This window comes from Aphelocoma coerulescens, chromosome 2 (genome assembly GCF_041296385.1).
Source record: "Aphelocoma coerulescens isolate FSJ_1873_10779 chromosome 2, UR_Acoe_1.0, whole genome shotgun sequence".
In the NCBI taxonomy this organism is placed as follows: Eukaryota; Metazoa; Chordata; class Aves; order Passeriformes; family Corvidae; genus Aphelocoma; species Aphelocoma coerulescens.
The window spans coordinates 85,932,167-86,076,345 of NC_091015.1; the positions used below are offsets into that span (position 1 = coordinate 85,932,167).

At 36.1% G+C, this 144,179-nt stretch overlaps 1 protein-coding gene across 2 annotated transcripts; it reads left to right on the forward strand.

Moving 5' to 3' along the window:
- Positions 1-9,715: 9,715 nt before the first annotated feature.
- Positions 9,716-70,853, forward strand: CDH10 (cadherin 10). Of its 2 annotated transcripts, none has more exons than XM_069005889.1 (11): positions 9,716-9,946; positions 32,865-33,159; positions 47,198-47,317; positions 47,916-48,083; positions 53,130-53,317; positions 56,203-56,456; positions 57,906-58,042; positions 60,296-60,417; positions 66,774-66,882; positions 68,786-69,037; positions 69,905-70,853. In XM_069005889.1, the coding sequence occupies exons 1-11, from the start codon at positions 9,716-9,718 to the stop codon at positions 70,396-70,398; spliced, it is 2,370 nt and encodes a 789-aa protein (XP_068861990.1). In that variant the 3' UTR covers positions 70,399-70,853. The 2 variants fall into 2 exon arrangements, with proteins under 2 accessions (XP_068861990.1, XP_068861991.1); XM_069005890.1 differs by having other exon boundaries at positions 69,911-70,853.
- The last annotated feature ends 73,326 nt before the right edge of the window (positions 70,854-144,179 follow it).

The following is a 144,179-nucleotide window of genomic DNA, read 5'->3' on the forward strand; positions in this document are numbered from 1 at the left end:
CTCTCTTTCCATGGGGTGCAGTCCTCCAAGGACAGGCGCTCCAGCCTGGAAGCAAGGGCCCCCTCTCTCCACTGGGTCTCCCACTGGATCACAACCTCCTCCAGGCATCCACCTACTCTGGCACAGGCACCTCCCCCATGGGCTGTGGGTGGATCTCTGCATCCCCCATGGACCCCTGGGCTGCAGGGGCACAGCTGCTTCACTGTGGCCTTCACCACGGCCTTCACCATGGCCTGCAGAGGAACCTTGGCTGCGGCGCCTGGAGCACCTCCTCCCCCTCCTTCTCCACTGCCCTTGGTGTCACCAGGTTGTTTTCCCTCACATGTTCTCACCTCCTCCTCTTCTCTGACTAAAATCCAAAATCTTGTGACTTTGTTTTGATTTTCTTCTTAAATATGTCATCACAGAGGTGCTACCAACCTCTCTCATTGGCCCAGTTTTGGCCAGCAGCATGTCCATCTTCAGAGCCATCAGAGATTGGCTCTGCTGGACATGGTGGAAACTTCCAGAAGCCTCTCACAGAAGCCACCTCTGTGGCCCCCTGCTATCTAAAACCATGCCGGGCAAAAACCCCACAGTATTCAAATGGGTTTGGTTTTTCTTTTTTTTTCATTGTAAGAAGTACTTTATGTTATTTTGGTTGGTTGGTTTTGATTTGGTTTTTTGTTTTTGAAGAAGGGGGAGGGGAGGGGAGGGGAGGGGAGGGGAGGGGAGGGGAGGAAAGGAAAGGAAAGGAAAGGAAAGGAAAGGAAAGGAAAGGAAAGGAAAGGAAAGGAAAGGAAAGGAAAGGAAAGGAAAGGAAAGGAAAGGAAAGGAAAGGAAAGGAAAGGAAAGGAAAGGAAAGGAAAGGAAAGGAAAGGCATAATCAAATACTAAAAAGCTATAACAGGGTTGGGATTTTAGTTGGGTTTTATAATATACGAAGTATAGGACTACCCTCTTTGTAAAAGAAAAAAATCTGCTAGTAAATATGGATGTTTTAGAAGACAGAATGGCTATGGGCTAAAATCACAGAGGATAATTGTTTAGGAAGAAATGCAAGGGATGAATTCACAATGGAGGAGGAAAGAGCTAAATTCACTGTCTGGGAAAGTATAGCAGACAATTTATGGGATAAATACAACTACAAAATCTTACAGAGGGAAACTCAGGGGACTGGCAAGACCTTATCTAAAGGGGAGGTAACCATGTGTCTAGGACTGCATCATTTGATGTGGAAAAGCATGTTATGCTGGATAGCAAGAAAGAGAATTTCAGGTGCTTTCAACCCACAAAAGCAAATCTAAAGACATTTTTGAGATGAAATCAGATAAATGGTAAAGGATGTGGCTGATCTGGAATGAACAACCCATACTCATATATAGGAGAATAGGGTGAGCACTGGCAGCAGTGGTCACTGGCAGCAGTGGCACCAGACATGGAAAGATATAATGAGAAGAGATAATGACATGGAAAAAGAAGGGATAGGGCTTTATGGGATGGAGCTTGAAAACATCTTGAGAAATACTTTGGTCATACCAGCTGCAGGCAGCCCATTTCTGAAAGTGGTTTGCTGAGATTGTTCTTCCAATCCTTCAGTCACATCTCATTTCAGCTGCCAACTACCCCTGCAAATATATAGGAAGTTTTACTTAGTGCTTAACCTTAACCTAAATCAGTGTGGCTGTGATTGAAGTCATTTGCTTATCTGTGGTGTGCATTGAGAATAATTTCTTAATTTCAAGAAATGTTGCTAAAAACTACAACCATAGCCCCTTCTTCCTCTTGTTTTCTTTCTGTAGACTGGGTAACTAGGTATAGTTCTTTCCTCAAGAATAGTATTTTTTTTTCTTAAATGTTTTGTTGCTAGCCTGGTGTCTAATAATTTACATGTTATCAATAATTAGATGTGTGCTCAAACCTGAACACTGAATTTAAAATGAGGCTGAATGGAGAGGAAGGATTATTTAATATTTCTTAAGAATTATATTCCTGTCCATATATCTTCTTTCCCCTTGTGCTGATTTGGCCAAATTTAGGAATATATCCTCTGAGAGAAGGCAGGTTACAAACCAACCCTCCCCCACCAGGTTTGGGAAAAAAACTTTTTCCTCGAAGGAAAATGAAAGAGATAAAAACTATTTATTTAACAAACACGTGGGAAATGGATAATAATGCTAAATAATAAAATCTCTCGCTGTGGAGAAAAAACCTGGGAAAGTGTCAAAGTCCTCCCTTTGGTATCCTCGGAGCTGGGGCATGGCCCAGGGCCAGGCCCTCTGTGCCCGGTGGAAAGTCCTCCCGATGTGCTCTGACGTTGAAGCAGTCCAGCAGAGAAGAAGGGAAAAAAAATTGGAGTCCCAGGAAAACAAAGTTCAACTCTCCAGAGGAAAAGGAGCTGAAAAACTGGCCAAAAGCTGACTGGAAAGTAAGCAAGCTGGGTGCTTCCCTCCGGTCTCACTCTCCTGCTGCAGCTGAATGCCGAGAGCCATCTCTATCTCTGTGTCCTCGAAAAACATGGAAACAAACTGCAAAACTCTTTTGAAAGTTTTGTTGGGTTTTTTCTCTCTCCCCTCTCAGGCTCAGTTTAAAGGCATAGAAAGGCATAAAACTAATTTCTGGGCATAGAGCAGCAATAGGGAATACAACATTAAGACACCCCAAGACACCCTTTTTTTTTTTTTTTTTTTTTTTTTTTTTTTTTTTTTTTTCTTTTCTAAGATAAGTGATAAAAAAGTTCACTATATTGGGATTGTTCAGAATTATTATACTCTTTCTCCATTATATTCTCCAGAACTGTGCCTAGGTAGTTCTTGGGGGAGGACAGGGTTAAAAGCAGAAGAATGGTGAGGAGGATGGTAAATTCCCTCAAGTGACCTTGCAACTGGGAAGGCCAAGGCCTGGAGAATAACAGTGTAGGAGACCCCCCATATAATACCTGCTGCTGTTTGTCCTCTGTCAGTTTTGTGAAGCAGAAGTTCCATGTAGAGATGATGTACGTGTTTTGAGAGATTTGGAGACACTCTGACAGACGTGCTTTGGGAGACGTTTCTCTCCCTGTTTTGGGAGAGAGATCAAAGCAGAGATCATAAAAAACACAAAAAGCATGGTGGTAAACTAAACTTGCACAGGCCCTTGATAAATATGTGCAAACAGCAGGGCTGCTGTCCATCAGGATGGACTGAGCCTGATGGTGCCTGCATTCCCTCTTGGGTGCCTCTGCCCAGTGTTGCTTCAGCATCCTCTGGTTAGTGAGTAATGAAATAACTTTACTCTTTGCGTTTCAGACATGGGTTTGTGGTTGTTCCAGCTGCCTGCCTGTGTTGACTCAACACAGTAGTTCATTGTTATGTTGTGCAACTTATTATGATCTGTCCACTTTTTTGCTATATCCTGCAAATTTCAGATAGTTTCTTTAACTTTTTTTTTTTTTTAATATTTTGATTTTTTTTTCTTTAATTCAGCAGGGAGGGTTTATACTCTATAAATTTTAACAAATTAACTCTATACTTGTTCATTCATGTCATGCAGAAAAATGCTGGGTAGCTACCCTGTGAAACTTAACTCAGTATATATAATCAAGTAGGAAAGAGTAATCTAGAAGGGAGAGTAGGGTGCCACACATAATGGAATGCTCAGGGTACCTCACAAGGTACAGTATAAAGATTCAACTAACTTCTGCATGTTCACAAGTCACCTACCATTTTGTCACTGCTGCATGTATAACCTCTCCCACAAAATTTTAGCGACAGAGGTAAATTTAGCTATCTATGTAGAGAACTGCCATAATAGTGCGATACTCTCAATGCCATACTGTGAGAAAAGGTGTATTCACTGTATGTAGAGAACTAAGAATTATTGTTAGCTATCCGTGTAATCTGATTAATACACAAAATCCTCACTAATAAACAGTCAAAATTGTTATGCAAGATAACTTACTAATATCTTCTGCCTTTTCTCTGGTGTTCTACTCACCCTTTGAATGTTCCAGTCTGTCTTAAGCCTGAGGGCTTCACTCTTCCTTAAGAAGACCAGGGAAAAATTTTGGTGAGGCATTCAGAGATTTTTACATGGTGGAGGACTATATTCTTCACAGCAGGGGAACTGGGAGGAGTGAGTTTTGATACCTTCTTCCTCTTCAATTTAACATCAGCTTGGAGCTACATTTTTCACGTTTTTGATTTCTGTCTGCTTAACTAGAGTTTTGGATATCCAATTACTGAACTACCAGTGGGACACAGATTGCATCTTTAACCTTCCACTTTAAATTTAGTATAGTGCATGTTCACTTGGGTTTTTTTAAAAACAATTAGGATTTTTAATACATAAGTATTATTAAAAATAAGACATAAGGTATGCTTATATATAGTCTCTCTGTAGCACAAAATATCAACTTTTCTAGCTAAAGTTGTAATGATCAGTATTCCCTTTTCCTTTTTTTTCTCTGCTTGTTTTTCAGTACCTTTCTCCCCATGAATTGTGAAAATAACAGAAAACACTCCTTTGAGTCAAGTAGTTTTGATGTTTGGGAAATATGATTAGTATTACAAATTACAGTACCTGATCCCTGAAATGTTAATTGTTGGGGTTTTTTAATTTAGCATTGAACTAGGTATATTCAACTCAAATTTCTAACCAGATCAATGGTTGCACGACTTCATAAAGAAGACTGGATTATAAAGTTAAAAGGTGTAACTGACAATAACTGCAAATTCCAGTTGTAATTTAATAACTTGAAGTGTGGTCACTGTGGTGTGCAAGGGTTCTGCTGCAGGCTATGAAATAAGCAGCTTATTGACAATTTACCAATTATCTTCTTAGTTCAGAACCAAGCAATTAAATGATGAATGACTTTAGTTAACTTCATTGGGATATAATACATAAAGTAATGAACATAAATCTATAATACAAGGAGTGATGAGATTAGAATCCATTAAGAATTGATCATTTGACAGAGCTAATTTGTTTGTTTCAAATACTACGAAAATTCTTCATAAAAATGTATTGTCTTCTTTTCCCTTAAGGAATAGCTTCCACCAATAGGCTACACATACAGAGGGAAAGATTTGTTGTGTTTTGAGTTATAGTCTCTTGCAAATCTGTCTTTTTAAACTACTTGTTTCATCGCATGATGCTCTAAAGCATTAGAACTTCTGATTTTGATAAAGATATAGGAAATAAATTAATACAACTAAATTATTTGAGTTGAAGGGTCTTCTGAGACTCAGTGAAAATACAGCTTTTTCTGCACTTAGCTGTCTTGCTACTTCTACTTTTACTAGCTTGTTAAATGGTCCCTATTATTTTAAAATGTAGCCGGAGGTTTGAATTTAATTTCTGACATCATAAGCCAGGAACAAGAGTTCTAATGAAAGAAAAGAGCCACCTTAACAAGCTGCTTAATTCAAAGGAGAACCAAAATGGTAGGAATTATGTCTCATGGCTGATGGCCATAGGAACTTTGGCTGTAGGCTGAAGGCTGTAGGAACTATGATAAAAGGTCTGCAGACTGTGGTAATAAGTCTATACCAGTGGCTGGAGAGGGTCCAAAAATTTGGAGAAATCAGATAGAAAGTAAGAAAAGTTTCTCACTGTGGCTATATAAGAATAGCTCTATTGGCATCAACTCTGAGAGCAAGAACTAAACAGGAACAAAATATGCTCTACTTACTTCCAGTGTAATAAAATTAAATATTGTTCTCCTCATGAAATTCCAACACAGTTTAACCTAATTTTTCAAAAAGCATCTTCAGTTCCAAAAATATCTTTCTTTTATACAAACATAGCAAAAAGGATTGAAAGACAAGATTAGAGCTGTGAGGGTCTCCCAACTGAAAGAGAAATGGAGAAAAAAGGAATGGCATTGCATAAATATCTTCCCTTAAACAAGCTTTTTGAAATGTCACACAATTAAAATTCAGTTCAAGTTTGACCAAGGTCAAATAAACAACAAAATTCTTGTTGGCAGCTATCCCAGGCAAATTTTTTGTTGTTCAAATTTGCTTTTCACAAGAGAAATTTACTAAAATTTCTTTATTAGAAAAAATTAAACAATCTTATTAAAATTAATATTTTAAATTTAGTTCTGCTGAATTCCAGAAGCAACTATACATGAATGCCAAAAAATAGACAAAAAGAGGACATAATTTAATATAGAAATAACATCCTTGGTGTAAAAGTTCAGTCTCTTGAAACAGTAAGTGGAACTTTGACATGTGCATCAGTTAAAAGAGTTCATGGTCCATCTTATACAGCTGTTAAATCTCATGAGTTTCAAATGGCATGAAGTATGTTTTAGTATTGGATAGAGGGGTTGCATGAAGCAATATATAGTATTTTTCAAATTTTGCTAGAAGTTAAAAATCAGATTAATACATTTGGAGTGGCATTAAAGCATTTTCTTCTAGGTTTTGCGAGATATAGAAGTGATCAATCTGTGGAAAGTACTGCCTAATGGTTTTTAAATTGTTACCTGAAAGCTAATGGTGATTAACAGCTTCAGTGATGATTGATCCATCTCTTGCATACTGGAAATTGTTCCAAGAAAACTCATTAAAAATAATAACTAATAACAAAAACCTGTATAAACAAGAGCACAAGTTGGGCACAATGCTCTTCTGTAGTAATTTTAATGTAATTTAGAAGGATATTACACAGAAATATGAGCATTACACAGGAGGATACTACACAGAAATTGGACATAGCTGATAGATTTCTAAAAGCTTTATTTTTCCCCCCCCCTTGTTTCTTTTCTATTGTGGCAAAAATTCAAGAAGTGATCATCAGGAAGAAGAGGTAGAGAGAAATTTGAGGAGAAAGATTGGTGAAATAGTTTCATTTAGAACTATTTAAAGGTATTTTAAACTCTTTAAATTATTTTTGAAAGGAATACTTGAATCCAGCAAAACTATTAAAATTCTTCTGAATTCTCAGACCCTCTCCTAAGATAATTTTTTTGCCAAAAGTTAGACAGTTTTTCAACTAGTTTTCCAGGGAATTAAAAAGAAACAAAAATGAACCAAACAAAAACACCAAAAAAAAACCCAAACAACAAAAAAAACAAACAGATGAAAAATGTTTCTTCCTCCATTGATTCTTCCAGCACAGAATCCAGATATGCAGTGTAGTACAGAACTCAGATTTCTGTTTAATTTCTGTAGTTATATATTAAAAGGTTTCCTTCATCTAGTTGTCTTCAAACTTTTCCTTTATACAGTGCTTTTTATTTGTTTAGTCTGTTTTTACTTTTTTGCTAACTTATTTTTAGAGGTAAATGTTTTGCTTTAGAGTAGACTACTATCAAACTCATCACATTTAAAGCAGGCAACTGAACTCCAACAGGAGTCTCAAAGGAGGGAAAAGGCCTTGCTGGTATGTACATCCATTAAGCAGCTGTGCTTGCCAAGTCCACGTACATTAGCTACTTTTGTAAGTTTAACAAATTTCATCTGAGCTTTCATTCTGCTGACCTAATTTAACAAGAAGGAAATTCAATAAAAACCCCTAATATTGAAGCATTATTTCCCAAGAGGCATTTAACAACAGTTCTACATCAAATAATAATGTGTGGATAATGGAATATATGTACTGATGGGACAAGAAAGTGAAAAAAGGAAATAAAAAGGAAAAAAGCCCCACCCACACAAAAAGAGAAAAAAAAAAAAAAAAAAGTAAACTCTATATTCCCTTTTCAAAAAGACCCAATAGTTTTCCAAATTTTAGGGAAACTGAGAGATAAAATTTCAACTTTGAATTTCTTATGGTTTTTGAGACGAAACTTTTCTAATTATCTTAGAATACATGTTAACCCTCCTCTCTCACTCAGTATACCTTTGTCTCGAACACAAGTATGAGTTGAGATAAATAATTTCCAAGGTAGAGGACCACATCTCCAGTTTGTACATGCTGATATAATTCAGCACATGTTATTAGTAATTTATATTAGAATGGATTGTTCTGTGTAGTAATCAAAGTTCCCAAATCAAGTAAACGTCAAAATTTTAGGAGAAAGGGAAAAGGGGTAAATGAAATGGTACATAACTTGGTGTTTATTTAGACCAGTGGAAATGGGTATCTATGTGTTACTAAGAACTGACTTGGGGCCAAAATCCTTAACAGCAGTGGCTTTTAGAAGTTGTTTGGACTTCCAAATGCTGGGAGAGAGGGGAAAATGTTCTCCTGAGTGAATACAACTTGAACACAACAACTGGTTCCTGAAAAGAATCTGTTCAGTTATTAACACACCTGTACACACAGGCACAGAGTTTTTAAACTATGTCACTTCATAGTCTACCCACTTTAAAAATCCTGACATTTTATTATAAGCTCTTGTAATCAACACAGGCTTACTGGAAATAACTTGAGTAACACATTAATATCAAACTGAAACACACAAAGAATTTCCAGAATTTTTACATATACCTTCTTTGAAAAATAAAAATATTTAAGATGACAGTGAATTACAGTATAGTGTTTTGCAGAACACGTTACTTACCTATTTAAATCAGCAAAGAGGAAAAAAAACCAACCCAAGCTTATTACTACTTGAGTTTTTTGCCACATGTGCAAGAATATACAAGGAAATGCAACCACCATCCATGGTTTTTTATGGATATGCTAGAAAGAATAGCAAAATGACCCTGGTTAAAGTTTGCATAACTTTATTTATTTATAACACGCTATTTAGATGAAAAATCATAGGTTTTTATGATTTACTGAAGGAAATAATTACCAAATGGTCTCACTAACAAAAACTGCAACTATTTAAATTTTGGGATAGAAGTAAAGTGAAGAGAAATTGTCTAATTTCTCTTGCTGAAATAACATCTCATGGTTCCATTAGATGAAGGAAGAAATAAAATAAAGCAAAGCAAAGAAACAAAAGTGGAGACAAAAAAAAAAAAAAGGTGAGCTGGGAGAGGCTTGCCTTTTCCGTGTGATATTTCCCACAATGAGATTAAGTTCAATATTTCAGGATATTTGGAAAACCGGCCCTCATGTTTTTAAAAATGTTTCCTACAGTTTAAGGCTAAGCTCACATCACTCCATATTACAAGACCATCTGAAGACCTTTCTCTGTTTAAGAGTTTGCTTCTTGTCATGTTGTAGTTCTTCTGATGCATATGATATTCCCTTTTACCATTTAAAATACCCTGGAGAACTGGTGTTTTACCATTTGTAATTTCTAAAACTACTTTATGTTAGAGTTTCATGTCTCTTGATAATAAGATTAATAAAACACTGGAATTCTTGTAAATGAAATTGGGTGGAAAACATTTGAAGCAAAGGCAGCAGTATTTAATGTGTAAGTTTCAGCAATATTAATCCACCAGTCTAAATAAGGAACACTCTTGTAAGTTTCTAAATTGAAATTTTTTAAATGGCACTCTTACTTTTTTTTTTTAGGAAGTATTCTGACAGCAGCTACCTAATATATTCAGTGTTCTCCCTTTATGGATAGACTTTACATTTCTGACCAGGTTGCTTTCTATGTCATGTTTTATATGAAGGGTACAGTAGCAGTGATGTTGGAGACTAGTGTTTGAATGCATTTCAACTTACATCGTCTCTTCTCTATTTACTTTCAGGATTTGTTTACTGTATACAGTTCGGACATGAGCTGCTGGAAATTGCTTGGCTGCAACAGAAACTAGAGACATAAAAAATAAGAGCCAAGGAAAACAAAACCTTACGCTCCATTGCCGACTGGCTTGAAGAGCATCAGCAGTGGAGAACTATGACAATACAGCAAGTCCTATTACTTCTGCTGCTCTGGATGTGGCTGCCACATCCCTGCCATACAGAAATGCTGTTCAGAAGGACTCCTGATCTCAAACCCAAAACCTTTGGAGGACGTGCTTCAGGGAATGATGGGAAAGCAATTCACCGCCAGAAGCGAGGCTGGATGTGGAATCAGTTTTTTCTTTTAGAGGAATACACAGGATCCGATTATCAGTATGTTGGCAAGGTGGGTTTCTCATAAGGTTTTCTGTATAATTTTCAAGTGTTCTTATCTTTCCACAGAAGCTTACCTTCTATGTTTTATTCTAATGTGTAAGGAGCAGATTTCCAAGCAACATATATACTGTTTCTCCTACTAGAATCACTAACTTAATGTTGCTAGTTAGAATTATTGATAAATAGTTGAAGGAAACAAATGAAATTAATTTTGACAGATTAGTTTGTTTCAGCACATCATACCGGCCAGCAGCCCACTCAGTATGTCTTTGTTATCAAAGTGTAATATTTTATAAATCATTATAAAATAATTTTCCAACTCTGAATATTTCATGTTTCATACAAGATATTGCATCTCTTTCTATGCTCATGTTTGAGGAATGCAACCTATTTTGAAGAAAAATATTCTTCCTCTTTACCTATCCCTGAAAATCATTTAACTTCAGGGAATAAAGTTCATTAGCAAACATATGATACAATCACATGGTTAGGAAGTGAACTGCAATAGAAGACAGCAGAATGGCACATGTGACTGCATAGCTTACTAGAGGTGTACATAAAGGACACTGGAAGTGTCCTTTAAATTATTTTCTGTTGGTGTTTAGGTTTTCCCATGTGATTTATTGAAAAATATATAATGTATACCACCATAATAATATTCAAGCAGGTACAAGATATTAATTCAAACTGGTAATTTTCTTGAAAATGAAAGGTAGTGTCAGCAGTAATGGTGCAACTTAGGATCAATTATTGGTTCTAAACACAGAAATTCAATTTTCTATAAAGCAGATTTTCAGTATTTATGTGATTTTGAACTTGAAAAATACTACAGTGAAATTCTGACTTTTTGAAAATCATGGAATCACAGAGCAGCTGGTTGGAAGGCATGTTTGGAGATCACCTAGTCCAGCTCCCATGATCAAAGCAGGATAAGCTTGAGCGTCCTCAGGACTATGTCCTGTCAGATTTTAAGTAGCTCCAAAGGTAGAGGCTCCATAATCTTGCTGGGCAAACTATTCAAGTGTTTGACCACCCACCCAATAAAAGGTTTGTTCCTATACTTAAAGGGAATTTTTTGTATATCACATTGTGCCTGTTGTCTCTTGTCATGTTGCTGAGCACCACTGAAAATAAACTGGGCCTGTTTCCCTCACTTCTTCCCAACAAGTATTTATATACATTTATAAGGTCTGTGCTGAGCCTTCTCCAGGCTGAAAAATCTCAGCTTTCTCAGCATCTCCTCATATGAAAAATGCCCTAATTCCCTATTCAACTTAGTGGCTATTTGCTGGACTCCCTCCAGTAGTTCTTTACTTCTCGTCATGTGGGAAGCCCAGACCTTGACACCAAAGTACAGACATGTCTCACCAAGGCAGAGGAGAGAGGAAGGATCATCTCTCTTGATCTTCAGGTGATGCTTTTCCAAATGGAGCCCTGATGACCTTTGCTGCAAGGGCACATTTCTGGCTTCTGGTCAGCTTGCTGCTCAAAATGACACCAAGGTCACTTTGCAAAACCACTACCTAGCAAGTTGGGCCCCAGTATGTACTTCTGTATGTGATTATTATATCATAAAACATTTTGCAGAAGAATTAAGGACACTGGAGGATTTGTGAAAGGAAATGCTTATTAAAACTTAGGAAATTTAAACACTACGCAAAAATTCAAGAGTGCAGGCTTATAAATGAGTAAGTTTCCATTTTTTATTTGTTGCTTTGAGTCTGTAATATTAGCACTAGCATTTAAATAATGCAACCATTTCCAAAGCATGTTGAGAGTCTTGTAAATAGCCCCTATATTTATTTCATACAGTTCTCAAGTGTAAAGTCAGGACTCCCAAGTGTTCTGAAGCAAGTAGGCCAGTTCCTCAGTCTGGATCAGATTGATAGCTTACAAAAGTTGACCTTACCCACAAAATAAAAAGGGTCACTGTATCAAAACACTATACTATTGTAGTGAAAATATATTGCTTTCAGATGTCCTAGGAAATAAACAGCTTTCCAGGGCACTCTGAACTTCATATTATTTAAGGACCTTCAGAAGCATGCTGATTATTTTTTTTCCTATTGTATTATTTTTGAATACTTATGATTTAAAATCACAAAGTGGGAGTGGTGTTACTTAATTTTCTTCCAGTCATAAGTTAAGGAATACTCTTCAGAGGGGAATGGGTTAACACTTTTTAGACTAACTCACCTGCATTAGAAAAAGAGCTGTTGATAAACATCAAACTATTTTGGCTGAGAGAAAATAAGTGTTTGCAAATGTGAAGTGATAAGTAAAGATAAGTAACATGACAGATTAAGGGTACAGAACTGAGAAGAAACTTGATGAGCATTTAAGGCAACCCTTTCATCTATTTTGCTCTGCCTAGACTAAAAGAGTTGTTAATTTGAGAAAGAAAATTTAAAATTAAACTGAGTATACAAAGTTGCCCTGTAGCAATTTTCTGACAAGTTTGGGAAAACACATATAAAATGAAAAAATAAAATACACATATAAAATGAAGAGTATCATAGCATGCTATTTGTTCAGGGAGAGTTTTACACAAAGGAAGATAATGGAAAGAGATATAATTATAAGAGGAATTAAAAATAGATTGTTACATTAATGTTTTATTCTGATAATCCAAATTCTCAAATTATTAGGTATATAAATAATTACAGTTTTAAAATTTTCTATATAAATGTTATAGTATCTATCTCCTTTCCCTTGTTTTTGCACTTACGTTTCCAACAGCCATCTCAGTTCTATACTCAACATATTTCTGGATGTTTCCTTTCACCTGATTTTATCCAGAGACAAAATTATTTTGATAGGTGGGTGACATAAAATGCCACATTCCTGTTAATTTCTCTGCGACACGTTTGAAGATGGTGTTGGGAAATTTGGGAGATAATAGGAGCAAAAGTTAGAACTCAACAATTCATGGCCAAGGACTAAGAGAGAATTTTTGTGTAATTTCTTCAATGGAAGAATCAGTAGCAGGCAGGCACTTTCAAAGGTTCATCTGGGTTTATGGTTTACATATTTTGGTTTCTGAGCTCATGACTGATACAATTTTTCTTGTTTCTTAACCTGCATGTATATATCTGTCAGGGAAACTTGAGAACTGTTGAATATCACAATACTCTCGAAACAAGTGTCTACAATTCAGAATGCAATTTAGGCATTCATTTATTCACTGTTTGGGTCATCTTGAGAATGTTCAACTAGAATAATACGATGGAAATGAGGTTCAATGAATGAATGAATGGGATACATAATCCCATAACAACGGAAGTATTTCTTATTTAAGTCAACTATCCTTGTGAAATGGTGGCAGAGTACATATTGACTGGTTATGGACATTCCCAGGTTTCTTTAGATCAGTATTTATTATTATCACAAGAAAGTGGATGATCTTCCTTTCCTTCATGTAATACACAGCATCCTTAGGGCAGAAATCAAAATTATGTAAGTGATTTTTGTATATGCAGAACCTCAAATAATAATTCCAACTGTATTTCTTGTAAAAGTGGAAGTAATGAAAAAGAGCCATGTTGAAAACCAAACCTATACATATATATTGTACTATTTGTCTTTGAGGTATCTTTGTAAAAATATACTAAAAGAAACTCTGAGTAAAAGTGGTCCTCCTAGTTTCAGATAAACAATGCAGGAATGTTCAAAAAGAAGTAAAAATATCATATCAGAAAATATCAGAAAATACACTTTATTAATATTATGGAAAGCTGATTCATAATTTTTATTTCTATTATTACTATACAGTTCCAAGGCCCATTTATTATTTTTCAAATAAAGTGCTGCAAGTATAAAGTATTACGCATTTTCAAACCTTTCTGAAAACCTTCAATTTACTTTGAGTATATCCAGAGAAAAAAATTCTTTTAAGTCTAAACTTCACTTTCTAGTAGTTTCCACCTAAAGGAAGCACTACTGTGCATCAATAATATCTTAGTACTGCGTGATTCACAGATAAATTCTTTATCCACATTGATGTTCATTTTCTCCCCTTATTATCTCACCAGATCTTGTCAATTGTTTAGTTTTGCAGATATTTTCCCCACTTAGCTTTCTGACACAGATATTGACTTTTTCTAGCAATTTCCATTACAGTAGTTTTATTGCATGAAGGATCAACTGACACAAATATTTCAGTGCTTTGAGAAACTGAAGTTCTTAGTAACACTGCAGTGCTTTTTAGTATCTCAAAGGATAATTTATCTTATATTTGCACATAAATGTATGTAAAATTTGTGTGTGTCATAGTGGAACTGTTACCAGAAAGGATTATCCTGGCAGTATTAACTATCACATGCTTGTAAGTGTAGTCATTATCTTTGATGGTGTAAAGAGCAGAACATGTCAACCTCACTTAGTTCCTTTTCACTTTGAGAATCCCAACACAGACATGATTCTGAGGAAAACACTTAGCAAGCTGTGCATGCATGACACATTTTCAAGAACAGCAGTTACAGCTTTAGTAACTGTCTAGTGACACTGTGGGTGATATACCATGTAACAGTCATAAACGTGTAAGGCAGCAAAGCCACAGATGTTGCTTGTATTTTTCTTTCTGAGGAAGCAACTACCAAAAGCACTGGTTTTGGAGAGGGTAATACAAAATATCATGTTTTGATTTCAAAGGATTCATCATCAGGTGTGACACACAAAAAAAAAAAGATCCCAGTGAAGTGATGCTGTTGTAGTGCTAAGGTGAAGATTTACCAAATCCTTTAAAAAATCTCTGCATTTTGGTTTCTGAAGAGTGTTTCTACCATAGTTCTTTCTTTTGTAAAGACATTTGCTGCTATGAGAGACTAAAGAGTAGGACTTTGAATTGCAAATGCTAAGGTGCAGGCTTAATATTTGGTGTGAAGATCTGACTGAGAGATATAAAATGCCTTTCCTTTGAGGTGAAGGTAATCAGCTCCGTGGCACTGAAGTTCTGCAGAGGTTGAATTTTCAGCTAGAGCAGAATCTTGTGACAGAGATCAATTAAAATGTATGGAAAGGGAGGGAAAATATTCTGCAAACTGAATAAATGAATAGTGATCTGTCAAGGTGAAAAGGGGCAGCTAGTCCTTTAGTAGTTTCCAAGTGAGGTGGTTTTGGTGTAACCCTACTGGAAGCAAAGCCCAAGTTTTTCACAGCTGCGTATCTTCAAAAACCTTATTGAAGATACTTCAGTGTGGTGAAATTGACATTTCAGACACAACAACATTTAGAAATGTATTTCTTTCTCAGCAAGACTTAAAACATAGACTGTGAAGAGGGTTATTTAAGGGACCAATTCATTTCAAGCATATGAAAGATTGCTTTTGGGGGTACATGTGTGGCCTCCTAGATATTTAAGAACAGGTCAACAATGTCAGAGAGAAATATTGCTTTCCCATAACATCAGAGACATCAAAAGCTTCCCGTAGGATTGCCCTGAAGGCTGATTGATTCTTAGTGAGTGCTGAGAAAGGTTCATTCTCAAAGTCTGTTGGGATTCAGTTTAGTAGGAAGTTTATGACTATAACTGCTTAGATTCATTTTCTGTTTGCAAAAGGACTATTCCTTTGGAAACCTCAATGTATGCCAGAGGCTCTGATTTCTTGCTTCATGAAACAGCAGCAGAAGGTAGTGGTGACAAAGAGCTAACCAGGCTGAATACTAAGGTTTTATTCTCATAAATAATGAATTGTTTGTTAGCTACTGTTCTGGATGTACCCCTACAAGACATTGTGTTTTGCTGGATGACACAGAACGGAACTGACAGCTGTTGAAGAATGCAAAAGCTTTTTAGTGTCCATAAGTATTTTAGTGATGACCAAAAGACCCACAGTTGTTGTGTGCCTGAATTCAAAGTCAGATATACTTGTTCAAAGACTGTGGCTTCACAGCCCTGGACAGATGTCTGTGTGTATGCTTCTTTAAAGTGTTGTCTGCTCAGAAGGAAAGAGGGATTAAGTCACTTGAGTAGGGTGTACTGAGGACATATTTAAACCAACTGCTTAAGGGGATGATTCCTACTGTCCAAATTATCCTATGATGTTTTTGCTCAGATGTGCCACATACTGTAAATGAAAGACCTAAGTGAACAATCCCAGTTGCCTCTTAAGACTGGTAACATTTTGGAAAGCATGAGGAAGCACAGAGACCTACAATGAAACTCCAGTGTTTCACAGTGAAATAGTGCTAGAATGGATTACCATCCTTTTAGATTTTGTTTCATGTGTGCAAGCCACATCCAACAGAGCTGAAGGTAGATGTTCCAAAGCAATTTTGCCTTTCTTGGGGAGTCCAGTGTCAGTATTTGTTCTCTCAGTGAGAAATGCTGGATGTGTTGAATGTCTGCTTCAAATTTGTCCTTAAAGATCTAACAGGCAGATTACTTGCAGTGTGCTTTTCCTCTAAAATGGTAAAATCAGTAGGACTGTTTATGCAACCAGAACCACCTAGCATTTCAAGAGCCATGTTTCACAAAATCTGTAGGGCCTCATCAGATGCTGTCAAGGAAGGAAGTCATGAAGGCAAGAAGGCAGGAAGGCAGGAAGGCAGGAAGGCAGGAAGGAAGGAAGGAAGGAAGGAAGGAAGGATATAGGCAAAGATACCAAAATTAGAATGAAAAGAACAAAAAAGGTGAAACAACAGGCTTACTAACACTGGTGTCATTTTATTTCTACCATAGCAGAGAAGATCTGGTTTGACAGAACTGAAAGGCAGAGTGTCCTATATTTTTATACTGTATGACTAGGACGCAAGGGAAAAACATCAGAGCATGCCAATGCTGGTATGGGTGTTAATAGGAAAAAGACTTTCTGGCTAACAGTGTTAATCTAGTTTTAATCAAATGGGAATGTTTTCATTACCACGTGGTATGATGAGAAGAGGGAAGTTCTGTGGGTCCAGGATGCAGCTGCATCAAATCTTCACAGGCAATGAAGTTTGTGCCAGTTTCAGGCTCACATCACATATCCATATACAGGTAATTTCCAGAGGACCTTGTGTCACACTCATGGCAAGTGATTAATTGGTGAATAAAGTGAACCGTGGTTCCAAGGCATAAACCATGCTCTGAGATTCCAAGGCTCCTGTTATGATCCAATTATTGAGAGATATCTCTGGTCAAATTAAGGTGCAAATGAGACCATATGCCTAAGTCAACAGTGTGGATCTTATTTAACAATATAATGTGAGGTAGAAAGATACAAAGAAATAGAAAAAAGAAGCAGGGAGGGGGAGAGAGAAAGAGAGAAGACTATAGTCACCACCCATGGATCCAGTTACATCCTCTTGGTCCTTCTTTACCCTGGGCTTCTTGGTGGTGGGGTCCCAAGCTCATTCAAAACTTTTCAACATCTCTACATTTTTCAAAATAAAGGAATTAATGTTCATTGGCTGCAGTTTTCTTATTCTGTTGGCGTAGCGGGTTGGGTTGGAGAACACCAATTGCTATCTGTGTGTGACCTTGAACAAGCTGCAAACTGCTTTGAAAAAGTTTTGCTCAGTTTTTTCCTTCCCCCTCTCAGGCTCAGTTTAGAGGCATAGAAAGGCACAGGATTAATTTCTGGGCATAGGCAGCGATATGGGATACACATCATAAGGTCACCCCAAGACAATTGGTTAAATTATTCCCTCTCTTCTAATGCCAATTAGTCCACATGCTCAGTCCTTTTCTTTTGAATCAGTGATTTTTTTGAGTTGGTGGGTCATGATCTCCCCCTGCCAGAATTACCTTGTACACAATCAGAGCAGATTCAGCAGAGTTGCTGCTTTTTCTTTCCTTGTGGTCCATAAATTCTGTGTTCTTTGTGTTCAGTATCAGTGATGTCCTCTTCTCTTCCAGTTTTTTTAACCTCCCTACATCTGAGGTAACACTTGGAGAACAGTGCCACCTTTATCTTATCTCAAGTTCCTGCTGTGGGGCTTCTCTTACAGTCCAAGTTTTGGGTATTCATGGAAGAATGTTTGGGTAGGCTTAGGTGGTCATTGATGGTCACACATGCCATCTGTCCCATAACTTGTGGTGGTCTTTGTTTGACCAGTGATACATGTTCGAGCAGTTGCTTTATACAGTTTGCCACAGTGGGGATTTTGGTCCAGATGTGTTAACCAGGATGAGCTAACCAGATCTCCCCTCTGCTGGGCCTGGAGTTCACGCCATCCTGTCACTGTCTTCTGTGCTTATCTCATGGCAAAGTCCTTCCATGGCCTTAACAGTGTTCAAAACAGGCAACTGTGCTCTTTAAGTCCTTACAATTCCAAAAAGAGAAGCAAGTCAAAAAACATAGAAGAACAGTGAGACACTGAATTGCTTAGGTAGACATATCTGTATCTCAGGTAGACACACCTAAATGTGCTTATAGACAATAGTTTGCAGTTAAACACTAACCTTAGTAGAAGACCTTTTTCACTTCCATGGGTAGTTTTAGGCATACTTTGCATAGTTTTAAAGATCGTGGTAACTGCAGGAGGTACAATCAAAGAAGTGGGATATAATGTCTAAAATTAATTTTGCTCAGCTTTCAAGCAAATAATCATTTTATAATCTGTTCTTATATCTCCTTGGCCTCTATAGGACCGTAAGTGTTATACTTAACAAGTTTAAAAATTTTAATGGACTTTAATTGGAATCTGCAATAGATCTTGACAAAAATGAGGTGGTTTTAATTTTTTTCCCTCTACGGAAAACAAACTAAAACAGAATGTGGGAGGTGCAAAGTAGAGGAAGATACTCATGGAAATTTTAAGTTCTCCTAAACAAAGTTATGAATCAATTGAAAATTAAATTAATTTAATAGTTCTTCCTGACCAAAATGACCCTTTGGAGGCATTTTAAAGCTTTCTGTTTCAAGCACAGCTTTTGCATACTAAAATTGGTATGTTTAATTTTAAGGTAAAGCACTAAAAAGTATTTCTTATTTGCTGTCATATTTCAGGGGCATTATTTTGCCCTCCCTTGGCCAGGCTTTCCCCGGGGCTCTCGCCCGCCCGCCCGTGGCTGAGGGGCTCAGCCGTGCCCTGCGCTGGGGCCGCTGCAGCCGCTGGCACCGCCTGGGCCCGGCCCGGGCAGCCCCAGCCACTGTGCATAGGGAATGCCCAGCAGAGGCCCCAGTACTGCCGCTGCCCCTACCCAGGCACCTGCTCTCTATACGATAACATGCTTAGCTCACGTATATTAAAACAGTTTTTTATTATTTCCTTGTCCATGTGTCAATAGTTCTCAGTATTGTAGAATTACATGCTACGTTCATACTCAATCTGCTATGAGTGCTTCACAAATACCACTATCAAAAGAGTGTGGGTGTTTCACTTAATGTATTTCCAAATCCATCCATCTAATTCCTTTCAAGTACTTTACCCTTATGCAAAAACTTTGCAGGTCTACTCATAAACTAATGCCATTATGAGTAGGGACAAGTAGCTGAATATTTTTTCCTCCTCTTCTGTCAAGTAAATGGAAGAGACACATCTAATGGTATTAAGTGCTTCGAGCTAGCATGGTAAATGGAAAACACTGGGAATGTATGAATAGTAGAACCACAGAATCTCCTGAGCTAGAAGGGACTCAAAAGGATTGAGTTCAGTTCCTGTCCCTGCACAGAAGTACCCCAAGAATCACACCATGTGCCTAAGAGCATTGTCCAAATGCTTCTTGAGTTCTGGCAGTCTAGCTTTACCTAAATAATTTAATGAAAACTATCTAGGTTTAATACAAGAGGGAAGAATATTATTTGACTTCTCCATTTTTCTTTTGCACATTTGATACTTGAGTCCCAGCCATTTATCAATTTGATGAGAAGTGGTAAATGAGACTGAGGGGTCAATATGGTTCTGCTAGTCACTGAGCGAGGTTTCCTGCCACTGGCTTTCTTAGTATCTGAGAAAACTATTTTAAAATGGTAGATTTTAATTTTTCTCATAGTAGTCTGCCACTTTGAAACTGATTTCTAAAATAGAGAATTCTCATCTGTGTAAGCACAAACATCTATCAGTTGTTAGGAATATTTAGAAGGAAGACAGTCTAAATTACGGACATACTTCCAGCAGGTGTAAAATCACAAATAGGATACATTTTGCTGTCTTTATGAAGACCAGCTACAGCCCTCTTGGGTGGTTTTCATTTAGTTTGTATCTGATTATGCATTGTACTTAAAACAGCATCATGCTTCAAAAGAGTATAAGAAACTGGGAAATGGTTTAATCTGAACTCTCCAGTTCCTTTCAGTTCAATTTATCTTTTGGTTTTAAAATTGTACCTGCTTGTCACAAAAAGATAGTCCAAAAAGGAAAGAACTGATAAAACTGAAATGATTTATATTCAAAGCCACAACTCAGAAAAAGTAGAGTCCACTTCATCACAGTACATTCATTCACTCAAGGAATTAAAAAACATAATAGAAAAGAGAGCTTTACAAATGTTTGACCTACACCTTATTTGAACTTATAAATGTGTAAATTGTCAATAATTTCAGCAGCAATTCAAAGGCTGATTCTCCTTAGGTTTTGGGGTTTTTTTCCTTCTCTTGATTTTTTTTTTTTTTTTTTAAATCAGATGCAGATGACCTTTTAAATATCCTGTATACACAGATAACAAGGAAGATCTGGGACTAATACTGTGGAAAAATTGGTGACTTGCAACAAAATACCCATGAGGGAGAAAGTTCTAAGAAGTTAAAAGTTGATGTTTACCCTTTTAAAATGTCTTCCTGCTGGAAGGTTTTTGTTATATTTATAAGAGTGTTTTTGTCTTTGAAGAGAACTAAAAATAAGCTGAAGCATGCTAAACCATGACAAAAGACTATAATAGTAAGTTCTTCCAAAGCCTCTAATACCTTCTTTTTTGAGGCAGTAAGTATCTGAATTCCCTGAAGACAGAGTAGGATTTACTTGCAGGGGTAAATAAACATCATTGTCCAACTCATCAGTGTTACTTTCTCAAACAATTATTTGTTTCCTGAGTTTCTCAATAGCTATTTACTTCAGAGCATTAAAGGAGGACAAGACCACTTTGTCCTTTAATTTTACAATATTTTGATCTGTAGCAATTTTAAATGTATAACCCGAGATCAGTTCCTATACTCTTCAAGCCTGAGAACAGAAGCTGTCTTGTTTTTATTTCAAAGATTCAATTCACAGACCATCCAGTTGACTGAAAGGCACGTACAAAGGTACCTTACACATCTGAATACACTTCAGAGCTTAGAAAATTACTAGTGAATAGTTAGGAGGCTTGATATTCTAAAAAGGCATGCTTGAAGAGATTTATGCAAAGAGCTTGATGGAAAATATAAGCTGAACTAAGAAAGATAATGTTCTGGGATATTCATGGTATTGTAGTTTTTAAAACTATGAAGTTGCAACAATTGCTGCACTGTAAACTCAGATGACTGGGCATGCAAAATTTGAGTGGGAAAAGATTCCATACTTGCAAGGACATTAACAGCTGAAGAAAACCTTGGTGCTCAACAGCAATTCTGTTCATCTCCTCTGTTCTCCTTATCAAGGTTGTAGAAAATCTTTGCTTCTTCATATTGGCTTGCACAGATACTCTGTGCCTTTCTTCTGTTTCCTAGATCTGTGGCCTACAGTCCAGTTATGCTACCTGGATTTAGAATTTTTGTCTTACACACAATGCAGACCCATACCATTAACTTTTCTGGTGACATTTTTATTTAGGCAGTAGTGTAGGTGCTCTCCCTGCCTCTGAAATTTTATTCCTTCAATCCTGCCTTTCCTTTAAACGTGCCTAAGTATGCATCTCAAAGCAGTTGCGGGGGAAGACATAAGCATATTAAGCTTACTCTTGGTGTAAAGTTAGGAGTAATCATACTGTCCTTCACTGCCAATGTTTTGGTGATCTGAGGGTTTTTTAGGTCCTGGTTGGGTTTTCTTTTGTTGAGAATGTTTGTCCTTTCTTAATAATTCTCAAGCAAGTACTCTTTCCTATCATGTAGTTTAGAAACTGGTTTATGTTACCAAAGTTCTTTTCTTGGTTTTATTCCTAAAATGTTTTAATAGGTTTTTTTTTTAGTAATTATATGTAATTTAGAAGTACATATGTTACAATATAGGGATTAATAGAATAAATTATACTTGATATACAGAAGATTACAGTAGTAATACAGATTTCTTCTTTCTATATTAAGAACCCCATCCTCTAATGGCAATGTTTGCGTATCCATTTTGAGGTATGACATTTGCTGTAAAGTATGCATAAATTCAAATTTTTGAGGCTCCATGCTGATGATTGTAAATTCCATTATAAATGGTATCTTTAGGAATTAGAAATATTTAAGAAATGTTATTTTGGAGTGAATATAATAATAAGCAACTATTACTGCTTAGCCAATCTTGGATAGAAATTATCTATCTTAATACTAAATTATTAAAATTATATTGATATTTTAAGTTTTGGTAGTGAAAAAATTGACTAATGCAACTCTGTGAGAGGTGAGGTTAATTGGGAGAGAAAAAGAGAGTTCTATTTTTTAAATTTTGCTTTAATGGGTAGGAATTTAAAGAAATGTCATGAAAATCCATTTTGAGAAAGGAAACAGGAAAGAAAGATAGAATAAGGCAGTGTTCCAAGCCATGTTATTAAAATTTAAGAATAGTTTTAATTAAGTGAAAGTACTTGTAAAATGTGAAATAATGTGGCAAGTAGAACATGTGAGCTGCAGGAGAGGCCACTTGGGTAGAGCCATACAGCAAATAAATACATATATGAGGAGACAGAAAAAAAAAAGACCTTTTGTTAATTTACATGGGTTTTTTTACTTAAAAATTTTAACAGAACTCTCCATTCCTCTGGTACTTTTAAAATACCTATCCCTTGTAAGAACTACTGTACAGCCACATTTTTACACACTGTTGCTACTGAAGATGCCATACAGGACTTAGAAATACCTCTAGCAATCAGCAGGGTATCTTAGGTCATTCAAAAAGGATAATGAGACTGCTGTATAGATAATACAGTTGGAATATATGGAAACTGCTTAATTACCTATTTAGTTAGGTCAGGTTATGTGACAGACCATTTTCTATTTGTCAGGAGTGGCATGTTGTCTACTAAAAGCCAAGTAAAAGAAATAGAATAGCTAGAGGACTGCTGATGGCTGTGACACTGGAAAGAGCTGCACAGGATTAATCAAGGCTCATCATTTAAGAATAATGGAAGAGATTTCAGTAATACTGATGTATTTCCTAGGAAATGATAATGACATGCTATAGAAAACAAAGTCATTAAAGGAGTAAGGAATACTATTTCAAGTGCCATGTAAGTCTGTATGCCATAAAAGAGAAGTAGGAAGTTTTCCAGGGATAGTTTAGAATTCTTTTTACTGTGTAAAGAAGAAAGAAGGAGTAAATAACACACAAGGCAAGAGCTAAAGCTCTGTGAAAATGAACTAATTCTGGGGGAAAAAAATGGCAATGTAAATAATTTTTTTTTGTTCTATAGACAAAATATAAAACCCCACACAAAGAAAATGAAACACCAGCAGCATAACAAATATAGTGTACTTTATTAGCAATTAGGAAAAGGGAGATTAAGTAAAGGGTGCTTTTGATGTCTTACAAATGTCAGTAAATGTCACAGAAGCTTTATGGAAATACTGGCTGGGCCTATCAGCTGATTACCACAGTTCACATAAGTTAGAAATAATCTTTCATCAGTGATGTAGTCCACAGAACACGTTTCTTTTAAACCAGCAATTAACATTGCAAGGGAAAATAATTACTGTGGAGTACAGTTCTTAATTTGTATCACTGAAGATCAGGAAGGGCTTTTTGTCCCCAGTAAGAGTATTTGAGGAATAGAGTTCACTGGAGCTGATGATGTTGTCTTTTATGTATACACACATAACATACAGTTCTCTGTGTCATTTGTGCCAGGATTTATATCCAAATCTGGTTGTTTTGCTATTTTGCACTCTGATAGTGGAATAAAATATGCTGCTTTGGTAGGAAAAGTTTAAATTGTAATTATAGCTACCTACAAAGTGTTAATAGAAGCATGATTGAATTCAATTAAATTTCATCATGTGATTGTAATTCTCTATGATGTGCCCACAAGATGTCTACAAGGCACCATTGTGGATAAATCCCCAAACTCTCCAGGACCTCAGTATGCTGGGATTCCAGTCTTAAATGTCTATATAGTAAAGCATGAGGTGTGGGGAATAAACACAGTGAGTTAAAGATCTGCATACAGCTGCAGTACCATGGTTTCATTGGGATTATGGATATTTGGTGAGATGACTTCCTTGACCGGAGTGTTGCAATGGTGGGATACAGACTCCTTAGGAAGGATGGGAAGGGAAGACAAAGAGAGGGAGTTGCTCTTTATGTGAGAGAGCAGCTAGAGTACATGGAACTCTGGGGATGGGAGAGGAGCCAATGGAGAGTTTATGGATTAGGATTAAAAGGAGGACAGGCAAAGGTGACTTTATTATGGGTGCTTGCTATAGGCCACTTGATGAAGAAAAAAAAGTGGATGAGGCTCTCGAAAAACAGATAGGAATGGCCTCATATGCACAGCAGGTTGAGAGAGGGGGTCCTCCCTCCCTGCTCAACATGTGCAAGGCCATGCCTGGAGTCCTGTGTTCAGTTCTAGGCATCCCAATACGAGAGATGAACACTCTGGAGAGAGTCCAGTAAAGAATGATTAAGGCAGTGGAGCACCTCACATACGAGGGAAGGCTGAGAGAGCTGCAACCCTGAACACCAGAGGAGAGAAGGCTCAGGGAGATCTTATCAATGCACACAAACACCTGAGGGGAGAGTGCAAAGAGGACAGAGCCAGCCTCTTTTCTGAGTTGCCCAGTGACAGGATCAGAGGCAATGGGTGCAAACCAAAAAGCAAGAGGTTCCTCTGAACATCAGGAAACACTTTTGCCCTGTGAGGGTGACTGAGCAGTGGCACAACCATTCTGCAATGTAACTTTATGTAATAATTTAAATTACAACTCTTTATTTAGTAACTGATATATAGATAGGATTTTTCTTGAGAATACTATTCCCCAGAACAACAGATTTAATAATTTAATAAAAGAAGAGGAAAACTTGAAAGAAAAATAAAAATATGAGTTGCATTTAATAGTTTATAGATATTCCCCGTCTCTTCTATCACCAATCCACATTTAATACCTTGACTACCAGTTCAGGGTTATAAGATTTCTCTCCCAGATGTATAGTCTCACTGATTTCAACTTGATATAAATGAAGTCAGGATTGATGCAGGACATCTTTATCCCTCATTGTTTTAATTGCTATGATTATATAGTAACAATTCAGATTCATCAGAAGTCTCCTGAAAGGTATGAAAAAATACGTAAACTCTCTCTCTTTCCCTCTCTTTCCTTCCTTGGGATTGAGTTTAATACTACTACTATATTATCATGGATATCACTGTTTTGGAGATTATTAAAATGGTTTTTGTTCCTTAATTCTGATATACAGCCTCTGCTGAAGTTGACATTTTCCACTTCCGGGGTTGACAGACATTGTCACTCAGTTCTGTGTGATAAATAGAGAGTATACATGAGGAGAAAATGCATCACAAAGGCAGAAAACCTTCAAAATCTTACCATTTTACATGTTACAATGATTTCAGACAGAAACAAACACAATCTTGTGTAACATATTTTTAAGTGGCCTCCAGCAGCAGGTGAAATTAAGCATCAATATTTTAAATGTGTTCTGCTTTTGTTTTAAAAAATTCAATGCTTTATATGTATAGTGAAAACTGTACATTAGGATATATAAAAAATAACTCTGTTTTAATGGTTATTTTGTTAATAACTAGGCTACTTTAGGAAAACATATATATATTTTAATAAAATAATTCTTCTTTGTAAAAAAACTCCAAACTGACAATTGGTTCTTACAACCACTTTGTTGTGATTAATATAGAGAATATAAGGATAAGTGGTGACTTTTCCTAAAAAAACCCCTTAAACTAAAGAGACGAACCTCTAATTTTGAAAATACATGAAGCTATTGTGAACTCAGTAAAAGAAAAGCATTGCTGTTTTAGCATATTTGCCTTCCTAGGCTGTTCCTTGGTGGAATAGGGAGATTGTTCTGGAAACTACTTAATCCTTTATAAAATATTTAGTACAGATTTTTATCTTAGTCAAAAACAGCCAAAAAACATAACACATAAAAAATACGTATATTAAAAATCCTCCAACCGAGTCTGAGGAAAATCTTATCAAATGTATTTTCCTTCTGAGACCACAGGATAGTGTACAGAGTCTACTCATAGAAGTAGAAATGCAGGCTTGTGCCAAGTTGATTTCAGCAGCAGGAGAACCAAATAATGTTTCCTTGTTCAGTCCAGCGTTTTAATGAATGGGGACCTGAACAACTGCCATAGGTCAGGTTTCTTTTTTTCTCTTTAACACAAGAATTCCCTTCTGCTTAGTCATACCCGGACATCTATTGGAGGTGCCAGGAAGTAAGGGCACTTCAGGTCCACTGGCACTTGTCTGCTTTCTGTCTTTACCTGATGTACAGGCTATATTTATTACATTAAAATTGGAAAAAAATATGAATATTGGCTTATGCAATAACTTTTTGGTGTATGGCATTCAATTAGTCTTTCATCTTAGCTCAGTGCTTCTGTGTCTTCTGGAGTGGAAGCTGCCACAAAACCTAATGAAGCTGAAATTTTCCTGTTCTAACTCTCTGAACATCAGCTAAAGATCTTGGCTTGTGGAGGGAGTTTGGGTATTGGTATATTGACTTAGTGCATCTATGAAAGACCTTTTGCTGCTGCTCATAAGATGTGTCTTTAAAAAAAATCCTGCCTTTCTCCCCTGAAATCTTAGAATATTTTGTCAGTGACAAGACCATCTACCTGCTCTGACTTTTCCCTTTAGAATAAGCTACAGTAATAGGAAAAAGATACAAATCTACTGATGAAAAAATCTATTTGCTGTATGGTTAGTTTCTGGAAACTGAGAACCTTCAAGATTATATCCATAGTGAAGATTGTAGGGGGCTGTGAAAATAATATTTCTATTTATGTGATAGATATTACTACATCTAGGGATGTGGAAAGAAATGCTAAAAAAAATTACTAATTATAATTTATCTCTTACCATTTTAAAACATTGGTAAGAACAAACACAAATTTTGAACAACAAGGAACTGCTGTGATCTTTATCAATAAAAATGGTGGGAAATATTTTTATCTTTCCTTTTGACAGTGAATCAAGTTAAGCAAATACAGTCTGAAAATGCATTGCAGACTGGAGTTTTCATTTCCGCTTCTTGCAAAAGAATTTCAGAATACTCCTCATCTTACATTATTTGTTGTGCTTACATTTAAGTTTGTTCACCCCTTACCTTTCCCAATCTCACAAAGCATTTTTTGAAATCTGTCTTTTTCTTTTCTGCCCATCTTCACTTAAATAACACACAGTAGAACAGCCCTGGCAAATGGACAATATAACTGAGTGAGAAAATTTAATGTGCGACATGTCTCAATAAAACTTAGTGCAAATTACAGAATCACTGAAAAGAGTTTCTTAAAAGGTTACCTTTCCGATAAATTTAAATAAGTGAACCTCTTTGGTGAGTAAAATGTGGCTTAAAGCCATGACAGTTAAATCTGCCAACTGAGGGAATACCACACAGGATATGAGCTGGTCTTTTACAGCTTTACTTACTAAAAATCTTTTACAGTAAGTGCAGCTAATGTTAAACAACTGCATCATTTAGCAGTTCAGTTCATGATGCTTAAAATAAATATATGCATTGTGGAAACTCTATATCAATTATTTTGTGTTGACTTCATGTCAAATCTGCCAACTGTTGTGACAATGTTTAGAGAGACAATCATTATTATTCAACTAAGTATCCAGTCAAGCTGCTAATATTAAATGTGCACTAGAACACTGAGTGAAATGGCAAATGCTTCCACGGCGTATTTTGGCTTCACATTGCTAATATAATTACTTAGAAAAAAGCTAATAGGTTACAATTTGCCCTGAAATTTGTCCTCAGAATGAGGAGACATTCAAGGCTTATTTGAATAAAATCTAAAAGATAGAGTAATTTAAGAGTGTACTGAGGTCTCATTGTTAATGTGATACTTGGATAAAATTGAAATATCGACACATTGCAGAAGAAAGTAGAAAAAAAATTGCTACATTATACAATTAAAAATGGCTACTATAAAGTAAGAGAGTAAGAATGCATTTAATAGGTTAATATTAAAATAGTCTGTCATTTTGCAAAGGCTGAAAAAACTTCAAACTGTATTGGAAAATGTTCTATACATTATAGCCTATTAAATTAAGATTTAAAAAAACACTTGAACTGTATTAATGCCTACAGTAAGTTTTCTAACTAAAGGGAAGTTTCTTAATACAGTCATATCCAGTGTCTAGTTATTTGAATACCAATCACTAAAAACTCATAGAGGGACTTCTGAATTTGAAATTCAAATAGAAATAGGTGTGACAAATCTTAAAGTCTTTATCTGGCATTGTCATAAATCATTTTGAATTCCAGAAGTAGCTTGTGTGATAAAATAGATCTGACTAGCCCAATCTTCTCTCTGTTTTTCACAGTAGCATCTTGTCGCTTTTTGGTGAAAATAGGGTTAGCACTTTGTATGCTATAAGAAAAAAAGTCCACATACTTTATATTCATTTTGGGAGATTTCAGAATTTAGTGGAATTCATGGAGGAAGGTGGGGAGAAACCCTAAATTCCTGAGTGGACAGGTTTAGTTTGAATCACTGGATGCCAATTAACATGGATTTCCTGTGTTGTAATTTTCAAGTAATTTCCAAAGTGGAATAATGATGTTGTTCAACTAAAGTCTTTTGAAAGTATTTTTACAAAGGTCTTTTACAGATCTAAAAAGTTGTTGAGCTGAATGTGATTGGAGTATCTTTTCATGAAACTCATTTTGTTTATGGCTGCACTTACCCTAAAGAAGAATATAATATGTTAATTAACTCTGGGGTTTTTTCCTGTAGTTGAAGAAACAGTATATCTGTCTCTTAAAACCTGTTTTTGTCTCTGTCTTGGATTGGTAATTCAGTTTCATTTTTAGGTATTCACATAACACTCCATTTTGTGGCCCTCATTAAATATTATCTTCTGTTTAACAAGACCTTCCTTTTCTATTTATATGAAATCCTTCTGGATTAAAAAGTTTGTTCAACCAATTTAGATAGAAGATATGCAAAAATATCTTTCATGGTAATTGCAATTTCTGTATGATGAAACAGGGCTATATAAAATAATACCAGCTGACATTCTGATTTCCTATAAAGTGAGAAAAAATGTACCTAAAATACATATACCAGTGCAGTTGAAAAGGGAAGCATTTCTGTAGAAGAACAGCAAGAAATTCACTGAAATAGGAGTTTGCAAAATATCAATGACAGATATGAAAACAAAACCACATCTTCACAGCTGATCATTTTGTGCAATGAAATTGCTAAACGAAACAGATGTCTTTCCGTTTCTCAGCTTGGCTGACATGAATCACAGATGCCCATTAGCCAAAATAACTATAGGAAACACTTTATACTAAAAGTAGCAGAGAAATATTTCACAGAACATTTTTTTAGTACTTGAGTAAAATGAAAAAGCTCTGCAGCGCTGATTGACACACTGCTCATGCATTTCAGAGCTGGGTAATGATTCACTGTAAAGGGCTGTGAAGCACACTGGGCATCAAGTCACCTTGATTCCTCTAGTAACATCTGGATTGAATTTAAGAGATAAAAAACCAAAATGAGAGGCATTCTCTTTCCTTGTTTATATATACTGTGCATTTTCACCCCTTGAATTATATCTGGAAGACTTGCTCATTGTATCTATAGCTTGTATTTCCTGATCACCCAAAAAGACCTTTGGAAATGTTATTCTGAATTTGAAGTTTTTCTACAAGAACTCTGGACTCTTATGTATATGCATACAATTTAAATTGGATTGCTGAAGGCATTATTAACATTTTTTTTAAACAACAGTGTTACAGCTTAAAGTGTTCTAAGCTATAAAGGTTGGTATTCCTTTTAAACACGTTACTGTGAAATGCAACTCTCATCTCCCTAGAAGTCTTTATGTGGATGTTTCAAAGTCTTTTAGTCAGCTCCCTTTCCAGACTTTTGGTTAATATATGTGTGGGAAAAAACAAACAAACAGACAAAAAATCCCCAACAATCCACACAAACCAAAAAACCCGCACAAGTATGAAGTTTGAATTTGGCAGAGGAAATAGGTTAATGATTTTGTGGGCATAAAAAATAATTTCCAAATTACCTTACTAAGATTTACACATATCTACAGGAGAGGTAGTGGAAAATCATCAAAAATGATAGTACCTTACATATTAGACAAAATAAGTATATCAAAAGATCTTTACATGCTGAACTGGATCTAAATGTAATTGTTCAAAAGCTTCATAGTTTTTAGTTCAGGGATTTTCTTAGTTTTCTGATTTAGTTCTCCTCACTACTCTGTTCAGGCTTGTAGTGCCAGGCAACATTTTAAGGCACCAGAATATGATTATTGGAATTGTTAAATTATTTTACAAATTCCTGGCATGGTTTTGTTAACTGTCACTCTCCAAAACAATTTCCATGCATCATTTGTACGTTAAATTTGTCCAAACACTCTTGCTGGGAGCTGTTTGCATGGAGTTATGCTATTCTGGAGATAGTTTATTAGAATGGATTTTGCCAGACTGCTAACTGGTTTCTGAGTCAAAAGAACGGATATTGCAGCATCGATACACTATTGTCAACTTTTGTGAGAATTTACCAGACCTGGCTTTGGAAAGCATCTGGGAAAACTGCAATGTGCCCATTTAAAGATCCCTCTCAAACAGGACCTTATTTTATATTTCTGTCACACATCTAAGGAAGAGCAGCCTCTTATCATGCTCTTCATCACTCTTGCTGTGAAAATATTTCATAGAGTGGTCATGGACCAGCAGCAAGTTCCTAGGACCAAAATGTTTTAGAAGATGAAATTATATTCTAGGAAGACATGGAGGAGAAAACACTTAAAGACTACTTACACTAAATGACATTTTAAAATGGGACACAGCCTGGAAGATACTGTTGAGTCCCTTAAAAAGAAGGGTGAAAGGGTTAATTGGAGGCGTGAAAGGTCACAGTTTTTGTGGACCATCAAGGGAGGAGCCTGAGGAATTAAAGTTCACTTTAAAAATTCATTCCTCAAAAGAGGCTTGAAAATGGCTTGAAATCTTCAGTTTGACGTAATCAAGAGAAATAGAAGCAAAAGAAAGAATTTATTTGCAAAAGATTTTTCTTAACATCTACCTTCCTACTCTTTATTTTTGGTGGAGTTTCCTATTTTTTTTATTTATTGTAGAATGAAAAGAAGCAGTAAGAAAATACTCACTTTGTAAAGGAAACATACGTGTGTGTAGTGTAAGCGAAGTTTAATAGCTCTAAATACTTCTTTGTAGAAAATCAAAGTTCAGAACCTAACAGTATTCAAATTTCTACCATGAAGAGTTTGATCCAAGATTCCTGGTGAGTTCTGTCTGTTCCACATATTTCAAGTCTGTGGGAAATGTTCAGTGTTTGAAAATTTTTCACAACATAGAAGTTTATGGTTTGACTTCGGCTTATCCTACCAGTCCACTCTGTATGTTTGGTTTCAGCGCAAAAGACAAGGAAAGACACATTCAAAACCATAATACTTGAATATTTTTACTTCTAATACTTTAAATGGGTGCTATGGGAGACAATACAAAGGGATCATAGATGAAAAAGAAATATATTCTTGGCTGCATGGCAAGGGGGATATTTATACTATGCGGCGTGTATGACATTTTTCATGATCTGAAATGTAAGCTTAAACTAACCAAAGCTCTTCACATGACTGAATATAATCTTACTGCAGATCTAATCGATGTTGTTATTATGTGTTTAAATAACTATATTTAGAAATAAAAAATGCACTAGTTCTGTCAAACTTTTTGGAATATTCTGATATTTCTTGGGTGTGACTTTAAAAAAAGTTTTTATATTTGCATTTCGTTTTTGTTAAAAGAGCTTCTGCTTGATTTGATCCTTCTGCTGAACTCAAAAGTAAGTTTACAAACAGAATATATTTCATGGTGAAAATAAATCTGAGTGCCAGTTTCTTTCAGTTAATTATGAAATCAGTGAGATTGGAAGGACCTTTCCAACAAGTTGATGAGACAAATTATGCTAACTGTATCCAAAAGATAAAATAAGCCATCATCCACACTACTGTACTGAACAAAAAAACATAATTTAATATTTTTTTATATAAAGACAGTCAGGTCAGCAAGTTATATACGAGGAGTCAAGCTTTATACAACTTATATAATGGGTGTTAAATCAGTATTGAATGCTTAATAAATTTGGTTTTTTTTTTCCTTTAGGCTATTTACATTAGTTGATGGAGTGAAAGTAATAATGACTTAAAATGAAATGTTCCCCAATCTAGGAGAACTATAAATAATACGAAATGAAATTTTAAAAAATTATTATTTCATGAAACCAGTGGTTCTGTTTTCCTTAATTGTCTTGTATTTAGCCATGTTCTTTATCTGCTTAGTGAATTTACAACTAGCACAGCAGTTGTGAATTTTTAATAGGATCTCTTCAAGGAAAGAAAAGGTCAGTATTAACATAAAAATATACTTTAAGAACTGTGGTGCAAAGGTTTCTTAGCAGAGAACAGGTGTTGCTGCAAAAGCAAAATCTGCCAGAATAGTCAAGTGAAAAGATGCTTAGAGTTAAGTTAGGAAACACTGTCTGTCAGTCAGGGTGAATGAAAATTACTTTCTTAAGGGTATTAACCACATTTTTTACATACAGAATAATTTAACATATAATAGCGTTTTTTTAAAACCTCCATCCTTTTCATTGCTTCTAAATAAAATTCTGTATTCTTCCATTTCAGCTTCATTCTGACCAGGATAAGGGAGATGGATCCCTCAAATACATTTTGTCAGGAGATGGGGCTGGTACTCTTTTTATAATTGATGAGAAAACAGGAGACATTCATGCAACTCGGAGAATTGACAGGGAAGAGAAAGCTTTTTACACCCTGCGTGCCCAAGCTATCAACAGAAGAACTCTAAGACCAGTGGAACCTGAATCTGAGTTTGTCATCAAGATCCATGACATCAATGACAATGAACCAACATTTCCAGAAGAAATTTATACTGCTAGTGTTCCTGAAATGTCAGTAGTAGGTGAGTTCTCTATACTGAAGCACTGTTCTCCATTACTTGACAAATTATTTCCCTGTCCTCTCAAAAGTCAGTCGTGTAGAATTCTACCTGATGACTTAAGTAATTTTCATTTTGACTTGTTTGTTCAAATAATGAGATTGCATCCAGAAACAGATTTCTATTATCTGAGATCTATTTCTACTTGGAACATCCAAATTATTAGCTTTACAGTTCTTTGGAATATAAATATTAATAGATAGTAGGTAATGGTGAATCATCCTCCTCCTCAAGAACTGTTAGAATAAGATGACTAAATTAGCCTGCTGAAAGCTCAATAAATTTTTTTCTTTCATTTTCACTGGAAGTTCCCAGTGGCAATAAGAACTGAACAGAGAGCTGTCTCTACTCTCTCTCTGTGGTTTAGGAAAATTATATATTGACTCATGTGATGTTGATGCATTGTCTGAAGGTAGACACCCTCTTTATTTTCTTTTTTTCACTTTTTTACTGTATACACAAATCCTCTTGTACTTTCACACCCCCCTTTAACTCCATCCATGAATGAAGCCTTCAAGAATATTAAACAGTTGTTTGAGTAAATCTTTTTCTGTTTGCAATGTATTTTCAGTTCTTACCTTAAGTACAAAGTTGTGGCCTGGATCGTGCCAGCTGGTGAATTTTATAAACAATAACATTTTGGAATATGAGCTATTATTGATAATAGTGCATACAATTCTTTAGGAATAATTTTGAAAAACTTAAAAATATATGAAGTTTATTTAAAAAATTAATATTAATTTATTCATTGTATAACTGTAGCTACTATAATGTTAAATTCTAAAAATTCAGAAAACAAACAATAAATTCAATATAACTTTTGGCTATTATTAGGATTTTAATTACTTCCACTGCCTGAATAGATCAAACAGGTGTTTTAGATTACTAAATTAGCCTGTTGAGATGATTAGATTTTGAGACGTTTTATATACACAGATATTGGAGATTTAGTACTTACATTCCTGGGCCTTAGAAAACGCTAAAAGAGAAAAAAAAAAAACTATTGAAAGAGAATGGCCTCAGCAAATCTGTGCAGCAATATATGGAAGCATAACACCAATAGTTTTTTATTCTTAATATCTCAATCTGCTTTCAGTTTGTGGTAGAATAATTTTTAAAAGTTCCAAAATTCAGCAAGTGGTTTTTATTATAAAGCAAAATAAATTTAAAAAGAAGAAAGATAAAAAAATATGACAGATGATTATGTAGGCCTGCACTGAAATCTCATCAAATCAGTCCATGTAAAGAGAAGAATTGAAAAGTCTTCCACCTTTACTGTTCCAAAATCTAATAAAATGTAATACAAATTTACTAATGGACTGATCAGTTCTAAATTTCCATAAACATATACAGCTTTAGGTAGAGCATCTTGAAAGTGCATCCTGACAGTTTTCTAGAGAAGCCTATGGCAAGATTACAGTAGGGTTGAAAAAGTATGGCTTAGAGTTTCCACTTTATTTCTCATGTTCTTTCTATAATTACAGAATGCATTGTTTAAAATGTGATTGGAAACATTTAAAAAAGTTACTCAGTGTTTTCATTAAATATTATGCAATTATATAATATTCAGTTATAATCTATAGATTCCTAATTTTATCGGTCTCAATTCCATAAACATCATCTTTCTCTTTAAGTGTTCTCAAACATTCACGGCATTATTTCAATGATTCTAAAGTATTCAGATTCCAAGATTCCAGTGTATTTGTACATCTGTATATAGATCATAAAATTTTGAAACCACAAAATTTCAGCATTGAAACAACAACAAAAAAGAGGTAAGATGATAAGAAAAATGTATAGAAAAACAAAGAGCAACAAAAAAAAGCTTGGATGCACTTGTTGTGGGGTATGCCCAGCCCCTGCCCTGGAGGGATCTCTGCTGAGATAAGAGATTTTGTAATCGCTCAGCAGGACTCCCTGGAAAGGCAACCACTTCTTTGGTCACGAGAGAAAAGACAGACCCACAATCCTTTAGGAGACCCTATGCAGATCCTTTGTAACCCACTGGCCTTCGCCCATCCCCTGTATCCCTATAAAAGCAAGCCCTCTGCCCCTGTGGGACAGAGAGAGCTCTCGTCCCTGGCTTTCCCCTTCGTCAGAAGGGACCCACAATAAAGCTCCTTCCGTGAGGAACCAGCCACACGAACCTCTCGTCTCTCTCTCCCTGGTCTGGCCTGGAGGCTGCCCTGCAGAGCTGAGCTGGAATCACGAGCTGATAATCACTAAAGAGCTGACAGTCTCTGCAAGGGCCCTCCTGCCAGCAGCTGAGGGAAGACACTGGGCCTTGGGAAGGCGATTCCTTTTGGGACCATCTCTCCGGACCGGTCACCTCTTCCTGGGTCAGAGCCGCTGACCCCCACACCAGCTGTAACAACTTAGTGTTTTAACCTTGTATCTTGCATAAATAGCTGTGCTGAAACAAATGGACTTTATTCTGTCAAAAAAATGGAAATAATGTAGAGAATGATAACTCAGTTCAAATCTATCATGTTCCTGGATTTCATAAATGTGGCCATTCAGCTGCTAGAGTGACTGACTGACTACCTGATAGGTAGAATTTTCTTTTACCTTTATTACTTTTAGCTTTATGGCTGATCCCTAGAGGTATATGTTCATCTGTGGTCCATGAGAGAATGACGTGATTTTATAAAGTATTCATCAAAGTTGATTCATTTCTTAATAACACTAATTTAATTAACTTAAAAAAATCTACTCAGTAATCTCAAAACTAAAGGCTGAATGTAGAAGGGGAGAAATCGTCTAAAAGAATGAGCGGCATAAAACTTTTGAGAAAAACTGAATTAATTAGAGATTGTGAAGTCATTATGTTAAAATTCTTCACACATTTGTACATTAATAATATACTATCACGTCATTAATTACAAAATATTTTTAAATTAGTATTTTTCTGACATTGTACAATTCAAGCATTTTTAGTACAGCAACCTACATGAGAAATTTATGAAAGAAGAAACAATTATATTTTTTTATGACAATTGCACTTCCCCATCCAAAGGAAAATAGGAAGAAATTCCTGCATTTCTCTATTTTTATCTCTCCACATTATTTTATTTTTTTTTTTAGTTATATTATTTTGAGCAGCCCATTACTTGCCCAGTACAGCTGGCCATGGGCTAAGAAAGTGTTAGGCTTGATGTAAGTAATGCAAATAGAAATTGCAGTCTTGGATGTTATTGCATCGTTGCATTGAATGTCTCCTGTAGTACCCACTTCTGTGAAAATGTAGAAACATTTAATCTTTCTATAAGTGTCTGGAAACATTAAGCAGAGTTTAGGATATAAGTATTTTCTCAGTGATATGTCCCAGAAAGAGAAATGACAAAGCTCAATTACTGTGGCCCTTACCTGAGTATATATGAGTTATATGGTTCTATAAAAAGTATGATACTATCAGGACTGTAATAATGTTCATTATCTAATCCAGCATAGTCAACACAGTATGGCACTGTGCTATATATTGGGAGTCTGAGAAACAGAGAGATTACTGGAACCACACCTGGACAGCACATCATGTGAAGGATTCCCTATCCTCACTCTGTTCCACTTAGCTGAATGTGGTGACTTAAGGGATAGGGGAGAATGGTGACAAGTTCCTGCCCAGTCCTGCAGGTGCATCTATTCCGTGATTAGCTCGCTGTTGCAGGTGCCCCTGCATAACAGGCGGGGAAGGTGCTGATCTCACCTCTCTGCTGATTTGAAATAGGACACAAAAACGGAAGGAAACTGTGTCAAGGGAAGCTCAGACTTGACATTAGGAAAAGGGTCTTCATTGAGAGATTGGTCAGTCACTGGAACAGGCTCCCCAGGAAAGTGTCAGAGTTTATTGAATGCTTTTCTTAGTCATTTGGTTTAGTTTTAGGTAGTCCTGTGAGAAGCAGGAAGTTGGACTTGATGATCCTTATGGGTCCTTTCCAATTTGGTATATTATGTGATTCTATGATAGAATTATCCACTAAAATCCACATCATTATTTTTATAGAATGACTTGCACTCCTGCTACTATTGGTACAACCAAGTCTGATAGTTTACTATTGTCCTAGGTTACAATGTAAGATGTAACCAAAAGCAAGTATTCTATTATCATCTTCACAAGCTGTTAAAGCAGGTGGGGCAGTGTTTGTTATCTCCTACCAGGATTCATCCCTGATAACTCCCTCCAGGGGCTATCTCTGTTAATGGGGAATCAAGGACCCACCGCATGACTCACAGAATTACATCAACCCATTGCGAGACGCTCTGCCCAGGGGGAGAACACAAGCATTCCTACCTGGATATAATCTGGGGTTTGGAACAGTATGAGCAGCCCTTACCTATGGGACTCCCAGAGGACAAGAGCTACACCACTGAACCTTCAGGTGAAGACCAGACCTTTTTACAGGATCACTGCTTCAACAGGACCACTTTATCTGGACTGCTACCAGCACCCTGACTAACAGGGTGTTGCTGCAGTACCGTCCTGTGGCTAGCACATTGTCCTGGTACCAAGAAAACTGCTGCCTGCCCCGAGCGGGACAGATGGAGTCCAATGGTGGCACGGGGGAAGCCGGCAAAGCACCTGCTTGTGTTCGCCTGGCTCCCTGATGGCTAGGTGCACGGAGGAGGCAGGATAAAGCGGAGGGACTCCACGTGGGGGAAGAGAGTTTATTGCAGGGTAGAAACCCATGATGAAAGACCCAGCCACCTACCTGCCAGGATGGTTTTGTACCCCGACAAGCAAGCATGGAAAACACACAGTAACCAATGATACATCAGCCAGGGGGTGTTACGAGGGTGGGGAGAAGGGATTACAGCCAATGGGGAAAGTGGTAGGAGGGGAGGAGTAACATAGACCAATTAGCTGCTGAAGAACACAGAACTCTTTGGAAATACAGCCAAATATGAGAAATAGGAGGAAGGGAGAGCTGCAGCTACAGGTAAGGCACAGATCCCAGCCTCTTGGGTGCTCTGTTAAGGCTTTTGGGGCCGGCCCTCAGGCTGGTCATGGTTCACCACAACAGGGTGTCAGGTTGTATCCTGACTCTGTCGGTGTTCTTGTACTATTGCATTTATTTTAATTTTCCTATTAAATTATAATCCTGAGTTGTGATCTCCCACTGGTTTCTTTTCAAGCTAGCACAACTATCAATCAGATACAAAGGCTGGACCACTAGAAAGACACACAAACATACCTACACAGTATTTTATAAAATTTCAGTTTATTCAAACCAACTTCATAGAGAAAGACCCTTTCATATATAAGTAGGATGGGTGAGTGGCAATAGTAAAATGGGGTGAAAAGCAAAATAAAAGACATGTCACTTTCATTATCAAAGGTGAAAGAGGACCTACTGCAGATAGATGGTAACAGACATCAGATGTCACGCCTCTTATTGGAGGACACAATACTAGAACAATTCTCTTTGTTCATTGTTTCAAATTCCTGTAGATGTTGTCGTCATCTTTTATATGTATTTTTTACCACACAAGTGATATTTTATAGATAATAAATATTTGTTCTTTTTTTTTGTTTTGTTATACTTTAAATCCATGTCAGTCTTTAATACGACTAATAACTTACAACTTATATCTGTGTCTTTTATTTATGCTATTCTGCGACTGCGTTCTCAAAACCTCTGCTATCACCTGGTGACTGGCATTCTCAGTTCTGGTACTGAATACCGATGTTTCAAATGGGCTTAATCTTATCTCTACTTTAAGAAGTGTTAAAAACCCAAAAAGTCAACAATTCCGCAGTTTTGCCACTGTGTTGTCTATTTCTATGCATCTATACTTGAGCCACAATGGCGAGGTGTTCATATGAACCCTGTATGCACTTACCTGAACACCAGAAAGACGACAAACATGGTATCATGTAGATACAAAAATGCTGCTAGCAAGGATTTTCTTGCTAGTTTCTAAATCCATGAGAGACTTTTCTCTCTCACAGAAGAGGTAGCAGGGAATGTAAACAACCAAGCCACCTGCAACCTTGGAAAGTCTTGTTTATGGTATAGTAGAAAAATATTTTGACAATGGATGTTTTAGGATTTTAGCCAATCACCCCCAAGGGGTGGCTGGCCCTTTGTCCAATTAGGCTATGAAGAAAAAAGTCTATAAAAGAGTTTGTAAAATAATTAAATAAATCAATCTTGCTGCACAACTCCTGCCTGCTGGATCTTCTCCTCCTCCTCCTCCCTATGGCTGCGGGACACGTTGCTACCGTAGGAACCAGGCCTGCGGTAATAGTATCACATAATACAAAGAAAATAATTAAATGCTTACGTAGAAAAACTTAAAGTGATTGAAATCTGTGCACCCTTGGACTACAGGATTTGCTCCATCCTGAAGTGCCCTGTACTAGAAGGAACTGTAAGATGATCAGGAGGTTAGAAAAACACTATTAAGCCTTTATCTATTCCATATGCCTCTGTCTTTAAGGTAGCAAATCGTGATGTAGCCATACACCAGCCTCTTTCAGACCACAAACAGCAGTTTTGATTTCTTCCTCGGGCTGTGGTACCAGATGGGTACCTGAGAATATGGCTATTTCTATTATCAAATAGAGTGCCTTGACAAGAACAATTCTTTGTTCTTGTTCATCTTTCTTCTGTTGCTCATTAAACATAGAAAATAGAGATAAATGGGCCAACTTCAGGATCTTGCAGCCGGATCGATATCCTAGAAGACAACTTATTCTCCTGAAGTCTTTGTACTGATTACTGGATATTTCATCTTCTTTCACTCTTTCCTTTCCTTACTTTCAGAGTTTATGACCCAGAATATTCTTAAGGTTTTGACGACAGTCTTCTGCTCTGTCTATCATATTTTTCACCTATTTCTTTCTGCTCATTTGGAGATTTCTTTTCAGAACTGCAGATAGTCTATTTTCCTCTAGATGGATTTTGCCTATTAGCGTATTTTAGAAAAGTTTCCAGAACTTATTATTTAGACCTCTTTTTATATATTTATATATCTTCACAGCCTATATATCCTCTAATCATTCCTTATCCTTATTTCATCTTGTAAGTTTTCTACTTCTAAATTATCAATATAAGCTTCAGAAGATGTAACCTCCTTCTGGGTATACATGTGATGTACAGGGTGCCCTGTTGGCCTGTCATCTCTACTTCTTTACATGCTTTTTCTCTGGACAGCAGTTAGAGCTCCTTAACTTTCTACCTTGGCTTCTTATATACTCCCTCGTTAGTGCAGTTCACCAGTTCCCAATGCTAGTCCTCTCTGCCACAGAGTTCATCTTACAACACTTCCTTCTGGTTTCCTATTAACAAAGATATTTTAAAATCTTTTTTTTCGTATTTAGTTCTCTCAGCAAACCCTTTTGCATCTTCTGACTTATGACATTTCAAAAACACAAATTATGATATTTTTAGATTTTTTACAAAGCTTGATTTCACTCTGCACACAAATCCTGCCAAAAGGAGATGGGACAAAAACCAAAAAAAAGTAAGAAAAAAAACCTAAGATGAAACATTATTTTTCCTTTAAAAGGACATCGTAAAAGAGTTGAAATTATCCACTTCTGTGCTTGTTTACAACTTACTGTTTTCTAAGTTGCATGAGTACCATGTAGTCAAAGATCTTTCTGACATTGAGTTCTCTGAAAATGCAGCCCTTTTCAGTTCTTTTCTGTATTCCACAGCTTGAAATAGATTATTTCAAGGCAAAACATGTGTCATTATTTCTAGGGAAAATAGGTGTCATTATTTCCTGTCTTTTCCACCAGAAAGAGCAGAAAATTTCTATTAATTTGGCTTGTTATTTGTATGGATAATTTACTATGGAGGGTACTTGCTCTAGTTAAATATCACATAACTCAGCTGGGAGTAAAGAAACCAAAATCTAAGTTTAGAATCCAGCTCTACAGTGGATATTTTGTGTATTCCTTTTCCTAGATAATTATCTCTGGTGATTTTTATCTAATATGTATGCATCACAAAATGAATTGTGAGGTCGAAGTAATTAATACTTGTACTGTGTTTGAAGATGCTTGCAGCAAACATCAGCAAGGGCCAAATATATTAATTACTGTTATAGTCCTAGACCCTGGGGAGAGTCAAACACTATAATTAAAGTTATGTTAAAATATGCCTTCTGAGAGCTACAATAATCTGACAAAAGACTGTTTGTTTCTGGGCCAGGTTTAACCACTGTTGAATTCTTGTTCACGGTATCATAAAATTGGCGATTATGCAAGGAGAAAATAACAGAATTCACTGGTGTGTTATTAATAAGGTACATGGTGCCATATTAATAGAGCCATAGAATGGTTTGAGTTGGAATGGACCTTAAAGATGTTCTCGTTCCAACAACCACCAGACCAGGTTGTTCAAAGCCCCATCCAGCAAGGCGTTGAACACTGCCAAGGATGGGACATCCAGAGCTTCTCTGGGCAACCTGCTTGTCCCAGTTTGAGACAAATTTGGAGAAATGTCCAAATTTGAATGTCCTCTGATAGAAGGAAAGTTACAGCCACCCCCTCACCCACCAGGTTCAGGAAAAATTTTCCTCGGAGGAAAGTGAAAGGAAAAAGCAATTTATTTAAAATCACAATGCACAATGGGAAAAGAATGATGCCAGATAATAAAACCTCGCGCTGTGGAGAAAACCTGATAAGATTTTAGAGTCCTTTCTTTGGGTGTGGTCTCTCTCTCTCTCCTATTCAGAGCCAAGTTGGCCTTGGCCCCTCCGGGCCAAAGTGTAAGGTCTCCTGGTGTGTTCTGGTATTGTTGAACAGTCCAGAAGAGAAGAAGAAACCAAAGTACCAGGAAAACAAAGGAGTTTAACTCTCCATCTTTCTCTTCCAAGAAAAGGAGCCAAGAGCCAGGAAAAGCAGGAAGGTGCTTGCCTCCTCTCTGCAGCAGCAGCAGCGGCAGCAACTATCTCTGTGTCCTTGGAGCACAAACTGCCTTGAAAAGTTTGTCTGGCTTTTTTTCTTTCTCTCACACCCAGTTTTAAAGACGCAGAAAGGCACAGGAATCATGTCTGGGCATAGAGCAGTGATAGGGGATACACATCATAAAGTCACCCCAAGACAGTTTCAGTGTCTCACCACCCTCATGTGGGGAGAGATAAGATAGAATTGGGTTATGGGCTGTGGGATGTGCCTGCAGAAGCACATGGCAGCACAAAGGAGCACATGGCGGCACACAGAGGCTTGTCTCCACCGGATCCTGGGGGAAGAAGGTGTCACACAGCAGACCCCTGTGGAGAGGAGCCTGCCGGGAGCTGATGGACCACCCCATAGAAGGACATTTACAAAGTGTGTTGTTGATGTGGCAACATGGGATAGGTCATGTAGTGAGAATTAGCATGTAAGGAAATACTGTGACTTCAAAAAGTAAATAAAACCAGCTTGTTTATTTGAATAAACAATTCCGTTTCCCTGCTGGTCTGGGTCCGTGTCTCAGTCACTCTCACCCTCACAATAAAGAATTTCTTCTTTATATCTAATCTAAACCTGGTCTTTTTCAGTTTGAAGCCATTTCCCCTTGTCCTATCCCTACATGCCATTGTAAAATGTCCATCTCCATCTGTCCGGTATGTTATCAGTGTCTCCTTTATGCACTCCAGTAGAGTTCAGATCAGGCTTTAAATTCTGCAGGTCAGCTACCTTCATCAGAAGTAACCTGTGACTATGTAAAAGAGCAAGGTCTAGACCAAGTGATGATCACTAAGTGATCTCTATACTGTAGTTTTTAAGCTCTGGCACAACTGATCATCTTCAATGCCTTTGGATTTCTGGTGAAGGTTTCAGACCAGAATAAACAATACATTTGTTTTATTGAGCATCAGTGGTCTTCAGTTTACCGAAGCAAAGCAAAACCAGCTGGTGGTTTGGCAGCTGATGTTCACAATGTAACTGATACACTGCTAGCACTACTCCTGTTCACTTCTTGACATGGCTTTTGTCAGGTTTTTAATAGGGAATTGCTGATCCCCCTGTGGAAGCCTAGAGAACACACCTCTTTTCCTCTCATAGCAAGGGCCAAGATCAAAGGAGAGCTCTGCATCCTGAATGGCACTCAGAAGCGTAGTGGTGCCCTTGCACTTCTCCTGCCAGCTACCTGACCCATAAAAGTCAAAGAGCTGAGGTAACGTTAAAAAGTAAAGTTCATCCTTACTGCTTTTCGGTAATGGAGAGTATACTGTCCTGATCATAACCCACCAATTGCAGTGTGATAGTGATGAAATTAAGGAGCACAAGTCTCTTCCCACCGACTTTAAAGGGAATAGGTGCAAATCTACAGTTCTCAGAAGTGTCTGATAGATTTTTTGGCGTGGACATATGCATCCATGCTCATTGCAGCCAGAGAGAAGCACAGATTATATAATTTGCTCTGTCTTATTGCATGTGTACTGAGATAGTAATAATTAATATATGTTCATTATGACACTCAAGGCAGCAGTAACTGTTAGACATATATTATTACATTTAAAATGGAATTATTTTAATGTCTTTTAAAGTTATTAAACATGTTCTTTGGTTTACTTCCAAATTATTCTTCAAAGTCGATTCTCCTTATTTTTTTTAAAACTAAAATTAAATAAAAGTCTCATACAATTGACCTATTAATAGATATGTCTAGTTTGCACAAATGAAGGAAATGTGAAAACTAGGAAAAGAGACAAAGTATTTCCTTTCATGGATTTGCACTGTAGAGGTTTCTGATTAATACATCATGCTGTTGTGACATGACCTTGATTATGACTGTTCTCTGTTTTTATGGATATGAAATGGAGTTGTAAACTTTATGTGTATAATTCCATGTTGGGGAGTGTACTCAGCGGCTTGGGGGTTTTTTTGCCTTTTTTTTAAACTTGCAGCACTCCAGTTACTGAACATGATTTGTCTTATCCTTCTTTTACACAACTCTACTATTTCAGAGAAAATGTTCTTTAGGAACAAGTATACATTCTAGCACTGCAGTTTGATATATAGTAGGATGATCCAAAAGTGCATTTCAGAAACAAGACAACACTCCTCAGAACTTAAATATATTCAACAAAAAGGCCATTCACCTTTAAACAGAATAGTTGTATAGACATATATCTACAAATGGGGTTTGGTGTGGCAGAATACGAGACATTTTTGAATGGTAAAGAGACAAAGCTTTTAGAACAGATCTATCATCCCTACATTCTTATTTAAAAAAAAAAAAGTTTAGATTTTCAGGTTCAGCCATGTTTCAGATGGTCACTAAAGCAATCTTTAATACAATAGAAAGTTATTTTAACTTATTTTCTTTATACTTGTGTAGCATTTTTTTATATTTCAAAATTTTATTTTGTGTTTGGGGCTTTTCTCTCTTAAGTCCGTGATTCACTTCATTTTAATATGGAATAATATAACGACGAAAATGCCTGTTTTGCCTTCTTTATGAGATACCAGTACTTTCGGGGACACACTGAAACAAGTATTTCTATTCTCTAGCAGTTGAAAACTGAACATTTCTGAGAACTCATCTCTGTTTCAACAGTTAGGCACATGCTCATTCCCTTGATATTGGTGCTATGATTGAACAATTTACTTGTTAAAAGCATATTTGTCATCATGTCATGAAATCCCAAATAAATGGAGAAATAGCATTTGTTCCTGCTTGTTTTTCTATGTTAGAATAAATATATAGTATAGAAAGACAATGAGAGGGAATAAATAGTTGTGCCATGGGCCTTGGATTTACAGGTGCTTTATTTCATATTTGGCAGTATTTGGTGGGGAAAAGAATTTTGAAAGAATTGGGATAAAAGGAGAAACAAGATTTAAAGTCTACTGATCCTCAGATTAGCCTATGGCTAGCCGGTCATGTGCATATGATGATGTTTTTTTCCCTTTTTTTTTCAGTTCTTTCCTATATGCTTAAAATAGTATTTGCACTTTATGGATGCACACTAGGGGAGATTCTTGTCCATACTTTATTCCTCTGATGGAAGAGTTGAACAGGATGTAGAAAATATTTTGATTGAGGAAAAACTGTCAGCACTAATAGCAAACATTTCATGTTTTGAAGGGCTGATATATTCTACTAAAATTTAGAGAAGGTCTTTAAGGCTAGGAAATTTTCTGTAACCGAAATTTTCTGAGCAGATTTCAAAGTTCATATAAAAATGTTTCTTCTGGTAGTATATATCTATAGTAACACTTAGAAAGCAGGCAGAACTGATGACTTGTTTTTCACAACTTCCATTGACCTGTTTAATCATCTTTGTGATATTCCTGCATGTATAGTTTCATATCATCCTGATATTACTGAACAAAGCAAAAGGGAAAAAAAAAAACAACACATAAACCACAAAACACCCCAAACCTATTCTAGGCAATAAAAAGCAGGTATTTATTGCAATTAAAAAAAAAAAAAAAATCTTCTGAAAAGATGATGTGAATACAAGAAATTATTGTAACTAGGTAAGGATAAGAATTAATCTCCGACATAGCTATTGTTTACATTTTCTGATTAAATCTTAATCACACGTGGGATTAGGGAAGTTTAGTTTTAATTTATGTAGAAGGAGATGCAAAATGAACCTGATGTTGACTATAAGTGTCATAGGTTAGCAAGCTGAGTCTCGGAAATGATGTCCGTGCCAAGGGGTGCTTACAGCTTCCCTCCCCCATGACCTATCAGCTGGCCAGTTTGAATATGGACAATTCTTTAAGCCACTTAAAGTTGTGACCGCCTCTGTGATCCACACTTAAGAATAGACAAACTCCCCCCCAAGCTCTCTCTCGTTTCCGGCGCTGGGACAGGTGGCTGCGGGACCTGAGCGGGGGCCGGGCCACGGCTCCAGGATGACCACCCACCCCCCCCACCCCCCCCACTTCAGCCAAGATTCAAGATTTCAGCAAAGCGGCACCTCTGTCCGGCAGAGGTCAGGTGACCAACAGCGATAAGCCACATTCCAGCTGCAAGGCCGAGGTGAGATTAACCCTTTTATTGCTGTGAAGAGCTGAAAACCTGAGGGAAGAGAGAGAGGAGATGCTTAAAGCTGAAAGTCTGTTGTGAAGCTATGATATATCAGAGTATCCCGTTGTAATTTCATGAAGATATGGGGGGTGGAGTGTTCAACTTGCAAGCAAAAGCACCTGTGCAGAGATAGGCAGATGCTGATGCAGCTGTAATTTCATGAGAAGTGTGGACAGGGAGAGATGGAAGCAATGAGGATTTTTGCTCCACACGGAAAAGGAGAAAATCTCAGTTCCTAGAGATGCTCCCAGAGATAGTCCTAGAGATGAAGATGAGGAAGACCCTTTGCTCCCAGGGAAGGAGAAGGGCCTCTATTCTTAGAGATGAAATGCTCCCAGAGATGGGTGAAGAGAACTTTCGTTTCTGAACGGCTCAACCTTAAAATTGTACCCCAAAACCTTCAAGAGTGGACCCTCGAAAGCAGTTGCGGGAAAAGCTGCCAGTCGGGGGAAGGGACTCACATCGCGAGCAGAGAGACTCCTCTTCCTAAATGGACTGAACAATATTTGGAAGTGGGTGGCTGTGTCGTTGTGATAATGTTTTCATAGCACGAGCAAAAAGAGACTTCTCTTTCTAAATGGACTGAACAAGGTTATTATGGAAGTGGTAAACAGACTGAACATCTTAAGGGTTGTCTTTTTACATTGTCAATGGGAGAAGGGAGGAAGGTGTGGGGAGGAGGAGAGTTCTGAAGGTGTGGTATAATTTTTTTTCCCTTCTTTTAGGTCTGTTAATAAACTTCTTTATATTCTTTCAAGTTTAGTGCCTGCTTTGCGTTTCTCCTAATTCTTATCTCACAGAAGATAAACAGTAATGAGTATTTTGGGCCAAACCACTACACCAAATTGGTGGTTTTGCACGGTTACAAACCGAACCCACGACAATAAGATCACAAATATATTTGGAAAATCCAATCGATATTAGCTGAAATTTTCTTTGGTGTCTGTTGGAATGGAAATTGATGCTCTAAGATCTCCACATAGTGTCATGTGAAACTAAGTTGGCTTTGGATGTTTCAGGTACTTCTGTCGTCCAAGTTACAGCTACTGATGCCGATGACCCTTCATATGGAAACAGTGCCAGAATAATTTACAGCATACTTCAAGGGCAGCCATATTTCTCTGTGGAACCAGAAACAGGTAATGAAAATTTTGATTATTTTCATTTACCATAAACTTTAAATTCTTTCATTTAAAAGACCTTAGGTCACCTAAAAATTTTATTTTTAAAGCCTAACAGAAATGAAAGAACATTTCTTGCTTTTTTCTCATGATGTATAATTTTTATAATACATATAAAAAATCAAGACTTATTACAGCTGAAATTATTAAGTATAAGTGATTTTACAGCGGTACTATTTATAGATTAAGATCTAAATAACAACACTTCTGATAAAGGCAAGAATAAAGGTTTGTTCTTAGAAAATATTGTTCTTTTTTTCCTAATGATTCTACTTGGATTAATAAAAGGTGATCTTTCTCCTAAACCTTATGCATAAATATCTTGAATCATTTTTAGCGTGAAACTGGAAAGGGACCTGTGATGTAAAACAAAGTATTCAACCAAGACATAGCCTGTACTAAAGACTACTATAATTATAAGTAGACTACGATAAAACTTATGGACAGAAATTTGTACCTTGAAGCATTAAATGAATATTTTAGAAATATGTTTGAAGACTAATACAAAAAAAAGATGCATCATTAGCGATTGTATTTTTCAATGTATTTCTTTCAGGTATCATCAGAACTGCATTGCCAAACATGAACAGAGAAAACAGGGAGCAGTACCAAGTAGTTATCCAGGCAAAGGACATGGGAGGCCAGATGGGTGGATTATCAGGGACCACCACCGTGAACATCACTTTGACTGATGTCAACGACAATCCACCTCGCTTTCCCCAGAGTAAGCTGCATTTAATAGTTGACTTGTGCTGTAAGAGTTAAGCAGTCACCATCTGGTTTAATTTAGAGTAAATCTAGATTATGGGGCACACATAAACAAAAGGCTTATGTGCTGATTATTATTATTAAAGCAGTATATTAAATGTTACAGCATTTGTTTGTTAGAAGACAGTTACATGATCAAATATAACTGCAGTAAATCTGGAATACCTCCCAATAATATGGGGAGCAATAGTAGGTGGACTCATAAGAGCATTAGAGCAATGTTTTTTTCTTTCCATACCTATTGCTTAAATCCTACATGCTCTCCCACTGGAAAATAAAACATGTTGTAATTCTAGATATGCAGAAATGTTTGAATTGAAGTATCTGCTTAAGTATTTAATCATGAAGAACGTGGAAAAGAAATTACTTGAAGGGAATCAAACAGATTTGTACTTTTTCAGCTATAAGAGCTATAAAACATCATAGAAATTTTCCCAAATTAAAGTAAATGACATTTAACTTTTTTAGGGTTTTTTACAGCTTTATTGGAGGTTTTTATAATGCTTTTTGCCTTTTGATAATACAGCTGTCAAGACTTTTTATCCTCAAACTAAAATGGTAAAATGTTCTTGGTGTCTGTCTAATATGGAAATACTAAACTATGTAACATCAAACTTGTAACAGTTAAGCATTTTAAATACATTTGAGGCCTTTTGAATAAATTGAAGTTGCAATACTTACAGTATGATTTAGACTTACTTGATACGTAAAGGATTTAGAGTATCCTCACCACATATTTTATACGTTCTGTATAATTCTACTCAATCCAGTAGTTACTGATGCACTCTTCTGGATCAAAATAACAGAATCAGCTTCAAATTATGCTCTTTATGGCACAACTGGAGTATGTAATTTTGTTCAATTAAATATTGCAGTTAATATATATGTGTTTAGCTGTTTCGCAGCACGTCATTTCATTTACACACTTGAAATTAAAAAATCATGCACCATTGAGTAATTAGAATTTGTGCATTTCCACAAGGGTTCTGTTCTGAGCAGAATTTATTGTTACTTTATAATTTTATTTTCTTTTTTTCCCCCCAACTTTTTTGTTTATTATCTTTATTGTTTCCCTTTGTATATAGAAGATTATGGTATTTCCATTGGTGTGTAGGAGAGGAATGCTGTATTACTCCTTTCTGGACATACTGAAGAAGACCACTCAAAGAGGTGTCATGTTCAAAGCCTTACAGAAGAAAAAAAAATGGTTAAACTTAAGACAGCATAAAAGACTCAAAAGTGCATATTTATGTTTTTCTTTCTTTTTTCTTGTTTCTTTAAGAGTGTACTAAATTAGAAGTCAGAATGATGGAATCAACTTTCTGGACCATTTTTACATGACTTACCTGGGAGTCCAACATAATGTTTGAGTGAGAGGTGGATTTGATGTAGCATCTCTGCATTTTTCTTTAATGCCAGTTTAAATCAGATGTGTCATTTGCTTTAAGGAGACTTAATTTTACTCTCATGGGCTTTTGATGTTGGTTTTTTTTCTCTCTACTTTCTCTCTGACAATTTCTTTGTTAGATATAAATGGATGTTTCATTGAAGATCAAAAATAAAACATTTACAAAGATGACACATTTTACTAGATATATGAAAGTAAAAATAGCTATTGACTATTTTTTAAAAAAATCTTTATATTTAATCTCAAAATGCAGATAGACATTATAATGATTAATGGTTTTAACAGAGTTCAGTAAGACTGCTGGAATTCAAACTGATTAAGTTAAACTATTCTTTTTCTATTCCATTAATAAAAAAATAGATGTATTAGGTTCATGAGACCATAATGTTAATATCATATTTATAAATTACCAGACTAAGTATTAGAATGCCCATTATGTTTCCACAGGACTCAGCATATTACAGCTATATGTTTCAATAAAATTTTTAATAACAGCTTAAATGTCTCCCACGAGAAACTCATATTAAAATTGTGGAAAATTCTACATATTGTATTGTATCGTACTTTCTCCAAAAAAAATATATATACATAAGAACCCCTAATTCCTCTGTTGTTTAGATTATGAAGCAAAGATTCTTCAGAATATTTTTCTCATCTTAAAAATATACTAAAACCCACATAGATAATGGTGGTGATGAGATTGAAAACTTTTTCAAGGTCCTACAGAAAGGTCTTCAAAGACCTCAGACACTGGATCTCTGTTTCAACAGTAATATTTCCAAGTGTTCTTAAAAGTAAGGAGATAGTGTTGATCAGTCATAAACAGAAAATGTGATTTATGGACTTAGAAGCCTGATTCTGAATGAAACTCAGTCCTGGCTGATTTATGGCAGCCCATGTCTCCTGTGAGACTATAGCCTGTAGTACTTTATAATATTTACCTTTACATTATATGGCTATTCAAGAGTGAATGGGAAGAAGGGTAAACAGCAAAATAAGATTGCTTTTTCTTTCTTTATGACTGACTGAAGTATTTGCAATCCCAAGTGTGTAGACTTTAATCTTCGAGCTGATTTCTGCTCTCCTTAGTATATGGAAAAGTGTTCCTTTCCTTGATCCTCCCATTTCTTTTCCTGACAGACAAATTAAAGGACATCATTCACTGGAGTAAATGCAAAGAGTTGACTATTTTCCTTGAGAAGAGAGAAAGAAGAAATAAGACTGACAGCAGAGTTTTGCAAGGATAATTCTACTTTGGTGTAGTTTGTATTCTGATGCAGTGTCTAAAGCTGCACTGCATCCCATACTTAGTCAAAGCATTAAATGTCTTCAGTGACAAAAATAATAAAATGAAGTGTCTCATACTATGGTGGAGATTTCTATAAATGGATAGGGTAGATTAAAAATTATCTTTTAGATTACAAGTTTCTGGTTATTTTCACTCTCTGTTTCCACTACCTTATTAGCAGTTCATGATACGAGCTCTTACCACTGTAGACTAAATTAATGACTTGGGTATTGCACTGGGAGTCAGAGTAGTGTCCACAAGGCATAGCTTGGAGATGTAGTTTTAAGCACTGCAGAAAAAATCGTGGGGAGTAGTTGACACCTCATAAAAATAATTATAACATATAAATATTAATGAAGGATAAAATAAAAAAACAAACCAGTTTTTCACCATAGTGTCCTACAGTACTGTTTAAGTACTAAACTGGTGCTAATTTTTTCCTTTGGTTTTGTTTTTTTTTTTTTTTTTAAACCATTAGGTGATTACAGGGAGATTTCTCTAGTAGTGAAGCATACAGGTTTATGTATTAGAGAAAGGTAATGAAAATGTTAGAGAAAATGCAGGATAAAGTACTAGATTGAACATCAAAATGTGGCTGAGCAAAAAAAACCACATATAAATAGAATGTGGGTTGCACACAGCCATAAAGAATTCATTCTGCTGCTATATGTCAGTTTCATATTAAAAACTGCTTAAGTAAAAATAAATGAAGAAATTGACTTTCAATATTTCAATATTTTTCATTCAATATTTAATTGTAAACTAAATGTGAATGCATTTATTTTTTAATTTTTGTCTTTTTTTAGGCTTGTCAGATAATGACATAATCAAACAGAAAAAAATAACTCTGTAGAAGCAGAAAAAGATCTCAAATGACCCAATGAATAATAGGCATTTTTTATAGTGACTGTCACTCTGTAGCTGGCTTGTAATACACCAATAATCTTCAAATGGCTCATGCTTTCCTGCAGATATGTTAAAAGTCATGTTGTCAGTGACCTTCCCATACAGCCTTGCCATTGCTCTCTCCCCATGATTCTTCTTTATTGCACAAAACTGATAACTCCCATAATGGACTTTTCTGTACTACTCATTTGTTGCAATGTATGTATGTGTTGCTTTTTGGGTGCCCTGTTCAACTTTTTACTGTTGAGGTTGCTGCCCTTTACCACTTCCACTTCTGTGTTATTGTCAACTAAAGTATACTTCTAACTCATTTAACTTAGGTAGTCTCTAAGTAGAACAGAAAACCTTGGAAAACTTAACTAAGGCCAGAGAAGAAAATGTTGCTCAAGAGAGAGTTGATGACTTCACTTTCATCTTTGGAATGATAACAGTAGATTTTAATCAATTTTAAAATATTTTTATGAGAATTCATGATAGTGCATTATGTCCCCAACATGTTTTTTCTAGTGTATGTTCCAACAGATGGGACCAAAGATCTCAACACTTATTTACAGTTTTCACACTAAGACTAGGACATAGAATGCTAAAATATATGGCAAGATACTTTTTTCAATTTACTGCAGCATGTCTAAATGATGGCAGTTTTATTCCTCTGTATTTTATCAGCTGTATGACGCCGCAATAAAGGGATATAACTGAGATAGAAAAAGTAGCACAAACCAGGAACTGCAATATTCACAAGCTTATTTGAGTATGAATTAACTGCTTTAGCAAGTATAGGCACAATTTCTGCTTGTAGATTTTTAAAAATCCTCCCCCTGTATTAATGGGTTATTCAGACTTATTTAATATGATATCTTACTATCTATTTTTGAAAGCTGAAATGTCAGTCTCCTGCATAGAATTGGCCAGCAAAATCAAGGAATTCTATTCTTGTTATTGCTTCCATGACAAAATACATGTAAAATATATCTCAAAGATTACCCTTAGATATTATGGGGTAAAAAAGAAGAGTGAAACCTGGCAAGAACACAAAGCAGTCTTTCCAGATGATATTTCAGGAATGAAAGAAAAATGAGGACAAGAAAATTACAAGGAAAAGAAAGGCAAGAAGGTTGCAGATATAGTTGATTCTACTCTGAGATAGAATAAGGGTCCTTCTCAACCCTACTTTTCTATTAGTGTTTTTTCTACAATTTTGTTTTCAATCTTCTATATAAAGCTTTCCTCTGCATAGTTCTCTACCTCATATTTTGTCCATCCTCTCAATATTAAATAGCAAGTTCTCTAGAATAAAAAATATACAAAATTATGTTATCAGCTATTGTGTCACACAATGTTACTCCATGCATGTATACCAGCTTGTGTGAATCCTGAATGGCTCTTTGTCTCTTTGACAGGTACCATCCATCTCCGCATTCCTGAGTCCTCCCCGGTTGGGACAGCCATTGGCAGCGTTAAAGCCACAGATGCGGACACTGGAAAAAATGCAGAAGTAGAGTACAGAATTATAGATGGCGATGGGACCGATATGTTTGATATTGTGACACAGAAGGACACACAGGAAGGCATCATCACTGTGAGAAAGGTGTCTATTAACAGCATTTGCTAAATTATGTTGATGTCAATGTTATGTCACAAATGTTCATTGCTTAGATCATGTGATAACACGTGCTAACTGCTGAACATTTGCAAGCATCCCCCATCAGTGACTGAAAGGTACTATTTCCTATTAAGATTAACTTGAAATAAAAGGTGGTGACCACCTCTAAGATGCAGCGTAGGTTCAAAGCATTGTTGCCAGCAAAGTATGAAAAAGTAGACCAGCCCCAGTGTGTTAGCACTAATTATCTCTGTGATTTCAAATGCAGACTTCTTTAGTACTTATGTAACCTATTTTCTTCAGCAAGCAATCAGCAGCTCACTCAGTACTGAAAGACAGAGATTTTCCTTCTCTGTGAGATTCTCATCTACTTAAGTGACCGATGTATGCCAGAACAGACTTGAGTTGCAAGCTATATGGTTTTGTTCCTGTTTCCAACATATGAGAGGATTACCACTTGAGCAAAGTGTATGTAATGATGGTGTTCCTGTTCCAGAGCTAGCTTTAGTTCTACCTTTTGTCTTGCATTGTCAGAGCACTTTCAGATGCTTGTCTGGGAAGTCTAAGATCTCACACATAGAAGTGCCACTCTCCTGCTCCTCAAAAATTTCCCTTCCAGAAGTCCCCTTGGTCCTTGTCTTTGGGATTTTGAGATGTGCTTCCAAAGAAAAGATATTCAGGCATGATTTTTAACATAAAGTGCTGTTTATATTAGCTTTCCAAATGAATATTATTAAACATAGGATAATGAAATAAACAGTGATACAAAACATAACTCCGCATCTCTTGATCATGGCAACCAAGGAAGTGGTAAGTTCTGCCAAGAGTGTTCCTTTTTAATTTCTGTGTTTTATGGTGTTCATAGTCAGTGTAGTTGTTTATCTGGGAAAAAATGAAAAAAACAAAGTTTGAGATCTAATATTTTTCCTAGAAGTCTGTGGAGGCTTCTCTGGAGATGCTCTTTTCTTTCTTGCTTCAGATTTTTCACACAGACTATTATATTAAATCAATAGCATCTTGAAAAAAAAAAGTCTAGTAGCTGAATCAAACATAAAAAATTTCCTAAATTATAATATAGCAGTTCCAAAAATGTCACCAAAAAATACTAATGAACAAGATCGTCTGATTTTGTCATTAACAGTCTGACAGAATTTGCATTTTTCATGATGCTTTCTCAGTGATGAATAAGTAGTTTATTCAATACCACAGACAACAGCACTAACAAGCAAGGAAGGAGATGAGAATGCTCAGTTCATTGATTTATTAAAATACTTCCTTTTTTATTATTATTATTTATCCACTTCGATTGTAATTTCTGTTTTCAGTGGTGAATAACTACAAATAGCTTGTGTTCCTTTACAGAGCCTGTAAGTTATTAAGTCAGAATTTATTATCTGCTGTAAAAGAAATTTTTCTATACAAACTTTTCTATACAATTTCTCACAGGCAAAATAATTGATTTTCCACAATTTCATATATTTGGGCAAGAGTTTTATTCATTACTGTTGATGTGCTGGAATTCCTGTATAAGCCACAGGTTTCATATCCATGTTTTGCATTGTAGATGGCCGAGATGTCCAAATTGGATGTGAATGTTGTAGTAGCAAGTTTACATGTTCATGGTGCACATTCTGTCAAATTAAACCAATTAGAACGAATCAGGACTAGCATGTCTTCTATGCTTTTAGGCTTGAAGCCAGCCTCCCTTAACAGCTGAATGATGCACTTTACAGACACAGCAATAGCCTCAGATCTAAGTTAAATAGTTGCATTTCTCAATTGTATTCATAGATACTCTCCCATCTGCTCTGACTACTTTCTTAAAACAAGTCTGGGTCAGTGGGGAAACTTATTCTTTCACTGGACTGCATCTTTCTGCTTTTGAATAGTGTATTTAAGTATCTAACCTGTCACTTCAGCATCTTTCGTGAACATTAATTAGTATTTAAAAGCAGCTGGGTAGAAAAAGATAAGTCATCAACCACCCATTTTGATGAATGAAAACCACCAGTTCTATATCTCTCTGAGATTCTGTGGGAGTTAATAAAATCTTCTTTGTGTCAGAAAGGCAGATTTTCAGCTTGCTCATTTCCTTAGAATCATTAATTAGCTAACGCTTTTCATCTATGACAGCTAGAAAAATTTGAAGGAATAGAATTCTTTTCTATCCAATATGATTTCTAATTATAACTGTGAACTGCTCCTCCTTCCATTTTAAAAAGGAACTACTGACAAAAATGTCAAATATATTTTCAAAAAAACCCCCCTCTGATGTTGGATTCATTAAATTAAATGAAAAGGAACAAGATTAAACCTTACTGTTCCTCTAGATATAGAGAGCTTTGACACACACACACCTTCCTCAAAAGACACCTAAAACATTCCTGATATTTAAGGCCAGCTACATAAGTTTGACAATAAGAATACTCTGGCCATTTTTATTATCCAGGAGTTCTCAGTATTTCCTATGAAATACAGGTATCAAATACCTTGTTCTGGAATGTTTGTATTTCCAGACAATATCTCAAGCATTTTAAATGATTATATGATTGTTTCAAATCCACATTCTTGTGAAACAGCTGCAAAATTCCCTGAATAATTGGTTAATTTGCACTGAAAATATTTTGGTCATTCGTGATGAGATAATTTAACTAATATTTAGGAAAATATACTTCCTCTAAAAACAATGGTAATTTCTTATTAGACAAAGTGAGTCCTGTGGTGGGGAACGTATTGTGTTAGTGTTCCCACAATGCAGGGCAGGGTCTGATAAAGCTTGAGCCCTCTTTTGTTTCCATTATGTATATAGGTCAATATCTGTCAAAATGTAAATATAATTTAATAAAATTTATCGCAAATTTCATTTTTAGCCACTGGACTATGAGACAAGACGACTTTATACTTTGAAAGTAGAAGCTGAAAATACCCATGTGGACCCACGTTTCTATTACCTTGGGCCTTTCAAAGACACAACTATTGTGAAAATCTCTGTAGAAGATGTAGATGAACCTCCTGTTTTCAGCAGGTCTTCTTACCTTTTTGAGGTGCATGAAGATATCGAGTTAGGAACAATAATAGGAACAGTAATGGCACGGGACCCTGATTCTGCCTCAAGTCCAATAAGGTAATATACTTCAGTGTCTGTAAACACATTATTTGCTAAAGAAATTAAGATAAATAGTAATAAATCATGAATTTCACATAGAGGCTTTTTCTAATATTTATTAGTGTCCCAGAGAAAGACAGAACTGAGAATGGTGCTGTTTGTAAACCTCCAAACATGTCAGGCAACAGCAATTTATTTGCACGCAAGAGACACACAAAATCTTTTCCAGCGCTTCAATTCATAGAAAACTTGATTTCAAGTAGGCCCTTCAGGATTGTTTCTTGCTTCACACTGTGAAAAACTTCTAGAGTGATGATGAAATAAATTCTAGTCTTCAATAAAATTAATATCATGTATGAAGTAAAATGAAATGCTAATCATACAAGCCAAGTAGTACTATCAGAAGTTTTAATTGGCTGTTCTAATTTCCTTTTTTGTTGTTGTTGTTTTTGTAGTCATTTTGGTTTTGAATTGTTTGTTGGAGTTTTATTTGTTTTTCTTACATATTTACTGTGATTGTGTGTGGTGGAGAGAACAAACTGCAGCCACCAAAACCATACAGATACTATTTTCATATAACAGCATTTTTTTTTAATTTGGCTCAGTTTATTTAAGTACTGTAAGTGAAACCACTTGATGAACAGTTTAGATCACTCATAAATTTTCATAGAAACAAAAACATTTGTTTCTGTTGTACTGTACAAGTGTACTATATAACTTTTTAAAAAATGCGGCCTAATTCTGACACATATTCTGATAAACATTCTGTATTTGGCAAAATCCTAAATTTAATTCCACATCAAAGGTTCAATTCTAATTTTAAGGCAATGTTAAATGTTAGCAAAAAAAAAAAATGGAGGAAAGAGCAATTTTCTGATACTAGTTTGGCATCACCATATCATGTTGGTGGACATCTTGCCTGCAGAAGTATGGCAGCTATATAGGAGGTCCTTTAACATCTGTGCATGAAAGTGAAAGTTCTGCATGTGAACTTATTTCTATACAGGTTTTTTTAACTTGATCTCAAGTGAAATAGTAGAAGCTGAGCTTATATCAATACTTTTGAAGATCTTGTAAATTAGCTGTCAGTCTCAGTCTGAAGAAACATTGTATCAAAGACCATTTTCCTTTCAGGATTAAAATAATTATTTAATTAATATCTTTATATTAACATTTGAAGTTCTGATTTTTTAAAATACATTTTTAAAATATATCATATATTTTTGTAAAATCTCCAATTATCAAATATTACACAATTATATCAAATTTTTAAAATTCAAATTTTAATTCCTTATTCTATGGAGCTAACCTTCAGAATTTTCAGAAATGTGTATAGAAACTAAATATGTCTTTTCAAAACTAACCTTTGTACTGTAGAACATAAAACCTATACTGACTTGTGAAATATACGTTTTCTTTGACTTTCTATGATTTTGACAATGCTTTTTATTTCTTAATTGTATTTAGGTTTTCTCTGGATCGTCACACTGACCTTGACAGGATATTTAACATTCATTCTGGAAATGGATCCATCTATACTTCTAAGCCACTTGACCGTGAGATATCACAGTGGCACAATCTTAGCGTTATAGCAGCTGAGATTAGTAAGTCAATTTGCTTTTTCCTTTCAGTTTTCCTTAGCCTGTAAAGTTACAGCTGCAACTTTGTGATGAAAATAAAACCCCTCCTTTCCTTGCCCCATGCCCCTTTCTACTAGATGTTCTGGAAAAGTGAATTGTGGGTAGCTAACAGCAGCTGTCTCCTCATTGCTCTTGTTCTCACCTACATCCATCACTGACTTTTAGGGTCTAAGTTACTTCTGAAATGTTAGCCAATTAAATAATAAGACTGGAGTAATTATGTTTTATTCCTTTTCTTGGAGGACAATAACATGATTTTGCTGTTAAAATAGCTGAGTTTAGCATGGCAGCCTGTGTTTTTGTCTCTATCGTTTTCTTCATTTCTTTAGAAATACTTTCATTATCTCTTCCTATGGTATCTACACCTACAGCTCTTAGAATCAATCTTACAAGTTCCATCGAGTTTGATCCCAAAGCTGTAGCATTTCTTGGACCATTTAAAATATCTCTCTCTCTGTAGATATTTTAATGTTAACAGTATAAAGAGAAAAGCAGATATCCCCCTAAACCTACTACATTATTGAGATTAGCTTTAATCAATGGACAGAACATTTTCTAAGGGACAAAGGTCTGATCTTTGAAATCAGTTATTAACAATTACTTCCTTTCAAAGTCACTTATTTTTAGGGCTAGTTCTATATCAGTCAAAAAAAAAAAAAAGGAAAACATACTGACCAGCAGTGAAGTGTGGCTGGCAAGAACTACACTGGAGAGAACTGAATGGAACACTGTGTCCTGCCAATTAAACATTCCGTGTAAAAAAACCAACCAAAAAACTGTAGTTTTTTTCAAAACCCTTTTTATTCTTGTCATGCTTTGTCCTGAGCCTGCAACCATCCAGATTGCTGTCCAATGTTATACAAATCCTTTTCAGATTTATATAATGATGAAACTTAGCATCCTTGTATGACTGTATCTTAGTGCTAAACTCATTTCCTTGTCAGGAAACTTAGAGAAAATTTATATTGTGGACATATCTGGAGTAGCTAGCATTCTCCAGAGAGGTAGGTAAGTTTTGGAGAAAGAGGCGAAGAGGGAGATTTAGGCCTTCAAATATTTTAATATGTTACCTATGAAGCATGACACAATGAGAAAGCAGTGTTAAAACTGATTTGAAAAGCTAGTACAAACATGCAGAAGCCTATGAAAAACTGTGTCCTAAACCTGGAAATTTAAACAATTCAGGATGTCAAAAAGATCCACATCACACTCTTTAACAGAGGTGTTACTGATAACAAGGAAATGTAATTCCAGCTGCTCCTAAATATCTTTTATTTTATCTGAAGCAGAAGAAAAGCAGGGGGAAATCAGTAATTTGGAACAATCTGTTACTGTTGTTACTTATCCAATTCCATTAATGTTGCAAAATCATATAGTGTTTAGCAACCATCCAGCAGAATTCCAAGAAACGGCTGCACTTTTTTACACCCAGGCATTATTTCATATTTTGGTGTGGCAGCAAGATCAGCAAGTGAGGACAGGGACACTTGTATTCCTGAACTAACCTAAACTAACAAAAGAGCACTCTGAGTAATAGTAGGATCTTGGCATTTGGCAAGGGAGAGGTTATTCTTGTTTCTTAACCTAAGGTCTGAAAACCTACATTCATATTTTAAAAGTCAATTTAAACATAAAAAAATCTTATTCTAATAAATTCTTTACCAAATATTTGGAGGGTTACTTTCATTCATTTTGTTGGAATTTCTTTGAGGGCCAAGAAAGGAAAGTCAGACGAGTATTTTTCAAAATATGTATGCATGTCATCAAATAAATTACCTCTATCCCAGCCAAAACCAACACAATGCACAAAGTCAATCATGTCTTTCTCTGTAAAACAAACTAGATCACAAAGAATTTTAAAATTAGAAATCAAAACCGTGCAAGACCTTGAGCCCACCAAATGATCAAATTTTTTATTGTAGTAGTGGGCATACTTTTCATACACAGCATTTGAATATATTATTAACAATTGCAGCCCCCTATCTTCATGAAAAACTTAATTGCTCACTAGATCCCAATACTTCAATTTTTTTACTCTACACAAATAATTTCCTTATTTTCCAGAAGGACTTATTCTGACCTGTTACTGGTTTGTATGCTAAATATTGACAAGATTCAAACTTCATCTTGCATGTGTATTGCTCATGAAATTTGGAAGAAAACAGAAAACTCTTAATAAGAAAATAATCTCATTTTTCTTCTCTCTTACGCTGCCAGACAACCCCAAAGATACTACTCGTGTTCCTGTCTATGTAAGAATTTTGGATGTTAATGACAATGCCCCACAGTTTGCTGTATTCTACGACACTTTTGTCTGTGAAAATGCAAGAGCTGGACAGGTATGCCTTTGATAAACACTTCCCACTATCCAGTTTTGCTACAGCACTCAATTGTAGCTCATTCTTGCCTATTGCTTGGGAAAAATCATATCCAAAATAGCTTTTGAAATGTTAAAAATGAAAGCGAAGTAGCTCTGTAAATGAGGCTTAGAGTGAAATCTCAATATTTTACAAGCACATCAGTCTTTCAATCACCATTTTTCCTTACAGAACCCTGTACTGCTGTTAAATCTGGATGAGATATGTCCAAGGCATGGTCATGATTCACTTTGCCATTAATTTCACAAAGTAGGACACTATATGTAACTAAAAAGTTTGATGTATATTTTCAGTAATTCTCCAATAGCAAAGTTTATATATATTTCAATCCACACTGACTGTGATTACAAACTATAAAATCTGTCACACTTTTTTTTTTTTAATTGTTGAATTTCTTTTTCATTATCACATCAAAAATTTCTGAAAAGAAAACGTACATTTTTTAAATGGTAACATAATATTTTCTTTTGGTTCTTAGAGGCTACACAATGTGTACTTCAATTAAGGTGAAATGACTGTACTTCTTAATACCTAAATCCCAACAGGCAGTTGCTTATTAGAACTGTTAAAAAAATGTTTTCCTATTACATGTCCCAGAGCATAATCAGCCAGTAATAAAACCTTTTAAATGGTAGCAGTGCAACCCTTTCAGCACCTTTGAATAGAATGTGGTAGAAGTGCCAGCTTGTCTTAACTGTTGGAGTCCCACAGGTATAACATTCAGGTTGTATTAAAAATTTCACATCCAGGTTGCCATTCTTCCTTCCAAAGTGACATCAGTTGGAACTTAGAACAAAGAATTTTAGGCCCAAATTTATAATGCATAAAATATCTAAAGGTACTGAGCAAGTGCATTTGTCTGCTATGACAGTCGTAAGAGAATTCAAGCTGTTAGATAAAGAGAAATCACTGGCTAAAAATGTAGAATTTTTGACAGTTCAAGTGTCTACTATAAATGCTAAAATAATATTTTAATCATTTTCAATATGCCATATGGAATAAGAATTGTAAAAGAAGAACACTGAATTTTCCTCTTCCAGTTTCACAAAAGAAAATCCTGTGTTAAAAAAGTCATATATATAAAAATGCATTAATCCACAAATTTTACTCATCTGAGATTTCAGAATTTTTTCTGTGCAGGTTCTAGAAGGTACAAGAAATGTTAATAGAACAGTTACATTTACAGATAAATGTATTTTGAGGAACAGGTGGGTTTTTGTGCTATCTAGACTATTGATGTCAGTGTAACTTGAAAGTAAATATAAAAGTTATTTCTACATTGCATTGTTTTTCTGTTTACTTTCAGAATAGGCCATCAGTTAAAAAGTTGAATAAAATAGCACTAATCACTTATAACTAATGAATGAGATGCTAAGTAAGTTTACACATCCACAAATGCTTATTTGTTATAGAGCTCAATAGTGTCTTTATTAGAAAAAAACTGCCAAATTTATTGAAAGGGCAATAAATTTATATTTATTTATATTTATATAAATATAAACATTTTTTAAGAAATCTGAGTTGCAAATGATTGCTTAAAGAAAACAATTTACAGCAAGAGAAAAAAAATGTAATGCAGGATAACATGAATAATCTATTTGAATGTAATTATATTCTTCTTCTTTACTGGCAGATCATAAATAAGACTTGTTATTTTTCAAATTCAGTCTGTCCTGAGACAATCTAATCAATCCAAACTGAACATGGTTCCTTTAAGCTTGATTCCTCCCACATTTCTGCTGTTCTTCTTCCCTTTCAGGTTTTCATGATTAGGTTTGATCCATGAAATTTATATCTTCTATTAGGCCACTGAAGCTAATGATGCTTCATCAGTCACAGATTCTGTGGTATTCATTTCAGTATTTGCCATCTGCTAAAGACAGACATTGTAATGAATATTACACTTTTCCATTTATTTGATTTGTACAGAAGCCTAAATTTTATACATACATACATATAAATGTATATATATACACACACACACATACTATATATGATACCTAGGGATGTGCACATATATGTATGTATGTATATATACATGTATACAAACATATATGCAAATATATAGCAGGAGAGAAATGTGACTTTTGTAATCTGTGATTGTTTTCCTGCTTGCTATTACTGCTGATGTCAGATCGTACCGTGACCTTACAAACAATGAGGATATCCTATCTCAAAAAGCTCAAGCTACACACAAGCAGCACCTCTGGCAGACTGCTATTTTAGTGGTTGCCATTGTTTTGACCCCCCCAAAAATGAGGACAGTCTTGGTGTGATGGCATAAAGAGGAGACAGGCATTTATGTGAGCTACACAAGGCTGACTCAGTAAGTTCAGGGAGAGAAAGCAGCAAAATGCTCAGACTACTGCAGTCCTGGAACCCAAGAAGTTCAGCTGTCCTCCGCCCCCAGGTGAGAAGAGCCAGGAGCTGGGCATCTGGACAGATGGAATCCCACTGGTTTTGTCAGCTCCCAGCTGTCACACACATCTGGCAGCTCAGCTGCCAGTCTCCAAAGATCCTCTAACGTAAAAGACAAGAATCAGTTTAGAAAGCAGAAGTCAGTTCTGCCTTAGAAAGATTTTGCATGGAAGCTGAGTATATCTTTTCTATACATTCATGTTCCCTATAGTAATCGTCAAAAGAGAGGCGCTTCTCCCTTTGTAAATGACCTGCAAAAACAAAAGAAGGCAGGAGTTGACCTTGGTCAGCAGCCACGTGCCCACCCAGCCACTTCCTCCCTCCTTAACAGTACCGGGGGATAAAAGGTGAAAAAGAAAGTGGCTTGAGACAAACCTACCAATTACCATCACTGGCAAAACAGACTCAATTTGGGGAAATTATTTTAATATACTGTCCGTTTAAAATGGGGCAGGATGGTGAGAAAAAAAGAACTAAAGCACCTTCCCTTAATACCCCCCTCTTCCCAGGTTCACCTTCACCCCTTCACTACTGACTTTTTTCTTCTCGGACACTCCTCCTCACACTTTCTCTCCCTCAGTGTGAATATTTTCCATGGAGTGCAGTCCTTCAGCATAAATCTGCTGCAGCATGGGATCGCCTTCAGGTCCGCAGGGAAGCTCCTGCCCCGCCGGGGTCTCTCCCTGGCCCAGGGCCATCCCTGCCGGGTCTCTCCCGCCTCCGTCCCCGCTCCCGCTGTCCCCTCAGGCTCGCAGGGCTGTTTCCCGCACGGTTCCCCCGCTCAGCCCTGGCTGCCGGGCAGCGTTTTGCCCTCCCTTGGCCAGGCTTTCCCCGGGGCTCTCGCCCGCCCGCCCGTGGCTGAGGGGCTCAGCCGTGCCCTGCGCTGGGGCCGCTGCAGCCGCTGGCACCGCCTGGGCCCGGCCCGGGCAGCCCCGGCACTGCCCCAGCGCCAGCACTGGGACACCTCCACCTGGGTCAAGTACATTGTGATGTTTAAATGGCTTGCTCCTATCTTGCTGTTACTAGCCTTCATTTTACCAAGTCCGTACATGCCCACTCCCTTTTCACATGGCCCAATGTTATGTAAATAGGTCTAGCTCATAATGGATTCTCTTTCAAAGATATTTTAAAATATGAATGATGTAATCTATTTTCCTTTCCCCTATAACTTAATTCAGCATAGATTATATAAACACACTAGGTTTCTTGAACCTAGTTCTTTTTATGCTGCTCCTCATGCTATCAGCTCATTTGACCCATATAACAATCCTTATCAGAGGTGTTTTTCTCACCATAATCTTGCTCAAACATGGCTTTTGGGGTCTTTATATTTCCAGAAATGTCCTTGTTTTATTCACCAAGTGTCTCTCTAAAATTAGCTAAAATTCATATCTATTAAAAAAACTAAATTCCATGAAGTTGTTTTCTAGCATTCAGTTTTCTCTTCCTATTTTTCAGATGTTTTTATAGAAATTTCTTAAATCCTTTAATCCTGAAGTGTTATTTTATCTTTGTTTATTGCATCATGACAGTTTGTGGTCAATTTACTTGGAATTTTGTTCTTTCTTTTCCAGTTCCCCTGATTCATTCTTACTTTAGTTTCTTCACTATTTAGCCATAGATCTTGTATCTACCAGTGGTTTTATGGATATCGGAATTTTGTCTTTGTCTTAACTTTTTTCAGAAACTCTCAAAGGTTTTCTTTTGTTCACACTGCCAAGAAAAATTTTTGAACTGCAAATTGATGTAGGGTTTCTAAATAGTTCTGCTTTATTTTCCTTAATAGCACATTATATTTCCTTTTTTTGACCTGAATTTGAAAGCAACTGTATAGCATATTTTAGATAAAAACATCTACCTAAACAGTTGATAGAACTGATGCTTGAAGAGGTCCTACCAGGCAGAAAGATGAACTTTGTTGGAATAAGAAGACCATACAACAAACTTGTTTCTACAGGTTTATCAATTTTTTAGTGGCTAACAATCCTCATGACTACTTCCAGGCCCTTAATTTTCTGACTTATCTTAGACAGTAACATCCTTGGCTTCCCTGCAGTTACTGCTCTGTGGCATTTCTAGAAAGAATAAGCAACTTAAGAGTCTTATACCCTTATTTACAAGGTAATTGGGGTTTCCCAGGGCTGGCAGGTCTAAAAGGAAAAAACACTGTTTGAAACTACATCTAAAACAGGATATATCACATTAACATAGTAATCAATATTATCAGGAAACAGTTTTCAAACTGCAATTTAATGCTTCCAATTCTACATACTCTTTTTAAACGATGAGTATGGACACTCAGCAAATCGGTTGATTTTCATCAGCCCGACACCTGCAGCTGACCATATTCATGGTCTCTAGTTGTAAAGTAAAATAAGCTAGTGTTTTTCTGACTTCATTTTGTAAATATCTATCAAAACTCATATGCTAATTGCTCACTAAATAATTAAAATATTCATTCTTTAAAAACAAATAGTATTCTATGCTTGCATTATCAGTTTTGTTCATTTAGAAATTTATTGGAGGATTGTGTAAGAAAGCAGAGAAAGACAAAACTCCTGTTGAAAAAGCAAGGAAGCTGCTATATTAAAAGAAATCCCATCCTTGTCTGATCAAGAAATTTACTGCTATTTTCTGGATGGACAAGAAAGAAGTTGGGAGTTGGTCGTGCATTTGTTAAGGCAAAGAGGAGTGCATTGCAGCTGTTGATGTTAAAGATGATCAGACCTGACAAAAGCTGTGATATGAAGAGAAATGGCTGTATTTGGAAAAACTGGAAGAGGAAAACAAACAGGGTTTAACAAGTACACAGGGAAGGAGCAGTGTTAAAAATTAGATGTGATTCCATGGTTGAAAAAGCAGTGCAATTTAAAATGATGGATAAGAAATGAAGAATAAAAATGATCTAGACTAAAAGTTAATCTATTTTTGGAAGTTAAACTTAAGAACATAAGTGAAAATTCAAGCATGCATGCACAAAAATCCAGCTCTAAATTTAGTTTATATGCTATGGTATAAAAAAAGCCCCAGTCTGAAATTAAGCAATAAAGTTAAAAAATGCATTTTGCTTGGGAAACAATATTTTGCCACTGTTAGGTATAGAAATTTCAGTGAAAAAGCCACATATTCCTTTACCTGACAGATAAATAAGTGCTGACAAAGGGCTTGCCATTACTTTCCCCAAAAATACCCAAAATTTTTTGTAAGCATTGCACAAAGCTCTGAGTCTGAGTATGGGACTGACCTGGTGCAGCTTTCTCTGAGAATTGTGACACCAGATTCTCATCCCACTCCAAGGTGGTGCATCTCTAGGGTGTGCTACAATGTTTTACAAGAGCTGAAATATATGTAAAATCTAACTGGCATTTTTCATCTCAGGAATCATGTTGGTGTGTTCTGCTATATTAAGAAATAGAAAAACCATGTTTAAGAAAAGATGCTTTAATGTTGAAATTTAATTTGAAATGTTAACTTCCCTATCAAAAATACTGCTTTGATAAAATACCATTTCTATCACAAAAATAGAAAATGTAATGTGAATTACTGTCTTAGGTGTTGATGAGAATTTAAAATGATGAATCAACAATGAAGCACAAAAACTACTGGCTACAGCTCAAAACTATTTTTGGCAAGTTTTGTCCACTCTGTAGCTACAAAAATATAGGTGCGCATGTACTACCACATGAAAAATACAGATGTTCTTGTTGAAAAAAATCTATATAAGACACTTGTTGAGCATTTGTTTAGTTTTTATATTTTACCAATTAAATATTAAGTCAATATGTTTGAATGCTAAGTTATTTTAATGCTTTTCATCTTCTTTGATCAGACAGCTGTATCAAAAACCCAGGTGTATTTGGGTTTTTTTGTTGTTTGTTTGCTTGCTTTTTTTCCTGCAGCTTATTCAAACCATAAGTGCAGTAGACAAAGATGACCCTCTTGGTGGACAAAAATTTTTCTTCAGTTTAGCTGCCGTTAACCCTAACTTCACTGTTCAGGATAACGAAGGTAAAATTCATGCCTGTTCCAAGGAAGGAGTTTTATCTTTGCTGTCTGGCTACATTCCTGAAATACCTTTGCTTTTGATGTCTATCAATATGTAGAGAAGCTGTGAAGGTTGCTACTATCAAGAATACTTTACCTGAATGTTTGAGGTTTAGGACTTCTACATTTTTATCTGTGTAAGTGAGGCAAAAATGTGATAAAACAAATTATAAAGAAAATCAGAAAAGTTATGTCTTGGGGTAAGAGACAGATGAAATGTTTGACTGCAAAAGAATAAAAACCTTTCAAAAATTCCTTCAGCTGACAAGTTGAGATTTTTCACTTTAGCCTCTTGTCACATAGTTCTGATTGCCCTGGCCTGTTTTGCTTCTTTCTGACTGTTGATGAAATGGTTCTGAGAGACACTTTGGCTTTTCTTTTGATCCTTCCTCAATTGGTCTTTATCAGAGAAAATTTTCAGAAGCTTCTGTTGAGGAAGTGAGACTATGAATTTTGGCCTTCATTATCAGTATGACTAATGGAGAGGACTCTAAACTACAGAATTAAAAAATGAGAGGAGACATGGTATCAGCCTTCAAATGTGTCAAAAGCATAAAGGCAATGGGAATTATCCTCTACTCCTGATGAAGATTTCAGGAAGTAATAGACTACAAACAACAGCAAAAAAAAAAAAAAAATTCTAACAGTAGGGAAAGTGAAGTAATTAAATCAAATAGTTTGGGTACCCTATAAAGTCACTTGTGGGAAAACTATTTAAAGATGCATAAGACACATGATTTTTGATGTTGAGTGAAAACAAATAGTGTTAAAATACACAAAACCAGTGAAGGGAAGCAATAAAAGAAAAGTTTGTGTTTCACATTTTGAAGTCTATGAAAAAAAATATGATTTAATGTTTTAAATTAGGTCGTGAGTTCAGAGAGTTATAGATCTTGGTATTTCCTTGCTGTCTGTAATTATTTTCTTTCTTTTTGCAAATGGGTTATTTTAGTTCTGTCTGAAGTTTGGCTGTCAAGATAGCTAACCACATAGCTCAAGCAATCCACAACTATGATGAAAATTAAATTTTGCTTTTAGTCCACACTAAACCTGTTTTTTCTCTCTTTTGGACTAAAAAGTTAACAACTCTGGTGTTGGCTGACACTCTAGCATTGTGGCTCTAACAGTAGAAGAAATAGTCTCTCTGTGTTATTCATTCCTTCTCTTCCTTCCCTTTCCTCTGGCCACTCAGTGAACAGCTTTTGATGCTGAAGTATCCTGCATACAACTAAGACTTGTCTGCTACAGATTCAGTTTAGTAAGTTCACTTCTCAAAACTGTGCAGGAATACTTACCATCTTTAACATTTTCTGAATTCCTAAGTCAATTTCTATTAAAAAAAAAAAAAATCTACTTGATGTGCTGAGGTACATATTCATTGTTCTACAGTGTGTTGGCAGTGGTTTGGTGTAGCAAATCTCATACTGAGTTGACAGATAGCATTCCTGTGGGTGTTGTCACGGATGATCCACAGAAAGAATCTTCCAGAACAGAGTGCTTTTTGAACTGCGCAAAGCGGAAGGGTATTTTTTCTCAGTTGGCCACTGTATTTCAGGGTTTCAGCCCTGAACTGTAACTGTGTCACACACTGCATGCATTAATCTATGAAGCATTTTAAGCTTTGAGAAATCCTCTTTTCAAATCACACGTAAAAGTGGTGCAGAGGCACAGAGGAGCAGGCCAGATGTACCTAAAAAATTATAAATAGCTTTCTGATCAAATGGGAATGTTGTTAGAAAAAACAAGAGGTATCACTATGATATCAGGAATTATTTTTCAGTGATATAAAATATGATGATTTGCATCTACTATAAGTGGTGTGGTTTCTGTTCGTATAGTCTACAACAGTATATTTTAATCAATCTAGATAACACTGCCAGGATTTTGACAAGAAGGAATGGCTTCAGTCGACACGAAATAAGTACTTACCTTCTACCAGTGGTGATATCGGACAACGACTACCCGATCCAGAGCAGCACAGGCACGCTGACCATCCGGGTGTGCGCCTGTGACAGCCGGGGGAACATGCAGTCCTGCAGCGCTGAGGCCTTGCTCCTCCCTGCCGGCCTCAGCACGGGGGCACTGGTGGCCATTCTCCTCTGCATCATTATCCTGCTAGGTAAGAAGAGAAACACATCTCCTGCCAGGAACAAATATTTCAGTCCTGACTCATTCCACAAAATTATGCAGGTTGATAAAATTAATGATGATGGATTTTGCAAGAAGAACTTAACTGCAGTTTAAAATAAAAAGGAAAAACAAAGGCAAACCCTGTTTATCTGCTAATTGAACACTGTAAATAAGAATTCAAGGCCCAGACTGTTAAAATTATCAGTGTGCAACCAGAAGCTCATTTATGTTCTTTCATTAAGCTGTCCAAAAAAAAGTTCAGAGAGGATGAACAGTATAACCAAAAATTGCTTTCATGTCTTTCATTTTAATTTTTTTTTGAGGAAAAGTCTCTTTTTTATTTAAATAACTACTAAAGATCAATATGCAGTATATATTTCACATCTAATATAACAGTAAGCAGTAATTTTACTATATTAAAGCACTATCTATCTAGTGGTTTCAGTGCTGTAATGAAAAAAAAAAAAGGAAAATTTTGTAAAACCTCCATTTTGTGGTTTTCAGAATAACTCTCAATGACCTATAATTCAGCTGAAACCCACTTTTTAGCAATATCCTTTGAGCTTGAAAGAGGAAAATTATCTTCAGAATAGACCTGGCTATTTAAAGCTCATTACAGCTACAGAAAGAGCATGCAGACAAGCTCATGGTCCTGTAAAGCAGAGCACACAAAGCAAAATAGCTTTTTGATATAGACTTTACTGTGCCACTGTTATACAGATAGAGGTGTTTATCCAGTTATCAAAAAAATGAGTTGGTGAAATGTAGCTGAAATGTGGTTCTTGTACCTGATGGATTTGCTGCTAAGAAATTGTTAAATAGAGATCTTTACTCATTCTTTGTTTCCCTCTTTAAGTTATAGTGGTGCTATTTGCTGCTCTGAAGAGGCAACGAAAGAAGGAGCCTTTGATCCTCTCTAAAGAGGACATCAGAGACAACATTGTGAGTTATAATGACGAAGGCGGCGGAGAGGAAGACACCCAAGCCTTTGATATCGGCACACTGAGGAATCCTGCAGCTATTGAAGATAAGAAGCTTCGACGAGACATTATCCCTGAAACATTATTTGTGCCACGGAGGACTCCTTCGGCCCCAGACAACACGGATGTCCGAGATTTCATTAACCAAAGGCTAAAAGAGCATGACACGGATCCCTCTGCGCCGCCGTATGACTCGCTTGCAACCTATGCCTATGAAGGAAATGATTCCATAGCTGAATCCTTGAGCTCCTTGGAGTCAGGTACTACCGAAGGAGACCAAAACTATGATTACCTGCGAGAGTGGGGCCCTCGGTTTAATAAGCTAGCTGAGATGTACGGTGGAGGAGAAAGTGACAAAGACACTTCTTAACCTACAGTAGGCTACTTTTTTCTTTTCCTTTAAGCGGAAGTAATTTTACAGACACCTTCTGCACTCAACAGTATTTAACATTCAGGAAAATTTTCCTGCCACTCAGCACAATGGTTTCCTTTTAAAATTTGTTTTAAACTTGTCCATTAATGTCATTCATTCTTTCTAGTAGGATGCCACTTGGAATATATACAACATTTTATTTAATCAACTTCCAAGAGCCAAAGCTATGGAAATTCAGTGTTGTACATTTTAGTAAGTAAAATAAACAATATCTTACCTTCAGAAATTTGAACAGGGTGATAATCCCTTAAGCAACCTCATGTACAAGCCGCTTCTGTTAGGTACATGTCCTATCCCTGCAAGTGCAGCTTTTAAGATGGCAAAGAAGAAAAAAAATCCAGTATGTCCTGTTCTGTACATTAAAATAAAACAAAATGTACATGTGGTGTTAATAAGTGTAATATGCAGCTGGTTTAAAAAAAACGTTTGTGCAACTTCATTTCATCAAATTCTATCTGCCAATGTTTTATATTTATATTTTTGTATTTATTTTTAAAAAATAAACCAGTTTTTACAACTATGTTAATGCTTGCCTGCCTATTCTAGCCATGAGTTTCAAGCTTGAAGAGAACATGGAATTTCTACAGTGACATCACAACCAACTGCTAGTACTTCTGTGCTGAAGTATTCTCCATACACACAACACAGGCTGAAGTGCTTGTGCTTACTGAGAGAGGAACAAGCTATGCACTTACTTGCTCAAAAGTGCTATCTACAGTTCAATGCTTAAGAGAATTTTTTGTTATTATTTTTTAACTAAACTGATCATATTCTAGTCCAGAAAGATGAATTACTATCTTGAGTCAACTTGAATAGCCTTATTCTAAAAATATGCTGGCACAATTTATCTATCCAAACATACAACATTAGTTTCAAAATCTCAGTTTATTTGTTCTGTAGTTCTCCATTTTGAATCACAATTACATCATCAGAAGTGATCTGTAATTGCAACTGATACAGCGTAAAAAGATGCTTAATCATTTTTAAGCTCTTTTTTTCCAAAGACAAATCATTTGCTGACAAGCTACTATGTGTTGCATTTCAACCACCTTTAGAGCTGTCAATCTGAAGACAAAACATGTCACAAAAACCGGCATTCCCCTCCCCTCAATTTACTGAGGTTTCTCAAGTCTAGTAAAAAGAAACCTGAGCAACTAGCCAACTGTAACCAAAATTATACTTTAGATATTACAAAACAAAATAGGTACCCAAAAGCATTTTGAAATGTCTCTTCTTTTCTTTTAATCTTTACGTTACACAAGTTTTGTACTAGACAAGCACTGCAATTTTGAAATGCTGCTGAGATCAAGTAATTTCAGAGCCAAAGCAGTATGTTACAAGGTCTGTATTAGCTAGTGTGGGAGAAACACATCTGAAGGATTATTCCTCCTCTCTTTCTCTTAGCTGCTTATTGGCATAAAACCGAGAGATATTGGAAATATATTAGTTCTCTGAAAAGTGGAATGCTGCATTCTCTTTTAGTTGGATATTTCTTCTTCTTAATGGGTTGATAAAACCCAATGAAGTTGAAAGCTGAATACAGTACCATTATGCAATCTATTTTGGTGCAATAGAGACCAAATTTTTATTGACTTGATATCAAGTAAAACTATTTGATCTATTAAGAAACTGTGACTATTATGGATTTTTCTTCACTTCAATCAATAATACTTTTATTAACTAAGGATTTTTTATATTCTTTAATAGAACATGAATCTGAGAATATTAAGAAATGTCTTACATAATCAGCATTACAAAGCTTTTTAAAAGTCTTACAGGTGATACAAACAGTTATCTTCTTTATGATTACCTAGTGAACAGGACCAAATTTTTCTTCTTCCAAATCTCCATTTGTCTTCAACAGTATGTAATAAGAAGAAGCAAACAAATAATATCCATCCATTAAGTACATAGATAAAAGACACTCTTCCTAAACTAATTTGACTACAGCAACACTGAGATCAGTGACACCCTAGGTATTTAACTGAGTATGTACTAGGACAGAAGATAAAATGGCAGTAAAACATCAGGGCTTTTACCCTCTTTGCTAAAAACAAGATTTAGTTTAAAAGGTCCAGACAACACTTTTACATATAACTCAGTAAAAATCTCTGGGGTTTTTTTTCCAGAAAGATAAAAACAAATACACACATCTCCCTCACTATTCATATGTATCAGCAAACATCAAATAAGACTGTATAACTTTGATTTACATTACAGTACTAATTTCTATAAGGAAATATTTGTCTATCACTGTGTTGAAGGAAGTTATTTTATAACTGTTCAGCAGAATCTGAATCTGATGTTTTAAATTTAATCCTGTATGTGTTATTAAATAAAATGTTAGTATACATTGTGGAAGTATATAACCATATATAAACATACGACTACCATTATGATATAAACAGTATGAACAGAATTTTTTAAAGTTTGTTGCCATATCCTTGGACATTTATTTCTCAGTACATTTTAGGAAAAGTTAAAATACAAATTTCATTTCAGCACTATAGATGCTACTCTGACAATAGAATTTCCCTGTACAAATATACAATATTTTACTATACAATGCTTCAGCCTAGTGGAAGTGGGTACAGGAATATGAGGTCATCTGTGCAGACAAATCATTACAAAAGCATTCTGGAAGTCAAAATTCATTGTTATATCTGATTTATTTTAGGACCTGTATGTATCACAAACAACTGGCTCTGGTCCTTAATATTACAGGCAACCCCGGAACAGTGCACAATGTTCTCTATGGCCTTTCACACCGTGGATGGGTCACAATAGCTTGGTCAAGTGTAAGGCCATATAGGAAAAGATCATCTCCATGAGCATCCTATGTCATAGAAAGTGAGAAGAAAGGAATCAAGGGCTCTATCACAATGTCTTCTTACACCCTCAGAGTAGTGAGGAATTGGAAAGTAAAACTCTTAGACAATTCAAAGTGGAAAAAATGTAAAACAAGATACCTGCTTCCTAAGTAGTACCTCCTAAGCTCAGCCACATGAAATGGTATGAAAATTAACAAAATGTAACAACATGTAGTAAACAAAATCCTGGTATTGTTTAGTCTGAATGAATTTTCTATATGTTCTTAAGACAAAAATGCCACAGGACCATGGAAAACAAAGAAAATGCATTAATATTGCATTTCAGGTGGAACTTACATGTTACTTACAACAAGACACACCTTATGAATGTTTAAAAAGTCAGAAGCATATAAAAACTATTGCAGCCACTGGACCTGGACAGTGAGTTCTTTGAGTCTGTTGCAAAAAAAAAAAAAAAAAAAAAAAAAAGGGATTTTTTGTGAGGAGATGTGCACAAGATCTTATGTTAGTGACAGCAATGTAAATAGTAATATTTCATAGGTCCTTCAGGAAAGTGGTTGATAGTAGGAAGTAGGATTTAAGGAGAGTAGAAAAACCTAGAGAACAAAACAAGCACTTAAACCAACAAAATCCTCACATTGCAAATGATCAGGTCAATACCCACCAGCTTCCATCTCTGTATATGCAGATGTTTTTCACTCATTCACTCTTACAAGGTATCATATTTCCATCCTTTCTCCTTCAATCATATGTAATAGTATTCCCAGGCCAAACTATTTATCTATTACATTACTGTCTGCCAAGAGTTTACCTTTCATTCCTCTCACTCATTTTCCAGTGAGACTCTCGTTGCCTTTGAATCAGATGTTCCTATTACTTCTTAAATTATTCCTTTACTACCTGTCACACGAAGTTGGAAGAATGAGGACCAAATTTGCTACATTATTTCCCTTCAAACCTGTTCTTATAATTTCCCCTACTGGGTTAACTACATAAACACTTGTTAATGGCTACAGAGCTGCTCATTATGCTAATCACAGAATATTCTGAGTTGGAAGGGACCCACAAGAATCATCATGAATGATGGAGAAAATTAAATGCAATCATTTATCCAGGTTGTTTCAGACTGGTTTGCCCTTATTCTATCAGCATTACATTTTTTGAGAGTGTTCCTCTAAGTTTATCCAACAGTGAGAAAAAAGTAAATACTCTCTTTTGGCCCATCATTAAATACTCAAAAGAAAAAAACAGTGACCCTTTCAGGAAGCTAGTTAGTAACATACATCTGATATAAGAATATCAAGAGCTTAGGTTTCCTTACTTTTTGTCAAATAAGTTGAATTAGAGATCGGACAACAAAAGTTACCAGAAGCCTTCAAACACTGTGTTATCATTATCAGGCTCACTCGAACAGCACAGAAATCACCCAACTGTAATCTGTTCATAGCAAGATGCACAGATTGATGTTCAAGCTAAAACAATTTCATTCATTCGTAACAGTGTTATCTATTATGTTCAAAGCCATCCTATAAATAGTAAACATAAGGAGATAATAGGAAATATAAAGAGACATGTGAATACAACTTTTATTCTTCAAAAAAAGTATTCTGGGCTTCTCTGTTGTCTCTCCAGTTTTTCAGAAGCTTATTTAAACTCTATTCTAACATGGTGAAGCTGGATGAAAAGTGGCTTTCTACATGACAGAAGATAGAACTAATTACATGGGAATTTGCAAATAAAATAAGCTAGAGAGAATTTTCTAAATTTTTTTGGTTTCTCTTCTTCACAGCTATTTTTGTTTTCATTTAAAAAAAATATAGTCAACCATGAAATCAAAATGACAGTTTTTAAACTAGTATGTTTTTCTGAATGCTAGTTTCTCTTTTTTTTTTCCCCCAAAAATATCAAACCAAACATTTACTTTTTGAGAAAATTCATTGTCTTTAAATTGATGTAAAGCTTAGTCAACAAGGAAAAAAAAATTTGAAAATAAATATGAAATATTTCTTTGTTTTTTGACTACAAACCAGAAATCGTATGAATTTTGAACTTGCATTTGGCAAAATAATTTTTTACATTGCCATTAATGTTTGCAAACCAGTATATTGTTTATTGATTAGGTTTTGGAAGACAAGCATTTTATAAATATTTTTGCACCCATGTCTAGGTACTGTGTGTGGAAACTTTTAGCAAAACTTTTTGAGGGAAGCAGAACAAGTTCTAATTTATTATATTCATTAAAAAGTGAGAGGAAGGTCAGCAGCTAATCTAGAAAGTATGTTTTATATATGTTATATATATGTTATATATATGTTTTATTTATTCCAAACAGGTAGGATGTTTTGCAACTCTGCAGTCACAGAAAGTACAGCAAATACAAATTGATTAATCAGTAACAACTGAAAAGATTTGGAAGTCATGACACTGTTGACAAACTTTAATTTACAGAGGAACTTTGGTGTATTTAACGTAGATGCATTAAAAATATCTCCATCATATTGCACGTGGCTATTATGTATCTCATCCCATTAATTTCAAAATTGTAAAAAATTATAGAAGTAATGAACATTCATAATATTGGCTGCTTTCTGGTTAGTATGGTAATCTGCTTGTTCATGAGGACAGAAATTAAGATTTTGCCACCTACAGGAATTTCATTTTCATGCTATGGATTAAGGCAGTCACAGTTTTTACATATAGAGAAGGCAACTTCAGATTTCACAGTCTGCTTAGCTTTCCAAAAGATATTTGGCAAGTTCTATCACCAACATTCCTAAAGAAATTAAGCTAGAAAATCTTCTCGACAAAATGCAGAAAAATCAATTAAAGTAAATATTAAATAATCCTAATAGAGGAAGGACAAAAATGGAATTCTTCTAAATCTGTTCTTTTGATCTGGCAAAGCAAATGAATAATGGGTATGAGAGCTTATTTAGGACTGTTACTAAGACGAGTAAATAAAAAGGCAATTCAAAAGAATGTGAACTGATGAAGTGATACAACATGGTTATTCACAAATGAGATCTTGTAGTTATGATAGATAATTGTGGGAAAGTCTTAGCTCAGTATTAAGTAAATAAAGGAAATAATATATTAAGAATTATCAGGAAAAGAACAAAAAAAAAATTATGCTACTGACTGTTATGTCCTTATATTGAAGGTTTTATTTGTTGTCATCAGCATGTCCTCCCCTAGAAAAGTTATTCTCCATCTTGCAAAGATAAAGAAGAGGATAAGGGATGATCAAAGTCAGAAAATATTTTCTCTATAAAAAACAAGGCAGGCTGGGATATTGAAGCTGATAGGAGATAGATGTCTATGAAAACATGAATTATATGGAGAATCTAATACTTACTGTGTGAATATTAGAATCAGGAATCTTCTAATAATAACAACAAATATCAGGTTCAAAAAGAAGAAAAGGAGATTATTTTTCAGATACAAAACACACTTAAGACTGTGGAGTTCCTTGCTGCAAGATTTTGTAGATGCTTAATCTACACGTAGATGTAATCCATTTTTGCTTAAATGGATTACAAAATTTTTGAAGGAAATGTTTCAAGAGCTCCTCCATGTAAGTTATAATCAATCAAGAAGCCCTGGAATTTTATGCTGTCAGTGATCATAGAAGAAACTTCTATATGTAATTATCACTACATACTTACTTTATGCTTTCACTCTTCCTAACCACCCACAGCTGGCCACCATCAAAGACAGGCTTTGATGATCTAGACATTTGGATTTCTGGTATAATGATTAATATGTTCTCATTTATATGACATTCCCTCTGTCCCCAGAAACAAATCCCACCATATAATTCTCAATGCAAATGGATCAACAATCCTTGACATTCTTTCGATGTATCTCTAACAGCTGCTGAATTGTCATGCCAGAAAATGTTTTAACAGTATCCAGAATACAAGTAGACCAGGAAAATGTTAGATGGTATTGACAGAAAAGCTCTATTTTACCTTTACTCAGCTAAACTCACCTTCCCTTCACTACAGTTGCGCTTTAATATAAGTGGGGCCAAAATATAAATTTATTCAAAGAAAATTTAGTGACTTTTCCACGACATTGTTAGCATAATAGCTAGCAAACACTAGGTTTAATAAGACTATATATAAATTGGAATTTAGAATATTTCCCTCCATCAGACATAGTCAAGGATACCATAGATAATTTAACTGCCATAACCATCACTTTGTTTAGTAATGGCAGTTGGCAAAACCTTTTCCTAACTCAGAGGCTGCTGAAAACTAGTATTGGAAGGAAACTGTTCTCCAACTTCTTTCTCTCCTTCAAATTATTCATGTTTGAGAAGTATTGTTTTGCTTACTACTTATGTTACATTCAAAGCAAAATATATCCGAAAGAAAATACTATTTCTAAAATCAATATTCTATATATATATATACAAGTATGTATTCATGTTCTAACTATGCATATCACAATACCGATAAACAAGTACACAATATAGATGCATTAAAAGGGAAACAAACATGTTTCATTCCTATTAACAAGACACAATTTCAGAAATGTCACAGTAACCTTTCTAGATGACACTCCCAGCAGAGAAACTTTAGAAAACTGCTATGCACAATTACACCAAAGATATATAAACTTTCCTGCATCACCAACTCAAAACAGTGACCTGAGCAGCCTTTGTACAAATGAGACTGGAAGACAGAAAAAAAGAAAATCATGAAGGTTGTCTTCTGACCTTTAATTATATCATCTGAAAAACAGTTCATGTAAAAAAGTGTTCCTTTTTAGCTAAGGGCTCAGTCTGGCCTTCTTCCACACTAGTGCACTAGAGAGAGAAAAAAATCTTCCTTATTGCAAATTTCCATATACTCCAAGTGTTATGGTAACTCTTATGCTCCCCTATTTTACTTGCTCTATTTTCCTCAGTTCCACACTGGGTAGACTTGTATTGGGAATAGTTTGAGGCTACTATATAATGACTATTTTCTGTAGAGATTTGCCTCATTTCATACAGAGATTGTCATTTGTAGTAAAAATATTCCAACAAAAATACCGCTACCCAAGGAAGCAGTTTTCGATTTCTACTTTTACTGGAGAGTCTTAAAATAAAATAAATATTGGTAAACATAACCTATATAGTTTGAATTTCTGAGCTCCACGCTTGTGGCAAAATCATCAGCCCTTCAAACCAAGAATTCACTACATATCTCAGCCAGAAGGTATTTTCTTACTTTAGCAGTTATTCCTCAAATCTTTTTTGTAAAAGACATATAAATAAGCCTTTTAGGCCATGAGGATTTTTATTACTAAATTAATTTTCTAACACTGGTCTTCTATAGGAATGCCAGGGGAAAAAAAAAAAGCAAAAAAAAAAGCAAAACAAAGCAAAATACTTGATAGCCCGTTCTAAGCAGAATAAGGCAAATTAAATATTTGGCCACCCATTGGACAAAGTCAATAGTTACTGATGAAGTGTAGGCTAGCTTTCCCTCTATAGAGAAAAAAAACCTGAAAAAAAACACCACATGATTAAAACTCACCCATAACACACACATAAAATAAAGGAGTAAGCACAGCCTCAATAACAGCATTTTCTGAGTTGTCTTTACAACCTCAATTTTGCTAATGTTGGGTTTGATTATTATTCCTATTAGTATATGATAAAGTTAATGAGATTTTTCCTTACAAATTCAGTTTTACCTGTATTGTAAAGTGCAAGGAACCATTTCATACATAAAATTTTCAAATGTGACTGGTCTAAGATTCCTTGTAGTTTTAGCTTATTTAAAATGCAAGGAAAATTTGTTTGTTTCTTTGTTTAATGTAAGTAAGGGCCTACCACATTATTGTTTCCTGAAAAAAAATAGAATCTTATATTAATATTAATATTAATATTAGTAAAACTTTAGAGTTCTTATCTGTGTTATAGCAAAATAAAAAAAATACCCTAAGCCTTCAACTATAAAACATTAAAAAAGAAAAGCCTTATTATCAGCAGAGACATAAAAGCAAATTCTATTTCCCTAAAATTCCAGTTCATAGCGTAAAAACAATTGAATAATAAATTGTAACTATTCTTAAAGGTAGATTTAGCGATTTGTCAGTATTTATTCCTTTCTGACAACACATTAAGAAACCCTCATGTAAGAATATGGTTTACTGTTGTCATTTTATTCACAGGCATGCTCTGACCAATACCACAGGCCTTACCCCTGCTCTTAAGAACTGTCAGAATAAAATCAAATACCTAATGAGAAATTGCTCTCATGAAGTGCTCTAGTCTTCCACATTTGGTTCAGTACACATTTTTGCAGATGTGCACATGCTTGCAAACTGAAACTGGGTTTCGACTAAGACAGTCAAGCAAACAGTCCTGTGTATCTGCTTTCTGAATTCAAATCTTTGTAGTTCAAGAGCTAAAAACTTGCCTGATTATCCATCGTTACAGAAGGATGTTATTTCTTTCAGCATCAAGTACATAATGTTACAAACCAAAGCCCATCTATTTCTCAAGCATGCCTTAACACTGTTAAAATTAATGTTAGCAAGCTTAATTGAAGGTGCCTAAAACCAAATTTGAGAGTAACTTTGAAGACCTGTAACTGAAAAAACAGAGGAAACTTTCCTCAAAGTTTTTATGTAAGGAAAAACAAATCAACCTACAGAACTTACAGGAATCTGCACAGTTAAGTTTCAGCTTTGTAGCTATTTGTCAGCTCAGTCCATTTCAATGAAAACAAAGTATTTCTGTGATTGCATCCCTTAATTTAATTAATGTAAGTAAAAGTGATAGTAATCAACATTCATAGGTGCAGATAAAAATCTCTTTAAGCCCACCAAAAATAACTACTCCTGGCCGCTGTCACCTATTTATATATATCTAAGCCATTTAATGCACAAACAATTATCTTACATAAGATATTAAAGGAAAAACATTTCATGTTTAAAAGGAAAATGTCAGACAGGAGAAGGGAGCAATCTAGTTTTTGTCTAGGACTCAAATGCTCTGAAATTAATTAACAGCAATTCATGCTGCCACCGGACATTGAATATAAATTAATTTTTATTTATGAAGTAATGAAAGATGAACAATTGGTTTTTTGTTTGTTTTTTGAAGTGTTATTACAGGATGTCGCAGTGATCGCCGCTGTCCATGCCCAGGCAAGCTCCAGCGGTGTGTGGCAGGAGAGGGGAGCAGCCGGAGGCACGGAGCTTTAAGGCTGCTCCTCGGAAGCCTCTGCTCCACCCAGGGGAGCGAAGGCTCCAGGCTCTGCAGCAGTCAGCAGCCCTGGAGGAAGGGAGAGATAATAAGTAGCGAGGAGGCTTGCCACGGGAGGTAATCCAACTTCATTGGAAGGTATCCACAGAGGACAAGATCTGAACAGCAACTTATAAAGGGAGGTGTTACAACGGGGATGGCTTGACAGGGGGCCAATAGGGATCTTTAGGGGGAGGGATGTGGACAGGGATGGACATCCACATGGGCCAATAGTCTTGAGGGGTGGAGGGAAAGGGTCACAGGCCCCCATGGGGCATCAAGGTTCAGGAGATTTCCAGAGGGGAGGTATCAGAAGGGGCAGGACCTCAGGAGATTGTCAAGGACCATATAAGGATAAACTGGGCGGGCTCAGGTGATGGACCCCAAACTTTCAGGAACAATGGGAGGGGTTTGGGTGATTGATAGGGAAAGAGCCAGAACAAAGGGAGGGGATAACCACATTGGGAGCACCGGGGGAGCGTTTGGATCTGGGACAGACCAACTGGGAATAGAGGTGGGGAAGGTAGGGATGAACCACTGGGGTAAAGAGAACATATGAAAATACAATAAAAACATTGCATCACCACAACAGGACAAAGTATTAAAATAATGTAGCAATAAAATATTGTTGTATTGAAAAAATGGCCAATGTTTGCTTCTGTCATTGGCTCAGCTTTATTTCTTCCAGTGGATTTACCTCAAACAGGTTCAGTTCAGTTCTGATAACCATAAACGAGCCACTCACAGCTTAACTGAATATTTTTAGGCCCTTGTCCCTTTTGGCACCTTGATATTCCACTGCTGATGTTGAAGAAAATAGAACCCTAAGTCATAAGACAACTTTAATGTAATTTCAGCAGCATCCAATTTGAGTTAGGACCATTTACTTTATGACTTCTGAGTGTTTCATCTCTTTCATAACTATAGTGGGGTTTGTCATGCACAATCAAGTAAGCAGAACATGCAAAGATAAAAACATATGAATAAATAAAACCTTCTATTAAAATAAATTTGTTTTGAGAAACCAGTATGTACGAGGTAGAATCAACTTGTTTATTCATTCTGAAAGTCTACCTTGCCCTCATTTGTTCTTCAGTATAGAAGAGCAGTCACAGAGTTTTAAAAAGACAAACAGTGGGCTGTGGATTTTTAACTCTCTTCTTCATCAGAGATGGGCATAAATTAATCTGCGTACTGAGCATGAGGGGGCCTGCATTTGAAAAAAAGCTGTAGTAGAGTCTACTACTGTATCCTGGTGCAGTTCTGAAGAGAAGCACCATTCATTTATTTTAAAGGCATCAGTCCCAGGTGGATAAGGAGCAAAACAAGACGAGGGAAAAGAAAATTTCAAGTGCAAAGTCTGTGACCCTTGCCAGATTCATAAAAACAACTAGAAGCAATATAAAGATTTTTTTACTTATTACTTTCAGAAAACCAAGACCTAAAATTATCTGTATCTCTGCCTGGCATTACTATGACTGAAGACGACCCACATCTCATCCTGTTATTATTATATTTCAGGGAAATTCCATTGTTAATATTTCATAATTACTTTGAGAATCAGATATATGTGTTAATAGCAAAGCACAGCTATTACTTGATTCTAATATATTTGGTTACGGGTTCTTCTTAACCAGAAGACTTATGAAGAATGGCAAGAATTATACAAACTTGGTCCATTGTCTTGGTTTGAAAGACAGGTGTCTGCTAAGGAAGGCAGGAGCCTCCCTTGGAATGACAGATGTAACCCCTTTCCCTCCAAGTTATTATAATTTTGAAATCAAGGGCTTTTAGGCAAATATGTGGGAAAATAGGAATAACAGTTCTTTACTATTATATATATAACCAATCAAACAAACAGCAATAACTCTGGCAGTAACAGCAATCACAAACCCAGTCCCAGCCTTCTCGGCTGTCAGGCCCTTTCCCCTCGGTGCAGTTCCGCTCTCAGCCGGCAGGGGCGCTGGCGGCTCCCGGTGAGCAGGGCAGGTGCGATGGTTCCCCCGCGGCTGCAGGGGGTGCTCCGGAGCGAGCTCGGGGAGCACGCGGCTGCTCTGGTGCCCTGGGATCCCGGGGAAGGATGGAACAAAGGCTTCACAAACCGCTGGGCAGCTGGCCCTGGTGTCCGGCTGGACTTTTGGGAACAGCAGGCTGGAACGGCAGGGATGAGCACAAATCCCGGGTGGCAGACGCAATGTATCCAAACGGGGAACCCCCCGGAGGTCCAGGCAGGCAGGGTGAGCACGGCTATAATGCAGCAAAGGCTCAAATCAGCGGCAGGGCAGGGCAGCCACGGCCCGGCCTCCAGCAGGGCAGGGAAGGTGGGCCGGGAATCCAGGGATCTTTCTCCGCAGAAAGAAAAGCGGCCGAAAGGAACCAGCAACTTCTCTCTCTGCAGCTTCTCTATCCGAACGCCGAACGCCGAGAGCAAACTGACCCCACATCCAGGTGAAACAAAAGAGTAGCCAGGTCTTTTGTCTTCTCTTAATCACCCAGCAATTTGTATCTTAGTAACAGAATGAGAGAAAATTCCTTTAACAGGAAAAAAAGTAGACTTCTTAAAACCCCAACATCCATTTTTTGATCTTTGCTGGTACTCCCCCTGAAATGTATACATTTCAAGAATACCAGCTAAGCCATTCAGGAGGGATTCAAGATACAGCTGTTTAAAATATATTCTATACGGCCAAATATTTCTGACTTTCAGTAAGAAGCTCTATATTTCTAATGTCTCTGTAAGATATCATCTGTTTTCTTGATGATATGCAAATATCAGCATATTTCAGTTATATCATCTTGAGTATACTTAAATAGAAATCCAAATATTCAGCAAGCAACAATGATATTTTTACAGCATAAAAAAAATAAAGCTACCTAAAATTAGGTCTTGTGATGTCACCAAGACCTTGTATAAAACTGAACTGCTGACTCCCATGTTAACCTCATATTGTGTTTTAGGAAGACGCATTTTAAAAGTGTACAGGAATATAAAAAATTATTTTTCACAAGTTTTAGTATATGTCATAACATTTTCACAGTGTAGGTATATCATCCCTCTCTGATAAGACAGATCTGATCATGTCTCTCTATTGAAACATATCTGGTTCACATTTCAGAACATCATTAGAAGTATAAATTTCACAAAGATGGAATATCTCAATAAATATGTCACATAGATTTCTGACTACACAAGACATATATACTGTTATCTCACTAAGATATATAGAGGAAATGGCTCACAAACTACAAATTAGGGCATTTGAAATCTCTTCTCTAGAGAAACTCATTTTACAAATACAAAATTAACCATTATTTGAATTTATGATAATTAATCCTCATGCTCAAGTGAACAACTTCCCAAATATAATGTTTTACTTCAACACTGTTTCATATGAGGAGTTACACTGAGAATTAAAATATGTTTATGTTAGCATATACAAAACTGTTATTGTACGTTTTATTAATTTAGTGAGGTTTTGCTTTAGGATAATGCATCAGTACATGGTGAAACATTTCTAGTCCTTTTCAGCATAACTGATGTGCCAACTGAAAAGAAGTAAAATCACAACCAAATCTATGCTCTATATTTGGAAATTAAAAGTTTGTTGTTTTTTTCTTTTTTATATGGGCTTCAAATCCTCCTATTTTGATTTATATGTCTTTCATCTGCCTTCCCCCATTTCCCCCCCTCCAAACATTATCTTTTTTCAACTTGACTGACGCTTCAAGAGGAGGCATATTATACAAAAATGCTGCAAAACTGCTTTCACCTTAATGTTTTGGACTCAATCACATAATGATGGCATTAACTGACTCTGCATGAAAGATTATATTGCCATTATAATTGTTGTTTCAACCCTATTAAAACTTTTATTTAAAGTATAATCAAGACTAGATGTCCTGTAGCAACTTTATCAATGCAAAATATAAAACACCAGGAAGAATTAGAAAAAGGACCAAAACCAGGTGTTTGTTTAGTGGTTCTACATACTGAAGAAATATCTGTTAGAATGTTCTTCATTTTTTTTGTGTTCATATTAAATAATACTATCTTCATGGAAAAGAAATGTCATGTCCCAATCCCATACTATAACTTTCAGTGACATTCTATTAGGAACCTCTCAATATACTTTACATAAATCATAAATATGACAAAAAAATTGTGGCTCTTTAGTATCTCTTCTGGGTTGAAGTCTCAGAACAGTTTTAGTTCTTTTTCAGCTGGCCATGCCATCCTACTCAAGATTTGGCTGCTCATTCTTGGTCAGCCAAATGCAATGTCTGATGCCAGAGGCTATAACTATTCGTTCCTTCCGTGGAAAACCTTTGGGAAGGTTCACTTAATGTATAAAGAACCTGTACTGTTTCTTTAAACATCAAAGTATGAAGATGCAAGTGTGTTCAAAGCTTTTCTGAAGTCTTATCCCTTTCTCATTAAATGTGAGACATCCTTTACTGTGGCACTTGCAGTATTAAAGGTGGGATATATAATTTCTCTAAGGAAGCCACATCAGCTGTTGCAGAATATGGAATACATATTTTTCAGGCTGAAAAAAATATCATTTTGTATAGCATCTCATCTTTCCTAAAATGCTTTCTAAAACATGGCAATAAAACACATGATTTAGGCAACTCAGCTTCTGCCTTCATAACATTTGCAGCAGTGAAACTGATTTAATTTTCTTCCATGCAAATTTTTGAAGGAAAGCAAGCACATTTCAATTAATTTCTTTGGGCTTTTAATGAGAAATAATCAAAATTTGGCATACTTTTTTCAGATAAACATTGAGTTGGTTTTGTTTTATTTCTTTAAATATCCTTTGTTTGCAAAATTCAGTGTAGGGGGAAAATAGCCAGCAATTTTCTTTAAAAACCACTGATGGTTATTTCATTTACCCTTCTGAAAAAGTGTTTCACACCTTCTTTCTGCAGATGTTATACCTTGTGAACTGCTCCTTACTTTCATGCTAATTAGTTATTTCACACATTTTTAACAGGTCTTTATTTCCCAGGGACTGTGTGAGGGTTTGCACTATAAAGTGAATGGCATCATCTTGTGAGGGAGAACTTCTTTATGAAAGTCAAAACCTGAGTTCTGACTTTCTGAAACACCCACTGCTGTGCATGCTGTCATGCAGGGCTTGACTGTCTGCATGTTGTTTTGTTTTCTCTAGGTAATTTCAGAGATTTTGGCTATGAATTGCACAGTTGTGATCAACTGCACATGGAATCAACTAACATAGAATGCTAGCATAGTGAAAAATGTAAAATGCTGATACAAAATGTTTCCTCCAAACTTGTTTTCGCCAGACCACAATACCTTTGTGAGAGATTTTGTTTAACTTGTGATTAAACACAATGTCTCCTGAATGTATGGACAAGGAATGTTGGTGACCAGAGGCCTCATATACCTATCTGTTATTTCTGTTATTCTGTGGGATTCACATTGACTTTTTTGCTCTTTTTCCAGGGTGAGGGTGGAAAAACATTTCCAGACAGGAATGCGAAAATTGGGCCATTATTATTTCTGCATAAAATATGTTTTGAGACACTAAACTATAGACCCTTTTTTTTTTTTTTTAATTTCAAACCAAAACAGCAAAACAAATATATGTTGCAATATATTGTTTGCAGCTGACAAAGTTGGAATAAATATTTGGAAGACTTTAGGTAAACAAAACTTCATGACCTGCCTACTGGATAAAGGAAGACTTGTGGATTTAGTCTACCTGCTGAATGGAGTTACATGCAGCTGGCTACTAGTCAAAAGTGATATTCCCTAGGGCTCAGTATTGGGGCCAGTCAGTGATCTGGGTGATGGGATCTAGTGCATCCATTCAGGATGGCACTAAATTGGTGGAAGTGTTAATCTGCTGTAAGGTAGGAGAGGGATATGGACATGCTGGATTAATGGGCCGAGACCAATGGTATGAAGTTCAATAAGGAAAGTGCCCAGTCTACACTTGATTCACAACAACCCCATGTAGTGTACAGGTTGGGGGACAGAATGTCTGGAAAGGGGCCCAGCAGAAAAGGATCTGGGGATGCTGGTCAACAGCCAGCTGAACACGAGCCAGCGTGTGCCCAGGTGGCCAGGAAGGCCAATGGCATCCTGGCCTGTATCAGCAATAGTGTGGCCAGCAGGACCAGGGCAGTGATTGTCATTCTGTACTCAGCACTGCTGAAGCTACACCTCGAGTTCCCTGTCCAGTTCTGGGCCCCTTGCCAAAAAAAAGACACTGAGGTGTTGGAGCATGTCCAGAGAAGAGCAACAGAGCTGATGAAGGGTCTGGAGAGGAAGTCCTATGAGGAGCAGCTGAGAGAGCTGAGGTTGTTCAGCCTGGAGTAAAAGAGGCTCAGGGGAGACCCTATCCCTCTCTATGACTGCTGAAAGGAGGTCGTAGCCAGGTGGGAGTTGGCCATTCCTCAAAGACAACTAGCAACAGGACAAGAGGAAATGGTCCTAGGATGTGGCAGGAAGAGGTTCAGGTTGGACATCAGGAAGAATTTCTTCACTGAAAGGGTGGTTAAACATTAGAACAGTCTTCCCGGGGAAGTGGTAGAGACACCATCCCTGGAGGTGTTCAAGACTGGACATGACACTTAGTGCTGTGGTTTAGTTGACATTATGGTGTTCAGTCAAAGGCTGAACTCAATTATCTTGGAGGTCTTTTCCAAACTTAAGGATTCTACGATTCTATGATTTGGTTATATTTATAAGTAAAAATGCTCCATCTTCTTAATTTCTTTTGGTTTTTATTACTGAATAAAAAGTCATTGATCACTCTTGATACAAAGATACCTTTTACAAGTCTGAAATATAGGTAACTCAGTAACTGACCAAGTCCAACTTGGTTTTTTTCAAACTGTTCAGGTTCCAGCTGTGAGTCTTGTCTCTCCAACCCTTCTTTCCACATCAGTCTGCTTTTCCAACTGTGAGCAGTCTTTCAGCAGAGAGGGATAGAATTGTACTTACCTATTTAAGGCTAGAAGCAATGGAAAACTGTCGTATGATGATGGTATTCCTATTAGATGTAGCAAGTGCATGTGCTGGTTCATAAACGCATTTTGCATAGATTGAAAAGGAAATTATGGTGATAACTTGCGACCCCCTGAAGCATCTCTTCAGCAATTAGAAGAATTGTCTTAGCTCATTTTCAGCTGACAACATCTTACTTAAGGGTCCTAGAGACAATCCTGACATTCCCTATGAATTTTCTTAGCTTATTATACATTGCTTCTGTTGTCAACTTTATCAGCTTTCCTGTTTACCTTTGGAAAGTACCTACCTCTTGATGAGAGGCATACAAGAAGCATCCTCAAAATTGTCCAAATGCCAACTTAACAACCTTAAAAATATCTCTGGAAAATATGACATAAAGCATTAATAGATGTTTTAAACTTGGAAATAATGTGTCAATGCAAAGCCTTGTGGATGATGAGCATTATTACCTTGACTACTGGGACTGGCTAAAATTTCATTGACTACTTTTCCACTTTCTCTTCATATACAGGCATCTCTGCATAAAAAACTAATATTTTTGTATGTATTTATTTATTTATTTATTTTTGCACTGGACAACAACTACATCAGGCAATTGTACATGACGGGTGATGAACACATTTTCTTTTGTACCTTCTTTGTTGTATCTCTTTGACAAATGAATAACTGGACCAGAACAGTCCTTAATGTGGTGAATTAAAGCACACAGCTCCAGCTACCACATGCAATCTGAGTATTCTCTTAAACATTTTGCCACAGCTTTTATTTAAACAATACTTTTACCCAAGTTTATTCATTATTTGGAACCCTGTGGGTGTGCTCTTGTTTGGATTTTGGACAGGACTAGCTTCTACTCCTCTTTCTCCTTCACTACTGCCTACTCCCTCAACATTTCTGCTTTTATCTCTCTGCAAAAGATGGCCAGACACAAATGGAAATCAGAACTCTGAAAAAAAATGGAAATGAATTTCAGTTTGTTGGTTGGGTTCTTTGAGTTTTGGTTTGTTTTTTAACACAGACCTCATAATTTGAAGTATATTATGATTTAATATCATTGCACAGATGGAAGTGAAAAATGGTTTTTTTGTGTGTTAAATGAGTCCAAATGAGTTTGTGAATACCTTAACCTTTCAGGAGAATGACAGTGATAATGAACATAGGAAAGATGTCAATAGAAATATCTTCATTGTATTATAAAGACAGGCAAGGTACTCAGTTGTTTGGTGTGTGGTTTTCTTCTGTCTGATGAAATCAAAGATATATTTATGAGAGCCTTTTGAACTCACAGGTAGAACAGACAAGAAGTCTGAACCACACCACAGATGTTTATTTATGTTAGACTATTAAAATCATTGCCTAGCAAACAGGGCAATGGATCACGGCTAAAAAATACAGGTGAGTCCATTTAGTAGCTTCCTGACACCACAGCCAGAGGTTTTATTCTTCACAAGGTTCTCTTGTGCATTTCCTGAAATTCTGCAACATCCTGACGCCTCCTACTGATGCCAACGTGCCTACTCTGACACAAACTGACTGTTGAGGAATGGAACGAACAGAGAGTAAACTAATCTCAGCAACCCAACAGAAGCTCTTTTTTTCCTATTTGGATCAGAAAAAAAAATCATAGGATCAGTAGAACAATTGGAAAGGTAGCAAGCAGAAAAGCAAATGTGCTTTGCTTTTGTTGAGGGGCAACTTTAATGGCCGCAAGCTTGTATCTGAGAACAGTTATATGAAGATTAAGATGAACTCAGGACCTAATCTAGTAGCTCACAGAAGATGTAATGCAATGCAAAAATATCCAGTTAATGTTTGAGATATGTGTAATAGAATGAGACTTACTTGGAGGAGAAGCTGGCTTTTCAAGAACAATCTCAAAATGAGTCTTGAGCTGATGTATGGTTTTGAGTATTTAATTTTTCTCTCCAAGTGTAGATAAAGCAATACTTTGCAGCAATATTTAAGCATGAAGAAACTAGGTGAATTGAAATTACAACAAAAAAGGTGGCAGACAGGATTAGGATGCTCTGACTGAGACCAAGGTCCATCGGAAGAATTAAGAGAAATTTTTGGGTGGTTAATATGTCTGCATCAACCATTAGAAAGCAAGTCATTACCCTTTGTAAGTCTGGTAGGGACAACTCTTATTTTGCTATGTAGAAAAGTAGCACGTATTAGCAATTTGGATGCAAATTTATTTTAAGTATTGCTTCATGAACAGCTATACTCTATTTTTAAACAGTGATTTTATATGTGTGCATTCACTATTTCTTTTTTTTTTGTATGTTTGTATATATATATGTACAAGAGAGATTCAAATACTCTGCTGTATATAACATTTATACTTTTGTGTTGATGGCACATTCCTTTAGAGGCTACTATTTCTGGTCTAATGCACTTTCTTTTCCACTCCACTGACTGCAGGTCTTCACTAAACCATACCACTTCTTCCTATACAGTGTAGATCCAAGAACAGCACTGAGATTATTATATGGCAAAGAACCTTCAGTTTTTCGCTTAAATCTAGTAGTTTAAAATTAGAGGCATCCAAATATTTTCTTGAAGTATTAATCTGAATAGGAACAATATACCTAATTAGAACAGTCAAAAGAGTTTTGAATTTTCATGTGATTGATATGCATTATTTGAATGAGAAGGAATTTTAATTTCCCTATTAAATATATGTAATTCTTTAAAGAATGTGATTCTTTAGTTTCCAAATCTTTACTTGCTTGAAGCTAAGAGTGCCAGAGTATAACTTTATCAGGCTATTCTTTGAAATGATATCTTATAATGTCATTTTTGCTTACCCTAAATTACTGCATATCAAGATTAATTCTGCTAAAGCTAAAAAAAAAAAAAAAAAAAAAAAAAAAAGAGGAAAAAAGCATCAAAAGAGTAGTATAAACCACTGCAAGGGAAATCCATTTCTTTCAATTCTTTCTACTCATTTCATTCTTGTGAACTAGGTCCTGAATTTTCTTCCTCACCAAGATTTTTCTGTCACTGTACAAAGCAATTTCTAGAACTACAGAAAAAAAATGGAAGGTGCATAGGTTTCATAGTGGCAGTCTGAAGATTTCTTTTGGCTCATAATTTTCTGCAATAAGTGCACATTATTCTGACCAACAAACAGTTCAATACAGGGTTACAGAACAAAGCAAGGTATTGTAAGTACTTACCATCTGATTTTCAAGTCCCATTTAGAAGGACAAAGAATGTTAAAATCAGACTCTAGATTAATCCATCTTTAGTTTTCCAATGCTTTGAGAATTGAAAAAGAAGGCAAATTTATTAAGATGTGTATCTATGAACCAACACACATTTAGAAACAATAAACTGTACTAGAAGAACAAAATAAAGATACAATCTTCACAAGGGGTCAGAACAGTGTTTTAACCCATGAAGATCACATCACAACAAATAATATTTTGACAGGAAAGAAAGAAAGAAAGAGAGAAAGAGAGAAAGAGAGAGAGAAAGAGAGAGAGAGAGAAAGAGTGAAAGAGAGAAAGAGAGAAAGAGAGAAAGAGAGAAAGAGAGAAAGAAAGAGAGAAAGAAAGAGAGAAAGAAAGAGAGAAAGAAAGAGAAAGAGAGAAAGAGAGAAAGAGAGAAAGAGAGAAAGAGAGAAAGAGAGAAAGAGAGAAAGAAAGAGAGAAAGAAAGGAAGGAAGAAAGGAAGGAAGGAAGGAAGGAAGGAAGGAAGGAAGGAAGGAAGAAAGAAAGAAAGAAAGAAAGAAAGAAAGAAAGAAAGAAAGAAAGAAAGAAAGAAAGAAAGAAAGAAAGAAAGAAAGAAAGAAAGAAAGAAAGAAAGAAAGAAAGAAAGAAAGAAAGAAAGAAAGAAAGAAAGAAAGAAAGAAAGAAAGAAAGAAAGAAAGAAAGAAAGAAAGCCCCTAGAATTTCATTTATGGCATAGGGTAGAAATATGACAGTTCCAGCTCAAATGAGAGTTTTTCTATGTTTTTCCACCCTTCCAGAGACATTTACTTTAAAGTCATAATTTTTCCTTGCTTCCTGCCTCCATTCTACACTCCCTGCACCAGTGAGGAGAAAAGGAGCAAGCTCACAGAATTGATTAGTCTGCCACATGTTCATGGGGTAGCTCCAGGTGACATTATACACACTGTAGGAATACAGATATCTTAAGGCAGTTCTGCACCAGTTCTGTCACAATAAGATAAATGTAACAGTACTGCCCCTAGGGCTTGTACGTATTTCATGGTACCTGAATGATTAATATCAGTTGATTAGCTAGCACAAAGCATTCTAAGTAAAATGTGAGAGAAAAAGTAGGCTAAGCTTGTACCTTGCTTAGGATCATCTCAGCATCTCTTTAAAATTAGATTCATTTATTATCTTCTAAGGCAGTTTCTGCAACTATCCATTCATAGAATCTCTACTATCCCTTGTATGACAAAAGTATATTTCACATAGTTTGCCATCTTCAGAATATTAGTATATATGAGTAGGAATATTACAGTTTCTTTAGTATTATTACAAAATTCATAATTTAGATTAAAAATCAAATATTCACTGACTTAATCTCCCCAGTAGTCAAGTAGTTCTCAATTACCTGTAAGCACTTTTCTATATGTCTTTATATTCTGTCAACCTGTAGAAGTACGAAATGTGAAGCAAGGACAAAATATTACTCATTCTTCCTCTGTGTGGGATATACTTCTCCACTTATCACCTCTTCAGTGCATGTTCAAAAATTTTATATTAAGGAAATTCTTTGAATCGATAGTCCATGTACAAAATTGCCTGTACAGAAGGTGTTGGATGTACAGCAGCTACTAAAGTTATGGTAATTACATAACACCTGAAGAGGTGGAAAAGTCTTCTCAGCAGCCATCTTCTAGGGGAAGGACTGTCCATGGCCAGTTGTGCTGCTTGATGAAGATAACCTGTTACCTTGGCTTCCAGCATCACTGGAGGGCTATCCAGTAAAATATGGCACATTATCCCTACAAATTGCCACCAATCAACCAAATTTGGCTAGTTGGAGTGCTTCTTTGTGCTGGCCATTTTGGGCTTGCCTAGCTTGGAGAAAAGGAGGCTGAAGGCTGACCTCAACACTCTCTGCAGTTTCCTGAGGAGCGGAAGTAAAGTGGAAGGAAGGTACTGATCTCTTCTCCCTGATCCAGTGATAGGGTGTGCAGGAAAAAAAAAAAAAAAGCATCAGGGGAGGTTTAGCCTGGATATTAGAAAGCATTTCTTTACCATGAGGGTGGTCAAACAAACACTTTCTAGAGATGAGGTTGATGCACCGAGCCTGTCAATGTTTAAGACACATGTAGACACTGTCCTCAAAACCATGTTTAGCTTATGGTCAGTTCTGAAGTGGTCAGGCAGTTTGACTAGATGATCATTGTAGGTTCCTTCCAATTGGAATAATCTATTCTATTCCAGTATTCCAGTTTTCACATTCCATGTTTCCTTTCATGTTCCCTTTCATTGTTAAAATCTAGAAAGAGTTGAAGAAATAGGTCTTTACACTATATAAAGTCAGGATATTACCAATTCTTTCATGTCTGTGAAATAGTCTTCAATGAGCAAAGCCAAGGCTAGAGGGACAGGTTGCTGTTGAGGGCCCTCAGCCTGCTGTTCTGAGTCATGCTGGGTAGACTGGAGCACACTTTAAATCTTGCATAGATGGGCTAGGGGCTCATGGCGTAATAGGAACCAACAGGGAAACACTGATGAAACACCTCAGAGGAATTAAGGTGCATTCCTCTAAGAAGGTGACAGCTGAAGTGCCTCCACGGTTACGCATGCAGCATCTTCAGCAAACAGGAGTTGGAAGCCACTTTGCTGCTAGAAAGCTATGACCTACTTACCATAACTAAAACTTGATGATATGAATACAAAGATAAGAGTCTGGGTATCAGTGGCTACAGGCCGTTCAGAAGGGACAGGAGAGGAAGGAAAGGTGGAGGGGCTGCCTTCTACATCAAAAAATTAAAAGAAGCACAAGAAGACATGTCTGTCTCTGAAGAACAGACATGAGCAGGTTAAAAGCTTATGAGTAAGAACTAGAGAATGAGGCAAGAAAGGGAACATTGTGATTGGTGTCTACTACAGGCTGCCTGATCAAAAAGAGTCTATTAAAAAGACCTTCTTGCTCCAGCTGTAGGATGCATCACATTTGCAGCTCCTTGTCCTGGTGAGGGACTTCAACCATCCTGACATCTGCTGGGAAAATAACACAATGTGCTGTCGGCAATCCAGGAGACTCCTGAAGTGAACTGAAGATAACTTCTTATGTCAGATAGTAGACAACCCTACAAGACTGGATGTAATACTGGACCTCATGGCCACCAATGCAAGTGAGTTGATCAGTGACATCAAGATTTGAGGGAGCTTGAATTGCAGTGATCATGCACTGGTAGAATTCACAGACCAGTGAGTTACAGGGTGGGGAAAGGGTAAATTCAGGACCCTGAAATTTAGGAAAGCAAGATTCCAGCTGCTCAAAGAGTTAGTCAATGGGACTGGGAAACTGCCCTGAGAAACTAGGGAGAAGAACAGGAGATGGCAGATATTCAAAGATCATTTCCTTAGAGTGCAAGAGCTCTTGATTCCCAGGTGTAGGAAATCAGAAAAGGAAGGCAAAACCCCAGCATGGCTGAGCAAAGACCTGCTGGACAAATTAAAGGGCAAGAAGTAAAAGCACAGGCAGTGGAAGCAGGAACAGATATGTTGGGAGGATTGTAGGGATGCTGCCCAGTTGTGTAAAGATGGGGTCAGGAAGTCCAAGGCACAGCTAGAGCTCAGGAAAGGACACTAATAATGATAATGATAATAATAATAATAATAATAATAATGGATTCTACAGATATGTCAGCCAGAAAATTAAGGTCAAAGACAATGGGCAAGAAGAAGGCTGAGGTATTCAACAACATTTGTGCCTCAGTCGTCACTGGCAACCTCTTTTCCCACATCTATTGAGCGGATGGACCTCAAGGCAGGGACCAGAGAAGCAAAGGCATTTAAAAGACATATAGATGTGATACTCAGGGACATGGTTGAGTGGTGGACATGTCAGTGCTGGCTTAACTGTTGAACATGATGATCTTAAAGGTCTTTTCCAACCTAAAGAAATCCATTAATCTAGGAAATTTTCTCACTGATGAAGAAATCTAGATGTGAAGTATATGTACCTAAACATACCACGGATCTTTAAACATGGAGTTTTAAATTTTGTTGGATCGTAGGAATTCTTTCAAACTGTTCTTCACTATACATAAAAATGTGTCTGCTGTATTTATGGACCAAAATTTTATTTTAATTTTTACATTGTAGTAATTATACCATGTGTATATAAAATATATACATATTATATGTATATAAGGACTAAATGCTAGGACTGTATATTACAGTGGCATTTTTGGAGCACTTTTCTTAATATTAAAATATTTTCATTATTATGGACATATTAATTATATATCTATAATATAAATAATCTTTCTCATTATTATCACAATATTAATAACATATGTACAACATTTTTGTAATGGTTACTGAATTTAAATGATTATTAAATGATGGAAGCGTAGTATGAACTTTTCTGACTACATAATAGGTTGTTACAATGAACACTGTGCAGCACAGCATAGAGATGTTAGTGATTATGTGCAATAAAGAAGAACCATACTGCATCCTTATAGTTGTTGAATATTTGTACTACAAGATAGCTTAGGTTATTAATTTTAAATAATTTCCTTCATTCATGTTTTATTCATAATAATAAGAAAATATTTTAACATTTTTTCCAGTCTCAAATACAGCTCTAACTTCTTTTCTATGAAAAAATAATGATAGAATATGCCTTTAATAAAAAAAAAAAAAACAAAAAAAACCCCAAACCAAACAAAAAAACGAAACCAAACCAACAAACAAAAAAAACCAAATTAAAAACCAAACAAAAACAAACAAACCAAAAAAAGCACACAAAAAAAATCCCAAAAAAGCAGGCTTTTAATAAGAAAAACCAAACAAAGAAAAGAAGCAGGCTTTTAAAAAACAAGACTCATGGAGAGCAATGAATTAGAAGAAAATAAAAGCAACAAAAAATGCAATCGCACAAATTCTTATTCAGTGTGAGCAATCTAAAAAGAAAATGTTGAGAAACATTTCACAGTTATATAAAGCCTATTAGTTTATTATAGATTAGAAGTATTTAGATTCCAGGTTTCTAAGAAATAAGCCAATCTTTTGCAACATTTCTTTATAGAAAATGGTAATATAGTGCCATATAGTGCAAGAGTCTCCTTGACAACCTTATCCTCCCTGAAGGGATGTGTAGGAGCCATTTCCTGTGCCTCTAGAGGCAAAATGGGTGATTGAATTATGAGTACACAGTTACAAGTCTTTTTGTTAAAACAGATTTCCTCATCACACATCCTACATGTGTTTCTTTCTAAGGTTCCTTTTATAAAGGTGGGAAGAGAGGGAATTCCCTAAGAATAGCACATATCCTTCACTTGGATTGGCCAAAACACTTTCCTGATGTGCATTCAGGGCAACTTCCATTAAAAGCTATCCTCCAAAAGAACCCTTTACTCCAGTAATTGTTTCCAAAACCAGATTGTTGATGGAAATACATTTATTTCCATCACACACATTTAGCAAATGTACAACAATGACACATTGAAATGAAATTACTTGAAAATTAAAGCACAATTAACAGAGTAAGAATAAAACAGAGATATTCAGAGCTTCCTGAAATATCTTATAAGTATACCTTCTTTAACAACATATACATGGAATAGTTTGGCTTCAACGTAATTATGACCAAAGTCTGTATAACTAATAAAAAGTGCAATCAATCTGTCACAATGATTTTTTAATTTTTTTATTTCCTTTCATACCTATTTATACAGTATTTTGCTTCTCTCTGTATTAACCTCTAAGTGCACACAGAAATATACAAAATAATATACAAAACTCAGGCTACAGAAATATTGAAGATCTGTGAGAACTTTTTCTGACACTCAAGGAAGATAAGTAGGTGACACTGGACAGTAGTATCATGTTTTAGCAACATACCTCATTATTTATTGCTACAGACACAAAAGCACTGCAGTGGAAAACAATAGACATGAACCTTAGACCTCCAGTACTTGCAAGATGACACTTCTAGTGTTTGTACTTGTCATGGTTCAGGAATGGCATTTCACAACTTAGTGCCCCCTGCAACTGAGACTCTCCCAAACCAATTGCTGCTTGCACATTCCCCACCCTTCCCCTCCACCTTCCCACTCCAGGAATGGAGTTGAGAACTGGAGGCTCTAAAATGTGAAAATTAGGGGCTGAGATGAGAACAGTTTACTGGAAACAACAACGAGATAAGATAACAAAGAGTAACAGCAACAGTATTAATAACAAAAGGTATAAGAGTAAGAAACTACTTACACAGGAAAACTGTGACAAAATACTGACTGGTTCTTCCCCACCACACCCCACTTTCTCCCACCTGGATCGAGTCCCTTACTCCTGCCCCTTGAAAGCACATGAGATGGCATCAAATAATGTCTGGGTCTGGCCATGCCTCCTTCCCAGCTACTGTAAAAAATTAACCCTTATCTGGCCAAAACTAGGACAGTACTGCACTACATTTAATGATGCATTACTTTTGATATGACTTTGTTTTTTTTTTTTTTCTTCATGAGATTTATGAAAGATGATGCAGCTTTATAGAGTGATAGAAAATTAAGGGACTAGATATGATGATACTAGTAATATTTTCAGTCTTTGTTATTTTTTTACTGATTGAAATCCCAGGTAATTTATTTTCTCTTCCCATTTATATTACAAACAGCATTTCAAGTTTATGTCTTCTAGCTTACACTATTAAGTACTTACACTGGCAATCTGAGCACTACTACTTATTTATTATTTAAATTAAAAATAAATAATCAGGTAGAAAACATAGGGAAGATAACTATTAAGTGTAGCTGTAGGTAGTATAATGTATAACCATATCTCCTGGGAATATTTCACCAATTAAAGAATCCTAATTACTAAGCAAGACAGCTGTAGAATGCACATAAAAGCACAACATGGTTCATCTGACAGCCACCAGTCTTTTTAATTTTCTTATGACAATGGCTGAAAGGAAGAAGTATTCTATCTGTAAACTCTCAGTTTGGAAGAAAAAAGGATTTTACATTTCAAAGGTTGTGTTTAATAATTGCTGACCATTAGGTCCTTTGCATCTTGTATTGGCTATTAGAAGAATAAAGATCATAACATGAGTAATCACTGCTGACAATCATGGTTGGAGGCCCAGGGTCATAAAACAATTCTCATGAAATGGAAGGTACCTGTCTTATTAAATCTTCCTTGTAACTGACTTCACATTTCAAAGCAGCCCTAGTACATTTTTTTCCTAGCAATAAATAAGCTGTTGCAAAAGCATATGATATAATCAAACTTAATTTCCTAGAGATGAAAAAATTACTCATAGACCTTGTCCCTCCTACTCATATTTCCTGTATTTCTTCCAACACATCTTCCACTCATTTCTATTTAAGTATCCACATGTTCTTTCCTGATCAAGAGACACCACATAACAGGCCAGGCATTGTTTTGGAGGTCACATAAGCTGCGTCTTTTTTATTTGTCTTCCAATTGTCTAACTTATATGAAGTTAATTGTATGACTTTTGAATCTCTGAGAAATTTGGTTGTAAGTGTTCATGGCTTCAAAAGCTGTAATGGGAACTGAAAGGTAGAAGGCTGACACTGATTACTTAATTCTTGTTGCTTTAGAGAACCATCAAATATTTCTGATAATAGAGATCTCCCACCAAAAGTTAACTTGAAACCATTTAAACAGAACTTAGAACAAATAGTATAAGTTTAATTATCTCTAAGTTTAAAGTATCCAGTTTATGGATTCCAGTTGCTCTGCTTATCTTTCAAAGAATATTTCAGAAAGACCATGCTTCTACCTTTTCTATTTTGATAGAATAATTGTGCTTTTCTAAGTAAAATATGAAAAAACCAAAAAGTTATCTTTATTAAGAGATCTGTTGATCTTGTGGCTTGTTTGGTGGGAGGGTTCTCTCAACTTGAATTATCCGTGATGACAGGAATTCACTTTTGAATCAGGAGGGCAACAAGAAATATCACAAGCTTCTAGAGAACTTTGGTATTGTACATCATACTCCAGTGTATCAAGCAGTAAAACTCACAGAACTAAATCGGTCCATGGATTTCCATCCATTTTGATATTTCCATCTTTTTCTCACCTTCAGAGTTATTCCTGAAAAAAAATTGATTTTAATTGAAACAAGATCTGCATGAAATTGCCTCCAGCGTACATTTCCCAGCAGCAAAAGTTGTGACAATCTGATTGTAACTTATTTGGAGAATCCTTTTTATCAAACTTTTCAGAGGAAAACATATAAAAGACCCTGACCAAATCGAAATAGGAATTAGTCATGTTCCAGAACCTACTAAATGTAGAAATAGATTTATGCCTCTAAAAACAGTATTTTTTCCCCCCAGTTATATATCCAAAGCAGGAAAATAAGTAACTTTTGTGAATCTTATTACTGTCATCAGTACTGATCTATAACCTCAATTTTGTGTTTCCTAACTAGACCTATATCATTTATGTCCTATATTGTGCTAAAAAATATTAATGTCCCCCCAAAAATCTTCTAAATATTCTAGAAAGAGAACAAGTGATGGAAACCCTACAGTTTTTCACCCTGTGACGACAAATATCTGGCTACTTTTAACGATTTCCCAAATGCTTTCATTTCTTTCACAGGGAAATATAAAACCGAAATAAAGACTTTGGCATTCATCCCTAGGAAAAAAAAAATACATTACTGAAATTAAAAACAGTGTTGCTGAAAGGATACTTATATAAATTGTTTCAAGTAATGAGCACCATTACAGCAAAGAATTTAATGTCACGGCAGAAATATGAAGTAATCTGAATGTAATGGACCTGGTCTAACCTAGAAAACAAATTCAAACCTATCATATTCAAATCCAGGCCTAAATGCTTTGCAGAATAAGAAGCACTCTGGGTTCAAATTTAGCTGCAAGACTAATTTTTTAAATACTAAATGGTATTATAGTAAGAATATTTTAAAAGGTAAAGGACCGTAGAGAAAAAAATAAGCATAATGAATTGACATGCCAAAATCAAGTCTGGAATATACTCTAAAGCTTTAGTGTAGATCAACTGTAAAATATGAGTTTAAAAAATAAAAAAGTTAACTTTTTTCATCCATCTTCAATAGATTCACACTGTTTCCTTTGTTTTCTTTCACTTTCAGTGTAGTTTTATTTTTACCGTGTCATATACAGAATCAAATAACTAAGGACATTCACAGACTATAGCAAGAAATATAAAAGGATGGGGCAAAAGAAATAAGAATTTTAAAAAAGGAAGTAATGCTTCTCACTCCTACAAAAATCCTTGACAGTGGCTATACTGAAGAAATGAATCATGAACTAACATAAGTATGCCAAAAGAACACCAAATTAATACTTGAGATTATAAAATTACCCTTACTTCTATATGAATGCTATTTAAAATAATTTTAAAAGAAAATGTTAGGAATTCAGCAAAAAAGAAAGTAAAAAATTTAAAAATTAAATAATTATTTGGAACTATTTTGTGCCAGTCATTATCCTTATAAGCTTGCTGACATTCTAGTTTATATCAGCATTAGTATGTCTTTTCAGACATTAGCATATCTGATGAGTTTTCTTAATTCAACTGCCCTATGTTTTGGGGTGAAGAAAATGGAAATTGTCATTGCTTTCCAAAAAAAATTAAGTAATATATTAACATTGTTAAATCGCCTTTTTTTGATTTCTAAACCAAAATTACTTTCAATACGGTAGAAGGGATGCAGATTAAGCTTCCTGATTTGTATTAATCCCTTTTAGGATCTATGCGTTTATTTTGGAAATAACTTGAAGACTGACCTACTCCACAAGTGCATCCCAGTCTGGGTATTTATAGGAGCCTTTCAGTCTTTCTGAGGAAACAGCATAGATATTGCCATAGGGTTGGAGGACATTTAGATACAATTGTTGAAATACATAATTTGAAGCTTCCAAACAAAATTTAGTTGATTTTTGAGCTTCAAGCAGTGACTTATTTTAATTACCATTCTTGTTATAAAGAAATAGCAACATGTCTTAGAACTTTAGCAAATACTCAACACTGAGTGAATTTTCTCAAAATACATGAAGTCTTTAAAATACAAAAGTACAAAAGTAATACATTCATTGCACTGCTTGTCTAGGAAATAAGACCAGACTCAATTTTGTTTTGAACCAGTCAGGGATGAAATCCCTTCTTCTCCTTGCCTAGTGAAACTTGATCATGGTACAGAGAGAAATGCAAGATTTATGTGATTTAAAATGAAGGATTTTACTTTGTAACTCACTGCTCACCTTGAGGGGAAAACCTAGGTTTTAGTCCCTGATCACAATGGATTTTTTCAGTTTTCAAATAAAAATTACATGCACTTCCAGAGTTCAGTGCAGATACCAAGGAACTGATTCTATGACTCTATTCTAAGTTTTCAGCAGTAGGAGCCTTCCTCCCAGTATGGGCAGTGACCAGCTTCCAGCCTTTATGTTCAAACAGACCCCTGGCTAACAACTTGACAGGGGTCTAAGTCCACTTCAGTGGAGGTTTGAGACTCCTGAGACTAGCATTTCCCAGGACAGCCTACCTTTTTCAATCATTCTCATGAATGCTACTCAAGCCTGCTCACTTCCTTCTGTAGATACTTCACCTGACAACACAGGTCAGCAACAACAGCACACCTTCTGCAAAAGAAATTATTATCAGCCCCAGACTCATGGAGAGATATCAGGTACTCTGGGCAGCCTGAGATCTAGAGAGCTACACCTACCGTCAGACGATGTGGCTGGAGGCCTCTGACATGGCTGGTGCAGTGACTCCAGCAGCTACAGGAGAATGAACTCTGCAGCCTGCCAAAACCATAGCTGAGAAAGCGTACACTAATGAGGCTGGGGATGAAAAGACCTCTGTGTGCCCTTTGTCACAAAATTCTGTGTCTGGTTACTGCCTCTGTTTGATGCTCCCAGATGGTGAGAGAGGAGACCTCCCAGTAGCACAAACTCGTGCAAGCTGCTGCGCCATGCCCTGTTCGCCTGCTAGGTTCACCACACTCCCGGTCACTTGCACTCCCTACAGGCCCCTTACGGAAGAGTGGGAGCAGCTGCTGGCATTGTTGGCTCTGCTCACATTAAAACATCACCCTAGGGAAAGCTGCTGTCTCCATGTGGGTCTTGGTGCTGTCCTGCAACTGTTTCCCTGGCTCTAGAAATTTACTGTGTTTGCTGTGGAATTCACCTCTACTTCACTGCAGGTTGTGCCTGCACTGGAGCTGTTCAGCTCAGCAAGTGACAGTTCATGGCCATGTTTAAATGTTAACAAAAGTTTTAAGGTAAGTAAAATCACAATGTGTTACTTAGTCCACATTTACAACAGAGTCTGCAGCTGCGGTGTGTGCAGTTGATAACATTGGTTGAACACCCTTTCACCAGAATACAGAAGTGACAGAGGCATCTTTGAAAGAGCTCTTAATTTCATGCTTTACTCTTTCAACAGATTCATGTCTGCCGTTGTTTCCCTCACATTTTCTCATTCCTCTCCTCTCTGTCTCCAGTTGTTCTGATGCAATAACTTTTTCCCCTTCTTAAAGATGTTATCACAGAGGTGCTACGACTGTCGGTGCTCAGGTCTGCCTTGGCCAGTTGCAGGTCTGTCTTGGAGTCATCTGGCATTGCCTCTACTGGACACAGGGGAAGTTTCTGGCATATTCTCAGAGAAGCTACCCCTGTAGTCCCTCCGCTACCAAAATCTGGCCACACAAGCCCAATATACAATATCCAATACACATAAGGTGCTTGATAGTTTCTTACAAAGACTGTAAAAATACCTTAGCCCTGTCATTTGAAGAGGTCAGATGAGTGGCAGTAGACAAATAAAGTGTGCCAACTACAGTTTTTGGAACAGAAAAAAAAAAAAAAAAAAAGAATATGAGAACTTTCAGAGTCATTTTTCATGAATTAGAAGCACACAGAAATAAACTCTACTTTTTTTGGGGGGGGGGGGGCAGTTTCTGGTTTTGGGAGATTTTGTTACTGTTGTTTTGTTCTTGTTTTTGTTGGTTAGGCTTTTGTTGTTTGGGGTTTTTTTATCTTCCCAGACATAACTAACATCCTATTTTTAGGTATATTACTGGACATAAGTTTACAAAAGTGTTGTATCCCTACTGCACTTTCTACCTTCTTCAATGAATGAATGTTTTTATTGCATGGGATTCTGCACCCTTTAACAGAAATTAAGTACCCTATATGATATACATAGTTCTAAAAAACAAGGGCTTCACTGCTCCATGCAGGTTTTTTTCAATCTCCTTTGCACTTTTATTATAGTTGTTATTGTTATTATTGTTATTATTGTAATTTAAATATTATGTTGGATTGGAGCTGGAACCATAGGAAGTCAGGGCTTCTTAATTTCAGAAAAGTTTGTAGAATGCAGTCCTCCTGCCTGTTTCCTGATAATGTGTGCCATTCAGATATAGAACCAAGATGTATAACCATAATTGTGCATTAATCTTCTATCTCAAGACCTATTCATGTTGTGTATCTTGTTTCACATACATATTATTCAATGTGATGAAATACTCTATTAAAAGGATAAATTTATGAAAAAGGTCTGTCACAAAGTATAAAGTGCCTGCTTTTTCACCTCCTTCTTGCAAGATGGACTCCAAATCACTATTGATTTTTGATTTTCAAAATAAATAATTTTAGTGACATTTTAAATCCATTAGAATCATGGTAGAAAGCAGTTATATAGTGGCACTTCAGAATAAGTACCATTATTTTCTACATTTCTTATTAGAATAATTTTAGAACAGATTAAAATTTATTTAGAAATAGTACATCTGATGTTGATGATAAAACTAGTTTTAGTAACAGAAATAAATATGGGGAAATAAAACAGGATAAATTTGGACTAAAACCAGCCAATTTTTAACTTTTTAACAGATTTTAACAAATCAAAATAAAGTTTGTAAATAAGCACAGGGTATTTTCTAAAAAATGTTAGTCCCATATATGTGCATTCTTCAAGGATGTTGGGGTGAAGTTTTAGGGACTATGTTACCATTGACATTATTTTTTCTGGCCTTCTGAATATCTTTATGAATGGTGCAAAAACTTCTTTTTCCAAGTAATTAAATGGGAAGCATCGCAAATTTACATTAATCAAAGTATAGTCTAATTTATATAAATTTAACTGAATTATAAAGACTAAATTTCATTCAATATACAGACACTGTCTGCAGTTATATGTTTTCTGTCGTTCTTATTCTACATGTTCTTGCAAGTTTATCGGAGTATCTATTCATTAAGGGTTCCATAAATTTAGGAGTATATTCAGTACTTCTCAGGGAGCACTCAGATCATTATATAATGCTTTTCTCTGATTCTTTTGGCCATCCTATGAAAGTTTTATTCATTAACTTCTGACCATGGAAGTCCCACCACCAATCCAATAATACCTGGTATACTAAAACCAATCATAACTAATTTGCAAGGCTTTCTTCATTGTCACACAAGAACTGTTCATTACCCATCTCATAAGAAATCCATTAGTATATTCTCATGTCTTTAAGTAGGATAACATTCTACACATTTTTCTTTTCACTCACCATAGAGGAGACTTTTAAACAGAGTATAGAAACTCCATATTGATCTATTAAAATCCAGTGGTTTTGCTCATTATTTGGAGAACCTATAATTTAAAGAAACATTAAACATCGTTTCCTTCCCTGCCCCTGACACATACTAATCTTTTTGATTCTTTCAGGGTAAAAAATTAGGAAGACGTAAATTCAAGCCTGATAAGGGGTATACATCACCTTCCTGAATGTAAAGATTTTATAGCAGCATTTCCAAACTAAAAAACCTGACATTTATACAAAAACATATGCATAATTTCCCACTTGTATGTCACATGCTTGAGATGAAAATAATTTTAAAACACAAGGGTAGAGAAATACCTTCCAATGTCAGTAAAAAAGTAAAGGAAAAGGCATAGAGAGCAATTTAGAATTTTTCTAGTGTGCATAACATTCAGTAACTAATGTTCATTTTCACACAGAATCAGGGAAAGAAGTAACCATTCCTTCCGAAAGATAGAGAAATATCCTAGGTAGAGAAACTTTCTCACTGATTTAATGACTACCATTGCTCATTGACCAACAAAACAGTTGGAGACGTTCTCACAGGACCACAGTGTACTGTATATCTGATAGATGGTATGACCAGAACAACCTCAGTCACAGCAGGAAAGATGTTGAACAAATTGTCAGCATGATTTACACACAACTCATCAACAGCATCTGGGTTGCTGAGCAGAAGAATGATGGACAACAGATGTTTCTAGATATGTTCCCATCTGCCCTATCTGAGTATACACCCCTGGTGGAACAGTGGGTTACACTGGCTTACAAGAGCTCACCCTGTTTTGAGTTTTGTGCTTTGATGCTCCTTCCTATGAAATAAAATCTCTCCCAAAGTATAACTTAACCAACATATGATTACTTACTAAATTATTATAGAGTAATGTTCAGTCTTACTACTACTACTACAGAAAACTGACATGAATATCTGGACACGGTTTAATCAAAGTGGTGAGTAGTGACTATGGTACTTTCAGGCATCTAAACTATGTTTCAGAGTTACTGTGCTTTTGACCATTTAAACAAATCCTGCTTAAACTAACAAATGCATAGTAAATAGATAGTTAGTGTCCCTGACAATTCTCTAATTCCATTTTTTTTAATTCATAGAAAAAATAATTTTCATTTTCCTGTCTTCAGAAGAACAACTTTGTGCTTTTCCCAAAATTGGTCTTTATAATATACACATATAGTTATTAGTCAAACAATTCCAACTCTTTTATACATATATATATTTACTTATAAATAGATTTGTGCATATCTATCCACATATAAACATGTATGCAAAGATATGTATATGTATGAATCTATAAGCAAAACTAATACAGCTTAAAAAATCTGTATTGTTATCACAGCTCATACTTAGAGTCATAGAGAGAATGGTGAAAAATACATGATAGTGAAAAAAATCCCCAGTCACCAACATCTTTTTGAATACTGCCTGTTATGGCCTTATTGCTGTCCTCATAATTGCCTAAATTTACTCTAAGCTGATTAATATTGCTTTCTGCCATGTAACAGATATATAGCACTCTGATATATATTTATGTATATAGTAAATTAAAATGTCACGTGATAAAAATACTAACTATTCAAGAAAGAACTGAAATTAAGCATTTTGAAAAGATTATCTGGAGGTAATAATTCTATGGAGCTAGTTAAATTATATGTTTTCTTTGGCAACAGAGTTGATATTGAAAATTCCCTTCACCAGCTATCTGTTCCTGTTCAATCAGGTCCAGTTACAGATACTTTATGAAGCCCCGTCCACAAAATGCTGGCAACTTAAACATGAAGGGGAAGGAGGGAGAGTGGTATGTTATTGAAAGCTATTGTGTGTAAAAACTGGGTATTTTCAGTGGGAGTACCTTTGACGGTAGTAAAAGCTGAAAAAAGTAAATAAGCATCACAAAAGCTAGTTATGGCAAATTATCACTATCTAAAAAAAATAGAATTTTTATTAGATAAAATGATTCAAAGATTCTACAAAATACATCAAAATTAGAAAGTGTGTCTGTAATACAATGTCCTGCTTCACTTGATGTTTTTTGTTGTTTGTTTGGTTTTTTATATGGTGGTTTTTACTTGCAGTGGAAGTACAAATTTAAGAACCCCCCTCCTGCTACAGAACATGAGAGCAATATTCAGTACTTAATTTTTCTTAGAGAAACAGATTTGCACTCACAAATTTATGAAGACAAGGGAGAAGTAAAGGAAACATTTTTGTGAAATAATACTGACATCTCCTAGACTGCTTTTAGAAGATGATTGTAAAATAGATACAGTTTCAGGTGAGGGAATGTTAATGTAAAATAAAGCTGTCAATTTGTTAAGGGCATTACTCTCATACAATATTAGCAAAGCAGTTATGGTCTTTAAGAAAAGAAGTCAGAATGTCTCTTCTCACATATTTTCAAAAGGAGAACAAGTGATAAATAATAATTGGAAATCAAGAACATAAGACAAATGCTTTAATCTCAGAATTTAAATAGATTCCTGAGCAATTTGTATATTAGCTGGTAGGCAAATAATAACATACCTAGCAAGGTCAAAAAAGAACATAACATGCATTGGGAAATGCATTATAAAGCTATGTAGTAAATGACACTGTTATTTACAAAATCTAATCCTGCATTTCAGAACACATAGCAAGAGCATGACTAATACATTCAAAAAAAATTTACATAAAATTACTGAATACTTTACTTGGAAGGAGTAAACAATTTGCAGTTTTCCCCACTGCCTTTAAACACTGCCATCCTGTTTTTGTCATCATGGACATAGACTACAGAATAAGTATATAGGTACAGCATTTCAGCAGAAAAAGATGTGCTGTACCAGGTCTATCTGCAAAGGCGTTAAATTTCTTTACAGCAGCCCATGTGGTGCTGTGGTTTGTGGCTAAAACTTTTGACAACACACCATTGTTTTGGCTCAACAGTTTTACACAGCATCAAGGCTTTCTGTCTTCCCACTTTTCACCCCAAAGTAAGCAGACTCCAGCACAAGAGGTCAGGAAGGAACACAGCCAGGACAGCTGATCCAAATTGTCTAAAGGGATATTCCAAACCATAAGATGTTGTGCTCAGCAGTAAAAGCTCAGGGAAAGGGGAAGGAAGGCAGGATTTTCACATCTGTGCTGTTTTCCCAAGAAACATTTACAGGTGCAGAGTCCCTGCTTCCCAGAAGTGGCTGGACATCTGCCTGCTGATGGGAAATAGTGAATCAATTCCTTATTTTGTTTTACTTGCAAACACAGCTTTTTCTTTCTTTATTAAACTGTCATTTTCTCAATCCATGACTTATCACTTTCCCTTGATTTTCATCCTAACCCAAGGGAGAGGAGAGTGATCAGGAGGTGGTGGGGGTGTTAGGCCACTGGCCAGGTTCAACTCACTACTCAGATAAGAATCAGGAAAAATTAAACTTATACTTTTATCCCTCTCCTTTTTTTTTTATATCTACTGTATCTTCAACTGAAAATTTTGTAGGGATCAAATCTACAGTCATAAATGGCAAGTGTCTCTCTTTATTATATCTAAAAATTTCTCCCTGGGATTAAACTAAATTAAACAATTAATGTACATAAAAGCAATATGCTACATCTGTGAATTAAAATGAAAAAAAAAGGCTTCGGGATCAGTGTAGAAAAAATGGCTGTTTCATATTTCCATGGGTCCACAAAACATTTGCATTCACTGTTGATCTAATATAGCAGCTAAGAAAAAAAGGAAAGCGCTTATTTTTATAGTAAAACTTGGATGGCAAGCAGTAATATCAGCTATAAATTGGATCCTACAGTTGCAGATGATGGAAAAATGGAGATAAGTGTGTAAAAAATTAGCACTTCCTTCCGAAGATTATTTCACCTCCTCCTGTCAGCTGCATTTCCTGAGAAAACATCTCTTGCTCACTTATTATACACTCAATTTAACTACTTACTCTATGACAAATCAATGTGAATTGCACTTTTTTTGGCTATACCACTATTTATGATCCATCAGAATATTATTCCAGGATTGAGATGACTCATTCAGTTGATGTCATGTTTGGTGCATACTGGTCTACAGATCCTAGACTGAAGTCTATCAAGGAGATAAGAGAGCGAGAACTGTCAACAAAAAGAGTTGGATGATGGGATAGGAAATGTGTGTGGGAAAATGTAAGTTACGTGTAAGAATTAGAACAAAGAAGGAAGCATCTTAAGACAGCCTGAAATGGACATAATTATAAAATATTTCTAACATACCTAGTACCACTGTCTCTGATCCAAACCAAAAACTACCTACTATTGCCTGGAAACCTAATGAACAAAGATACAAGAGTAGCAGGGTAAATATGGTGGAATATCCTGTAGCAGCCATTGGAAGGGTTACTAGGAACATGTTTATTTTTTACCTGATAGCAAAAATGGAAGACCCTGCCAGGACAACGGGCTTCATGCTCAACAGTGTATGCACTGGTGTTGTGACTGTTCTAGGGGTCCTTCCCCAGCTCTCTTTTGGATGCAGATGGTGTTCCTCAGCCTTAAATGATGAATTTGACTGGCAATCAAACAGATCCATTTCCAATCCTTTTTGCCTTTCCTCCTCCTCTGCTTGATTGGCAACCTGATTTGAATCACTACTAGAATTAATCAGTTTGTCAACAGTCTCCCCTTGACAAAACTGTTTTCCCTTAAATGGAGACAACTTGTTGGTTACAATGGTGGTCAGAAATGGAGCCCCTAGCTCTCTTCTGCTAGCTCTGAAGTATCCTCTTTCTGAGCTGCTTCTAAAGATTTGGCTGAAGAAAAAAAAAGGCAGCAAAGAAGCAGAAGGCTGCATGTGTTAACTGCAAATACAAACTTGGTGCACAGCCATACAAAACATTGATGACAATGGCTCAGAGTCCCAATGGATGTCAGTGATGACAGGTGTCCCTAAGGAGTGAGCATTGGGAGCAGTCTTATTTAATATCTCCAATGACACAGACAAAGGGACAAAGTGCACTCTCAGCAAACTTGCAGATTACCGCAAGGTGAGTGGTGCAGTTGACACACCTCAAGCATGGGATTCCATCCAGAGGGATCTGGCCAGTCTTGAGAATTGTGCCCATGGGAGTTTCATGAGGTTTAACAAGGCCAAGTGCACGCTGCAGTACCTGGGTCAGGGCAGCCTCCAGTATCAGTACAGGCTGGGTGATGAATGAATCCAGAGCAGCTCTGCAAGGACTTGGGGGTGCTGGTGGATAAGAGACTGGACATGAGCTGGCACTCCACCCCAGAAGGCCAGCTTTATCCTGGACTGCATCAAAAGCATCATGGCCAGCAGGGTGAGGGAGGAGATTCTGCCCCTCTACTCTGCTCTGCTGAGACCCCACCCAGACAGCTGGGTCCAGTCTGGGATCCCCAGCAGAGGGCCTAAAAGAAATCTGAAGAGGAACTATTTACAAGGACATGTACTGATAGAACAAAGGGCAGTGGCTTCAAAGTGAGAGTAGGTTTAGGTTAGGTATTTGAAAGAAGCTCTGCATTGTGAGCGTGATGAGACACTGGCACAGGTTGCCCAGAGAAGTTGTCAGTGCCCCATTCCTGGAAGTCTTCAAGGCCGGGTTAGATGGGGTTTAGAGCAACCTGGGCCCCTGCCCACAACAGGGGAGTTGAAACTAAATGATCTTGAAGGTTCCTTCCTACCCATTCTATGATTAATAATCTGAATCAGAATTCATAGACAGAATTCTGCAGTTTTTCACAATATATTCCACCGATACCAATAAAGATATAAAATAAAGCAGGAAAGACACAGGAGACTGCAAAGATCTGCCAAATCCATGAAACTGCTGGTATAGCTTAAATAGGCATTTTGTTGCATCCTCATATCTCCCAAAAATATTTTGTTGATTTTTAGCTTTTTAAATAAGAGCTAAAATAAATCACTTCTGACTTTTTAAAATGTGGAGTAGAAACATTTCTGACATTTCAATTTACAGATTAAGTAAACCCTCATGCACAAAATATTTCAATGTATTGTTAAATTGCTCATTTATGTCCATTTGCTAGACAACGAAAACATTTAAAATTATAAAGCAGAATTTAACATTATTAGGTCAAAAAGCATAATTTTCCAGAGTGCATTTTACATGCAGTTTTAAAATCTGTCATACCTTAATTATCAGTGACCTATCCAATAGACTGAAAATTTACTGAGATGGGCATGGAAAGCTGCACATCTGCATATATAGATCATTATGTCTTTTGATCACTACACTGAAGAGTGCAATAAAATTTATTTACTTTTATTTATAATCAGTTTACCTCAAATTTGACTGGTGAACTTGAAACTAAAAAGAAGTATGTGGTTCATTTACATTTCAATCTAAAGCAGGGGTAAGGGTGGCAGGAGTAAATAGTCTTTCAGGAAAGATAATATTAAGAGTGACAGTGCACAGAAATTAGATAAATAAGGGAGAGACTAAAAAAAAAAAGAAGATACCTACTATGGTGTAATTCTGCAAAAATTTTGGTCCTTTTACTGAATCAGACTGTCAAATATCAGTCTTTCAGCACAACAAGCAAAAAGTTTATCTTTATGTACCACTATCCTAAAGTAAATAACAAATTTATAATTTTAAATATTTTTTCTGCCAATTCCAGCTACATCCTACCTCAAAGTATTTTAGGATTTCTCCATTTGTTTTTTGATTTTTTTTAATACAGTTTTGACTTTTTAAATAGGTTTGCATTAAGCACTTAAGATTGAAATAGATGATGGTAGTATTCAGACTACCTGCTGAAATGTGCTTAAACTTACTATTAAATAAGAGCATTAAATAGTAATGTTCCTCAACACTAGAAACTTTCAGTTTTATCAGATCATTATGAAACCATTCTCTAAAATCTTTATGTACACTGCCCCTAGGAAAAAGCTTCTGCTGTAAGTCCACGTCTCTACAGTTCTTATTCCTAGAGTGCGTATGTTATTTCAAGTTCAAACACTGAATTATTCTTTTTTCTACCCCTAATGTTATTCTGAACTGATATGAGCAGGATGCAGTGCTGCTGTGTGGATTTCAGTCTCAGCTGAATTTCAGCTTTTAGAGTTTTGCCATTCTATTATATTCTCCTATAACTCCTTTTATTCCTGAAAAATATTGTAAATTATTCATATTCCTGTTGCAGAGTTCTTCAACTAGCGCTTTAATTTTTTTTCTGATGTCAGACAGTTGAGGTTTCCATACTGAATTTCAACAATTATTTTCATTAGTTTTCACATTATCAAAATAACTCTTGTACTCTTTCTGGTTTTTTCTTTTTTTCTTCATAGCTTATAAAATATGTGCTCTAAGTAACATGACAAAACCAAATAAATCTTCCTCTGCATATCTGTTCTTAAAACTCCCTTTTATTTCTGCTGGTTATTTCTATTAGGGAGCAGAAAAGAGCACCCCAAACACTAGAAAACAGTGAAGCATCAGTTATTCATTTAGAGTCATACTGAACAATATTTTAACTTTTTCTTATTTGCTTGCTTAGATTGTCATAACATTGGCCAGGCTGGTTTTGGGTTTGCTTTCAATAGTGTACTACTGAAATAAAACAGCTCTGACTAAATAAAATTGAGCTGAGTAGCTCTTTTTCCTACTGTACCACTGTGAAATGAAGACCTGGACTGCCTGAAAGATCTTAACATGTTACTCTCATTTCAGTCAGTAACTCTCATTTCAACAATAGCTGTTAAACATAAAATTTAGCAAAATTTGGTATAAAATTTTGCTTGTGTAGCCCCGTCAGCTAACACACAGTATTTTGTCATGTGCAAGTTCAGTTCTAAGAGCAGAATTATTCAGTCTTTAGCCAGAAGTGTTCTTCTGTGATTTACTGTATGAAAAAATTGTTGATTACATGCTCTCTTTATGTTTTATGGTATATTTTAACTCCTTTAAAGGAGAAAACACTCTAACATTATGCATTAATGCTACTCAGAAGTCTTTTTTCTGGTACTGCATTCAAGGTTAGAGAAAGGAAGAAATCCTTGTGTTTGGTAGTTAATCTCTTGGAAATGGCAAAGACAAGAGGGTTGGCCATAAGAGTCGTCGCCTATATCCTGGCAGAAACACTGATTTTAAACAATTTTTTGTGAAACTACTGCATTCCATTAAATGCACATTTATTGTCAACAATTTCTCTTTATGTGTCAAGTATTACACTGAAGAAATTAGTTTCAAAGGTGAATGATACACAGATCACATCTATTTTTTCATTCTTTAACATTGTCTTTAAGTAGCTTGTACAAGGTTTCAAAGGAAGTATGTCAAGTAGTAAATCTTGGAATTTTCCTAGGTCCCAAATGTAAATATTAAATGCAAGATACAATAAACTGTGATCTTTCTTTCATCTATCTTTGAAACTAATTTCTTCAGCATACTACTTGATATGTCAACAGAAACTGAAAAAGCAAACCTTTCCACCTTCATGCTTTTAAAATCCTGCTGTTCTCTTCCTGATCAAGCCTTCTATTTATTAGGCTAAACAACTTGAATTAGTGCATGCCTGTATCAGTTTTCAGAGTTTCTAACTTTTTCTTTTTTTCCGTATATCCCAATGGATTTGTATCCTTTGTCGAAAATACGAGGTTATAAATGTATATAATATTCTCCCAGAAAAGATGAAGTTATTGACTCCTGGAATAAGATTTGAAATTGAATTCTAACAAGATATCCTAAAGTAATATCTGTTGAATAAAATTACCTCATGGGTTGGCATCCTTTTCATCCAGGCAGAGGTAACTTCATTAATAATTTAGTAATGAATAACGTAAGGATTAATCTAATTCTGAGTTATTAAAAAAAAAAACATTATTTTTTTGTTTTAAAATTTGTCTGATAGAATTTTTTAATATTTTTTCCATCAACATTCTAGTCTTGGCATAATTAATGCATTTTTATCACGTAAGTATATTAGTTGCATTATAATTTAATCATGAGAAATTGTCTTTGATTATAGATGTCAAGACAAAACTGTTGTATGTTACATGGTGGAGCATGCTTATAACCATCATATTAAAAAGTAATTGTCTACTGCACCTAGATATCCATGAATTAATTACCAGGATAGTATTTATTCAATCTAAATGGTACCTTTTGTACTGCTCTAAGGCTTATTATGAGCCTAATTGTGTCAAAAACACTTATAAGGTCATTCATGTTTCAGTTTTATATGCACAAATAAGTCATGGTGCTCCTGAGTAAAAAGTTGAAGATATTTGGAAATATTTGCAGATATTTATTGTGAAGCATATTCTACATATGTACTTCTGCAAGCATGAATATCAAAGGGATTTTGTGGTACTCATGCTCTTTCTATTAAAATCATCATGATTGTTTTTAATCAATAATTTTCATACTTTCATGGCACCTAATTTGTTTTTATTAAAGCTTTATCTTGTTTAATATTGACAATTTGTGGGTTATTTAATCTACAAATAAAACCTTCACTCTCACACATCACATCTGAGTTTGTACCAAGCCATGTAGGAAGGTAAATTTTTGCAGTAGTAATAGAAGTTCTATAGTCATTTCAATTTTGCTTAGTTATGTCGTATTCATTTCCCCAGTCGAAGCAAACCACTTTCCATCTTTTCTAAGTGCTCCTTTTACTGAAAATGCCATTGGAGAAATGGTAAGAATATGTTTGCAGTTATTCTTCCAGAGCACTATACATTTTTTCATATAATGAAAAAAATTTTTGGACTTTCTTTTGTGCAAGGTCAACAAGCCTTTAGCTACTGTCTGTAAAACTAATTCTTCAGTGTTACATGCTATCTGTTTAATGACTGTATGAAAGATCACTGAACAAGATCAAAAGGAAGAAAGGTTTGTCAACAAGGAGCACATGAAAACAAAAGCTTTAAACCTACACAGAACAGAGTTTTTACTTTTTAAGTGCCAACACCCTTACAAGACAACTTTTTCTGATAAATGATTGTACTTCCCTCCTTCTCACTGGAAAACATTTGGCTTTGTCAAAACAAGAGTTAATAATACAGTATATGTTTTCCCTCCTTGGAAATTTTTCCTTCTGCAGCTAATCTGGCTGCCTTCTTTGATATATTTGTTTTGTAAAAAATACACTTCACATGAAAGTTACAGCGAATGAAGGATATCAGCATTGCATCAAGTTGCCTTGACATAAGAAATGCAGAATTCATGCCATTTCATTAGCAATCACAAGACTGAAGCAGGTATCATTAAGCTCTGCTGAGAGCTAAAAACCTGCCAGCTGAGAGGGAACACAGGTGTGTGAGTGATGCATTTTGCTGACATCTCAGCTGAAGGAGTACAAATAGTCTGGTATATTGTCAGTGTGCAGTAAACACTGTAATGACCACATTCTTGCTGAGAAGAGAGGATTCAGAGAAAAATGAGTCATCACAGTTCAAGTAAATGGATTAACTCTAATAATGGATACTGAAAGCATTATTTTCTCTTAAATATGACAGAGGTAACGTTTTTGAGTATCAAGAGTCATTAAATCAAATTAAAATGACATATCTCATATGAACTGACCTCTAAATCATTACAAAAAAAAAAAAAAAAAAAAAAAAAAAGGTAAAAGCCTTAGTGGTAGTTTGGAAAATGTCATTTAGGCCTTTGGCTAAGCAGCAATTCAACAAGCCTCAAAGGGCTTTCTTCAGCATCTTTATCATGTAACTGGAAGATGAGGGCAGAATCTTTACTTTTTCCTTTCCTCCTGCTGGTAACAAGGGAACATAACTACAAGCTTAAATGCTCTATCATGGAAACATTTATTCTTGCTTCAAATTTCCAACTGCAAAGATATTTGCAAGTTCTTCATTGCAGTCTTGAGATTATTTGCACCTTATAGCAGAGTAGGATATATTATAGTTATCCTTATGTGCTGATTTTTTTTTTTTTCTCCAGATGATAATGAAGATAACAAAATATTAAAGAAAAATTTCTATGTTCAAGTCACTGCTGGAGGAGGAACATTTAAGCTATGAGGCCTTTTCTAAACTATACCAGAAGTGACATTTTAGAAGAGCCCTTTCAAGAGTATTTGTGGGGTGTATAAGCTTTGAGATTTAAGCTGCTGTGGCCCAAACTGCTGAAAATCTTTAAAGTGAAGTTGCATGTTTTTTAACATCTCCAAATTTCAAGGAGAAATAAACACCACATAAAACCAGCAAACCAGGGATTTGAAAATATGACCAAATGGCAGGGGATTGTATTTATATAATTACTACTAAGAAAACACCTTTTACATCTGACGTGGCAAAACCTACAGTTTAAAAGTTTTTATTCATTGAAAGCTGTGTCATATACTAATCTGAACTTAAGTTTTTACCTTCCTTTCAGTAATATAATACTGAAGTAGTTGTTTTAAGGTCTAGACCCAAACACCTTTTTCAACCAAAATTAGTTTATTTAAATTTCATATAAAGTTTTTATTTTCACTTGGTCCAGAAGAGTTAAAAAGTCAATGCTTAACCTGGAATAATTTGCTGCTTAAGAGATTACTAGCCGAACTGTATGCTAAAAAAGTTTTTATCTTTGGACAGAATAAAGAATCATATTGTACATGGTGTATTATTGTAAGCAAAACTGACAGGGGATTATTTTTTTCTTATCCATGAATTAAAGCTGTAGTAGTGATGTAATAGTCACTTACCACTATGTATCATGCACTCTGGACACAGCATCTGCATGAACTAGTTAGATTGTATAATTTCCATCAGTGTACTCCTCAATCATCAAAATATATTTGAATATCTTAGTCCATTAGAATGAGATTTTATTTTCATTTAATCATTCAAGAACAATTCCAATGTAACTGACATTTTATTAAGCAAGAGCTGAAAAGTGTATTCCATTGTGATTACTACTAGTAAGAAGATAAAGAAGAACATATCACCAACAATTCTCAGACATTTTATCACTTTGGCAACATTTGTGTATTTCAAGTAAAGCAATCAAATCCAATGGCAACAAAAATTACTAGCAAAGAATCTAAAATATTGATCTAAATTTTAACAAATGCAGATTCTGCCCAATTTGTTAAACTACTACCTGGAGTACCCATCATGAAAAATATGAGGACTGGATTCCTGGATTCAAATAGGTAGCTATTTTGCATATTTGATTGAAAACTTTCTTTTTTTCTGTTGCATTCTGATATCTGACATCTAACAGCAAAAGAAATAAATGCTACCTTGACTTTTAATTTTTAACTAATGGACAAGTGATGGACAGGTGAATCAATGATTTGTAACAGGCTAGACTATAATTCAGATTAATTTTAACAATCACAGAAGAAAAATGGGTTTTTTTTTAATAGTTTGTCTTGAACTTCTTTACAACCCTACAGCATGTTGTTTGTTCAAGGAAGGGTGGTATCGCTTTGCTTCTTTAGTAAGTCTGATAGGATCACAATACTGATGAAAATGTTCACTAGAGCATATATATGATCCTTAATAAAATACAGCAGGATAGAACAATTTTGCCATAAAATACAGCAGGATAGAACAATTTTGCTTATTACATTGTATAAGAGATTTCTTTATAACCCTAAAAGCTCACATATTTCATTTTCCAGCTCCTCAAGTACAAATACACTTTCCTTCATTTCTCTCTTACTGTGACATCTGACAAACTGATGCTGTGTCCCAACATCACTAATATCTTCTTCCCTTCAGACATTTCTCCCAGGCTACTTCACTTCCATGCATGTGTTTCCATTGCTTCTTTCTGCTCTAACACACTTCTGATCATACACTCAGATTAAATTTCAGTTTTCAATCTCTAAATTATTTTTACCTTTTACTCCTCTCCCTGAACTTAGCCTAATTTTTCCTCTTTTCTTTCCACTAAAAAATCCCATTCTTATTTTTTTCCTCAAATATGTTCATTTCATATTCTCCCTGTGGTTTTCCCCAAAGATTCAGACCTCTGCCTCTTTACATGTGCGCTTCTCATGACTTTTTTTTTTAATTAAATAGAGTAATTTTTTTCTCTCACTCCACACACCTTTAGTAATTTTAAGGAAAAACCTAAGCCAGAAAGGCAGTGAACTGGTTGGTCCTTTGATCTTGTCAAAAGAGAGAAAATGAAGCTCTTTACAAAAGAGTTTCAAAAAACCCCCAAAAACCCAAAGCAAAGGAAAATCCCCAAATATTTAAGGTACTGAAGTACTGAAGACTTGTCATAGTTAAGCCACAGCTGGCAATTAAGCACCGCACAGCCACTCACTCCCCATCTGGTAAGGTGAGGGAGAGAATCGGAAGGTGAAAAGTGAGAAAACTCATAATTTGAGCGTCTTAATTGACATAAAGACAGTTAAATAGGGAAAGCAAAGGTTGTGCATGCAAGCAAATCAAAACAATGAGTTAATTCGATACCTCCCACTGGCAGGGAGCTGTTCAGCCATTCCCAGGAAAACAGGGTTCCACCACACGTAAGAGTTATTTGGGATAACAAAGACCATTGCTTTGAATATCACCCCCTTCCTTTTCATTTCTCCAGCTGTATATGCTGAAATTGATGTCATATGGTCTGAAGTATCCCTTGGGTCATCTGGGGACAGCTGTCCCAGCTGTGAGCCCTCTCAAAGTTTTGTACTCACAGCCTGCTCACTGGTGGGTGGGGTAAGAGGCAGAAAAGGCCTTAACTCATACAGAGTATATGCTCAGCAGTAACTAAGCCATTCCTGTATTATCAACAGTTTTCAGAATAAATCAAAAACATAGCCACATGCTATAAATTAGGTCTGTCCCAGTCAAACCCAGCACAAGAACTTAGAATCTTTCTGCTCCTTGGTCCAGTTCTCTTCGTGGCCATAAACATTTATAAACTTAGAAGAGGAAAAATATCCAACTTTTTTTCTCTGCAATTGGATCCATAGTCTAATGTAGGATGATTCTCACCAATTCAATAGTTTCCCTTATTTAGTTTTGCAAGAAGAAGAAACCTTTAAAATTACACTAAGAAAATGCAGACTGACAAATTCTAAGTAGCAAATATTTTTTCAATAATTTCACCATAAAAAATCCAACAGACAAATAAAACCCCAGAAGTGCTTTGTCTCGTGCTGCAAAGGAGACAAAACCAAGAAATTATAATTTTATCTCTCAGATGCTCTGAAAATGAGTCAGCAGTTATAAAGTTATAAGCAAGTTTTTCAGGATCTGCAGATGTTCATCAAAGATATAGATGCTGTCTTGGGTAAAGCTAAAAAATGGGGTGGAGTTTCTGGCACTGTTTAATTCCATACCAGCTATATCACTGCTGGATGTGTGGTTCTGGCAGGAAGTTGCTGGTGTCAGGAAAAGATGCCAGAGCTGAAAGGAGGAAACTCACTGTTTTTGCCTGGCTCTTGGGGAGTGGATCTGGGACCACACTGCTGCTGCCACACTGGAGAGCAGCAGAAGGGCCTGAGCTCTGCCAGACCCTGTGGAGGCAACGGTTCAGCAGAATGACTCATTATTCAGACAAACTAGCTTCCAGGTTTGGGGTTGTTCCTGCTTCCTGTTGTATTTGGACAGGCAGGGGGAGAAGTTAAGTTGCTGAAGCTTCTCTTTTCACCATATTGCCTTTGTTGGAGACCACACTGAGTGCTGCCTGGGGGAACAGTCAGTGGTGAATACCCTTTTGTGGGTAAAACACTTTTTCTCTCTCCTGTACAATAAATAGTTCAGTTTATAATCTCTCCTACTGTTCCTCCATTATTGGAAGGGGTGGAGGCAAGGGAGCATCTTGAGTGGGTTTAATTTTACAGACAGGTTTTAAACCACCACAGGCATCTACTGTTTCCTATTTTCCATCACTGAACTACTTGCAACACTTGTTTTCTCTTTTCAGGAGATCCATGGATTTATAAAAACAACTAACTTTAATTACAAAGCCTTGATCACAGGTGAGAGAACTGTTCGCCTGACAGCTACAGTGAGGCCAAATGAAACAAGATATTAGTACAGGTTTTTTGTTTGTTTTTCATATGCAGGTCTTTGATAAGATGACCAACAAAAGAAACTACAGGATTATTATATGCATTAGGACTTTTGTGTGTATGCCCAAATTGTGTATTCTGTATCCAAAAATTCCTTTGAAAGACCTCAACCAAAAAAATGGAACAGGAACCTGAATAGGAACAAGTATCCTGTCTTATCAAGCACCACTCAGTGAAAATTTGTTTTGTTGCATTTTATATTTACTGCCAATGCATTACTGCTTATCTGTATTCAGGACCACCTTTCACAGTGTGTTGAATAGAAAAATCTAACCAGAGATGGAACAGTAAGCAGATGAAAAATGTTTTTCAGTCTATTCTAGATACAACACTTTCCCTCCTCCCCTTCATAATTATCATATTTCAATAACATTTTAACAACAGTTGAAAATAAATTCCTGAAGAATAAAAATTATTACTACTTTATAGCAGCATGCATATGCAGAGTACTTACACAACATTAAAATTTCAAGAAAATCAAAACCAGCTAATCAAGTGTTATGATGTCATTCATAGATACAGACAGGTCTGCTGACATTCAGCAGGGTAGTCATGTGAAAAAAGGCATGTGGGATTTGGTGCCACATTAAGACACAGAGTTACTGAGGTTCAATGTGCAAAGACATCAGCTGAGGTAGAGAAACTACTAAACCTTACATGCTTTAATTTACACTTCCAGGTTCATAAATGTTTTATTTTAATTTCATGAAATTAGCTGTGATTCTGAAAAACCATAAATTTGGCAAAGACACGTATGTCACATTATATATTTTTGCCTAGCAAAGATATATGATGTTACACTGCACTTCTTGCCTCTGTACTTGGCACGTTAAAAAAGATCTGCATACTCTTTCTCACCTGAGACAAATAGGAAGTTCTCACAAGCAAGAAAGACCTAAAATCATTGATTTCTGAGAAAGTTCTCTCCTTTTTTTTTTTTAGAAAAAATGGCTTCTATTCATAGTGGTTGTAAAGAAACCCTGTAGAGGCATGAAATGAGCTGTTATTGCTGCAGCTGCTGTCAAAAGTTGAAAGCCCTGGAATCACTACATAATTTTAGTGTTTATACAAATTGTGATTTGGCTTACATCTAAGAAATGAAGATATGTAATGAACTTCACAGAACCTAAGGACTTCTTGGTTACCCCGGACTCAACCCCTCTCTGAGTTCATGGGAGACGTATGCTTTTCCTCATGATGAGTCTGAGTGAGCCAGGCACAGGAAGTCTTCCCACCTCGGGGTACCACTTCTGTCCCTATAGAACAGAAAGCTAAAATATCAAGCTGAGTTGACTGCATCTGAACAGGTTTCTATGGGAACTGAAGAACCACGGTAGACAAAAAACAAAGAAAACAGCATCTGTCAGAGTGAGATGAGTTAATGAGGCAACTGCTGTGACCATGCAGATATTTAGCCCAGGGACAGAGAGTCCAAGAAGGATCAGGGAGAGGATAAATTCTTAGGAGACATCCCTGTTCAAATAATCATTGTCAAGAAGTCATAAAATATGCTAGGGCATGAAAAGAAACTACTGCAATTACTGAAATTGTGGAAAGCAGGCACTGAACAGAAAAGCTATTTGCTTAAAGAAGAGATTAATTACAAGTTAGGATGCACAGTCTGTGTACAACTCAGGTTAGGGGAGAAGATAATGGAGGGGAAGCAGAATTAAAATAGAGTAAATATAACCAATTCAGGAGGATTGTGTAGTGAGCTAATGGCAAGATGTACCAAGTACAAGATGTACCAAGTACAATATGAAGAATGAATTACTCAAAAGACATGAATTGCAAAGAAGAATGAGACTATTTCATTAGCTATTGTATATATTGTTTTTATTAAGACTGTCTTGTTGGCAGTCATAGACTGGATCACTGAAGAAAAAATATCTAAGGACTAAAAAAGTAACGTACCAATACTTCAGATGAGTGAAAAAGCATTCAGAGACATCTTTTTTCTCCCCCAACATGGGAAAAAAAACAATGAAGTATTTATTTTTTAAATTCCATATATCTGGAAAAATTATTAACTCCTTCTAAATATCAGCATTTTCAAATATCATCTTGCATTTTTCTAACTAAAAAATTGTCTCCTAGACTAATTCCCTTTGCTGTTCTCAACCTCAGCCTTTGTTAACAGACAGAATAGATTCTCTACAATGAAAGGCATTGGCCAATGAAATTGGGCTTTATACCAAAACAAGAAAGTGAATTTATCTCACCAGTGACACCTTTTAACAGTAAAGGAAACAATCAACAAAAGTAATGACAAGATTTCAAAAGAAAGAAATATGTCACATCACATCCCCAGAGAGGGAAAGGCTAAGAGAGTTGAGTTTGTCCAGCCTGGAAAACAGAAGTCTTCAGGGTGACCTAATTGTGGCCTCCCAGTAACTGAAGGGAACCTAAAAGGAAGATGGAGAGGGACTTTTTGGGAGTGCAGGTAGTCATACAAGAAGGGAAATGGTTTCAAATGGAAAGAGGGCAGGTTTAAATCAGATATTTCTATTATATATATATATATATTTTTTTTTTTTTTTTTAATCTAATTCTTTACTGTTAAGGTGGTGAGAAACTGGAACAGGTTGCCCAGGGAAGCTGTGAATGTGTTCAAGATTCCTGGATGTGTTCAAGACCAGGCTGGCTGTAGCTCTGAGCAACCGAGACTCATTAAAACTGTCCCTGTCCATGGCAGGGAGGTCGGGACTAGATGATTTTAATGTCCCCTCTAACCCAAGCCATTATAGGATTCTATAATTTTTAAGGTCCCTTTCAGCCCAAACCAATCTGTGATTAAATTCTTCTATAAAGATTTAGCATTCTAGACTAACCTGTGTGAAGTATGTTATGATTTCTGCTTGAATACGTTTACTCTTCCATTAGCCTTCCCATATTGAAATGTATCAATGTCTTTTCCTTTTAACACCAATACATCTTTGCAGACATAAATCATGCAGCACAGGAAAACATAGTTTTTTTAATATATAAGAATGATACACACTACGTTACCAGATATTCAAACCAGAAAAGACTTTTCCATTTCTTCTCTTCTCCCAATACTTTAAGCAGATTAGCAAATAAAAACTTGCCACTATTCCTTTACTACACAAAGCTCACAGATATCTGGTACTTTTGGTGTTTCCCCCACGATAGAGCTATTTTTGTTGTCTTCTTTTTCACTGTGTGACTACTTTAACTTCAATGCACCCGCACTTTTCTAAAACAAGAAGAGAGGGAAGGGGAAGATTCTCTCTGAGATGGTAGTCAAGAGTTCTGATACAGCTTTTAAATGAGCAAAGTGTTATTGAAAGAGCACTATATGACCAGTAGCCATTACGTGACAAAGTTATTCTGTCAATTGATGATGATGGGTTTTATCCATTGCTCTAAGGTTAATTACACTGCCTTTGATGAAATGTTAAAAAAAAATTCTAAAGGACATATTGCTAGCCAGCAACTCAAAATCTGTTTCTTCTGCTGAAATGTCAATAACCTTTCAAGACTGGCATTATTTGTACAGAAACAGAGATGTCATTGCTTTTGAAGGAATAGCTGCTTGATATGTCAATCAAACTCTCCTCTGTTATTGTGTACTTAGAAAAGTTGAGAAATTATGAGGTAGTTGTGTTTTTGCATTCTAATTCAGTCAAGCCTGTTATTAAATTGAAGGAAAAAACATTGAAGGTTTCCATAAGGTTTTTGCTGTATATTCCAGAATATCTCTTAAAATAACACTTCTAAATCTGAAAAAAAAGTGAAATTTCTAGTATGAGAAAAAAAGTAATGAAAAAAAATCTGGCAGAGACTGACTTTTGAAAAAGGAAGTAATTGCAACTGTGCTAGTGAAATAAAAATGGGATATTAATATTAAAACTTGGCTCTAACCATTTCTTTGCAATATAATATAGGTCATTTAGCAAAAGAACTCCTACAGTGGAATAAAACCCCATACACTGGAGAAAAGCACATGTATTGCAAGTTTAGTAATGGGATTTGGAGCACATGGGTTATGAGGTCATGAGTTCAAATTGAGTACTGGCCAAGTACAGGCCTTTTTTTAACTTGTGTGCAAAATGATATAACAATGTCATATTATTTTCTACTGGATATTATAACTTAAAAAACTCCAAACACACGCAAAAGAAAACCTAAACCAACCAAAACCACAAAGCCCAATATATATTGTAGACATCTCACTCAAAGACTTATACAATATATAAAAAAATGCATTCAACTTGAACACTCCATGGTCCAGCTATACTGTAATTCTCTTTTTGTTTTAAAAAGATCAGCTTTTGGAAAAAACCATTATAGAGGTTATTGTTTTAGAGACAGTGTTTCATCAATACTTAGTCCCAATTCTTCACCATCTGATCACCAGCATTCCTATGATGTTAAATTCAACGCATTCATCACTGTTGGATTTAAGATCATAGTTGTTGAAATGAGGTAAACAAGACAGAAATATGCCAGATGACTGCAGGGGGGTTAAAAATAAACCCTCCAGACTTTGTCCAGGTACTGATCAAAACAGATTTTGATGAATACACAGATTGTAATTCCTATTTTTTAAGGTAAGATGATTTCTAGAGAAAGGGTAATAGAGAAAGGGAGGAGTGAAATACAACTATTAGACTGTGTCATGGTTTGACACTGGCCCAACGCCAGGCACCCACAGGAATTTCTTGCTTGCCCTCCCCTTCCACAGCTGGGCAGAGGAGAGAAAGAAAAGAAACTAATGAAGGCTTCTTGAGTTGAGATAAGGACCGTGAGAAAACACTCCAAGGGTAAAACACGCTTAACTTAAAGTTACAAAATGAATTTATTGCTAACAAAATCAGAGGAGGATAATGAGAAGTAAAATAAGCACTTAAAACACATTTTTTTCCCCCAATCTCTCCCTCCTCCCCACCAGCAGCGCAGGGAGACAGGGCATGGGGGTGTGGTCAGTTCATCACTGAGATTTCCTCCCGCTGCTCTGGGAGAGGAGTCCTTCCCCTGTGAGACCGTGGGGTCCCTTCCCATGGGAGACAGTTCTCCATGAACTTTCCCAGCGTGGCTCCATTGTCAGGAGCAGCAGCCACACTGAACCTGCTGCAGCGTGAGCCCCTCCCACGGGCACACAGCCCTCCCAAAACTGCTGAACCATGGCTCTCTCTTTCCACGGGGTGCAGTCCTCCAAGGACAGGCTGCTCCAGCCTGGAAGCAAGGGCTCCCTCTCTCCACTGGGTCTTCCACTGGATCACAGCCTCATCCAGACACCCACCCACTCCAGCATGGGCACCTCCTCCATGGGCTGTGGGTGGATCTCTGCATCCCCATGGACCCCTGGGCTGCAGGGGGACAACCTGCTTCACCATGGCCTTCACCATGGCCTGCAGAGGAACCTCAGCTCCAGTACCTGGAGCACCTCCTCCCCCTCCTTCTTCACTGACCTTGGTGTCACCACCGTTTTCCCTCACATGTTCTCACCTCCTCATCTTCTCTGACTAGAATCCAAAATCTTGTGACTTTGTTTTGATTTTCTTCTTAAATATGTCATCACAGAGGCATTACCAACCTCTCTCATTGGCCCAGTTTTGGCCAGCAGCATGTCCATCTTCAGAGCCATCAGAGATTGGCTCTTCTGGACATGGTGGAAGCTTCCAGCAGCTTCTCACAGAAGCCACCTCTGTGGCCCCCTGCTACTAAAAACCAGGTTAGACAAAAACAATTTAAACGGCATTAAAAATTCACTGGAATCTAGCAATGAAGTGATTAATTTCTTGGAGTTGCCTGTCTTTATCCATTGGTTATGATAGGGCCCAAAGACAACATCACTTCTGTTTTAGGCTCTTAGAAGTTTTCCTGGAAAAAGTGAATAGGTCTTATGTATAATTTTAGAGTCTAAACCTCAAGTACAAGCAATCAGGAGCATTATTCTCAATAACAACTATGTTCTTATTATTCAAATTAGGTACTGAATAGATTGCTTTCTCAGAGACCTTTTAACATTTAACATTAAGTCTGCTAGGTAAACAGCAGATACAGTCACTGCAAAATTACAGAGGTTTGAATGTTTTCTGAAATTCTGGTTAACTTGAACCTTTATATGTGAAATCCTTACAAGCTCAGAAGGAAAATGCACCTTAAATTATCAACGCAATTTTCACTCAATCTGTCAGTTGTGGACCATTTTTTCTCTAATAAGTTGTCTAAAGTATCTTGCAGGCTGTGTTATTCCTCTTTGATGTTACTTCAAGTGAGGAAGATTAAAGTCTAGCTTGAATTTATCACCGATGACATTTCTGTGACTTTGGTCCCTCAATCCTTTATGACGGGAAGATGTCAGAACAAAGTCATCACGAATTATGTAATGTCACTCCACCTAAGCCACAGTGCCAAATAAGCTGATGAAGCACACTGTTGTGGAGTCTATACCCTCCATACCGCACATTTATAGCTACATGCCTTTGATTTATAATTCTCCTGAGATGATGAAATTCAGAAGTACCAAACCATTTTGGACTGATCATTCTATATCCTGAGTGATATCTTGATCCTTTAATATACTGGATAACCTCAGTTTCTGAAGTGTAATTCCCCTCTTTGGTCTTTAAAGATCCATTAAGTAAGTTGTAGAAACAGGGAGGAATCCAGCAGGAATTAAGGAATAAGTGTTCTATGTTTGCAAATTTTGTGGGGATGCAGTTGAAATTTTAGCTGTCACTTATGATAGTCAACACAGGGCAGTTTGTCATCCAAATGGTGAAGAAGGCAAACAAATTTCTACATTCAGTTTTGAAACCATCAATAGGGAGACAGCTGTAGATAGATGGCTGTTATCAGAGAGGTGACGTAACCAGTTTCCACAAATAGCATTGCACATTTAATCTAATTCCATAGCCTAACTCTCTGCTCAACTCCTCATCAAAAAAGCCATTTTTTTCTCTGGGTGATATAGGATGGTTTGTTGACACTTGTTATAGAGAGTGTATATGAATGAGTTATAGAGAATGTATACTTTTCTACTGTATTTCTAAACATTAGTGGGAGTAGTTCTCTGATAGTAGCAGCATGGCAGTAGTTTTCTAGAGGTGCAGAGTGGCATAATGGCTCTGGGGCACAAAGCAACTTGGGGAAGATCAGAAAAACAAAACCGAAAATAAAGCTCAAGATGCTCATGTGCATCAGCATAGAGAAGACACTGTTAGAGACTATTGGAGATAAAAAAAAAATGGCAACATGGAACTTTCACTGGCATTCTGATTGTCTAGGAATGACTTATGACAGATTTATATAAACTGGTCATAGATCCCGATTCCTTAAGTTATCATAAAGGAAGAGTATTGGGTCCTTTTCCAGCCAAAATAGGGAAGCATCAACAGGAGGAGGATGGGAGATTTTGACAGAGAAAATTTTGTGAGACATTATTCATTTCTTCTTTTTCATGAAACAAGCTACCTATCAGAGACGCCAATACAAAGAAAAACCTTCTGGGGACAGGGAGAACTTCTATTTCAAAATGAGCAATCAAATTATCAGTCTCTCCACTGTAAAGCTTTAGTGGATGACTAACTGCAGCCTTCTGCTCATTACTTCTCTCAAAAGATGAATTGAGGTCCTTTGTATTTTCTGGTAACTGAAGTTTCCGTTTTGCCTTTTCTATTTTTAAAAAGTAGTTACAGATGAAGAGAAAATGTGCTGTAGTAATAGAACCACATCAGGAAATATCCTCCTCAGCTGCTGTTCAGAAACATTTGAAATGCCTTCTAATAGAATGCTGCTTGTCCCATAACATTTATGACTGTGCTTCAAATGCAAATTTCTTCATTACACTGAATTGCATTAAATTTTATAAGTGCTCTCTGCACATATCCCCTAAAAACAATTTGCTGAGAAAATAAGATGATGTGGTATGATGATATGCATCCATTAGATAATACCTGAAAATAGCTTTATAAACATATTTCATTTTAGTTGCTACTTAATGATTTAGTTTTAGTGGGTAGCTTATGGATTCAGCCATTCCAGTGCAATGAACTAGAATCATCTTCAGAGCTGGAAACTTTATTAGTTTGATTATTATGCCAAATTTGATGAGAACATGTAGATTTATAAAACCAGAAAAAAGTTACAGTCCATTGACTGTGCCCTTTTTCAGCCTTTAAAGGCATTAATCAGGGCATCTCAGCACTGTTAACATCAGTGCTCTTCCCACAGAGTACCTTACTAATATTTTTGGTAGCAGATAATATTATGAAGATACTTTCTGACAATATTCAAGTTCTAATTTTGGGATGAGACAACAAAATTGAGACTGAAAACACTCATGCTCATAAAAGATTCCTTTACAACCTATTCAAGAAATAGATGTGTTAGAATAGGTTATTAAAAATCTCAATACTCCTAACTACATCATAGTTGTCTAAATTCACTAGAACTGCAGATAGAGTTGCCTTCATGGATTGCTTAGAATTACTGTGCATTTCTGCTCATGCCAGCAACTAAACTGCCCCTCATACACAACTTTACATAAGGCCACTGGTGAGAAATGTATTAATGAAATTTAATTCTAGGCTGCATTTTTTCTTAGACAAGCCTCTACAACTACATTGCCTTTGAGTTCAAACCACTTCCAAGTTCAACTAGTCAACCATTATATATATACACAAGGAAAGATGGATAGTCATTGCATACTTGGACTGCTTGTCAGCCATCATCCTAATCCAATAATAAGAAAAATGATATGGGCTTAAAACTGCAGTTTGAGCAAAAATACCACAATGGCAGACTATTTTCCTGTGTTTGCCTAAATCTTGTCTTTAATTTGTTTACAAAGACCTATGCAAGAACTGACTGATCACGCTCTTTTTTCTGTTGCAAAAGGGCTTTTAAGATTCTGCGGTAACAGCAACACTATTTGTCCTCAAAAGCATAATTTTGTTCTATTAAAAATAAACTACAAAAAGTAATCACCCAAACCACCAGCATATTAATATTGCTAAGAAAACAATGACAAAGCCCTCCATTCATTTATCTTCTCATTGTGAAGGCTTTGGGGAACTGGAGTATTTTTGCAGTGACAACAGTGTTATTTCTGCAAGACTTTGAGCACCCATCTGTGTGATAATGGGCAAACATGCCATTTCTTTCAGAGCTGCAACACAACAGACCTTTCTTAATTCCTTGCTTACTATCTCCTAGAATATCCTTTCCTCACCCTCCTCCTGCCCTAATTCCTAGTTCTCCTTGTTCAGTGGCCAAGTCCCTGAAAGCAGTATGAAACAGGCAAAGGAACTGAAGTTGAGCCAGAAACTGCAAAGAAACAGTACTATTCCACATTAACTGATAACATTAGTTTCCATATGGACTTTCTTATTCCTAAGCACCTGACTTGTTTCTGTGCAGTGCAGCAACTTCTATGACCTTGCTAATGCAATTTTTGCTCATGCAGTATTTTGGAACTGACTCATTTTCCCATGTGTGCACAATAAAAACATTTTAGATCACTTTTCTTAGAGAAAAAAACCCCATGTGATTTTAATAAAAATAATGTTTCATGTACTGACTGACTCAGTATATATTGTAGAATAGATGAGTTCTTTCACATGTAAATTTTTTATCTAGTTACCATGAGACATAATGCCTTAAAATAATTGAATAAAACTCTGGTTGCTGGGGAGCAATCACTCTGCTTCAAAGTGAGTGGCAATTTCTCAAATTTCAAGAGAAAAACTGCAACAGATAGCATATGACAAACAGGTAGAAGGAAGAAATTGTTAAGAGGAGAGATCTCCTGGATAAGGGCTTATATTTTTGTGATAGACAGATGACAGGTAACACAATGATAGGAACAGGTAATGCCTTTTTTGAGGCACTAAAATATTGTCATCATGAATGCAGGCTAAACTATTGCTCCTTGATGGCATAAAAGAAAAGAATTACACAGTGGACGCTATTAAAACCTGCTTTTACTCCATGCCCTCAAGTATTCAGAAATACCATGCTATATACAGGACAATGGTGAAAATTTAATTATTTAAATAATTTTTTTAGAAAAAAAATTCAAATATAGCTCTTCCCAAAGTAGAGTTTAGTAAATCAACATATCCCAAAGAAATCATTTTAGTATTTTAAACTAAAAATAGACTGTGTACACAAACCCAGTACACAAACGTGACAGGGATGTCTTGTTGAACATTTGAGTACTTCTTGGCATACACCTGGGTATTCTAAAAAGCCTCTTGATTTACCCTCAGTGTCAGGAAATAATTCTGACAGAAGAGAAATCAAAGACGTGGTTGCAGTGACAAGGAGGTTGCACATGTTTCACACCAGTAAACAATAGACATAAATCCTCTTTTTCTCAATTTTTTAGCTTAAGTGCTTGTTTGTATAAGCCAAAGTACTTATCTTATGCTATAGGACAGCATATAAAAGCAGTCATTAAAGAGAAATCTTGCTGAACAAAATTACAGATATTATGTTATTTACAGTTCTGTTATTTTTTTTCCCCCATTCAGGCATTACCACCACATAGAAATCTTACCTGAGAAGAAAGTTTTACTGGAGAAACTGAGAATCCATGAGCATTTAATTTTGTTTTTTCAACTTGCTAATTTTCATCACATTTTAGAGGGACTAAACAAGGTACTGTTAGCAACAAATTTATTACTTTCCACACCATTTTCGACAACATGCTTTTTGGTAATCGTCATTATGGAACATGGGTTTAGAGAAAAAGCTAAAAAGCTGGAAAAACAGAGAACACTTTACTAAAAACTAACTTTGAGAAAAGGCAGTTTCACCTGCGGAGGCAACACACAAACTGAGCACTGAATTATGTAAAGATATTATGTAAATGCTTTGTTCCCTGAAAACCATTAAGAATTTTCTCTGAACATATTGCTGTTTCTTTTTCTCTGCCCTCTAAAAAGTGGTCTGCAATTCTTGAATACAATAATTTTTCACAAAAGCCTGTCAATATTGCAAAGCACATTCTTTAGACTTCTAGTAGTTATTCTTGGGGAGCCTGTAAACAACATCAATAGCTTCCTGTACCATCACAAAGACCCAGAGTTTAGCGATTACAGGAACTGTGGGTTTGGTTATTGGCAGTGAATGGAAAATTATACTTCGGACACACAAGTACAAAGGAGTGTGCATGGGATATTACTGCACGAAATGGTGGCAAGTGTAGCAATCAATATCCATTCCAGCAACATTTCAGTCACGATGCATTTCTGCAGCTGAAGAGATTCTAGAAAATATGTTCCCTGGCTGCCCTGTATAAAAAGCTGATGTGACTATAATGTCTAATTCAAAGAGCATTGCAAACTATATAATTGAATTTTCATTACTGTGTGTGGAATTAATATTGCCAAATACCGATTTTGAAACGCTGGCAATATATTACTTAAATTAGCAGCGTCATTTCACATTCACAAATAATGTATAAAGGCAATGTCACAGAAGTTTCACAAAAAGATAAATCTTAATTTCAAGGTTTATTCGCCTTTCAGAAAAAAAAAAAACCCAAAACAGTTTTTCTGTATCCTGAGTTTTGCGTCACTTATTGTCTTTTCCTCACACACACATACATTTATTCAGGCAAATGTAGTTACACACAAGAAAAGTGGCAAGCAAAGGAGTAAATATATAGTACATTTTAATTTTATTAAAAGAACATTAACATTGCTTAAGAAATTAAGTACCTTTTGTCCGCATTATATGCAAATATATGTTTCGACTAGACAAACCCCTAAAAGCAAAAATTTTGTATGTCAAAGATGTGTAAATTCAGGAGCAATAACTGAAGGCTCCAAAGCAGTTGTTTCACCCTGTTTCACCCTGTCATCCTTTGGGATGCAATTGAAAAAAGAGATTAATTGGAAGATTGTGATATATGGCTTAACTACCTGTCAAAAGTTAGTAAGCAGCTAAACAGTTTCAGAAAGTGATTGAAAACTAAGATTTCCTCTGACTTTTCCCCTGACTATAAGTTATATGCACATTTCAGAGAAAGATATTCCTGATCTATTTCACAGAATAAAGTTTTAGTAGAGGCTTTTAAGATCTTTGTCTACAAAATATTTAATTATTACCTTATTTTCGTGATTAAACATAGACATTGGGGTCTACACACTCATGCATGCTTGCACAGCTGGGGTAGTGGAAGAATTTAGTAGGATAAAGGTATTGACTAAACTGGGTAATTTTTCCTGAAAAACTTTCTATTTGCTTATATGGCTAAAACAAAGCTTGCCAAAACCTGCCATCTAGAGGAAAACAATCTCACTCCCATCCCATTCAGACCAAACCTTTAAGGCTACAAAAATTTTGCATAACTACTGTAGCTTCTTTGTACTCCATGAAGTTAAATGCATTGCACTTTCTCTTTCAGTTACAAGTCCCACATAATTATGATTCTTCTTTTTCTGTCTCAGCTCAATAACCCTTGCTGTCCTGTGCAACACCTTAGCAGTGAGTGACCAAGGAAACAGGCAGTGTAACGTATCAAGGGAATAAACTCTGGCAGTCAGAAGGGCACTGTAGTAAAAGCCAGTGCTGAAATACAGAAGACAACAGTTATAGCCCTGTAAGAGGGAAGGCAGTGTTTCGAGCTGGGTGAGGTATTTCCAACTAACAAAACATATTCAGAAGTTAATAGAGAAAAAAACATAATACATTAGAAGTACAAAATTAGTTCATTTTTTCACAGGTCCAGAATAAAGTTGGGAATCTGCAAGTTGCTGTTCTCTTGTGCTGCATCATTTGGTCCAAAGACATAACTATACATATATCTGAGATTTGAAGAGAGAGAGATAAAACAATACTGGGTAAAGCAAGGCATTTCATAAATAGATGTGCTGCTCTCTGAGTACTTCAGTAATTCCTTTAAAGAAAGGCACCATCTCTGGAACAAGAACTGCAAGTTCCTAGTAGAAGGGAGAATATTTTAGGGAAGTAGCTCTATATGCAGTAACTTCTCCAGCCTGTCTCTGGTAAGAGAAGAGAGTAGCTGCCCTGGTGGAAGTCACTCATAAGCTGTCGCTTGTCTCCATGAGGAGCCTGAATCCATTTACATGCTGTTTAGTTGATGGTCTCTCAAAGCATCAATTAGCTGTCAATTAGCTAAAGAACAAGTGTTCTAAATAATTCAGAATGCAGCTGTTTGCCTAGAAATTAGCAGTTTATGCAGTGAAAAAATACTCCAAAAATTTAAATTATGGCAGTATAACACATTGTTACATAATGCCTCTCATTAACTCCCAAGAATATAAATACAATGTGTTTGGCATATGTATCACCTTTCCATAGTTTTCAAAAATGAAAACCTTCAGGATACAGAAATAAAACACTCAAAATACATAACTGGCAAGGTATTTCATATTTCAGTGCTTTTAAGCTCAGAATGCTCTCCAAGAAACTTCTTATTGCTAAACCTCATATTCATTTACTAATAATTAGCCATAAGAAAAAATATTACACAATAAAACATTGCAAAACTAAGGAGACCTGGGAATAGGCACCTACTTTGTTTCAGACTCTTATACTCAGAATACCTCAAAAAAACCTTTGCATTAAAGTCTGTATTTGAAGTAAGGATACAACTGGTGGTGTTGATTTTGTTTACAGATACATAATTTACAGAAAACATAGACTTCTTTTCAATAACATACCATTTTTTTTCCTTTTTTTTTTTTTTTTCATTTATTATGAATATCTGTGATGTAGCTGTGGACCAAAACTCAGAGTCTGAATAGCAGACAGCCAAAGTTTTTTTGATTCCAAATATTATGAGAATGCATATCAACTGCAAATAATAAGACTAAGCTGAGACATTTAGTTTTGGTGTGGTTTTGTTCAAAATGTACTAAATTTAAGGCATTTGAACTCAAATTAAAGAGTGGCCAGAAGAAATGGGTGACGGTGTAGGGGTCGTGGAAGAGACCACAGCACTCTGTAACCTCATTGTTTCCACTCTTGCTGTCTGCAGAAAGACTCCAGTTTCAACAGCTGGTGCAACAATGGGTATCACTACCGCCTTTTCCTTCACTGCCTCTGGTGTTCTGCTAGCATATTCTGCTGCTTCCATGATCAACGGAATACTGTGTTCTTAATGTAATCTGCACCATTTATTTTGGGTTTCCAAGTATTAATGAGGCAGGTATTCCACAATTCCACCTCAGATGACTCCTTTCTACATGTGGATAATTAGCTTAGACACTTGTCCTCTAAGAAAATGTTAAGGCAAATTCAACAACAATTAACAGCTGATCTGTATTCCATTCAGTTACTAGACACAGCAATACTGCTGTACTGCCTATCATATATTTTGCTTTTCTGCTTTTTCATTACTCCAATAATTTTCCAATAACAATTCATTTTCATTCTTCATTCTTTACACTGCAAATCTCCTTTAGTGTTCCATTTGTTTTCCATTCAATAATTTTTTGTTCTCTATTACTCTCCAGTTCCAGATTTCAGTTCCCTCCTCTGTCGTCTCACATGTTCTCTTGCAATCTGACCCTGTGTTTTTTCATGTGCCTCCAACCTGATCTTTTAATTGCTATTTGCCATCTGAATTTTCCTGTCCATATTTTCTTTCTTTCATTGTAGGAACACTGTTGTTTTTCTCTGTATATTATCTTAATTTACTTTTCTTGGAAAAAAACACCAGAACTTAGGATATCTCTAGATCTTAATGTTAGCAAAGTAGTCTCCTGTCATTATTTGACATATTAATTGCCTTACACAAGGAAGTTACTGTGGTCATTAATGATTACACAATCAATATATTCTGTCTTTTCACATTTTCTTTGTCCTTGTTATGCAATACTTGTTGCCAGGGCAAAGGATCTGCATTTCCCTACTTAATCCACAAAATGCAAGGCTATTATTGTGTCAGCACTCAGGTACACATCTCTACTGCAGTTATTGTTAACTTAAACCAGAAAAGTTTTCCTAAATGGTGGCTTGCATAGGGGCCAGAATAAACATCTCATACAGCCAAAACATCCTGTCATTAGAGAGACAATGAGCTCAGATCTTTGCACCACATAATGATGGAATACTGCCTGACCATCTACACTTCTTAGTACTGAACAAAGCCTGAACATGAATCTTCCCCTTCCTGCAGCAGAACAAAATCCCTCATTACTCAGTTTCCATGAGGAAGGAACATACTCAGTAGAATCTGACTGACAGATCCTAGTTCCTGGCCCTTCATCTCTCTCTCTCCGGAGTGTTTCCATTGTTGCACTCATGTTCTCAAATCCTCCTCTTCTCCAGCTGATCAGATGGGTGTCCCCAAACCTCTTTTCTTTTTTTCCAGCCACCTGTCATCTTGCAACTGTCTTCAACACCTCTCAACCATTCTAGTCCCCTCTTTCATCTAATTCTGTTTTCTCCACAGACGCTTTCATGTAAAATGTTTTAAAAAATTATTTAGTGTCTTCTCTGAAGTTCCTGCTCAGAATGTTTCCTCCTCAACCCACAGTCAGACAAATAGACACCCTTTGATGCAGACTATGAAAAGAAATTCACACAGTCAAGGTCACGTCTGAGTGTTGTCAGCTTGCCTCACATTGGCAATTGCATCACCCTACTCCTGAGACAACAGCCTTCTACACGGCAGACTTAGCTCATGGGCACAAAGAAATATAATGCTCTCTTTTCCCCAGAATATATCTGAGAAATATTGCAATCTGTATTTTGAAATTAACAGCAAAGCCTTATCCAAATATATTAGTTTAAAACTCCATGTTAATAGTACTTGCTTTGGTGGCAAGTCAAGCTTTCAGTACTATACATCACAAATGACTTAGCAGCAAAAAGATATTTGTGCATCACTGCTTCTTCATTTTATCAGAGGATCAGACATGAAAGCAATCTGTCTTCCATGATTTTTTTGCTCCTTCCTGATAATAAATACAAGTTTTTGCAGAGACTATATGCCAGCAAAAACAGTCTATCCTACCAACCCTGAACATCCAAGAAGGGATGTTCTGGCACCACCCAGCTTTCCCTGATATAGCTGCAACCAAGCTAGAAAAGGGCTGAGCAATTGGCTTTACGCCTGCTCTGAGGCCAGGTTTGAACCTGCACACTTCTTCAGAGAGGTCCCAGCTAACAGGAAGCTGGCAAACTTTGTCTCGGTTTTCAAGAAGAGCAAGAAGGATGAGCCTGAAAACAACAGGACTGTCAGTCTCACTTCAGCACCTGGTAAAGTTATGGGGAAGATTATTCTGTGATGTATTGAAAACACCTGAAAGACAATGCAGTCGTTGGTCACAGCCAGCATGGCTTCATGAGAGGAAAGTCATGCTTATCAAACCTGATTGCTTTTTATGACAAGGTAACCTACCTGGCTGACCAAGGGAAGCCAGTTGAAGTAATCTTTTTGGGTTTCAGTAGAGCTTTCAATACCGTCTCTCACAGTACCCTTCCAGACACAGTGTCCAGCACACAGCTGGATAAACACATTGTAATGGGTGAGCAACTGGTCACGGGTTGGGCACAAAGGGTTGTAGTGAATGGGGTGACATCAGAGTGGCGACCTGACACTAGTAGGGTTCTGCAGGGCTCCATCCTCAGCCCTGCTCTTCAACATCTTCATATATGTCTTGGACATAGGACTGGAAGGGATACTAAGCAAGTTGGCAGACAATACAAATCTGGGAGGAAATGCTGACTCCCTTGAAAGCAGGGACGCCCTGCAGAGAGACCTTGACAAATCAGAGGGCTGGACAATCACCAACTGTGCAAAAGTTCAACAAGGGAAAGTGCCAGATTCTGCACCTGGGATGGGACAACCCTGGAGGCTGGGGAACAAAAGGCTGGAAAGCAGCGCTGCAGAAAGGGACCTGGGTGTCCTGGCCAGTGGCAAGTTGAACATGAGTCAGCAGTGCCCTGGCAGCCAGGAGTGCCAACCCTGTCCCAAGGTGCATCAAGCACAGCATTGACAGCTGGGAAAGAGAGGGGATTTTCCTGCTCTGCTCTGGGCTGGGGCAGCCTCACCTCAAGTCCCATGTGCAGTTTTGGGTGCCACAATGTAAAAAAGACATTAAGCTCTTAAAAAGCATGCAAAGGAAGGCAATGAATATGGCAAAGGGCCTTGAAGGGAAGCCTGATAAGCAGCTGAGGTCACTTGGTCTGTTCAGCCTGGGAAAGAGAAGACTGAGGGGTGACCTCATTGCAGTTACAACTTCCTTTTATGGGGAACAGGAGGGGCAGGCAGGCACTGATCTCTTCTCTTCATGGCCAATGACAGGACCCAAGGGAATGGCTTGGAGCTGTGTCAGGGGAGGTTTAGGTTGGATATTAGCAGAAGGATTTTAATCCAGAGAGTGGTTGAGCACTGGAACAGGCTCCCCTGGGGAAGTGGTCATGGCACCAAGCCTGAGAGAGCTCAAGAAGCATTTGGACAATGATCTCGGGTACATGGTGGGACTCCTGGGGGATGGTGCTGTGCAGGGGCAGGAGCTGAACTCAATGATCCTTGTGTGTCCCTTCCAACTCAGCATATTCTCTGATTATGTGATTCTGCTACAAGAGTCAAAAGAATCAGTAGTGTGGATAATGACAGACATGAAAAGAACACAGCCTTGTTTTCTTTTTTTTTTATCTGACAGAAAATTTTTTATTCTCTTCATCTGAAAATATTTGATCAAGGCAGATACAATTTCAGAACTTGAATTTCAGGTATGGATGATTGGTGCTAATTTTAATAGCTGCTACAAATTCAAATTGGTTTTGAGATGATGTCTGGCCCCAAACGTGTTTTGTTACCTGTAACAGATTCTGCTAATCTTCAAAGTAATTAATTGCAAATCTTTTAGCCCCAGCCATTAAACATATTACTCAGTCTGACAGGCAGGCAACTACATAGATACAAAATTCTCTCTAGATGAGTGCTTTCAAATGTGTAAGTTTTGACAGATGCTGGAAGAATAATCTAAATATATCACATCCTCTGAGAAAATCCAACAATGCCATGGACTGCTGAAAACTCCACAGAGAGCAGTGGGTGGTGGGACCGTCAAACACTGGGATACACATTTAGCAAAGGCCACTTGGTTAGTCAATGCTAGAGAATCTGCCAATTTGGCTGGCCCTGCTCAACCAAAGCTGAGAGGGACAGAGTTCCTCCAATACTAAAATATAGGCTGGGGATAACTGTCTGGGTTATCCCTGCCTCAAGCAAAGGCAAATCCATCTGTGGGATTGCTTTCACTCAAGGGCCTGGGTGCACTTGGTGAATAATGCAGGAGTCTGGTGTGTACCTCTAGGGAACTTGATTCTGGGTAAGAGACAATTAATTAAGTTGTACATTGTTAATTGCTATATAGCATTGTATATCATTACTTCTGTGGTGACTATGTGCCATATCAAGAGGATTACAGTAAAAATAACCCAGATTAGTGAAGAACAAATTGTGATGAAGCTGGACAAGTGCAGTGGTGATGGAATCAGAACTGACTGCAGCTTGCAACAATCCAACATCACAGACCATCTTTCCTGCCCTGAAATTTTATCACTGATGAAGCCCAAAGTCGTGGACTAAATGAACTCAACAGATTTTAGAGGGATAACACATGGTCTATGGGAACGATATTGTGTGTGTATATTAAAAGACTGGAAAGGTGTTGATCATTAACTGGAATGTAGAGAAAGAATGGGACATGGGCCTGATGTAAATGGTATAGAATAAGGGATGGATACTGCTCTGATTTCAGCTGGGATAGAGTTATTTTTCTTCCTAGCAGCTGGTACAGTGTTGTGTTTTGGATTAGTTGGAGAATAATGTTGCTAAATTGTGTTTTACACTATGTTGACACCACTTTATTTTTTCTTTCTTCATTCAGTTGGAAAAACAAATATTTCAACCTTTTAAAAGACTTGTCCACATTTTAAAATTTCATATATAATATTAATTTACACCTCTTCAAAATGTTCTAACGTAAAATACTTAATGTAAAATACCATCCTGCCCCAATAAATATTAATAAATGAAAGTTTTGTGAAAAGATAATAAAAATATTGCATTGAAATTAATTAAACTAATTAGGCATTTTTTAAAAAATCAACTTTTCCTTATGAAAATTTATTTAGATGATACATCCTTGTGAATATTAATGTATAATTAATCCATGACTGCATCATTGAGTATTTTGTAAATGTACATGATGTGCTGTATTACAGCCTTCTGTTCAGTTTGTGATCAAATACCTAATTCATGTTCTAGAAAATAAGACAGATTGTAAAGAATTAACAATATCTGTAAAATACTGGTATTTTGAAAACACTAGGAAATTTATGGTTCCTAATGCCATTTTTTCTGTCAGACAGAGGCTAATTTTAAATTATTTTTCTCTGTAATATTTCCCATAGATACACTACCAATGATGAAAATGAAAATTCATCTCTACTGAATTCTGTTAAAGTCCAACTAGTAAGGTACATAAGAATCTGCTTTCAGAGATTAACACTTTTGATATATGAGAATCATAGGAAAACCCTGATATGCTGAATAGCTTCAGGTTTTTTTAGAAAAAAATTAATGCTTTCAAGAAGAAAAAGAATAGTAGTACAGGTGAGCAACCACTGCTGTAACGTAAAGAAGAAATTATAACTTCTCCCACTGTTCTATTGGGTTATTCTTATTTGATCTGTGGGAGGAATAAGAATTGGCAGGAGGAAACACAGACATTCCTTGTAGACTTAATTGTGAGGTAGCAGGGTTGAGACATAGTGGCAGATTCAATGGTATAGTTTTTGTATTTGCTTGCTATGCACAAAACCAAGAATTTTATCACGCATGAAAGCAGCTGCTAATGTAAATGATCACATTTCTATATAAAACAATTCAAATAGCACAGTGGAAAATAACTCTGAATTGATATGTGGTTTTCATGGTAACTCCCTGTCTTATTGCACACTGCAGCAATGATCAGAATGTTTGTGTTCCTTTTGCACAGGAAGCAAGATTGACAAAGTGAGGAAAAGGTTCTCTTGTAGTTCCAATATGCTATTTTTAGTGTGGGTTTATCTTATCTTTTACTATTTTAGTTCTCTGATCAAGTGGCCATGTTACATCTGTAGGCAAAGGAGACTCATTCCAATTCTTCATCTTGTTCACATGTTAATTTCCTCCTTTTTCTCGTGACAACTCTCCTGTTTCTGTGCTTTTCTCATGCTTCTTATCCGTTTGTTTGAGAGCATTTTTTGTGCAGGTTATCAAAATATCATGTTGTGTGAAAGAATGTAGGGTATGTCTGGTTCAGAAATCATTATCTAGTATGTTCTGTTCCCTACTGAACTGTTTGCACTAGCTCTTCACCCAGAGATACCATGTTCAAGGTTGCTGTATTGATTTTCAAAGCACTACATGCTTTGAATCTTGACTGCTTGAAAGATCCTTGCTCCCTCTCTTGCAATTTCATTGCTCCATTGGAAACCAGAATGTGAGGGCAAACATTTTCTTTCATCTGGGGAAAATAGAGTTTTCAAGAGAATTAGGCTAAAAATTCAGAACCCAGCACAAGGAGTAGCCCTAACCTAGTCATCTTCAAAACAAAATCTGAAGCCTGCGTCTTTCAATTCAGATGCAATGCCTCATCTTTACTATCACTGTATACCATACTCAGTGTCTTCTTGCTAGTTTAAAAGTGGAGTTTCTGAAAGTGGGAGGTTTTTGTGGTGGTTTTTTTTTTGTTTTTTTTTTTGTTTTGTTTTGTTTTTTGTTTGTTTGTTTGTTTGTTTGTTTTGTTTTGTTTTTTCTTTTTTGGGGGGATTTTTGTTGGTTTTTTTTTTTTTTAAGGAGAGGTAGACAATTATAAAATCTGGGCTACTCTTAGTAATAAGAATACTGGAAACAGTGTTTTTTGCAAGCTAAAAATTCATTAAAATGCTTTATGTGGAACCCTTCTAAAATGCAGTATTTGATGTATAAAGTAGTCAAGTGCACAAATCAACTTCTCCAGGGAAAGCTGTGTCCTTGAATCAGTGGCAGGATTCCATAGACACACAATACAAGTAGATTTTTCCTCTGGATTGACATACTATTACAGGTTTTCTTAAGCATTGTGATTCTGAATTTCATTTAAACTTCTTGATCAAATTCGCTCACTGTTGATCAGAACACTGTGAAGGATGGAGATACAAGGAAAGCTGACAGAAGGGATAAGCTAAGAAAAATTCAAGATTAATTACATAATTTCATTTCATGTAGAATAATACATTGTCTCTGCAAACTGGTCAAATTTCTATTAAAGTTATAATCAGATTGGAAAAAAGTTCAGCTAAAATGAGGGCATTAGGTAGTCCTGTTATTATTTCAATATGATGCAGACTATTTAATGCAGTAGATATATTTCATCCCCAGACAATTCTTAAGTGAATTTTTCATGGATATATTCCCATAATCATAGACTTAACAAGCATACCAAAATTGAAGATCCAAGAATACAGTAGCTTTCATAAGGGGATTAGAGATTTCAGAAAAGCTTTTTGTTATAGATAACACCATTGGTTTTCTCCTATTCAAATTCTGCTGCATTTGCCTAGAGTGAAACTGTCTGATATTAAAGCAATTATTTTTTTCTTATTCAGCAACACTGGCACTCCAAAGGCTATGAAACTTGAAGAAAAAGAAGGTGATGGGGGAAAATGACAGAAAATCAAAATGCAGAAATGTAAGAAAACAGCTGTTTTTACTGGTGGGAAGACATGAAGTCTCAGAGGATGAAATGTAGAGAGCAAATTCACATACTGTTTAAATCAGTGTGAAGATCTTGTAATACACTCTTTGAAAAAATCTTATCATAATGTTGTCCACATTCTACTTCTGGGACCTCAGTTCACCAATCATTCATTTAAAACATCCTTAATCAGCTTTTCTGAGTGTTCTAGGTTCAATACTACCTATCTTCAATTGTTCCTCACTTTTTTTTTCTGATTCAATACTTTTTTTTTGCATGTTTTAATTTCTTTTCATAGAATCATAAAATCATAGACTGACTGGGATTGGAAGGGACCTTAAAGTTCATCTAGGTCCAACCTCCCTGCCATGAGCAGGGAGACCTTCCATTAGACAAGGTTGCTCAAAACCCCACCCAAGCTCTCCTTAAACACTCCCCGGGATGGAATGTCCACAGCTTCTCTGGACCAACTATTCTAGTGCCTCACCACCCTCACAGTAAAGAATTTTGTCCCAATATCTAATCTAATCCTACTCTCTTTCAGTGTGAAGCTATTCCCCTTTATCACTGTCCTGTCACTGCATGCCCTTGTGAATAGTCTCTCTCCATCTTTCTTGAAGGCTCTCTTCAGGTACTGGAAAGCCACAATAAGATCAACCCAAGGCCTTCTTTTATTTTAAATCCATGTAAATTTATAAACGTTGCTTTCCTCAAGTAAAAGATACCCTTTAAAGAAAGACATGTGAGGGTAATTGTCACTTTATGAATGTTGAAAGATTTCATTCTTCTGTTCAAAGAAGCAAAAGCCTTAATTTGAAGATTTAATGACTCTGACATGGTAATTGCTCTACATACAATACTTGATTGATCTCCATGTAGGTCAGAGGAGATCTCAAAACTTCAAACAATTATGCTAATACTAATTTCTGTTCCATATTATGCATTTATATCAGGTTGCACATATACAATTCTAGTTGTGTATTAGGACATTTTAATCTTCTCTGTCATGAAAGATTGACTTCCCCTTTCCTCATTTAAACAGTGTACTACTAAAATTTTGTTACTGTGATGTAGGAGTTGCAATTGGTGTTCAAGATGACAATCGGGTCAATATCTCCATGGAAATTTGAGATAATTGAGTCTCTCTATAGCAGTACAATTATGTGAGTCAATAGATTTAATGTTCAAACTGCTAGTCCATTGAGAGAGTATGCTTTTCATTGGTTTTTCTCCCCACCCCAAACATGGCAAGAGATTTACACCTAGACATATATTTAAACTAATTAGTGTCTACAGAACCAGGAGCACAGGAAGGAATACATAGAGTGCTACAAACAAAAACTTCTTAGAAGAAATGGACCAAAACTGAATGTAAGTAACAGTTCATTTGTTATTTTAAATACCTCAAGATCTTCTCCTCTCAGATAACCAAATCAAAACTTACCAAAACTTTCCTTTGTTCTTATCTTTGAGAGACTTAAGGAAATGTGTTGTGATAAAATTATTGATTAGTTATGGAAAATTGTAAATCACACACTAAAGAGAATATTAAACTGAGTAGAAGTTTTCTTTCTGTCATACACAGACCTCCAAGCTACAGTTTTAGAAAACTACCTACAAGAAAGAAAAACAAAGAGACAAACAAAAACAACTTAAACACTGACATTATCAGGGTTATTCTGAAGAACATAATCGTACACTGGAACTGCTACAGCTTCAAGAGGGTAATATACAATCACATTGGTTATGGGAGAGGAGAAGTTATTCTAAGAGAAAAAATAGAATTAAGCTATAAAGATGGCTCTAACTAACAGTATGTTACCAGCATGAACTAAGGAGCATTACCAGTCTTTACAGACCTGCAATGACTGGTACTACTAAAAGAAGTTGTGAGTTAGGAATTCCCAAGGGCCTGAAATGTAGCTGTATCTGTAATGATCAAGATAGGTACTGAGCTCCCTAAGTCTAAAACAGATTAGCATTCTAAAATGCATAAATTGTAGTAAGCCCAAATTTAAAAGTCCAAAATTAATCCCTTGCTTTCAAAGAGAGAGGGAGAAGGAAATAATCACGAGTTGTCCTCCTGCTGTTGAGTCAAACTGTCCTTCAGAGAAATAATCACCGGTGATGGGGTACACAGGGAGAACATGTAGTCTTCACAGTTTTCCTGTTAGTATTTGCCACATCATTTACCTCATGTTCCCTTGTGTGCCAAGACAAGTACACAATTTTTTATTCCTGCAAAATTTAAGCATTCCATAACTGGAAAAATAAAAAAAAACAGGGCCTGTAACAGCATGCATTCTCTTGTCATACTAAAATCATTATTTTTCTTCTTTGAAATAAAGTTTGTAAGCTATGTTTATCCTGCCCACTTGACATTATTAGATCTAAAAAAATAAATTTAATGGAATCATTCCTCACATCTTGACTTGCTTTTTGAAATCCAGTGTAATAATATGTTTCATTAGTATCTTTCCTATGTCAAGTTTGGGATCTGATATTTCAGTCCTGGGATACAAAAAGAAACCAAAACATGGAAAATAAATAGGATAAAATTAGCTTGAACAAAGAGAAGAAAAATGAGGCCAAATGAGACCTGTCCAATGATACACTTGAATTACTTTATGATACATTTCTGAATATCATAACAAGATTTCAAATACCAAGTTAGCACAGTGTCAAAAGGTGTATCTGATACATGAAGATCTACTGCAGTTACTGATGTTCTAGTCAGTCCTGTAAGCCAAGCCATGTGGTCTGTTATTCCAAAAAGAAAAGGAATGTCTATTCAGGTGTAGTATTTTTATCATTACATTCCTCCACCTGTTCAGGCTATTGGAGGTAAGTTGGTCACCTGCTGGAAACAAACACCATGGTAAACAGTATCTTTTAGTAATCAGTTACTGAAAATTGGGCATGGAAACTTTAGATTTGTTACTACTGTTTCACATATTTGTTTTTCTTGAGGTAAATAGACATATTTCCTAGATCTAAACCATGACATTCTCACACCATCCCACTAGATATTTTATACAAAGAGACTAATGTCATCAAAATAAATATATAGATAATTTGAGGGCAGGGAGGCATGCAAATGTATGCATATAGAAATGTATGTGTGTTTTGTACCATATATAGCAATCTAGAGAAAAAAATGAAAAAATCATTATAAGATCCA

What these genes read in the sequence shown, in the direction of transcription:
- CDH10 (XM_069005889.1), top strand. Translation starts at nt 9,716, where the DNA reads ATGACAATACAGCAAGTCCTATTACTTCTGCTGCTCTGGATGTGGCTG. An exon ending in ATTATCAGTATGTTGGCAAG is followed by an intron (nt 9,947 to 32,864) that starts GTGGGTTTCTCA and finishes CTTCCATTTCAG; the next exon opens with CTTCATTCTGACCAGGATAA. An exon ending in CACTGTTCAGGATAACGAAG is followed by an intron (nt 66,883 to 68,785) that starts GTAAAATTCATG and finishes TAATCAATCTAG; the next exon opens with ATAACACTGCCAGGATTTTG.